General features: G+C 46.8%; 1 protein-coding gene across 2 annotated transcripts; it reads right to left on the bottom strand.

The window, feature by feature from the left end:
• Nucleotides 1–56,189: 56,189 nt before the first annotated feature.
• On the bottom strand, nt 56,190–109,358 carry PTP4A3 (protein tyrosine phosphatase 4A3). 2 transcript variants are annotated; one of them, XM_054057834.1, is made up of 7 exons: nt 109,220–109,347; nt 104,108–104,175; nt 69,075–69,852; nt 67,352–67,444; nt 62,130–62,260; nt 61,436–61,510; nt 56,190–60,968 (listed from the first exon to the last, which is right to left on the bottom strand). In XM_054057834.1, the coding sequence occupies exons 3-7, from the start codon at nt 69,177–69,179 to the stop codon at nt 60,851–60,853; spliced, it is 522 nt and encodes a 173-aa protein (XP_053913809.1). In that variant the 5' UTR covers nt 69,180–69,852; nt 104,108–104,175; nt 109,220–109,347; the 3' UTR covers nt 56,190–60,850. The 2 variants fall into 2 exon arrangements, with proteins under 2 accessions (XP_053913809.1, XP_053913810.1); XM_054057835.1 differs by lacking the exon at nt 104,108–104,175 and having other exon boundaries at nt 109,220–109,358.
• Nucleotides 109,359–144,179: the final 34,821 nt, after the last annotated feature.

The raw sequence follows: 144,179 nt of genomic DNA, 5'->3' as shown, positions 1-144,179 counted from the left end.
GAGATGTAACAGTCGTTTGGGGTAAAATATTTTCCCAAAACTGACTGTGAAAAGGAAAACCAACCAATACCTGAGCTGGAGCCCAAATGCTTTTGGTTGATCTTCTGTATAGCACCAGATGCCTGTGGCTGAATGCTCTCCTCTCACAACCAGGGATATGCATATCTACAAAGTGGCCATGTCTACATCCAAATCAGAGGGTGCCAAGCTTCTGCTTTGGAAAGGAAGCTTTCTGAGCTGTCCCTGAACTAGTTTAGAATTATCTGTCAGGCTCTTAGAATCATAGAATCATTAAGGTTGGAAAAGGCGCCTAAGATCATCAAGTCCAACTGTCAGCCCATCATGCCTTCTAAACCATGTCCACAAGTGCCACCTCTATATGTTTTTTGAACACTTCCAGTGATGGCAACTCCACCACTTTCTTGGGCAGCCTATTCCAATGCTTTACTGCTCTTTCAGTAAGGATTTTTTTCCTAGTATCCAATCTAAACCTCTCCTGGTACAACTTCAGTCCATTTCCACTTGTTCTATCACTGGTTATTTGGGAGAATAATGTATGAACATGCCAAACTGTTAACATACTGTGTAGTGTGTGCAAGTGATATGCTCTTAGGGACAAATTCACTTTTGAGCTGGATTCTGAATCATGCAAATTTTTCTCTGATGATGCAGAGGAGTCTAAAAAAGGATGCAAATGTAGGATTTTTTCATGTCTACTCTGGCATGGAGCAAATAAGGATATGAACAGAGAAGGCTGAAAGGATCTGGTAGTAGTGCCAAAGTTACCTCTCTCAGGTGACTGTTCTTCAGGCTGGAAGACTCATCCTCCAGAGAAAACCTGTCAGATGCCACTTTTACTGACGTTTGAGCTGAGCTGTAGGACCTTGCTCTGAAATGGGTGTGGCAGGTTGCCAAGAGAGACTGTTGTGTGGGAACACCTTGCAGAGGGTGGCAACCAACATCCACCTCCTCTGAAATTGCCTCTGTCGTCTATGGGTGAGCAGGCATCATGCCTGAGGATGAGACATTGTTGGTTTCCTGTGCTTTGGTCAGAACTCTGCCATCATTGCACCTTCCTCACCCACCCAGCTGCACATTTCTTCTACCCTATCTGCACAGGGCAGATCCTGAAGTTGCTTCCTGGGAACTGACTCAGAGAAGTGATGTGAAAGGGTTTTGGAAAAATGAAACATCCCTTAATCCTGCCTTGGGCCGGTTCCCTGACCGGCTTTTCTGCACAAAAGAGCATAAAATCTCAAGCGTGCCAGTGAAGTCATAGTGGGTGAAGCAGGACTGGTCTTTGCTGCAATAGCATGGATAAAGTGTTGGTTGGGGATGACCACAGTGCTACATGCAGTCAGTTGTTGGTAAGGACACAGACCCAAAAGTTATTACCTTTCTGAGCTCAAAAAATTGCTTCTTTTTTGATGTGCATTTGGCCTCTAACATCACCATCTGTGCCATTGTACCAGCCTGCTGTGTTGTGTAAGCTTGGCTGATGCGCACTGCTTGCATAACTGGTGACACCCAGAAAACTGCCTTCAGCCTCAAGGGCATCAATAAGATGTATTAACACAAAAGGGAGCAGTAAAATGTTTATCGAATAACTGGTATATTAAATGTTTAAGGAATAGCTGGTATATTTTACAGTTTGTTAATTTTTTAGCTTGTTATTTTGCACTCTATGAAGATTTCCTGTGTTCTTCAGCAATGAGGACAAGGTCTTTCCTTTGGGACTTTACTAGAAACAGGCCCACATTTCATTCCTGGAAGTGATTACAAGCTTGTTATTGATTTGATCCTATTGATGGCTTTCGGACCTTTTGGCAAGGGACACTGGATGTGAAAATGGGCGGGGGGGGGGGGGAAAGAAGTAGATCTCAGTAACATATTGTTTTGTTTCCATGCACCCAATGGTTGTGTGGGTCCCAGCCTAGTGGCAAAGTGATGTTAATTATCTTTGGCTGCCAGCACAGCTCTAAGGCAAAACCATATCAAGCGTTGATTAACAAATGTGGGTTGTGTGGTCATTCTGTGCTGTTATCGGAAATGGCCTCCGGTTCTGAGGTCTTCCAAGGTTACTTCTGACCACTTTGTGTGGACACAATGACATAAGCATGCTCTCACATTTGGATTATATTTGCTATGACCTGCTTTTGGTGTCTTTGATCTAATTAGGACTATTCTAGAAAGAGTTGTTATTCATGAGTGGTGTTCTGATCTGCTTTGTTCTCAGTTTCAGTTCATTACTCCACCAAAAATTGCTCCTAGATGTCCTTCCAAGATATTTTTGGCCTTAAAATTGCTATAATTACACCTACAATAGCTGCCTATGATAGTTTAGTAAATGCATCTGGCAAGAACATTGACAGGTCTCATTCAAGCAGCTGCCTTCTAGGCAGCTCCTTGAGACATGACCACCTGAAGAGATGAAGAGATGCATCTTCTGTGGGGTATTTGTGTGGGGATGTGGATGGATTGTCATATAATAATATCTTGCTAAATAGAACCATATCCATATGTGTTCTATCTAAATTCACCTTCATTCCTGAAGGGCAGAGAATACAAGCAATTTCTTTTTGTTGAGCAATTTCTGTTGTTCCTCTGAAGAGTCAACCAGCCTGCAGCGCACAAGATACATGTGAATCCTGAGGCATCTTCTGCTATCCCTGGGCTGGAGAATGTGCACAGGGCAGAGCAAGCTAGAAGCTTTGCAGAGAATGGAAAAGCTCTGGAGACCTTCACCTGAAACCAAGCTGGGAAGACCAAACGTGGATGCACAGAATCTGAGCAGCTGCTCGATCGCCTTTTGAATAGGGACAGAAGACAGGAACAAGGTAGAACATTTCTCAGGGTGCCTGCTAGGGCAGATGTGGGCTCAGTCAAAGAAGAGACAGTCTAGAGGAATAATCATATGTGAAGTTGCTGGGTGTGTTTTCTGTACAACCAGATCACACTCGTCCTTTCTAATTATCTCTGCTGCTCTTCCCCTCTCCCTTTACAGGTTCCCTATAGTTTTTTACCAGCCCTAAGATTAACCGAAGACACACTGACATGGCTGCATGATCAGTGAGGGAGATTCTACCCATTTGAAAGTGTGCAGATGAGGAGCCTGATTGCTCCAAGGGAGCATGGAAAGAAGCAAATACTACCTGTGGCTTGACTCTTTTCATCTCCTCTCCTGGCTTTTGTGGTTCAGCAGAGATAAAGAGTTCTCACTCAGATTTCTCCAGAGCCTAGAAACCATGATCTTGGGGATGTCTGTGGAAAGTGGAGTGTGATGTTCCCAGCTCTAGGCTGTGTGTGCAGTGGCCACGATGCTTCTTAGACTGGGTTTTGTGCTCTGGCCAATGCATTGGGTGCAGAGTGCTGCTGCAATCACAGCATGTCTAGCGTTTGACTCATCACTTGCTTTGCTTTTTATGGGGTCCCTGTCGAGTAGAGTTGGGGTGCTTAGCTAGCCTGAGGTCATCTCCTGAGTCAGTCAGATACTGCAGAAAAGTGCAAAACCCCTTCCTTTCACATGTGGAAAATGGATTTCTGTGTAGGGCAAGCAACTAGCCATTCCCAAATCACGTCTCTGTCTGCCTTGGACAGATAAGGTCCTCTTCTCTGAAGGAGGCCAAGTGTGGTGCATGTTACCTTCTCTCTCCAACCATCAGTCCTGCTCTGGCCTGAAAAAAGAAGGCTGATAACCATTTCCAAAGTAATAAAGGGAAGAATCTGAATTACTTGAAGACGTGTCAGGTTTGGATGGCTTCCCCACAGGCAGGTTTGGCGGCTAGCCCAGCACCATTGTGAAACAATAAACCAGCTCTATCTGATCACAGCTAGTGGGAGAAGAGTGTGGCTTGTGTTTCCAGACTGAAACCAACCATATTTTGCACAGCTGAAGGTATCTCAGGGAGGCACATCAGGTGCCAAGAGCAATGTCCCTGGCAGCTTCACTCATGAATAGGGGTCCATGTGCTTGAGAAGGCGGCTGAGGTGAAGGGAGCCATGATGGTGGCTTGGAGAACCTTTCGGTTTCTGTGATTTCCCTCCTCATCACTTGTCTTTGCATTTTCCACCTCTGAGGGCTGTGACTTCTAACCCTTTCTTCAGAGGTCAGTGAGAATTTTGTTGTGGATGCCAAGGGAAGGAAGACCTGCTCATTTCTCGATTGTGAACAACCAGATGTTGCACAATGAACCTACAGATCAGTGGAGATGCTGGGTTTGGAAATATGATCAAGCATGATCAAGCACCAGTTGCCTGAACACGGGCATTTAGCGGTAGTTCATATGCCCTTGGGAATATTGTATGATTGACTGGCTGAGGAGGTGATGGATCTCCTGTAGCTCCTGGGGGCCCAAATCTTCCATCCCTAGATGGACCTCTCAGACACCCTGTCATGGGACACTTTTGTATGGGCAATACTTGGAGCCTGCAGAGACTGTGGGATGGAGGGCAGTGGCATGAGAAGGGGGAGACAGTGATTTTGATGTGGAAAGTAGATTTTGACCCTATCTGCAAAGAGTGAACCTATTTGCACAGACTGAGTGACTTGATGTCTCAGTATGTCCTTCCTGGTCACTTCTTGTAGCTCTGTCAGGGAATCTGGGGCAGGATACTCTATTTTTCATGGAGTCCATTTGGGGAATGCCAGATGCATCTTTTCAGTATGTAATATCCTCCAGACTAATACCCCTCCTGACCGGAAGGCAAGTACTAGATGCTCATATCATGCGTCAGTACTTGTTCATTGTAGTCCTCTTTTCTTGTTTAAGATCTTCCACCTTCAAAGGGATTGAACTTTCAGGTACAAAGATGAACTTTTCAGGAACTGTATCAATTAGGTCCTGCAGCAAACCTGAGCTACATAATCTACTCTTCTCTACTCAGATTTTGTTGTGTAATTTCCATAGTCCCAGTATCCATGAAACCCTTTGGCCATGCAAGTGTGAACCCATCTCACCAGCTCCAAAATAGATCCGGCTCTGGACAGAGAATCAGACACATAGGAGACTCCATCTGTCCATGTATACTAAGAGTCTGAGCTTCCATTATATCCTGTAGAGAGTTAGTTAACAGAGACCAGCCAGAAAGATCTTCATTCAGTCGCAAATGTGGAGGCTCGTAGCACTGTGTGCTCTCCAGCATTTTACTTGGCCTCCAACTGCTCACAGGGCATAGGTTTTCCAAAGCACTGCTGCATGTTGTCCTGAACTTTCTACCTTTCTAAAGCATTCTCATTCCCCTTTCCTCCCAAGGAGGAAAAAAAACCCCTACAAGGTATCTCAAACTTTCCTCCAATTCTAAGAAACAAAGTGACAGCACAGCCTCATCCTCTTGTCGCTGCCGTTCTCTAGCTCTTCCAAGGGAATACTATGGCCCGTCCTTTTGCAGTGCTTCGTGACACCAGTTTCTCTAAAGGCAGCACAACCGCAGGGCAGAGGCAAGGGACATTCCTGATAGGACCAAGATAGATTTTTCCCATAGCTCCCAGGCAGTGGGAACGGGGAACTTTTTCAAAGAACTGCTGTGTTTAAAGTTAAAATAACAGGCAGAACAGAGTGGGAGATCCAGGCTGGATTATAGTACTTGGGGTCTGATCTCTTCAAATTAAAATAGAAAAGAGAAGATGACAAAAGGATGCACTTGGGGAGCTTCCAAAATACTTCTGTGACCACTTTGATATGTCTTCAGTCTCACAGCACCACAAAAATAAATTTGCCTGATTCCAGCTTGTGCAGACAATCTGAGCTGCAGTTTCGTTTTTATTAACAGGGATTACCCAGGCCTGTGTTTTTGTTGTTGTTTCCGAAAGATTTCTCCTGCTGTTGGGGCAGCTGGGTCCCCCTTCTTACCCCCCTCAATGGAAGAACAATATTGACATAAGGTCTAAAAAGCACTTAAAGTCAGATGGGCTGAGTGTTGTTCTACAGTTTTGAAGCTCCAAGCTGTCTTTGTTTCTCCATTTTTTCCACAAGTTTACAAGCCATGGAAAATCTTGTCTGTTTTCAACTTATAAATCTTCATCAGCTACAGAATTGCCTCTCATGAGAAAATAAATAGATCTGTACTCTAGGGTCACTATGGTGTAGTAGGTGATAATCCTTGAATCTTCCACAATGAAGCCCATGCTGCCTGTAAGAGCAAGGAAAGGGGAAAAATGCTCCTTACTATTTCAAAGTTATGTCTTGAAAAACAGGAACTCGTGCCAGGATGGTTTATTTTTGTTAAAGCAAGTTGTGCTGCAATTCCCCTGAGGCAAGACTGAACTTGAGGGCATGGAGCAGGAGAGAGACACGCTTGGAGGAAAACTGAGCCCTTAATTGATGCTGAGGGATGGTCAATGCTTGGGAACAAGGTTGGATCAGGTGGAAAGTGTTATCTTCTCTCCACATGTCCAGACAGCTATAGGCAATGAGGATCGCTGGGGACTTAAATCATGGCTGAATTCACGTTGTGCAACACCTTGATGTCACTGGAGATGAGTCTTGGGCTGTTTTACCTTCACCTGTCCAGCAGTGGCTGCAGCTGGGAGGATGCACGGGCTGTGTTACCCTGGTAAGGCATATAGGAGCATCCAGAGACCTGAATATCATCTATACAGGTAACTTAAATGAAGGCTTGCAAGGTGTGGTTTTGGTTTGGTCATGTCAAAATGCTGTGTTGCTTTGCTGTTGATTTAACCTGTGAGGATGGACTGATCAACTGTCAAGGAAGGAGTGGGTGAATCCAACCCAATTAGATACCAGATGACAGAGTGATGGGATAATTAAGATTGAAAGGACCTCTGCAGTTTCTACTCCATTCTCCTGGCTCAAAGCAGTGTCAAGGACATCAGGGATGCTGGATGTTTATTTTGTAGTGAAACACCTTATCAGACGCACACCTTGGGGAACTTCACCTATGGCAAAGCAAGGCTGTTTGTTGTGTCCTGGCACAGACACAGTTACCTGTGGTCAAACTATTTCTTCCTAATAGCAGACCCAGGGAAACAGAAATGCCAGTGGAAGGAGATTTTCCTCTCACTCATCCTTTCCCTGCTGGAGAAGGGCCTGTCTGAACTGGGAATCAACAGAAGGAACCAACTGTCCCTGATCAGTGATGAGCTATTTTGCACAGCCTTTGTGTTCATCTGATTAAAACCACAAAAGCAAGGGCATTTTGAGGTTGCTGTGTGCTACCCAGCTCAGGGTGGCTGGACGTCTCCTCTGTGCTTACAGGGGAATTGAAGCTTTATGGTCTGTATGTACATGTGCTGTAAAAGAACAGTAAATACAGATCAAACTTTTCCTCCAGGTACTCTCCCTGCCTCCAGTATTTGTGCATTAAAAGTCTTCTGAGTTGCATGTGGATTTTACATATTTAGCACTCCTTTGTGTGCTTTTCTTCATGATCTACTATCCTGTTGTCTTTTAGTACCCAAGAATTTCCACAGTTTGGCCACATTACACGAAGAGCCTTGCCTTTGTGTTCCTTGATAAGTTTTATTAAAGACCTAGATTTTGCATTAAAAGAGACCATGAAAAAGCAGTCTCTGTGTCCTTTTTGTGTCTGCAGAAACTGGTTTTATAAATCTCTGTCATTTCTCCTATTACTCATCTTTTTTTTCCAGCCTGTAAAATCCTGGTGTGCAATTCATTCCTAACTTTCAGCATGCAGAAACTTGAAATGATGTTTTCATGGTGCTTCCAAACCAGGATCTTGTTCCAGCCCATCATTTTAATCTGCGTTTTGAAACCCTGCTTAAATCATTTCCGATCCTTCCCATATGGAACAAGCAGCACAGCTTGATGATTACAGCGGCTAAATTTTCCGTACAGAAAGATGTGATCATTTTATGAAGAAACGGAAGTCATTTGAAATAATTGTTAGTGGGAAGATGTGACTGTTACATGTGAGCAGCTTTTGTAAAAGCTTTTCCAAAAGCAATAATCATCCAAGCCCCATGAGAGTACATGTCATCTCCTCCTTGTTCACCTGACAAGGACATGGAAAACAAGCAGCAATGTAGGGAGGCAGCACAGACTGTCAGATCTGAAATCCCAGCAGGGACTTTGGAACCACATCTTTGAAACTGCAAACTCCAGCTATCCATGTGAGATATGCAAGCAGGAGTCATCCTGACTAAACCTCCCCGGTCCTCAGGAACACGACTGTGCAGTCAGGGCCCTGGGGATTTCTGCAGTATCTTCCATCCCTTTGCAGCTTCCTGGAGATTTGAACAAGCTGACTTTGAATGGAGAGGGAGAAAGGCTTATCCTACTGGAAAGCAGCTGGGATAAACACACCTCAAAGCTGAGACAAGGCAGTGGAAAGCATTGGAGGTGGCAAAACAGAAAGGGTTGGGCAAGAAATCATGAAAATCCTTAGAATCATAGAATCATGGAATCATAGAACAGTTAGGGTTGGAAGGGACCTTAAAGATCATCCAGTCCCACCCCCACTGCCATGGGCAGAGACACCTCCCATTAGATCAGGTTGCTCAAATCTTCACCCAGACTGGCCTTGAACACCTCCAGTGAGGGAGCATCCATGACTTTCTGGGCAACCTGTGCTCATTTTACCCTTCAGATCAGGAGCAGCTGGGTCTTTTTTTTCCCTCTTGCTCAGAGTGCTCTCTATTTGAGATGTTTGCGATGGTCCTCCGACCTGGAGGAGCTGCGACTGTGAGTGTTGTGCCTGCCATCACGTGGGAGGGAAGGGCTGGGGAGCAATTGCTCAATGACCCCCATCCTGCTCTATGCTACTTGCTGGATGCTCTTCTGTCCAATCCATTTAGAAAATGCTGTTCCTTTTAACTCTTCCAGAATTTCTGACCTTCTCATTCCTACAGCACACTTGTTAGTCTCTTCATGTTTGCTGGTTTTATTTTTATATTTAGGAGAATCAGTTGTTTGGAGAGAAATGGAGTGTCTGAAGCTCTAAATCACCTGATCTCTCCTCCACAGGTTTTTCTGTCCCAGGAGAGTTTTCCTTTCCATGCCCCTCTTGCCAGACAGAAGATTTTTCTGGGAATTGCCTTCCTGATACTGCTGCTCCCTTTTTGCCACATCTGCTGTGTTGCAGTTTCCTTGGCTGCAAAAGGAACATTTTCAAGCTGGCTGCTGTAGTCAGGACTGACACAAACTTCTCTGGGAACTGCTAGACAAAAAAGGGCTGCTGAAAAGGCTGATTGTCATTAAACATCAAAATCTTCCCATTAAGGACACTGGCAGTAAAAAGCACATGGTTTAACAGCTCTGGGATTTAGCTATTGCACTCCTTTCTGTGTTTCATTTATTTTATTTTATTTTATTTTATTTTATTTTATTTTATTTTATTTTATTTTATTTTGTTTTGTTTTGGTTTGGTTTTACTTCCCAAATGAATCCTCAGCCTTTATTTTTTTGGAAAAGGAGACCCTCTCCTCCTAAAATAGAAACAAACCCTCACTTCTGATTTTTTCTGAAACTAGATGATAATGAACATCTTAATCAGGATTAAACAGCCACAGAGGGTGGTTGGTCCATTGGGGCAGAATGGGAGAAAGAAAAATGGGGAAAGGCAAATTTTCTAATTCAAAACAAGGCAGTGAGCTAAGAGACAGGTCTTCCTGGACGCCACTGCCAGGGCAGGAGCTGGCTAGGGGAAGGATTTCAAAATGATCAAGGATTGTATTTCCAAGGATGTGGCCCTGTTTGAGGATATGAGTTTGAGATGCCTGGAGAATCAAGTTTAGTCCCTCTTGCCATTTATGTGACTGCTGGATCCATTTTTTATTTAGCACAACAAGGAGGCTGGAGAGATTTCAATATATCTGGTGCTGAGAAGGGACAGGAGAATTGAAGCAGATGGCATTTGTCGTAGGAAAGCATCTCCTGGGGAAATAGATGGAAATGAAAAAATCAGCCACAAAATCTAAAGGCAGAAATTAACCAATTAATAGCTGGAATAGATACAAATTTTACTCCATTTTATTCTGTAAAAATTAAGGAGATGCTCATTGCTTTTGTGGCTTATGTTGTCTGGGTACAAGAGCTTGAATCCCTAGGTGTTAGTGCCCAACACGCATTTGGAAATGGGAACAGAAAGAGAAGGGGGAGGACACACCATCTCCATGGACCTTGTTTTGCATGGTGACAGCCTCTGAATCCATAAATGCCTGCTGTGAAGGGAAAGATTGCTGGTGGGAAGAGATGGGCAATCCTGTCATGTGTGCCTGACATGAGGGAGCAGGGTGGTGGGGACAAACAGGAGCAACTTGCCTGGGAAGGAGCTGAAGGGGACTAAAAATAGTTTCTGTCGCAAATGCTTTCGTAGAAGTGGTCCCATCTCGGCACAAAGGGATGGACCGGGTGCCTTCTCAAGGGCTGATCTTGCCCTATTTTTAGCCTGGTTTCATAAGGAAATGGGCGCCTGTCCATCTCTCTCTGTGTTCTTCCCAGCTCTAAACTTTCAGTCTTTTGGCCACCTGGAACAAAATGTAACAACAGATTGGAGACTCCAAAGAGAAAGTGTGCTGGCACGTTACTCAGCACTCAAGAATGAATGCCCATATTGAGAGAGGCTCCTACACCATAGCCCATTGCCCATGCTGTAGTCAGCAGGGACGCATTGCCTGGCCAATATGCTACATTGCTCGTGTGCTGCCATTTGGGGACATGGGAATGACCAGGGAATGACCTGCTTGGGGAAAACGCATGTGTCTGTGGATGTGAATGACATCTGTGATGGCTCAGGTGTTGAGGGATGACATAGGATAGGAGCACGGAGTAACCATTGTTGCGTGGGGAACATTATGGGGCATGTCGTGTCTGTGACTTGTCCCTGGACTGGGGGAGAAAACGGCTAGTGGCAGACCATATAAAAAGACTCTTTTTGGCACTGTCTTTCTCAGTGCAGGAAATGTGGGGAAATGCAAAGTTCCCATATAAGGAAGGGCGGGAGAGGAGCCGTGAATCATGGCAAGGCAGTGAGCTGGAGAAGGGCACCCTTGCCAGAAGAACAGGGAGGAGCCGCAGCCATCCAGGAGTAGTGTGATGTGCCTTTGGTTCCTGTGGCCTGAGTGAGGCCATGAGGAATGGGAACTGGGGGTGAGGGAAGGGCAGAAGTGCCTTGCAACCCATTGGGTGGGATCATAGGCCTGTCTGCTCTGGAGGAGAGCTGAAGGAAGGGGGCTAGGCTGCATCCAGCTTCCACAAACGTAGACTCGCTCCTTTGTGCATCATTCCTGGGCTGCCTCCCCTGTTGTTGCTTTGGTGGAGGTGACTCTGTCATGCCTGAGCTTGTATGTGGGACCTCACTCCAGCCCAGACGAGGTGGATGATGAACAGGTTGCAAGGAGATACGTTGTCCCATCTCCACCCTGGGAGACGAAGCTGAATTCATAACTTGAGTGTTATGGACCAGGGCCATCCCAGGCAACATGTTGCAGTAGGTCCATAGCCATTGAGTGGACATGACCTAGGTAACTGCCGAGCTAGGAGGAAGCTGCCACATGAGACAGCACTAGCAATGGGCACAGTCTGTCTTTACACCTTCTATTTCCATCCTGCTCTTTACATATGCTTTGTCTTTGAGATTCCATCTTGGTCAGCTCTGACCTCACAACACTGAATCTTTCATGTTTACAGTAGGGTCCCCACAAATGCCCCTGTAAAAATGACTGGGTTTTCTTCTGTGCTGGCCAGAGATTGTCTCTCTTCCCAAACCTTCTTTCCTGTTTGACCCCTCTCATCCCATCATAAAACCAGACTATAGACCTTCAAATTTATAGGCCAACCTTTTTCTGACTTCAGCTGCTTCAGACTTTTGCATCATTGTTCAGTAGATTGCTCAAAAAAATTCTGGGAAGAACTATTAAGAAAAAGGATTCCATAGATGACAAGTAGTCGGCCAACACATGTAACTCTCCGGATGCTCTTATTCACAATCTGTGTTTACTCCAGATGTGCACAGATGGAAAAATATGTTTGAGAAGCATCTACTGGCCTGGCAAAGTGAAGTAATTTCCCCCAAATTTTGCTGTTTGGATTAGTTGCTCCTATCTTTCTGGACACAGCTCCTCTTTCACAGAAGCTGTGGGATTGCAATTGAAGGTGAAGAGATGTGGAACAGCTTGACAGGACAGTGTTTAGTAGCATTTTTTTTCTGTTCTTGGGTACAGCTGACTGGAAACCCACACTCACCACCTGGAGGGGAAGAGCTTATGAGAGAGACTTTGCAGTCCCCATTGAGTGCAATAGAAGGTGTGACAGAACTATGCAACGCAGCATGGCAAGGTGGACCATGCCTACACAGTATCTAAATCCAGCCCTGGTTCCAGCTCTGAGCATGAGATTCTCTCACCAGACCAAGCCTTTGGATGCCACAAGGTCTATGTCACTATGAGGTCTGTGTAGAGCAATTTTTGAGACCAATAGTTTGTGCTTGGGAGCACTGTGGATCCTCTGGGCAGGGGCACTGCATGACCTGAGATGGATTCAGAGGAAACCAGCAGTTGTTGATTCATGTTGGGACACAGCTTTAAAGGACATGATGAATACCATTTCCGGAGCATGGACTGTTAGGGCTTTGGGTCTTCTCTGATCATGGCTGGGTTTTCTCTTAGCTGGCAACAGGACCAGAGTGAAAAAGGCTGAACACTGGCTGCACACAGGCTGCAAACCTTTGTTTCTTCTCTGATAAGAAGTTCAAATCTTCCAGTACGTTCATGCTTTGCAGTGGAGGGTAGTTTAGAGACCACATCTCACTCACTGTAGGTTGTGCTGGCTAGAAAAGCCTTTAATTTTGATTTGAAGGTGTCAAGAACTTGTGAATCCACCCCTTCCCGTACTGGCTTGTTTTAGTGGTTTATCATATGCATCATTAAAACATGCAGTTAATTTTTCTTTTGAATTTGTTTGGTTTCCTAAATAGGAATTTGAGCCATGCTGTCACACATTAAATCTCTCCTTCAGACACTCCAAAGGTCTGTGCTGACCTTATCTTACTTTTCCTTTTGCCAATAGACAGCCAACCACTGGGGCAGAACAGCTGATTTATCCTGATGTAAATCAAAGTTCAAACATATCCCAAACCTATTTTTATGGGGCCAAGAGAGATTATTGCATACAGCTGTAATTACGTGAATGCAGTGGGTGATCCTTGTGAAATCCAGGCTGCTAAGAAGAGCAGATAATCCTGTGTGATGCTGTTATGGCTATCATGATCACAGAATGACCTGTGTGGCAGCCACAAACCCTGTACAGGCACTAAGGAGGGGCAGGTATGCAAATAAACGAGGGCACAGAGAGTGCTGGTATTCCCTTACAGCTTTCTGTGCTGAATCCAGAAAAGGTCTGGATGTGGAAATGCAGTTGCTGCCATTACACCCTGTTTCTGCCTTTGCCTTTTGGACTTGAATCTTTGTGTCTTGTACTCTTCCCAGGTTCATGCAGTTGAGTTCTGTCCTCCAGGAAGCCACACTGTGTTTCTCAACCTCCTCTTTACTCTCTGAGGAGCCAGGGCTCATCCTGACTAAAAGCTAAGAACATGACACTGTGCCAGACAACTGCAATCTTTCCCTCAAGTAGGTGGATGCAATCCAGATTTGCCCTGTGTTAAAGCCTGACCTTTCGTCATACATTCAACACCCTCAGCTAAGACGTTGATTTTATTTTTTTCCTAATTTTATTTATTGCTGTTTTGAAAACCTGAGAATACCCATGGATCTGCTGTTTTCTCCAACAGCACCTGCCACAGAGGGAGCCAGCTGCCAAGAAAAATAAAAATATGAATTCCTCAAAGCCTCTAGCTATGCTGGCTTTCAATCCTTACCCTGCTGTAGCAAACCTCTACCCCATTGCAGTGCAGGATATGTAGCTAAGAGGCAGTTCCTAAGTTCCCGGTTCCCAGCTTTTGAGTAGCTTGTATGGAGCACTCTGAAAGCTTACTCTGCACCCACTCTTATCTAAACATGCCTAAGCCCCAGCGTGCTGCTTCTGCTGCGCTGGCTTTACACTTCAGGCTGTTTTGAAAGTGAATTTGTAAAGCTATTAACATTATTTAAACAGTTTAGCCACAGAATTACCCAGTGGTGCAGTCCAGCTGCCAGGAAAAGAGACAAAACCCTCCTTTGCACTGTGGATCAAACAAAACTTGGCCAAAGCATGTGGGCCCTGGAGGATGCCAAAACCAGGGTTGACAGAGGGGAGTGAGACCTCTCTGGCTTTCCACTTAGCAGAAATATCATCAAATGTGGTTGGTTTTTTTTTAATGAGCTGGTTTAGGTCCAAATCAAACCAAACCCAGACTTTTCTCCCCATGAAGTTTCCAAAGAACTGGAAGGCTTCAGGCTCCTGGGTCTTCTGATGCAGTCAGCTTCCCAGGGAGCCCAATTCAGCTGGTGGCGCTAGAGTCCGGGTTAGGGACACACGGATCTTTCCATGCCCTGTATCTCACCACAGACCTCACCAACATCACCTCCTCTGAGGCAACATGCCCCCAGCTCCTGGTTTCCTCCAGGCTTGAAGCAAAGTTCTGTTACTGTGTAGAAGTTCAGGCTGAGAGAGTTGGAGTGTTCAGCCTGGAGAAGAGAAGGCTCAAGGGAGACATTGTAGCAGCCTTCCAGTACTTAAAGGGAGTCTACAGGAGAGCTGAAGAGGGGTCCTTTATCAGAGAGTGCAGTAATGGGATGAGGGGTAACAGTTTTAATCTGAAAGAGGGGAGATTTAGATTAGATATTAAGAAGATTTTTTTTTCCTGTGAGGGTGGTGTGGCATTGGCACAGGTTGCCCAGAGAAGTTGTGGATACCCCATCCCTGGAGGTGTTCAAGGCCAGGTTGGATGGGGCTTTCAGCAACCTGATCCAGTGCGAGGTGTCCCTGCCCATGGCAGGGGGGGTTGGAAGTGAAAGGTCTTTGAGGTCCCTTCCAACCCAAACCATTCTATGATTCTGTGATTCCCAGAATTTGGGGAAAGACTGTGGAAATTGAGCCTTTTCAGACAGTTGCAGACGATAAATTCCTTCAAGCTGTACCTGTGGCAAGGCTCATGTATACTGGGAAAGCCTGTGCTGGGGGCTTTCTCCAACTGCTACAGCAAGACATGCTCCCTGTCCTCAGGTAAGTACCATAAAGGTGAACTAAGCATAGGGGAGTGGAGAAATTGAGCATAGAGTTACGTTAAGCAAGGCTTATAGAAGGCTTCTAGCAAAAGGCAAACTATGCTCCTGTAGCCCCCAATGATACATGCTAGTCAAGACTGAAACTTTCATGCTCTGATGATGAGGTGAAAGCAGCTGTCTAAAAACATGCCAAGGTCATTCTGAGTCAGGATTTGTTCTTTTGGCTGGAGTCTTAGGACAAGCCCTGAAATCTGACTTTATTCAGAATAAATATTCTTCCCTTTCCTTTCCTTTATTTCCAATATTCTTCCTTTTGAGTGCATTGCTTTAATCAGCTGTTTGATTGTATTCCTCTGAAACGTTCAGACGTGCAGCTGGGAGAAACAATGAGTATCGTTTCATATTTAGACTGATCATTAAAATCTGAATGATGCAAAGAGACATAATCTGCTGGAAGAGCTTAGACCATCAGCTCCCTCTGCTGACCCGCTCTGGAGAGAAGCAGTGCTGCCAAATTTTAGGACTACGGAAAAGTGAGGTCTGAAGGGACATATGACAATATTACTGCTGAACAGTACAGGGGTGGAGACCGAGGGATGACTCTTCACAATCTCTGCCAATGCAGAAACTAGAGGATTCCAAATGAACCTGTGGATAGGCAAGTATAGGCGGTTGTTCACACAGTGTATCATAAAACTGCGGAGCACCTTGCTACAGGAGGTTGTGAATCTGGAAAGTTTATTTATGTTCCATGCCTGGAAAATTCCAGGAGGAAAATTCACTGAAAACTACTAAACACAGAGATCCCTTTTCTTACCTGGGAAATTCCCAGCCCATTGGCTGCTGAATGCTGGGAAGTGTTCTAAGGAAATATTGTTATATATTTTTTCTAAGCTTATGTTCTTTCTTGGGCGTCCACTGTTGGAGGCAGGATGCTGACTCACCCAGTTTGTTCTCCCATAGTCCCAGGGGATGGTTGAAGTGTCCAGAAGAGGTAGTGTACATATAGTTTGGGTTGTACTGGAGCCGGGGAATGAAAGCATTTTGGATGGAGTTGACTTCTTATTGTAGTGCAAAAGCATTTTTGATGTGAACTTTTTATTGTAGTGGGAAAATGGATGAGGAAAGTTTTTGTTGTCTCAGCCTTCACAAGGAAGGAACTGACAATGTGGAGACATCTGATCAAATGGAGCTGTTGCAATAGCTCTGAGTATATACTGACCTTGGGTTCACACATAACTAGGCAGGCTGGTGACTCAGTAATTTTTTCTTGAATCCTCCTTTTTGTGCTAGTGTAGACATAGGTTGACATGGATGACATTCAAATGTAGCCTTCTAGGACCAAGAAAGCCGTGTCAAACATGATGATAATGATTTGTATGGAGGTTCTACCAACACTAGTGAAGAAACTGCAAAGAATTACATAAGAAATCGTACCTAAATAGCAAGAAGATCAATATACAATCAGTTATTCTGAATGCTGGAGATTAAGGGATTGTATTAATACAGCATGGCATTGAGCTGGAGAATGGTGATTCTTCTGAGGTGTCTTCTCAGAGGGTTAATAAGCTATCCGAGCTGTGTCAAATAGCCAATCATAGGTACTGAAGACTATATAGGGACCCTTTTCTGGCTAAATTATGAATCTTTTCTATTCTGCAATATTAAATAAGCTTTGTAGAGGTCTTCTCACTATGGTTTGATATGTTTTGGATGTCTCTGGACTATTGCGTTTCTGCTAGGCAGGTGGCTTGCGGGCTGGACAGGGCAGAGATCAGAGCAGAAGGCATTAGAGGAAGAGATATCCAGAGTCTGAACAGACAGTGGCACTCAAAATAAATGTAGGTGATTCCTGAAGATGAGTTGCTTGGGGGAGTATTGAGGAGAAAAGCTAGTCTGACACCCTTGTGAGCCAAAGGCATGGGTTCCTGTCAAAGCCTGCAGAGAAGACTGCACTGGTGCCTAACACTATTTCCAAAATCTGTGAAATTATTTAAATAAATAGAGAATTCAGATTTCCTGAGAACATATCTTGGTACCTGACTTGTCAATGTCATTGACCCCCATGAGGTAGGTGTGGATGGGATTCAATTGTTGAAACACTCCTCGTTTGAAGCGGATCCTGTGACTTAGCTAACCAGACTCATGTATATGTCTTAGATAGTCTTCTACATCTCAGATGATTCTAGATGTCTTCTTTTAGGCAAATGAATTCACACCCTAAGCTGTGTTTCTACTGTAGTGTGGGCTGAATTAAGCTCTAAGCTTCATTGACTTGGTCTACACTGACCATGGTGGAACCTAAGCTTTGATGTCCTAACCTGGAGGGAGTCTCACTACCTCATGGGTGACTCAGGAGGGTGGCAGTGAGAATGTGACATGAATGCAAACTATTTAATCTTATTTTCACACCTCTCAGACAAATTCAGGAGGAGAGAATACAACATTGGTTTGTTATGCAGAAAAGTACACCTATCCTCCACTTGTGACCCCAGGGCCACACCATATAGATTTCTTTTCCACCCTGCACTTTGCAAAGTCAGGGAACATAAGTGAGAGCTGGCCTCAAGTACAATTTTCTTGGGGCTTTTTTTAATCTGATTGAGGAAAATGATGGTACTCTCATGACAATTTGGGTCAGCAATTAGGTCTCTGTGGCCTTTTCAAAATCTATTCCATGTTCCAAAGAACGCTCCAACTAGGTGGACAGGGTCTTGCTTTGATCTCAGAGCAGACAAGGTACCTCTTGATGTAACTGCTTAAGGAAGAATTTGTCAAGTTTATCATGGTTGGCTCCAGAGTTGTTTTATTTATCCACGGTGACATCAACTACGAGGATGGCTTAAAACAAGTCATCAAACTCTTGAGCTACGTTCTATTCCTTTGAAGAGTACTCAAGAAAAATGTTAAATTCCCTGGGAGATAAAGCCTTTGCTTGATGCTTTAGACTTCTGTTTATACAAGAATTGGAGATGAATGCCTGAGAATACAATGCCCTAATATTTCTGACAAGCCACAGCTCAGTAAGATGAGCGCTCATGTTGCACCTGCCTCCTTCTTTCATTTAAAAATTTATTTCTTCTTCTTTCCCCCAAAAGGTTGTCAAGACTTCCCCACTTTAGTAAATAAATATGTAGACGTATGTCCAAGAAAATAATTGTATCTCCAAGTCTATCATGTGCTAAATTACTCTGTAGGACTTTCAAGAAAGAGGTTTTATGAACAGACGAAGAAAAGAGACATTTATGCCCCACCAGCTGTGTCATGAACCAGGCACATTAATAGTAATTACCTTTATGGTAGGAGTATAGTCCAGACCCTCCCATACCTTGGAGTATCATATGGCACTGACATGCCAGCAGACCCAGCTGGGTTGATAAAGCTCCTAGCAAAATACACTATAGTGCATGTCTACCTCGTTCCTGCCATGTTTCTCTGGTGCTTAGTGTGGAGGCTGCTGAGAAGATCAGGCTTTCTGTGGGCCTTCAGAATGTTTCATCAAATGAACTGCCCAGAGCTGGAGATGCCAGGATCCGTGCTTGGCAGGCTGCCTTGGAGCCTGGACTCTGATCCTTTTCCTGGGCAATAAGAATACAGAGCAAAGCCGTATTTTGAAACAATACTTAGATGCCACACTACCAGTACTATAATTTCCTCTGCACAGGGTCAGCAGCATGGTGTAACGATGACATACATGGGCTTTGAAATGATTAGAGAATGAGCAAACGTTGAAAGATGATGGGGTGCTGCAATGCTGGGAAGCTCGCAGCCTCATGCCTGAATTCCCTCATCTGTCTCCTTGGTCTGGCATGATGGATTGGCACTACGCATGTGTCTCCTTAGCACTACCTAACATGGGCAATCTCAGCACATGGGACCTCCCCTTTGAGTTAAGCAGAGTTCTGGTCCTCAGCAGCTTGTTGATATACGTCTGCTCAGCCATGAAATCTGCCCTGACCACCCACATGCAGGCTGACCGCTCGTGGTGACGAAGATGAGGTTAGCTCACACAAAGTCTTTGAAGATAGAAAGCTGATGTGCAAGCATATTTATGGCAACTGTGAATTTGCTGCCCTTCTTTGCCTTTTTTTCCACAAGGCATTTTTCTGCTGCAACTGAAGTCACTGTATGTTTTGCCGTTGACTGAGCATGATCTTCCTTTAAAAAGGTATAGTTTCCATTCATGGCTTGCAATGGTCCCAAAGCACGAATCTACCATACACAGAGTAGCCGTAATTCCTTCTACTCCCATAATTCCTCCTACTCTTGTTGCCTATTTACTGCCACTTTCTCTTCTCTTCTCTTCTCTTCTCTTCTCTTCTCTTCTCTTCTCTTCTCTTCTCTTCTCTCAGGACTCAGATAAACATATATAAATTTCTTGCCCTTGGAAACATTCATTTTAGGAAGAGCAAAGCAATTCATAGACTGGACTGAAGTCATGACTCACATCATTGCTATTGTGGACATCAGGTATAATCTTGGCTTGGAAAGGCTGGGGGGCACTGCACACTTCCTGTGATAGCTTTCCGAGAACTGTGTTGTGCTATACTGGTGGGAACTTTTTCTAGTCGGCTCCTCTGGAAAGGTGTAGAGACCACAGTACTATCATCTTCAACACTGGCAATGAGTCCAGTCATCTCTGATCTCAGTGCCTGTGTGGTGACCTGTTGGTCTGCCTGCCTTTGCAGCTCAGTGGGAGGAAAATCCATGAGAAGGAGCATGCAGTTGTCTCTTCTTTACATGGAGTCATTCCCTAGTGTGGCCCCAGCCTTTCCCACAAATGCATTTCTCATTATCAGTGATTATTGATCTGGTTATTGCGGATTATTTCTGTAACAGAAAAGCTGTCAGCTTCTAAAGCCTACTCGAGTCTGGGTGGAAGCCCAGGACATGGTCCAACTGTGAAGTGCTGAGACCAAATGGATATAGAAAGAAAAGACCTTGTTCTTCCACCAAGAATAACTCAGCACTTTCCAGACAGAGGCCATGAGTGGAGGAGTAGGAATGATGAATATAACCACATCAAGGCATGGAGGACATTCTCATTGTTGCTTTGTCTTCAGATGCATATTATGGTTCTGTCCAAGATGGACACAAATCAATCCATATCGAGAAGGATGCAGAGGACCAGGAGTGTTCCCAGGCCTCCACTGGCTATCAGGGCACCAGGTCTATATTTCCTTCATTCAACTTGTACATCTTCACATCTGATCCTCTTGTTGCTCAATGGCCTTTCCCAGCAGCCAGACACTGGGTCCATCCATCACCTCTCCTGTGGACAGTGGCTCTATGGAAAATGAATAGGATTTGGCAAATGGAAAACACTGAATGGATCAGAAAGAGAAAATCACCCATCTGTACAGCAAAAGGGTCCTTTGTATCTCATGCTGAGGTGACAAGAAGTGGTTTTCTGGATTGAAATTGGACTGGATGGAGGTGTTCATTATTGGCTCATGGAGGACTGTAAGAAGATCCATGAGGCAACATTCCTGTACCCTTCTTATGGAACAGACATAGGGAGTCCTTGCCACAGTTCAAGCCTCTGGGTAGGAAAAGGCCTGGAAAATCAATTAGCCACTTTTGCCACAGAAATTACAATACACATATGTGCTGGTGAACACAACTTGGAAGTCTTTGTCTTTGTCAGATGCTGTCTTTTTCTTATTCAGCATGATTTTTCCACAGTTGCTGGTGGCTAACCCAGTGGGGCATGAAGGAGAAGGAATCTAGGGCATTGAGAGGTAACCCTGGTGACGGCATTTTCTTGTAGCTGCTACTCACAGGATACAGCATGTTGACATCAACTCCGCTGCTGATCTTCCTAGCAGTGCCAGTGGGTATAGAAGCATAGAAGCAGAGAAACATGTGAAAAAAGAACATTATCTATAAACATCATACAATTTTTAGCATATTTAAAGTTCCAATTTTTCCATATACAAAAGCTGAGTGCAAATAATTTTCAACTTCTCAGCAATTCACTCTGGACTTAATTGCTAATTAACATTAGATTAACTGAAATATCTGTCCCAGGGCCTTTTTGCTGGCTAGATTTATTAAATGAAAAATGGAAGCTTCTTGTGTAAACTCCCAGTTTGACAGAAAATAGCTGATTTCCTACGAATAAGTAGTTTCCCACCAACAATTTTGAACAGCTGTAAAATGTTGTCAAATGCCTGCCCCACACTGGAAGACACATATGAAAAATCTGAAATGAAGTCTGAGAATGTAATTCAGTTAAATAACACATGCCAGGAATTTACCCTCCTTTCTATTTTTAGTTTGTCCCCTAGGGAATGAAGGTTTTCTTGATTGTACATGTTATTGGATATTATTTTTCATCTAGTTGCAGTAAATATTTCTCAGTTAGTGACAACTTCATGTCTGGTTAACTTTTCGTAGGGTACGCAAATTACACAGTAACGTTTTTGATCTTTCATGAGACTAATGACATTTAGGATGAGGACTATGTAGTGAAAATTAACCCTCCTGATATATATTTGAGCATTTACTTAATGTGTGTTCTTTATACCAACTTTCCAGCCAGACAACTCATCCCCTGGCATAGTTACTGTAAATTCAGCAAGAGCGCAGACGTGTGAGAGGAAGATTCATTTTTTTCTTAGCACAAATATTTGCAAAATTAGGGTGTGGGATTTTTTTTTTACATCTTTGCCCATCTCTCTGGTGTCGGCACCCCAGATTTAAACAAGTCAGTCTGCATTTCTGAGTCAGACATCTGGGAAAAAAAGTGAAGCGAAAGCAATCCACATACTGCTGGAAAAATCACATTGTTATATGCCAAGAGGGTCTGACTGAAAGGACTGAGAAAGAGGCAAATACCAGTAACTACCCCTGACACAAACTTATTTATAGTAAGCCTAAGTAGGGTGAAGTCTAGTCCACTGGGTTCACCTCTCAGGATCAGGCCCGGGGTCTCCTGGGATTTAATTTCTCAGAGAACTACAGGGATGGCAGATGGGAAAGACTTGTTAGGTCATTCTGTCCATGTGCCCCAGCAGGAGCAGATTGAGATTGTCTCTTTGCTTCGTTCTCAAGTGCCTTGTCTAGATTTAAACAACACCAGCCATAAGACTGTTATTGCAAGAAAATTCCACTGCCTACATGTACTTTTACAAAACTCCTTTTTTAAAGCTTCTTGATGTCCGTTTGTTAATTTTGCTTAAATTGCGTCACAAAAGAGTGAAATGAAAGTATCAAATATGACCTTGGGCAGCTCAGTCTATCTGATGACTTAGAAATAGAATTAGAGCACTTACCATAACAAAATGAGTTTTGTGTGGACTTGGTGCAGGGCAGTTAATATTTGTGGCTATCCTAACTGCATTTCTTTAAATTCACATGCATGGACTTCTTTAATTTTTAAAGTGAATTTCGAATGTTTGTAGTGCTTTCTTTTGCCATCTATACCCTGTCACTTGCTTACCTGAAAATTGCTGATGTGCTTTCAACCTTGACTTCATCTGGGTTTAAGTTATTTTCACTCTTTGGTTTTACCTCCTGTTTCCAGGCTATCTCTGCCATGAACTACTTTTATTAGCTATGTGGTTACATCATGCTTGCTTCACCATTGCTTGGGTAGGAGAGGTTGCACAGATGTCCGTGTAAAATCAAGGACAGGGGTAAGAAAACCTTCTGTAGCAACTGGAATTATTCATATTGTATTGGTTTTGCTAAGGTAAAAGGGAGTGAGAAAACAGTAATTCAACAAACACAAAACTCTTCATTTGAAAAAAAAATCTTGGGTTTAATGTGATTTTGCTGAGACCGAGGTTAGGTTTCAGTGGAACCTGGCCAGGAATATGGGCCAGCAACTTTTGAACCTGCTGGTTTTCCAGGGCTGAGTGAGTTCACATAGGGATTAACCTCAGGAGTGAGGGAATGTGGATGCTGCCTGCGGCAATGCAGTGCAATTGATATCAATTTCTCTTTTGCTACTGCTGGCTACTGTGGAACTGTAAAAATGCCAATTCTGTTATGTGTGCACCATGTTTGGAAAACTTCCAGTTTCTAGGAAACTAAAAATTATAAATATACTGATTTGAATCCAGTTTGGACAGGAAATCATTTTCCTGTCAACTTGTAAATTGTACTTTCCTGGAAATTAGAGTCACAATTGTGTCTTTTTGTCTGTGATACTCTCAGTCTCATTAATGCAAGTCAAAAACTGTGCAACTTTAGTAACTTTCTTTAGTTTGTAATATAAATGGACCTCTCATTCCTGGAGATGAGCTGCTGCGCTATCCAGTTGTTTAGGAACTGCTGTACCACATTCCCTTCCACGCTTGTGAAAAAACACTAAGAAATTCTTTTTCAGCATCATTTTCAAAAGAAAACAGTTAGCCTCTGAACCAAGTATTTCCCTGCAAGGAGCTGAATTCTATGACAAATTCAGCCCTTACTTACTATAACTGTGTTACAAGGCAGAAGCGCATAGACTTAAAGGAGAACCTTGCATCTTCACAAGAAGATGTTTTTGTTGGAAATAGTTGACATCTGAAAAGACCAAGCCACAATAGACATGGGATGATCCATTTGGATACTAACCAGTGAAAGAGCTTAAGCAATGGACCCAGATGTAATGCCTAATTGTTGGATGCCTGCAGTAAAGTGAAATTAATTTTATTCTCTCTTTTCTTTGAGCAGTTATGGCTGGATTGGTTTTTTTGGGGGGCAGTTGACTTTCATTCTGTCAGAAAATGGCAATCTGCTGAAAGAGAAAGCTTCCATACAAATCTGTGCCTCCCTGGCTGAGGCAGGCACTGAGATCTCAGCATGGCAGATGGGATACTTACTGTCTCACTGGGGAGGTGGCCCATGCATGATGGTGGTCTTCCATCCTAAGCTGCTCTCCTCCAGAGCAGTGTCCTGGGCACACATGGTGCAGTGCAGCTGCAACCTCAGGGAGCATTGCTCAAGGGAAGCCCGGCTGACCCTCACGAGCTGTGATGAAAAGAGCACTCAACTATGCCTTGGAAAGTAAAAAGAACGAGCTAAAACAGCAGCTCACAGCTTTGTTTTATGGAGAAGTGCCTGATTATGCTCTCTTTTTACTGTCTGGGAACCAGTCAAAGGGAGATCTGTTATGGAAAGTTTAGAAGGAAGATCTTTTGGGGAGTATGAACAGGAAGAGGAGCAGAAGGTGGAAGCACAGAAAGGCAGAGGCTTAGAAGTGGTGGCTTGGCACTCTGGACACCAGGGCTGGGGTGTCAGCCTGGTTGGTAGGTAGAAAGCCAACAGAACAGCTTTGAGCAAGGAGGACAAGCAGGGAGATGGAGCTTTCTTGGAGACAGAGGCTAGCAGAGAGCAGATCTGCTGGTTCACTGCAGGTAGGAATTGCTATGAAGATGAGTTATGGTAGCATTTTGTGTAAGTAAACATGAACATCAGCAAAGCCCCTGGCTCTATGATTTGAGTAATGCTCAAGCCAGAAGGGCAAAAGGTGCAATGCCAGTCCATCTCTACTTACCACCTATGTCGACAACAATAAAACTGCCTGTGTCAGGGAACTTTGTACTACCTTGAGCTAATGGGAATGAGCTAGGCACATCTGTACTGCCAAACACTTCTTACATACAAAGCCAGATGGCTGCAGAGAAGTTACTTTATGTGAGAAGCCCTGTGCTAACTCCTGATTTTTGTGCTAGGGAATACTGTAGGACAGCGCTAGCTGTCCCTAGACAAAGTCATGCCAAGTTCTCTACCAACTGTTTATCATTATGAGATAACATTTCAGTGTGATCTCAGCAGTGCTTCCCTGCACAGGTAAGGTTAGTGGCAGAGACATAGTGACTGTTTGTCTTGGGTGAGAGGAGAAGCAGGATCAACTCTACTTGGCTGAGCTTCTGTGGTTTTTATGAACATCTGCAAAAGAAAGTTCCATTCTAGTTATTCAATGGTGGTAGAAAACCAGTGTTCGTTGCTCAGAGTGTGCAGTTAGGAATTATTCTGACTTCTTTGTTACGAATCCCACAAGGTGCAGCAAGGAGCAACTGAGCCAAGGAGAACCATCTACTTTTCCCATCTTTGGAGGTTTTCCTGTTCCTAATGAAACCCTGCTGGTATGGGGTTGTGGGGCAAGACCCTGCTGGACTGTGTTTGAAAACTTCTCCAAGGGATGGATGAGTTTTCCTCTGGATTTAACTTCATAGCATGATGCCTTTTACTGATGATGCTATGGGCTGCCTGCAAGAGGGGCTGGTGGGTCCCACAGTTGGGCGGAGCAAGGCAGAGCGCAGCTCTGATGGGAACAGGGTCTCACTAGGGAATTACAGAAGTATTTGTTTGCTCCCAGCTCAGTCTGGGGTGGACTATGAGAGGCTCTCTAATGAAAACCCGGTCACTCCTTGGTCAAAAGAAGGGGATCTCAGGGAAGAACAGAACAGCATTTCAATTAAATAGTAAGATACAATGCACGATTCTCTTCACACTGCATACTATCATTAGCATCCGCTTCTCCTGACAGGTAGCCTGGTTATTTGATATAATTTTCCCCTTGTTCTCTGCAGGTTCCCCTAAGCACGGAGACTAGCTGGCAAAACCTGGCCCTTCTTGTTATTTTTATCCAGGAATAGCTGACAGTAAAAGTGACAAAAGAATTGATGGGGGAAGTGAGACAGAGCATGTAAAATCCGGTCGTAAAAGCCAGAGTGTTTGCAATAAAATATCTATACATAAAGAGAGAGGAGGGAGGAAGGAGAAGCAGAGCTGGACACAAAACAGAACAATGAGCTGTGAAAAGTGATGTCTGGACCAGATGAAGAAAGTGTAAATCCAACTGCCAGTGCAATAATATCCCTTGGCACCTTGGTGTGGTTTCCCTCAGGGAAACTCACGACCACACCGGTGGCTAACATGGGACTGTTGTTGAACCCAGGGGGATGATAAGATCTCATAGGGTGAAGAGATGTGCTTGGAGCTTCCCAGGGTCACAGGGAGAGCTGGCAACCTCCCCCCCCCAGCCCTGCTGTCTATGAAAGCTATGAAGGGCCTTTCCTCTTTGATGATGAAGAATGGGGCTTGCTGCAGAGATTTGGGTGTTGGAAGACGGTCTGGGCTGCAGTGTGACCCATAGGCTATCAGGGAAGGGTAGCAAACTGCATTGCAGGACTGGTAAAAGCAGGTTGGGAAAAAAAGGCTGCTAGTTAAATGAACAAAATGTATTGTTAAACTATCTTCAGCTTTTGGGGGATTAGTCTGAACCCTTTGTTGGGCTCAAGGCTGAGGAGAAACAAGGTATTTCTCCTTTTCTGTTCAGAGCCAGGGAAGGGATCAAGAGGTGGGAGCAGAAGTAGATGGAGGAAATACCAGCCAAGAGGGAGGTAGTGAACACTTTTATATACATCCAAGAGCAGAACAGATGGCATTAAGGAGCAGTGGGCACCTTCCTGGTGAGGTTTCTTTTGGTACAAGGAAGGAAATTGATTCTGAAAACAGAATTGTGTGTCAGGACACCTGAGATCTCTCCCTAGGCTTAATGAAGTGCCCTTCTCTTCTGTCTCAGAGACAGATGAGAGCTTCAAAGCATGATTAGGAAAGGAGGTGCTCTCATATGGCATAGTGATGCTGCCTTGATGTATCAAAACAGGAGTGAATGCTTCCGTAATCACACAACAGAGGACATCAGAGCTGGCACTGGGGACAAAGGATGGTGATTCCTGATTTCAGAAACTTGGTTTTCAGGGGTCCAGATACTTCTACTCCTGGCCTGTGCTACTTCACAGGTACATCCATCTGGTGGGGAAGTGGGATAGAAAAGTAATGAATAACAGCAAGACCCTGGGATATCTCCAGCTGTGAAAAGCCTGAAGAATCTAGAGCAAGGAAGGAAGCTATTTTTTTCCTTTGGCATCCCCTTCTGAACTGCAGGATGTTTAACTCCAAAATACATCTCTGTTACTCATTGGCTCCTAGGTGATGCGAATAGCGGGGGGAGGGAGGGACTTGATGGACAGAAGGAGTGTTTAAGGTATTTGCGACCTTGCTGTTTGCAGTTGGGTTCTGGAGGTTGGTGCAAGTGGCCACATGGGGCCCCATTCACTAGTCTGGAGGGAGAAGGAAAGCTGAAGCAGGACAACAAGGATCATGCTCTTGAGGTTGATGTTTGCTACTGTACCTCATGTAGTTGTGGTGTTTTATGGCATTGTCCAACAGGTGTGTCCTTGTAGTGTGGACAGGCCATCTCTGGCTGAGCTGTCCGCATTTGCCTGGAGTGATGCCCAGCATCATTTCCAAGCAGACGAGACACCCAGAAGACTTCCATGCATAGAAGCATAGAATGGTTTGTATTGGAAGGGACCTTAAAGATCATCCAATTCCACCCTCCTTGTGATTGGCAGGGACGCTAGATCGGGTTACACAGGGCCTCCAGATTAAAATAAGGATGATGAGTGTGGGGCACGCACCTGGCTTTGGTCCACCTGTGAACCTGTCCACCTTTGTGCAGCAGAGACATAGCTCTGCTCCCTACATCTGCTTTAGGGTAAGGTGGTCCATATCCTGAATTCCGCCAACTCACTCTGTGAAAGCCACTGGCTCAGGTATGGACATTGCCATTGTTGGATCCTCATTTAGTCAATTGTATAAACAATCAGAAATGTGATATTTTAGTTCACTATTTCCTATCTTCCAGTGTGCTGCTCATCGCAGGTCTCCTCATATTTGCCAGAGCATCCTCCGTCTTACCCAGGTCACAGCACCTATGTCAGATGCACGCAAAAAAAGATTGCAATAACCTAGAGGACATCAGCTAGAGAGAGGAGATTTTGTCCAGAACTGGGGTTTGTAATCTGCTGTTTGTGAAACCTTAGAATCATAGAATCATTAAGGTTGGAAAAGACCTCTAAGATCGTACAGTCCAACCAGCAGCCCTACATCACCATGCCCACTGAGCCATGTCCCACTGTGCCATATCTACACGTTTTTTGAATGCCTCTAGGGAAGGAGACTCCAACACTTCCCTGAGTAAACCTTCTGGGGCTCCAGACAATGGAGCATGGACAAGCCACTCTGTGCATGTGTGAACAAGGGATTTGCCTGGTAGCCTTTGGCACCACAGAAAGTACACTAAATAAGTAAAACTAGCACCATTTCCAAATCCCCAGCTGAGAGACCTCTGCTTCTGGAAGTAGTAGGAAGTAGTTAATATTTAAAATTGGTGGGGTTGGAACTAGATGATCTTTAAGGTCCCTTCCAACCCTAACTATATGATAATACTATGATACTAAAGTGATCCTGGTTGCAGCTGCTTTTTCACCAAATGTGTAGCTTGGTGCGGGTCAGACTTGTGAATGAAGAAAGCCCAGCCACAGACTTGTGAAGAAAAGGATTCCTATGCTTGGATGAATTAATGGAAGAAAAATACAGTGTTTATTAGGCAGAAATTGAATTCTTCTGACTGAAGTCGGGCTATTTTGGGGAGTACTTACTGCAGTCCATCCTTGTTTGCTTGCTCTCTCCTAGGCAAGTGTTGGCTCTAGTGTGTGCCAGAAGACTGATAGAGCCAGACCTTTGGCTGTCCAGTGTAGGGCAGACTCCTGACAAGGTATCTGTGAGACTAATAGATGGGCTGCAGCTGATAAATTGAAGGAGAAATTCTCACATGAAGATCGCTGGGAAGTAAAACTTCCAGCTAAGGCCCATTGACTGCCTCTGCTTTTTTGCATATGACAAGGGTCAGGTGGTCAGTTTTAGCTTTATACACAGGTAAATTTTATTAACGCAGGCAAAAATACAGCTCTGACAGCTACAGCTGCACATAACATCTTCATAGCATATTTTTCTTACTACCCTGCCAATGCTTTAGTAGTAGTATGGTATTTTAGTCTCAAAGGACAATAAATCCCAAGCCGCTCATCTCAAATAGCTTGATAGCTGATGTTGGTTCTACAGCAGGTCTGTAGTAATCAAATCTGCAGAGAAAGAGCTGGGATCCCCTGTTCTCCATGGGCTGACAGCATCCCAGTCTGAGTATGTGTCAACCAGCAGAACCTCAAAACTTGCTAGCCACATTATTATCATTTGGAGGCAACATTTTTCTCTAGTTGCCTCCAGAAACTCAGTCAGCTGGAATAAACCCTTCAGAACAGTGGCAATTTGCTCTGTAAATATAATTTCCAACCTCTGAGCTGCTGGCTGAGGATTGCTAATGTTTACTCTCATGAAATACGGTATCAGAAAGAATGGGAAGCAGGGAAGGCAAAGCTCTTGAGTGTTGCATCAGTATCTGATACTGATCTGCACTACAGCCATCCGTCTTTGGAGCAGCTGGCATCAGTTCACATTATGGGTATTAGAAAAGTCTATTTAGGGACTTCCAGGGAAAGAAATATTACAATGTTGTGAGATGGTGGCAAATCCAGTAGGACCAGATGGAATGGTCCTGTGGGAATGGACATGGGCTGCCAAGTGGCTGCCCACTCAGTACTTAGTATTCATGACATTTTTCTACTAGCAAGAAAGTGTTAGTGCTTTTGCTTTTGAGAAGGACTGGCTTGGTTAGTCTAGCAGACTTGTTTTATACCTTTCCCCAGCCACTCAAAGTACAAGTGGCTGGTAAATCGCAAGAAGTGTGCATAGCTTCTTGCTAAGTAAAGTCCACGCTGCACTGAAAACCTGCCAAATTAGCTGGGTCTTGAGGCAATTTTCCTCAGAAATCCTTCCCTCCCTGCTGAAGTCAGTTTTAAAGGGACAGAAAAAGCCTCAGGAGTAGGAGAGATGAAAGGAAAAGATGTGGCTCGGTGCTGGAGAAAAGACCCTTTTCTCCCTAGGCTTTCTGCTTGATCAACTCCTGCATTTGAATGATGCTGAGGTGCCTGAACATCTCCATCGGAACACCTGCATAGCCTGTTTGGGCACATTACTGCAGGGAGGGTCTTGTGAAGGTCCAAAGAGTTAAGGGACTTGTAGAAACTGTGCATCTCCAGCAAGTGTCAAGGTCTTTGCCAGAATACTTTACAAGGCAAGCTCTTGAGGGCACACTGGAAACTATTGTCTTATTGGTCTGGAAAAGACAAAGAGGGTCAGATCTTTGGGAAGCGTGTATCTCCAGAGCCTCATGGAAAACTAGGAACCTAAACTGATTTACAGCACCCCAAAATCTGCCCTCCACATCCTGTTAACGAAAGAATGATATTGTATAATCCCCAATCTTTCCTTGCCACCCTGGTCAATAAATAACTGCTAAACTCCATCAGTGCATCCAAGTAGGCTGTTTCTGACAGTGGCACAAATGTTTGAAGAATGACTGCAAGATGCCTAGAATGACTAAAAAAATGCCTACAGCAATATGCTTGGCATACTCTCTGCCTTTGTTAATCAGTGTTTAGGGACCTCCTGCAGCAGAAGTCGCAGCCAAGTCACTGTGCTAAGTTGTCACAGTGAAATCCTGCATGATTTTGAAGAAAATGTTTACAGATCACTGAAAACCCAGTGTCTGATACCAGAAATTTACATCCTATGTCTCCAGTACCACCTTTGTGATCCCATGCCTAATGCTGGCCTCCATCACCTTCTGTGGCAACAAGTTCCACAATTTAATGATATGCATCGTGTGGAAGAAAAGCCCTTTCCTTCTGTTGGTATGAAACCCTTTGCCTGACTATGTCTTTGGATATTGATTGAGTTCTAGCACGGTCAGCAGCCAGAAATCATTCCTTTATTGCTAGGTATAGCATGCTTTCTCCTAACTGGTCCCTAATTTAAGGAGCTGCACCTCAAAAAGCACAAAGCACGCAGTGCCTTGGGATCTGAATATGGTGATGAACCATAGGATATGCATGGTCTTTTCTCATTTGTTCTCTTTCAGAAGTCAAATCATGATCACATGCTTTTTATGTTTTCCTCCAATGATCTGTTTTTCCAAGGACTAAACACATGAGCAGCTCCGATGAGAAAGACGTGGTTTTGCCAGTAACGGCTCAAGGGGCCTCAAGCTGAACTCTTCCCTTTTAGCTTTCTTATTGAATTTGAATTGAACAGCAGGTGCCTTTGCATTATAACTACCTATCAATGTTCTGCCATAAACCCATGTCCAAAAGTGCTTTGTATCTGTTTAAAGAATGATCTCCAGGCTGTGTCTCCCTCAGGAAAGGATGAGGACAACCCTGAATCATAGAATCATGGAATCATTTGGTTGGAAAATACCTTTGAGATCATTGAGTCCAACTGTACCTGTCCACTACTGAACCATATACCTGAGCACTTTGTCCACCCATCTTTTAAATCCCTCCAGGAATGGTGACCCAACCACTTCCCTGAGCAGCCTCTGCCAGTGCCTGATAACCGTTTTGGTGAAGAAATTTTTCCTGATGTCTAATCTGAACCTCACGTGGTGCAACTTGAGGCCATTTCCTCTTGTCCTATCACTTGCTACTTGGGAGAAGAGATCAACACCCAGCTCACTACAACCTTCTTTCAGGTAGTTGCAGAGAGTGATAAGGTTCATTCAGCCTCCCTTTCTCTAGGCTAAACAAATGCAGAAGGCAACATGAGTTGTCAGCTTTTGTCACTTCTAATCATCAAGCCTTTTCCAAGGAGGGATATTTCTTCTGCATTGGAGTTGTTGGGGAAAGCAGTGAGTGACAACCTTACAAAAGAGCACAGAGTAGAGACAAATGCTTGACATAGGAACACACCGGATAATGTATGCAACTATTGAAATATAACAGAAGGACAGGCAGAAGAAACCTTATTTGACCAAGGCACTAATGAAATGCAGATCTACAAGTTGAGGAGACCAGAGGAATTGTTCATGCATTTCAGAATGTTTCATTTCCAAAAATTGTCAGTCTTCATTCATGATAAAGACTGGCTTTCTTGGTCATGTGAGATTGTTTCGGCTGAACTGGAGAAACTGAGAAACAGTATCCTAAGAATCAAAGAATTTATGTGGACCATTGGCAGGAGAATGACATTTTAATCACTGAAGGTTTTAAGTCTCTAGCAGTAATTTATGTTTATTTTAGCCTACCTTTATTCAATGAATAAATAATACTGGAAGGAAGGAAGCTTTCATTGAGGATTTACCCTCCTTTCCTTGTTCAGCTGAAGAATTTAAAAGCTGCAATAAATATACTTGTGAATCCAGAAAAGGTTTTTCAGCAGGACTAAGACAGGCCAACACTAACAGGCCTAATCAAATCAAGTAAAGACAGTCATATTAACATCCTCAAGCTAAAACTTTTTGTGCCATATTTCTACATCAGAAAGGAGATTGCTTGTTATAACTTTCTTTTGGGCTGCATAAAAAGAAGTGTGACCAGATGGTAGAGGGAGTTGATTCTCCCATTCTGTTCTGCTCCTGTGAGACCTCACCTGGAGTCCTGCATCCAGCTGTGGAGTTCTCAGCACAGGAAGGACATAGATCTGTTAGAGACAGTCCAGAGGAGGGTCAAAAATATCATCCAAGGGCTGGAACACCTCCCATATGAAGGCGGGCTGAGAGAGTTAGGGTTGTTCAACTTGTAGAACAGAAGGTTCTGGGCAAAATTCGTAGTGGCCTTGAAGTACTTCAAAAGGGCTACAGGAAAGCTGTGGGGGGGGAGCTCTTTATCTCTTCTGAGCCTTTTCTTCTCCAGGCTGAACACATCCAACTCTCTCAGCCTGTCCTCATAGGGAAGGTGCTCCAGTCCTCCGATCATCTTTGTAGCCCTCCTCTGGACCCATTCCAACAGCTCCATAGCTTTCTTATATTCAGGATTCCAGAACTGGACACAGTATTCCAGATGAGGTCTCACAAGAGAGGAATAGAGGGGCAGAATCACTTCCCTCGACCTGCTGGCCGCACTTCTTTTGATGCAGTCCAGGATACGGTTGGCCTTCTGGGTGCACATTGTCAGCTCGTGTTGAGCTTCTCATTGACCAGCACCCCCAAGTCCTTCTCTGCAGTGCTGCTCTCAATCACATCACCCTTCACCCTGTATTGAAATCAGAGATTTATCCAACCCCGTTATAGGATGCACTGAGTAGAGGAGGAGAGACTACTCTACGTAGTTATCTAACTCCAAGATGCCTGTGTCCTGCTTTCTGTAGTCCTTTCCTGAACATTTTCCCTGGCCAGATGGTGATTATCCTGTCATGCAGAAGATTGACACCACCTGCAAACACATCTGCCTAGCTGACTGGAGAGATCAGGAAGGTCATTAGACATGTCATGCCTAAATTCCTTGAGAGTTTCCAGAAGAGAAAGGTGGATGAATTCCCAGCATACTCTGTCACCAATTTATGTACCTTGGTTCCATAACTACTAAACAATGAGTGATCAGGGTTTGTTTGACAGCTTGGTCTAAACCTTTGCACGTGTTAATGTTATGACATATTTTTGTTCTGATGCGGAATTCCCCTGGGATCAGATTGTGATTGCAAAAGTCGAACGGGATGGAAATGTCTGCTGACTGTGATCAGGGCTTTCAAACCACCACTACATACAGCAGTTGCTTATTATTGCAGCAGGTAATGTCAAATGCCATACCCCAGTGAGGCCATGCTGGTTTTCTCAACCCAGCCATCTTCTCTCTGCCTCATCCAAGGGCCATCCTTCACTTTGGGGTAAGAGGGAAACCAGGCTCCTGTCTGACTGGATAAATCACATTCTATGTCTTGTTCAAGTGGAAATAATAAGCCTAAAATGCTGGTCAGAGAAGGATCAGACTGAGAAGTTGTGTTTTTCACCCAACGTAGTTCAATCTGTGGGCCTCCAGTGTGATAACAGGGCCAGCCTCAGCTTGCTGGCTGATGCTTTTCAGACCAGCATGTTGGAAACTTGTATAGAGAAAGTTTAGTTTTCTCAGGTAATGTTTTGACAGGCCTGCTTTGTGTCCAGAACTGCTCGTTATGCTGCCTGTATCCACGTAGGAGGTGTTTCCATAGTTTACAGCCTTCCTCATGCTGCATCGCAATGCAAGCCAATGCATGGGTAGGACATGAGTCAGAGCTCATGGTGCAAGCTCTACCTCCTACCCACTGCAACAGGGCAAGCCCTTTAAGTTGCATGACTATGATTCTGTGTGGTCAGAGGTAACCTGGTATTTGCAGGATCTGGCCTGTCAGCCTGCTAGCATTCTCCATCCAGAAACGAACTCTGTAAATTCAATTGCTGTTTACTGAGCAGCTCCCTGACAGGCTCTGGGAGCACTGGGAACATACATCAGAGTGATGAAAGTGCTCATGGCCAGGCTGATCGTGGCAGCTGCAGCCTCTCTTCCAGAGCTGGGCCCCTGGGAACTGTTGGAAGGGAGCACCAAAACACTCTGAGACAACAAAACTTGTTTAGCATTGCTGCAAGGTTGGTGCTGTAGCACGTAGAGACACATATCAGTTACCAGAGCCATGTGCATCTATCAGGGCTTTGTACAAACTGATTTTAACCCACTAAAAATCTCTTGCAACCCAAAATAGTCTATGATTCTATGATATATCCTAGACCAATGGGCAGCAGAGTTTCTTGGGCTTGTTTAGCCTAGAGAAGAGAAGGCTCCAGGGACACCTTCCAGTAGTCAAACAGGTGGAAAACTGGGGAGAGACCCTTTATCAGGGAGTGCAGTGGTAATCAGGAAGGGCAAAGGGTAATGGTTTCAAGCTGAAAGAGGGGAGATTTAGAGATTTAGGAAGAAATTGTTCACTGCAAGGGTGTTGAGGCACTGGTACAGGTTGCCCAGAGAAGTCATGGATGTCCTGTCCCTGGAGGCATTCAAGGCCAAGTTGCATGAGGCTTTGAAGACCTTGATCCAGTGCGAGGTGTCCCTGCCCATCTCAGGTGGTTTGGAACTAGATGATCTTTAAGGTTTCTCCCAAAACATTCTATGATTCTAGGATTCTATGATTGATGGCTTGTTCTTCTCATTGCAGATCTTGCTCTTGGCACCTTCTCTTCCTACACTGTTCTGACCACTTACATCCAGCAGTGCTTTCACTTCTATAAATGATTCCTTGTCCTGAACATAGTGATGGCTACTATGTCTCCTATCTAAGAATTCCTCCCAGAGTATTGCCAAGAGAGAGAGCAGAGGGTGTATACGGATGCACATCTTAGCATGGACTATCGCACTGGGACACCTGCATGGCTCAGGTGCTCCAGCAGGCATCAGCCACTCCCACAAAAAAAAAAAAAATCAAAAAAAAAAAAAATCCCAATTCAGAGGTGCTTCAGAGCTTGCTTTTTCAGTTGTTTAAGGGAGAAAGCTGGAGATGGGCTCGTACCGCCATCTGGTGCAAGTTTCCAGTAATTAACCGGCTGTGAGCTGCTCCAGCATGAAAATACCAGCCTGGAATTTTATAGGCGGTCAGAGCAATGGGTATTGCTGGTGTCAGCCCAGCACTACTAGACTGAACGGCTCAAGGAGAGATCGCTTTGATCCTGAGTGTTTTCCAGCCTGATACTTCCCTCCGAAATATTTGGGGCATCAAAGAGCAAGTTGGTGGGAGCAGACATAGAAAAAAGAAAAGCAACAGGCAGTGGAGGCTGGACCCCTGCTTTTCATAGGGAACATCTGAGTCTATGGGGTTGCTAAAACCTGGCTAACTCTTGTCTTTAAGACAGATGATCTTTTAAGATGGAGAGGTGAGTGCCACTGTGGGAAAAACAGTTTTAGCTTCTTTTTCATGGGGGCAAAACACTACAGAAGTCTATTTTTATTTCCCTCAATCTCAATGCTTTCGTATCTTCTTGTCAGGCTAAGGGGAAGCTGTGTTCACAGGCAACATTAATGGCTTCAATTTGCACCAGGGGAGGTTTAGAGTGGATAGTAGGAAAAATTTCTTTACTGAAAGAGTTGTGAAGTATTGGAACAGGCTGCCCAGGGAAGTGGTGGAGTCTCCTTCCCTGGAGGTGTTAAAAAAGCACGTAGACATAGCACTTTGGGACATGGTTTAGTAGTCACGGTAGTGTTGGGCTGACGATTGGACTGAGTGATTTTAGAAGACTTTTCCAGTCTTAACAATTCTATGATTCTATGATATCACCAGCACAGCTCAGCTAAAGTAAAGAGTTTGCTGGGGCTCTGTGTGTCATGGAATAGAGTTAAAAACAAATGTCTGGCACTAAATTAATTCAAATTAAGTTATTTGATTTGAGTTTTCTGGGAAGAAAAACAAACAAACAAACAAAATACGAAGTTACTTCAGCAAAACCACAGCTTTTTCTCACAGTAAAGCTTGATTTTGCAAAACTTGCCTTCCCTGCTGAGCAATTGTTCCTGCAGACAATTCCCACAGCCTTTTCAGAAAGGCAGGGGGTCACCAGCTGGCATCTTCTAGGCTGTATGGAGTTGATTAGTTCAAACCAATTAGGCAATTATGGAGTGTTACTAAACTGGAGTTAATTTCAATAAATTGAAAACAGCTGAGGCACTTGGCATCAAAAAGCAAATCCAAAGGATTCCCTAAATCAGATACATCCCTCTTTTCATTCCTTTTCAAAAACTTTACCAATGATGTTGGCCTTGGCCTTGTAATGATCAAAGAATGTCATCACCTTCCCAGGCAGTGGCACACAGAGGCGCTTGACCCCATCATAAAATGAAGATGAAAAGCCTGTCCTGAATACTCTCTGGAAGAGTAAATCCAGCTGTCCAGATTGCTCCAGGATGCACAAACAGCCAAGTTATTTGGCAGGTGAACTGAGATCACAAGGATGGGCATCCATCTGAACATTTCTTTAAGAACCTTTTTCCTCTCCCCCAAAAGTCCCCTCCTTTGACACAACATTCTTTCAAAACAAGAGCTGGAGCAATTAAAGCCAGAAATGAGACTTAGAAATGGGACTATCCCTACATTTACTGTGCAAGGCACAATGCAGGACGAGTTTCACCTAAACTATCCCCAGGTTTCTGGGACATACAGAATAATGTAGTTGCTTAAATATGTGGTACTGCTTGAGGTAGAATCATAGAATCATAGAATCACAGAATAGTTTGTGTTGGAAGGGACCTTAAAGATCATGTAGTTGCAACCTCCCTGCCATGGGCAGGGACACCTTCCACTACACCAGCTTGCCCAAGGCTGCATCCAACCTGGCCCTGAACACTTCCACGGATGAGGCATCCACAAATTCCCTTGGCAACTTGTTCCAGTGCTTCACCACTCTCATAGTGAAGAAATTCTGCCTTATGTCTGGTCTAAATCTGCCCCTCTCCAGTTTATACCCATTGCCCCTAGTCTTATCACTACAAACCTTCATAAACAGTCCCTCCCCAGCTTTCTTGTAGACCCCTTCAGGTACTGGAAGGTTGCTATAACATCTCCTCACAGCCTTCTCTTCTCCAGGCTGAGCAACTCCAACTCTCTCAGACTGTCCTTGTATGAGAGGTGCACCAGCCCTCTGATCATCTTTTTAGCCCTCCTCTGGACCTCTTCCTATAGTTCCATATCCTTCTTATGTTGAGGATTCCAGAACTGGACACAGTACTCCAGATGAGTTCTCACAAGAGAGGAATAGAGGGGCAGAATCACCTCCTTTGCCCTGCTGGCCACGCTTGTTTTGATGCAGCCCAGGATATGGTTGGCCTTCTGGGCTGCAAGCTCACATTGCCAGCTCATGTCAAGCTTCTCCTCTACCATCACCCCCAAGTACTTCTCTGCAGGGCTGTTCTCAATCACGTCATCCCTCATCCTGTATTGAAATCAGAGATTGCTCCAACCCAAGTGTAGGATCTTGCACTTGGCCTGTTGAACCTCATGTTCACACAGGCCCACTTTTCCAGGCAATGATGCATCAGGATACCTGAGAGATTTATAGTTAAGGTCAGACAGACCCATAGGACACCTATATCCTGCTGTTGTGGGAGTTGGAGTTCAGTGGAAATACTGTATATGTCATGAAACAGCTGTTTCAGGACACTAGATTGCAGCTCTAACATACAGCAAACACCTACAGGTAGACATCTCTACAGCCAAACGAACACCTCTTCTGCTCTGTGCAGCCCTGGACATCCTATGTTGTACTGGTACTAGGCTAGACCCTGGCTCTGGAAAGGTTGTGCTACTGAGACTGGAGAAGAAAGCACTCAAGAAGATCTCCTGTGTCCGTGCCACTGTAAGGAGTGATCTGAAATGCAGAGAGTCTGGGCTTGCAGCAGCAAACCAACATGTGTCTGTTTTCCAGAACTGACTTTGCACAAGCTCTGAATGTGAAAAACTGGTTTCCAGCAAATGAGTTATTTCTGTGTCTTAGGTGGACGAGACTCTTAATTTTCTTCTAATTGTTCTACGAGCTCTAAGTCCAGCTCTCAAATAAGGGCTAATTTTCAGATTGAGCTTTCATCTCATCTCCATTGTTCCTGTGGCTTGCCTTGGTTCCCAGTCCTACATTCCGGAGACCAGAGGCAGCAGAACCAACCTCTATTGTCCTTTTCACAAATCACTCACTTTTTATTTAATTGGATTGCAGGATCTTCAACCGGTTGTGTGAACAAGCCCCAGAAGATACCAAACATCTTCCATATGACTGGCTGAGAAGTAATCTCTCAGATTAATTGAACTGAAGCTCACATTGGTAGAAGTTGGCAACCCTCCATACCAAATAACCTGTCTTAGAAAGACACCGTGTTGGCTCAAGCAAACGTGGTCTTAAGCAGTGTCATTCACTATTCTACAACATGCTTGGCAGCAAAATATCTGTTGAATGCAATGTCAAGGATTTGAATGCTTCTGAAAGGTTTGAGCTGGTAACCCTTTTGCTGCAGCATGTCCAGAGAAGGGCAATGAAGCTGATGACGGGTGTGTTATGAGGAGCAGCTGAGGGAACTGGGATTGTTTAGCCTGGAGAAGAGGAGGCTGAGGAGAGACCTTATTTCTCTCTAGCACTACTTGAAAGGAGGTTGTAGCAAGGTGGGTGTTGGCCTCTTTTCCCAAGTAACAAGTGATCGGACGAGAGGAAATAGACTCAAGTTGTGCCAGGAGAAGTTGAGGTTGGATATTATAAAAAAATTCTTTACTGAAAGAGTGGTGAAGCATTGAAACAGGCTGCCCAGGGAAGTGGTGGAGCGTCCTTTCCTGGAGGTGTTAAAAAAATGTGTGGACATGCACATTGTGACATGGTTTAGTAGGCACAGTGGTGTTGGGCTGATGGTTGTAGTTGATGATCTTAGAGATCTTTTCAACCTTAATAATTCTATGACTTTACGAATACGTGGCTGAAGACAGGAACTCGCATCTGGTCTCAATGTATTAGTTTTCAAAGGCGAGTCCCTAGGGAAAAAGCAGGGAGGGTTTGTAAGATAACAGGCTTCTAAATATATTCCAGCACAAAGCTGACAACAGCTAGAGCCACATGTGATATGTCTGTGGAATCCTAGCAGCATTGATTTATCTTGGTGTTAGGCCTAATATACTTTAAAGGCCTTTATAAATAACTCAGGACCTTTTGCACTTGCTGTTCTACAGACTTGCTTTGTTTATTTGACCGGTAGAGCCGGACCTGTCATTTTTAATGAAAATGAACTCCGTGTGAGAGACCTTTTCCTTTTGGGACCTCCTAAAGACACACAGAGCAATTTTCTACTTCTCCCCTGCTTCCCAGCAGTCCCATTAGTTCTCATTTTTTTGCCTTATCAAAGGCAAAGAGATTTGGGGAAAGATTAACTGGGCCCCTGTGGGTTATGTTTCTTCTGGCCTACAGAGCTTACTTCCAAAGCTAAAGAACGAAGTTTCTTATTTTGGGTTTGGTTTTTTTGAGAGGTAATCACCCAACATGTTGATAGGGTCACCCCAAAGGACCAAAAGGCATCCACAGAAGAGGGTGGACGACAGACAGGTACATGGACTTGGTCATGGTATGAAGAAGGTGTAGGAAGGTGAATCTCACCTGCTTCCTTGCTGCCTCATTTCTACTGATAGTGCATCTATCAGTGGTGGGAAATGGATCCTATGGGCCTGAATTGCTGAAGTGGGACTGTACAAGCTATGTCCGAAGAGTATCTTGTCTTCAGCTGCTGGAGGCCTGGTTTTCCAGCTATGGAGGTTTGGTGTATTAGTGAAAAGGACATTGGTGGCTTTGCTTTCTAAAGCCATGCACTTGCTTGTTTCCCAAGGTCCAGCTGAACTTTTCTCTACCTAGAAGGACTTAGTTTTAGTGGTGACAAAGGCAGAAGTGTAGGAGTGTCTGCAGCCTGATACAGCTTTGTCTTTGCCAGTTCAAGGCCTTAATGCTCTCTTAGAGAAGATCTGAAGTAGATCTAGCAGGATCGTGAAGATATCAAACAGTGGGACAAATTTTGTGCTCTGCATCCTCGGAGGTTTTCAGTATCAAACTGGAGAAATCCCTGAGCAATCAGGGAGCTAATTCAGGAGTGTGGACTGTAAACCTTCTGAGGTCCCTATCAGCCTGAATTATCCCATGAATCCTATGAGTTCTGCTATGGCCACTGCTGGAGGGTGTACTGAGCTCCACTGCATCTCAGACAACTCTGTAGATGGGTTCTTGGATCACTGAAGGAGTTGTCACCACTTCTGTCCAGAGACGGGGACTTCAGTGGGGAGGAATTATGTGTTTTTCATGGTCAGGCTGGGACTGCTGCAATCCCTCACCTTTGTGACTGTATTTGCCACATTTCTGCTTCTCACTGGGTTTTTTTCCCTTCTGCCTCCCGAACTTCAGGTAATCTCCTTCAAGGATGAAGTGGTTTTTTTGTGCTATACAACTGTTTTCACCCTGCACTTTGTTTAGCTCTGGCACCAGAATTTCTCTGGTTTAATAGATCGTTTACATCGGCAGAGGGAGTGCGAGAGCAAGGAAAAAAGAAATGCACACGCTGAAATATAAAGGGGGTTTCATCTCTTGGGGACTCTATAAGCCTCTCTCTGAGATGAACTAGCTCTGTGGAGAAGTGACCCAGCCACATTCTGAATGAGTCCTTCCCCATTTTCACTCACTAAATGGACATCAGACTTTCTCAGCAGTCGTTCTTCACCCGGTGAATGTGAGAAAACCTCCTGATTGCCTTGTGGCAGTACCAGCACCACAAAAAAAAGCAAATCAGAAAAGTTTGAACCCTCCAAACTCAAAATCCAGGTTAAAAGATATTCGTGCCAGACCAGAGGAGGCCACGAAGATGATGAGAAGGCTGGAATGCCTCTCATTTGAGGACAGGCTGAGGTTGTTCAGACTGGAGAAGATTCTACGGAGACCTCAGAGCAGTCTTCCAGTACTTAAAGGGGGCCTACAGGAAAGATGGGGACTGACTTTTTAGCAAGGCATGTTATGACAGGATAAGGAGTAATGCCATGCCTAAAGGAGGGCAGATTTAGACTAGATGTAAGGAAGAATCTTTTTACAATGAAGGCGGTGAAACACTAGAACAGGTTGTCAGGCAGGGTACTGGTGGCCCCATCCCTAGAAACATTCAAGGTCAGGTTGGATGTGGGTTTGAGCAACCCGATCTGTTTGAAGATGTCCCTGCTTACTGAAGCGGAGTCGGAACTGTTAAGGTCCCTTCCAAGCCAAAGCATTCTACTATTCTATGATTTAGAAATCAATAATATTGCCATAAAAAAAAGTAAAAACACGTGAAAAGTATGTGGTCACCCACTATTTCACCATATAAGAGAAAACACAAGGGATTAAGAGCTTTGTGCTAGCTAGCAATGGGACTTGATGACCCTTAAGTTTGGCAATGACACGTGTTGTCTTTGATAGCCAAAAAATCCAAGGTCCTCAAACTTAGTGAGTTGCACAAGGCTGCATTTAAGAGCCTCTGAGACCAAGGAGATTTAAGCACATAGCTAAGAGCTTTGCTGAATCACAGCCTCAGCCTGTAAATATTTGTGAACTTAGTCCAAGAACATAGGGAACGCAAATCTTATGGATCCAATGAGTGGCTGGTGCACCAGTCAAGGCACTCGACCCTTTCTGTTGTTTAACAAAAAAAAAAAAAAGAACTTCAAACAACTATTCAAATATCTGCCCTTCGTTAATCTTTTTCCAGTAATTATTAGCCCAATAAGTAAGCAAATCTTGTGGCTACCTATAAACACAAGGCATTATTACACATTCCATTTGCAAGGGAAAAAAGCAGAGAAAACCCCCTAAGAACATTCAAATTGTGTAATTAAGATAAAGGCCAAAAAAATCAAAGGTCTTTCCTCACATCTATCTGCCTCACGATGTGGTGGAACCGTTTGTTCAGTGTCAGCTCCCCAAATAATGACACCATAGTAATGATTCCAAATGACTTACAGAAGAAAAAGATCAAAGAGTCATAATTCACGAGGTAGCTCATGGGTTTCAGTTCCCATTAACCAGTTTGATCTAGGCACCCATGAACATCCAGCCCCACCTGCAAGCTGAAAGAGTAGTTAGCAATTCTGTTCAACTACTGTTCACCCTGTCTATGCTGTTCTTGATCCAAGGCTGGGAAAGCCACCTTCTGTGCCCTGTGCACTAGGGCAATGAAGCTGGGGGTTTGGAGAACAAGTCTTATGAGGAATGGCTGAGGGTACTGCAGTTATTCCTCTCTACAACTACTTGAAAGGAGATCGTAGCTAGATGGGTGCTGGGGGTGCTGGTCTATGCTCCCAAGTAATAAGAGATACAATGAGAGGAAATGGCCTCAAGTTGTGCCAGGGGAGGTTTAGATTGGATATTAGGAAAAAATTCTTTACTGAAGGAGTGGGGAAGAATTGGGACAAGTTGCCTGGGGAAGTGCTAGAGTCTCCTTCCCTGGAAGTGTTCACAAAACATGTAGTTGTTGCACTTTGTGACATGGTTTAGTAGGCATGATGATGCTGGGCTGATGGTTGGACAAGATGATCTTAAAGGTCTTTTCCCACCTTAATGATTCTACAATTCTATTTCTGTACATTGCTACTGATAAATCCCCATCAGGAGAAATATCCTAACTCCCCAGCCTTTATACTCCTTGAGGAATAATTTATCTGAGAGGCACTGAAGGTCCAAGGTGAGATGTATGGTTTCAGCAACATATTCTCAAGGCAGGATGGGAATGCTCTTGGAAAAATCTTGTCTGGAAGAGCACTCTCTTGTGCACCCTCCTAGGACCACTAGTCTGGAGACTGTTGGACTTCATAAAAACCATCACCCAGGGACAATTATTTGGACTGGGCCTGGTAGACTTCATTCAAGAAGGGTTTTGTCCAGCTGCTACAAAGGTGGCAGCAGTGAAGTTGTTTCAAGAACAAGTTCCTGTAATTACTTGCTCCTGTCAGTCATCATGGGTCTGAGGGGCAGAGATGTAGTGAGTCTTCGTCAGCTCAGGGCAAAATTTCCTCTGGTCCTGGGCCATTCTCAGATGAGACAGGAGGTCTCTTTCCACCTTTACCTCCAGAGTAGCAGAACAATGTCTCCAATTCATGGTGAGACCTCATGGGGATCTGTTATGTGCTGCCTTGGTTCTCTTATACCTGAGACCTGGTGATGACAATATCACCCAGCCATGTACAGGCTATTTCCACCATCCATAGTTGATCTGCTCTCCTCCAGGTTGCAAGAGATTCTTCTGCAGACCAGAGAACAGATTGAGCTATGTCTGCAACAGCCCTCACGCATGACACCTTGGAGTCACTTTTCTTAATCCAGTAGGTTTTTCAGCACCAGTTTGCTGTAAGTGGCTGCAGTTCTCCTGGACTCTGGAGTAGCAGGTAAGACACAAAAATAATAACTGCAACCTCACTGTGGGTGCTGGACTTCTTCTCAGTCTACAGCAGGAGCCTGAGGTATCTGGGGTATCAGGGGCCAGGAAAGACCTTGGCCATCCAGATGGGAGCATGAGGAGGGCTTGGTGCTGATGTGTGTCTTCCCACCCAGGCTGTTCAGCCTGGAGAAAAATCCAGGGAGGCCTTAGAGCAAGCCTTCCAGTACTTAAAGGGGGCCTATAGGAAAGATGGGCACAGACTTTTTAGCAAGGTCTATTTTGACAGGACTAGGAGTAAAGATATTAAATTAAGGGAGGGCAGATTTGGAGGGCAGGTAGTGGATGTCCCATCTCTGGAAACATTCAAGGTCAGGTTGGATGGGACTCTAAGCAACCTGATCTGGTTAAAGATGTCCCTTCTTCTGCAGGGGATTTGGACTGGATGACCTAAAAAGGTCATTTGCAACCCAAAGCATTCTATGATTGTCCAGATGTTGTAGGGTCTGCACAGGGACAGTCCACTCCAACTGGAGCTGCAAAGGTCCGCTCCCAGGTCCTCTCAGTCTTTTGCATTCTATTCAGCTTTTTATTTTCCCAGTTGTTTTGGGAAAAGGGAGTTGGTGGAGAGGAAAGGAGGAGAAATGAATTTGCCTTGTCATTAATTACATCCTTTTCGCCTCCCTTTCTTCACTCGGGCTTTTCCAGTCCTGGGAGCTTTGACTTAGGACTGTGCCCTGGTTGTCTTGCATGGAGAAGCCCTGTGGTCCACGGTCCCTTCTGTGCAGGTTGTCATGATGCATGCACAGTTCCTGAAGAGGGCATTGAAGCACCATTCACGGCCAGACTGGTGCTGGCTTGAGCTATGACTGGACCTGTAGTTTTCCCACCCCAGCCCTATTCCCTAGCCATTCACAGTGTTCTGGGTGCTAGCCCACCAAAGCCATGTGGAAACTGTGCCCCCAAAAAAAAGAGTCAGGCTGCTCCAGAAGAGGAGAAATGGTTTGTCAGCAGATCAGGAGCTGAGTTGAAGCTATACCCCAAACCTCCAGACTTCATCAGTTCTGTGTCTGAACTCTCACCTGCCGACTCCTCCTCTAACTAACAGTGATTTTTGCCTCCTCAAGTTGCTGACACGATCTGAAACGCCTACAAAAACCTACAGCCCTGAATGAGGTATCCCTGCTTGTAACTGAGTGTCATTGTGAAACCATGCCCCATGGCTGCTCCTTTCCATATCTGCCCAGCAGCATCCCACACCACCCTGAGCCCAAAACCAAGGCTGACAGTTCCTACATCCACTCTCACTTTTTATTTCCCCCACGAGGAAGTCTGGTGCAGTGGGAAATGCATCATAAACCAAATCATGACTGTACAACACTGTGAAGAAACTCCCTAATGAGGTGTACACATTCCTTATAGGGGGCAGAGATGAGAAACAGTCATGAGTCCATTTTTTCCTTGGAGGAAGATGAATTCACAGCTTGTCTGCCCCAGCCAGCAGCAGAGCTGAGCTCAGAGCAGTTTGTGTAGGTCTTGAGAATAGGCATTGCTCTCCATTACCCCAGGGGCCAATGGTCCCCAAACCATGCCAGTCCCAGTGATGGTTTATGATCTCCCAAATGCACTGATCACAGAGCAGGGTTGCAAACCACTAGGGAAGGCTTTCCAAACCCATCAGGGATGCTGTTGGCACAGCAAACTGCTTTTACACCACACCCTGGCTTTTTTCTCTTGTTTTCCTAAAGAAGCAAGATTTATGTGAATCATCCTGGGCAGTTGCAACTCCAATGATGATGAGTAGAAAAGCCCTCAAGGAGATTATGTTCTTTGCAGGGGAAAAACCACCACTGGCCCCCAGGAACATGGTACAGAGCGAGGGCCTCCCTGTGCTTGGCAGAACCTGACTGAAACCACAGGCAAAAAAATGCGGTAAGCTGTGCTTCCATGCCCTCTGTGAGAGCCCCTCCACCCTGGTATCCACCTCTGTCTGGCCGCCTCAGCAGCCTCAGGTGTGAAAGGTATTATCTGAAGCCTGTCCCACACCAGCTATTCTCCCACCTGGAAGCAGGCAGAGCTAGGCGTTTTGGTACTGCAAGGGCCTGCCCTGGCTGGGAAGAGTGGACAGTGGTGGGGAGGGTGCAGATGTATGGTGAACAGAAGATATTGGGGTGGGTTGGGAGTGGGGACAGATGGTAATGTTGGAGCGTTGCTTTGGGATTGAGGTGCTACCCAGCCGATGCATCAATCTGCTCTCATGAACAGGCCAGTCTTGCTGTGGAAGAGCAGGCTAGAAGAAACCCCATACGACCCTGTATTGCCATTGTCCTGCTCCCAGTGTTTGTCCTCCACCCTCTTGGAGGTGTTCAGTGTAGAGTCCAAGGCCAGCTTGGCACTGTGTGTTCATGCTGGACAATGTGGCTGAGCCCCTCCATGGTTTCACAGAGGGGACCTCGAGGCATCTCCTTTTACCAACAGTGGGACAGGGAAGTTGAGGTGGCCTCCACTTCCTAACAGTAGAGCACAAAGCAAGTGCCCCATTTGGTTGGTCCATCAGATGTGGCCGCACACACAGCCACCAAGTCAATTCCCCCTTCTGGGCGAATGGCTTATGCCCACAGGAGGTGATAGGATCGGGCAAGTCTGGCTGTGTGTGATGGGAGGAAAAGAACTGAAAGGGCAAGATACTTAGATTCATCCTACTGGGTTGTCATTTCCCCCCCGGATTTATCACCCGCTGCTAATTAGAGGCAGACGTCTTTGTCTAATGTGGACAAGCCCCGGCTGTGCGCTTGCAGGCAGGGAAGGCATGGCTTGCCACATCCAGGCAAAGGGTTCTCAGATTCTCGAGCTCAGCTTGTGTCCTCAGGAATTTGTGAGCTGAGCTGGGGTTGGGGGGAAAGGAGGGCAGTGGAGGAATATGCAAGGCAGCAAAAGCGAGGCAGGCTCTGCTGGGGCAAGCCCAGTCCAGAGCCAAGCTTTTCTTCTGGTTGCTGGCACCAGGCATATGAAGGGGGATTGATTTTTCTGCCTTTCTTTTCTGTCCCTCTGAAGAAGCCTGAACGGGCTCTGAAGGGGAGAAGATTATTTAAACCTGATGTGTCCCCTTTGGTCCTTCCAACGTGGTCAGCCCCAAAAGGCTGCAGATGCTCTTTGACCTTTACTCACTGTCCCATGTGCCAGGAACTGCAGATTCCACCCTCCTCCATGCCTTCCCTCCTACGACTCCCTCCCTGTATGGAGGCAGAGGAAGCTGCCCACACTGCTCAGAGGGTCTCCCCATTGTCTTTCTTGTTCTCGGGGAGACCCAATGACACAGCTGGGCCATGACTGCGTGAGCTGCGGCAGGGTGGAGAGGAATATCAGATGAGTTGCAAGGAGTGGGAAGGACCCGCAGCACAGTTTGGTTTGGCAGTCCTGTACGGACAATAAAAGGTCAGGCTGTGGAGGAGCCTGTTTTGTTTTTCTATTTCCCTGGCTTTTGTTCAAGGCTGTGTCCTTAAGGACAAGGATTCTCTACTCCGGTGGCAGGCTGAGAGCATGGGTGGGCGGTTGATTGTTTGTGCTAGTGGGTTTTTTAGCAGGCAAAGGATTTCACTTGAGCACAGGCTGTAAGAGGAGAAGGCTGGGGTGGGTGTGAGCTCAGGGTGAGACAGCGCTGGAACTGAGCATCAGGATCTGAGTTGACCCTGGATCCAAAATGTGAGGTATCTCTTTTTGCAATGAGGTTTTGGGGCTACCAAAAGATCTGGAAGGTAAGGACTTTGTGGAGGAGGCTGCACATATAGAATAAAATGAGGGCACTGCCTTGCCAAACATCCCCAAGCAGAGCCCAAGATAAGGCAACAGGAGGGTCCATATGGAAATGGTAAAGTAAGGTTTGATGGTATGGTCCAGTGGTCTCTGGGGATCAGCTGCTTTACCCCTTAATTTTGAGTAGAATTTGAAGTTTTAGAAGTAGTACTGTTGCTTCCTAATTTCTCAGGGCAGGGACAAGCTTCCTATGGTTGTGCATCATGCACAGTTCTGCAGAGTCCAGCCTGATCCCTGCTGTCCCACAGCATGGGGGTCAAAGACCACAACATGCTGCTCTTGTGTGGAAACAGCTTTGCAGATCACTCTGGCTGCACGCCTCCAACAAATTGGAGAGGGGAATTAAATTCTCACCTCTATTGTCCTGTCAGGCTCCACACAACCACCTCCTTTTCTTGGTCACTCTGGAAGGTCACAGGGAGATGCTGTGAGTCTCTGTGAGCTTAGATGCTGCCACTATCCCTATTGTCTAACTGGACTTTCCTAAAAACTTCAGGAAGCAATAAGGAAACTGATTCTTGGATGAAGAGCAGCTGTTTCAGGCTCAAATGAAGCAAAACCAGAACACGTTTCCTTTAAAGATCCAAAAGCTTTTGTGCATGGGCCAATATCTTCTCCCTGTCTCCAGTACCTGTACTAATGTGGTGATAAGCCTTAGGAGACTGCTGAGCAGCTAAACTGCTTTTATGGGCCAGACGTGTCTAGGAGTGATGTCAGGCTAATAATAACAGGCTGATTGTTAGTAATAACAGTCTGATGTAGAATCTGATCCATGAAAACAGAAAGAACAGAAACATAATAGATGCCAGTCAATGTGGTTTTATGGTAAAGGGGTCTTTTGTACCAATTTGATTTTGTTCTTTTAGTTCATAAGCGTGGTTCATAAACATGATTGTACATGCAAGATGCTTGTAACATATTGGATTTGTACAGCGTGGCATTCCAGTGTGGGAAAAAAGCACCACACATCAGTAGAGCACGTGTTAAATGAGCTAAGAGTTGGCTAACAGACAGATCTTAAAAAGTGGTGATCAGTGGGGAATCGCTAGTGACTGGATGTGTTTCTTTGAAGGAAGATCCTAATCCCAAAGCCAAACAGTCTTCTTTACCAGTGATCTGGAAATAAAGGTAAAATTGCTCCTGAAGAAGTCAAGAGGGAAGAAAAATCAGTGAAATGAAGTAGGTGAGGACAGCCAGCCACAAGGACAGCCCTGGTCAGCCCCTCTTAGTAAGAAGCTATTTCCATGCAGAGTTTAGCCCAGCTGGCTGGAAAAGTTATATCCCCAAGGAAAAGGACCCAGTGGTAGTCTGAGGGACTGAAGTGTGATAGGCTGAAGCTCAACCTCTTTATGGCATGATGGATTGCATAGCGAGAGCTGACAGAAACATCCCTTTGCAGGGCTTTGCATTTGGTAAATCTGTGTCCCATGATAGAAACACTCTCAATAGAAAACAGATGACAGGTTGAGTACGGAGTGCATGTAGGGAAGTGATTTAACTGTTTTAGATGCAGTCTGAAGTTGGGCACAACATATAGTTCTGGTCTTCACATTTTAGAGAGGATGCTAAATTGTCTGTGTTGGGAGCATGCAGTCTGGACGTAATTCCCTCTATAGCTATTGCCACCTTAATCATAGAATCATGGAATCATAGAATCATAGAATAGTTTAAGTTGTAAGGGACATTAAAGATCATCCAGTTCCAACCCCCTGCCATGGGCAGGAACACCTCCCACTAGACCAGGCTGCTCAAGGCCCCATCCGACCTGGCCTTGAACACCTCTAGGCATGGGGCATCCACTACTTCCCTGGGCAACTTCTGCCAGTGCCTCACCACCCGCATTGTGAAGAATTTCTTCCTAAGGTCTAGCCTAAATCTTCCCACTTCCAATTTAAAGCCTTGCCCCTGGTCATATTACTACTTGCCCTTGTAAGAGGTCCCTCCCTGGCTTTCTTGTACACCACCTACAGGTACTAGAAGGATGCTGTAACACCTCCCTTGCACCTTCTCTTCTCCAGGCTGAAAAACCACAGCTCTCTCAGACTGTCCTCATAGCAGAGATGCTCCTGATCATCTTCGTAGCCTCCTCTGGACCCTTTCCAACTGTTCCATATCCTTCTTATGTTGGATATTCCAGAACTGGACAATCCTAACAGAAGGATCTGGAGGAGACAGTTGCAGTGTCAGGAGAAGGTGCATACCCCATGGAGAGTATCTCTCTGGAGTCTCTTTCAGTCATCAAGTATTGTACCCTGTAAGCCATAAGATTTTCTTTACTTCTCTGGGATCAACATAGGACTGCAGGATAATGCAGTCTGGAAGGGACCTCAGGACATCTCTTGCTCAAAGCTGGGTCAGCCCAGTTTCTCATCCTTTATCCTAGAGCCTTCTCAGGGTGGAGACTGCAGATATAACAGATTGAGGAACTACAACCAGAAGGTCTCAGATTCCCAGGTGTGTCACTTGTCTATAGCTGTGGTAGTTACAGGCATGCATCTCTCTGCACTAGTGAGTTGTGTTGTCTCACTCAACCTAGCAGATTTGCACCCCATGAAGAGCCCAGAAATGTTTGGCCCTGGTATTTGGCAGCACCAGGTGAGTTTTCATGATAGCACTTTATCACAACCCTTGTTTCTAGTGCTGAGCATCTTCTTGAGCTAGGCACCCCGAAACCCATCTGGCTGTTGTTCTCTGTCATCCACAGCTGCCTGAGTGCTGCAAAACAAGCTGGTGTTGTTTGCCTTAAAGATCAAAGCTCATTTAAATGCATTGCTTCTCCCTGTCTCCTCCTGATATCCAGACAACATGCCCTGGCGTAGGTGAATCAGTCCCCAGCTGAAGTCAGCAGTGCTACCAGCCTGACAGTTATCACTGTGGCTGCTCTTGCTTTGAGTTTCTTCCAGTGCTGAGCCATCAGGTCTCTAATCATCCACACCCCTGGTTCTTGGACTGAGCCCCAGCTTGGCTGTGACATGTCCCTGGAGGCTGCCTGGTTGCTGTGAGAGAGCTGTGCAGCCTCCTTTGCTCAGTGAGCCCCAAGGGAGATGTTGCAACAGAAACCAGCACCTGCAGCCAGGGAAGGGCATTTTCTACTGCCACTGCTTTTGCAGGGAACTCTCTGGCTGTGTGCAGCACATGTAGCTCTTTGGTGGGATGTGGGAGACGCCATCAATTGATATTTCTTTTCTTTGCCTTTTTTTTTAAAGATGTGCTGACAAAGCTCCAGGTGGCTGGTTGGCAGTCGTGCTTTCTCCTCGGCTGCTGATGCTGTCAGCGAGTGACTCAGCCCTTCCCAAGCTCTGCGCAAGCCTCTTCCGCTCCTGCCACTCAAATATTTGCTCTCTCCAACAGTTAAAACAAATTCTGCTCCGAGGTCCTCCCCAGTGAGTGGCTCAGGCAGGGCAGCACAGCTCCTTGTTGTGGTCATGGCATGGAGCAGATTTGCAGAACCCCCTCTTCTGAACCAGTGGGGTGATTGTCTAAGTCTGGGCAAAGAGTTTTTCTTCCCCTCCTTGCTGTGTTTGCAGGAAAAGCTCCCAGGGCAAAACCCACCCCTGGTGATCTGCGTTACTGTACCTTTGCCAAGCTGTGCCTAGTTCCCCTCTTGACTTTTCAGCTATATTTGTCATGAGCATTTTAATTCTCTTTCCAACCCAAGCTTTGCCCTACATTTTCATACCTGTGAACACGGGAGTTTCGGATACCACAGCACAAGCAGGGCTGCACCTCCCGCCCTTCTGTGCTTCATGTCTAGACCCACAGAGTCCACCAGATCCTAGGGGATGGTGAGACCTTCACCCGTGCAGCCTCCTATCATTGCACAGCTTCTCCCTGACAGTGCGTGTCTCCCTGGGCACAGAGGGAACCTGGAAGACCCCTTTCAAACAGCAGAATGTCCTCAGGTGGAGAAGTTGCAAGCGGGCTGATCCCAAGCACATTGACAGAAACATTGGTGAGAGCCAGCAACATCTGTGACAGCCAGCAGCATTTCAAAATGCCAGGTTGGATGAGGCTTTGGACAAACTGATCCAGTGAAAAGTGTCCCTTCCTGTGGTACGGGTTGGAATCAGATGATCCCCTTCCAACCCAAACCGTTCTATGATAGTATGAAAACAGGTTCAGCAAAACTAGGGCTCAGCACACAGCAAAAGGGGAGCAAGGTAGCCCTCACAGAGGATCTTTTAATCCAGTCTTATGAGCCTGGACCATGGCTGGTCTAGACTTTACTGAAGACCCTTCAACATTTGCCTTGTGGCTCTGCAGAGAGCTGACTTTCTGAGATGAGTTGGTAACATTGACAGGGAGAGCTCCGAGCCATGGGTCATCTCCCAAGGCTTTGAGTGTCTCCAGTGTGGGTGTCTCTATGTGAGCTGGGCATCTGGAGCCCCTCTGTGGTGGTAGAGCTCTGAAAGACCTGTCCATGCCAGGGTGAGATTGGTCCCTCCCAAATCTCCAGTTCTCTTGACTTGATCTCTGCTAACTGGTAGAGGAGCCAGGGATGAGACCATGCTGGCAACACTGAAGGCACTGCAATATATGGCTATGATGGGGCATGGAGCTCCTCCACTGTGAAGGGGCTGAGGCACTGCAGACCATGGCAAGAGCTGGGAAGAGATCTCAGGACTTGTGAGTGGCCAGCTTAGACCTTTCCAGGTGGCTCTAATTTGATGGACTTCCATAGTTCCCCTCTTGGGGAGGACAGAAACCTGCGCACAGAGGCAACTGCCTATTGCAGAGATATGCGGTCTGGCCTGCAAAAGAGTGCATGTTTTTTAGTGATGGAGGGTGAGGAAGAATGCAGGCAGGTAGGAGACAGCATGTACAGGCAAGACCACAGATGAATGTTCCTCCAGAACACACACTCACCTTCAGAAGTCCCCCTGGCCCTCCTGGTTGGGAGGCGAGGCAGCAATTAGGCTGATTGAAGGCCCAGTTGCTTATTGCACAACCCTGGATGCAGTACCTCTTGCAGCTTCATGGTTCAAAGCACGGAGGAGATAAGGATCTGCCTTGCGGAGCACTTGGGGAGTGCTGGGGCAATCCAAGGACAGCTCTGGCTATGTTGCCCTGCTGTGCTCTAACCTGCAGCTCTCCCCTCTTCCGAGCCAGCACCTCAACCAAAATCCTTCCTGAGCCTACAGCAGCATAGGGAGACTTTCCTCCTCTGTTTCTCACTTATCCTACCCAGCCTCTCGTGATTACTGAGGAGATCACAGAATTAGCGTCAGCTTTCTTACTTACCAACCTGTTCATGCAACCTTCTGCTCCTCAGCCTCCATGGAGTATCTGGTCTTTGCCTTCCTGCCTTGATCATAGGGGGCAGAGTTAAAAATTCAACTGGTTTAATGAGTGAAGCCTGTTTTCGTACCCTATGGGTGGTTTCTGCCAGCGGTGAAGCACTGAACAGGTCCACAGTGGGTGGAATGCGTGTTATGTCTCCTCTGGGTGAACGCCTGGGTATCTAACCAAGGTTAAGCCATACTCTACTGGACATGCCCCTTAGGTATTGCCTTTATCTGCTCTTTTCATTTGCCTTGTAGGAGCCTGCTGTCCTGTGTTCCCCTGCCCTAATCTGAGGTTGAGCTTGTTGAGTATCTTCCACTGGAAGAAAGTTGCTGTGAAGAACACTCAATAGTGAGGGTCAAAAGCTCCCCCAGAATTTCTGGCTTTGTTGAGTCATAGCAGTTCCCAAGAGTTCACCTGTTTCACAGCTCTGCTGCTACATTACAGTGCTCAGTTCCTCCAGGACTCCCAGCTGTGGGTCATGGCTGAAGGGTCTGGATTTGAACCTGCATGGTAAGAGTAGATGAGTAAAACCCATCTCATCTCTTCCAAACCAGAACTCTTTTCCTAGCAGGCCCTTCCTGCAGGAAACGTTGGGTCTGGGTCATTTGAGCCTTCCCCTGCTCCTGGGCAAGGGAAAATATTTTTGCATAGAGAACACATGCCAGTTCCTCCAGAAACGCTGAGGTATCTGTTGTGTCTCTTAGTGTCACATATCCTGCCTAGCTCAATTGTCTCCACAGTTTTAACTTGCCGTTGGTCCTGAGCCTGAAGAAAAGGTAGGCTGGACCACAGCTGACCACAAAGCACCGGTGGGCTTTAGGATAAAAATTACATTACAGAGGTCATCCTTCCATCCTGACCTTGGATGTCTGTTGTATTCTTAGAAGTACTCCAAGGCCTTGTGCCCCATGATCTCCCTTCAAATGTCCAGCAGAAAACCTTTCCTAATAGTCAGCTTGACTCCTTGCTGTTGTGCTGACCAGTCAACCCGGTCTGCCTTCCTGGGTGGACTGAGGTCAACATGTCTTGTGTTGCTCAACTGGAAGACGCCGCCCAAAACCTCAGCCACTGGGCAACTGCTCTCTAGCAGTTTAGCTGATAAACTAGTGTGTAATTGGAAAAAGTAAGGGAGAGAGGACCAGCCAACAGATCTCTAGCTGCAAGACCTTCCTAACCCAGGCATCCTTGGAACATGTCTTTGTGCGGGAGGACGATGCATATTTAGGACCTGCTCCTCCCATTGCTGCTTCATGACAGGACCGAGAAATGCTGGTCACAGTTGATCCAGGTATTTAATGTGTTTCTGGTACAAGTGTTGCCCACTGCAGAGGTGACCTCAAGTGGTCATGATTTCTTAGCCATGGCGTCTTGGGGGCCCAGCCAAGGCCCTTCGTTGGGCAGCTTGCTATGGGGCCAGGTCTTTCCATGCAGGATCAAAGGCATCTCTGAGCCTTATGCCTTTTATTCAACTGCATCAGTTGGGACATGCTGTACACAGGATCAAGGTGTGTGTGGGCTCTGCTTACGCCAATTATTTGATTATGAGGTGGGTACTTAAAAACCATGATACACTTCAATAAGTCTGGAGGCGGGCCATGAAGTTGGTGAAAGGTTTAGAGGGGAAGCCATATGAGGAGGAACTAAAGTCATTTGGTCTGTTCAGCCTAGAGAAGAGGAAGCTAAGGGGAGACCTCATTGCGGTCAACAGTTTCCTCACAAGGGGAAGAGGAGCAGGCATTAATCTCTCCTCTCTGGCAAACAATAATATGACCTAAGGGAATGGCAGGAAGGTGTGCCAGGGGAAGTTTAGGCTGATTATTGGGAAAAGGGTCTTCACCCAGAGGGTGGTGTAGCACTGGAACAGCTCCCCATGGAAGCAGTCACGGCATCACTGCCCGACAATATTCACGAAGCATTTGGACAACGCTCTCAGACACACAATGTAAATGTCGGTGTTGTTCTATGCAGGGACAGAATCTGGACTCGATGATCCTTGTGAGTCCCTTCCAACTCAGGACATTCTATGATTCTGTGAAGTAAGCAACTCAAACACTGTGCTCAGCCAAGGTAATTCCACTGTGGTGGACAGGCTCTGGAGTCTTCCCACTGCCAGACCCTCCTCTGGAGAAGACCTTACTTGCACTGGAAGTAAATGCTGTGATAGCTGGACCCTTTCTAGCAAGGTGCTGGCTCCTGCCCCTGCTGCGATCATGGTGGCTATTCCAGGGGAATACTGGAAGCAAGGGCTGCCTTGCCTGGCAATCATCACTGAAGACATGCATGACATTTTGATAAGGGCTGGAGACAGACCATGCAGTGACGATGCTGGATGGGACAGAGGGCAGCCCACAGGCAAAATGGCTTAATGGAAATGCCTGGAGTATGGGACGCACCCCTAGCACCTGCCTTGGCACTGGGCAAACCACTTCTCTCTGCCCCGGTCTCCTCTTTATCTGCATTGGCTGCAGCTCATCTGTGTGGGCCAACAGCTGACTGAACATGAGCTAGCAGTGTGCCCAGGTGGCCAGGAAATCCAATAGCATCTTGGCTTTTATCAGAAACAATGTGGCCAGCAGGACCAGAGAAGGGATTCTGCCCTTGTACTCAGCACCAGTGAGGCTGTACCTCAAATAATGTGTTTAGTTTTGGGCCCCTCACTGTAACAAAGACATTGAGGTCCTGGAACGTGTCCAGAAAAGGGCAAAGAAGCTGGTGAAGGGGTTGGAGAACAAGTCTTACAAGAAGCAGCAGAGGAAAATGAGGTTGTTTAGTCTGGAGAGGACGAGGCTGAGGGGAGACCTTATTGCTCTCTATAACTACCTGAAAGGAAGTTGTAGAGAGGTAGGTGTTGGTCTCTTCTCCCAAGAGACAGGTGATAGGGCAAGTGGGAATGGCCTTAAATTGCATCAGGGGAAGTTTAGATTGGACATCAGCAAAAATTTCTTCACAGAAAGGGTTATCAAGCACTGGAACAGGCTGCCCAGAGAGGTGGTTGAGTCACCACTCCTGGAGATGTTTAAAAGGCAGGTAGATGAAGTGCTTAGGGATATAATTTAGTAGTGGACAGGTACGGTTGGGGTTGATGATCTCAAAGGTCTTTTCCAAGCTAATGATTCTATGATTCTATGATAATTGCAGTAGGTCTAACGGTTTCCCAGACACGGCTGTTGTTTGTCCCAGGAGCTCCCAAGGAAAGGGAAATGGGATGAGACGGGGAAAATATCCCAGGGAATGGGCTGGGGATACAGCTGGGATGCATTGGGGATAGGATGGAAGTGGATTGAGGTCAAGTGGAGGCAGCAGAACCCTGACACTTCCCCCTCTGGCCAGCGTTTGGCTCTGCTTTTGCCTCCTTCACCTCTCCAACTCCCCCATTAGCAGCACCGCAGCACACAGGGACATACAAAACAGTGAACGCTTTTTATTTTGCTGCTGGAGTGAAACCACTGTAATTCCATAAAACTCAAAAAAAAAAAAAAGTGATTACTAAAAGGCATACATTGTTTTTCCTTTTTTTTTTTTTTACACAAGACGTAAGTAAACAGGCAAGTTTCTTTTTAAAAAGGTTATAAAGTGTCAAGATCCTATACCTCATCTGCATATTCAAAGTGATGCTGTCTGATACAAAAAGCATTGGGTATCATAATTTAGCTATGGCTCAGACCAAAAAAAACCCCAAAACAAAAAATGTCATCTGGGCTTAATCTACATGCTACAACGGAGTTAAAAAGGAAAATATGCAGTTCTTTGTTGCACAGAAAGAAACAGCAGGGAAGTCGAGAGTTCACTGGGAGATCATCATCTAAAGGGAAGCTGAGCATGGTGGAACAACCCCCTCCCCGGGAATGTCTGCTACAGCCTGCAAGTAGGACCACAGCCGGCCCGTGACCCCCCACTGTGCAAAGAAACCAACCGCATTTTTCTCCCACCAGACAATATCCCATCCAAATCCACCCACCGAACTGTACCTACCCAGCCTGCTGGAAGCAAATGAGATATAAGACCCTGGAAACTGCATGGAAGTCACGAATCTCCCTGTGCGCTTTCCCACTGGGACTAATAAAAAACAAACAAACCCAATGAAAGAAAAAAATAAAAAAAGAGAAAACGACTTGTTCTATTATAGATAGAGCAAGACTCTCTGCATCCTCGGGAAATCTGGTACTCATAAACCTCCTCATCCAAAGCTCTCAGCCCAAGCACCAAGTGTCAGCCTTACTGTAAGACTCAACGGTATGAATTTATAAATGCAAAGCCTTTAAATATGCATCACCAGGCTATTCTTAAATAAATAGCTGGCCATTTGTGATGGCTCTGCTGCCTTCCTTCCTATCACTGCCTCCGCCACACGCTCCATCCCACTGGCAAATATGGAGAACAGGAGGGACAAATAAGCCTTTTATCCAAAATGCAGATAAGGGCACACGTGTGCCACTGGTGAGGGAACACAACCAGGAATTCCTACTCAGATTTATTCCCCAACGTGAGGTTCATGATTGATTCCTGGGCAAAGCCTACAAGCTCTTGGTTTGATAATTAGGACATCCTTGCTTTGCCATCCCTTGGGTCTCCAAAGCTCTTGGTTCCAGTTTGGAGCCCTGCCTCTGCAAACTATGGAAGGATGGAGGGTTTCCATGGATGGGGAAGGGAGGTGGATAGGGGTGATGAGGTATAAAACCGAGTTTGTGCGTTTGCTTCTGCAGAAAAGGGCAGGATAAGGTGGTTGGTTTGTAGCCAAAGCCATGGGGGTGTCTGTTCCCTGTGACATCTGCCAAGACCCAATGGAGACAAATGCGGTAATAACAGAATCAGCAAATAGATTTTTAAGGCTCTCCTTTCAAGATCTTGGCATCTGAGGTGAAATGTGACCCTCAAACCAGACTAAGCCATGACCTCTTTGCCACTTAGGCCTTGGTCTACTGCTATGTGTATACCGAGCTTCAACCTTCCCTCTTCCCTAACTGTTCCAATATTTTTGTGAGGGATCTGGGCTCTTTTTTTTTGCGATTTCTAACCCCAAAAATGGTTGGAAGACCGCCCCCCCCCCCCGTTATGTTTCTGTAATGCTCTCTAAGCTGAAACATAAAGGAGCTGGTATCTCAGTGGTAGAAGCCCAAATCCATATCGAGAAACTCCCTAATATTTGGCAATCCAATCTGGAGAAGCTTTGGAGTGGATTCAAGCCCTCCATGCAAGAACAGCAGCTCCTGGGCTGCTGAGATGTCCTCTCCATGGGGCAGCATATGGGAAGTGCCAGCAAGTGCCAGGGCAGGGGGGAGACATCCATTCAAAAAGAAAAAAGAAAACAAAATAGGACAATTAGAGCAGCAGAATTTTGGTTCTCTGTTGCAGTGGTTCACAAAACTGAAGAGCATCAAGATGCTGCTCTGCCAGCCAGAGGTGCTCAGGATTTGATCACATAGGACAAGGACTGCTCTTACACTAGAAGCTCTCTTGTTTTTAAGGTGGTTGGGTAGATGCTACATAAAGCGAAGGAGCACTGCAAAGCTTGTTCCTGCTCCGTGTTCCCCTAAAACCAAGCCCACGAAGCTAAGATTTAAGTGTACTCTCACCAGAGCTCAGCACCGAACACTTTCACCATCAAACCCTGCACAGAGAAGGTGGAGAGTTCCTGTGGCCAAAGGAGGCTGAATTCAAGTTCCTCTGTCCTCACCTCAACCCCTACTCAAAAGCATCTTGGCTGAAGCCATGGACTACTTGCCCTGGGCAATCTGCCTTGTGATGCTCCCGTGACTGTGGGTGAGGAAAACGTTTCTCCTCCTCTTGCCAGGGCACAAAGATCTCCAAGCTTGCAAAGCGATGGTTCCCACTGCTTTATCCTAAACTCTTTGCAAGTCACAGCACAGCCTGCTGTGACATGAGACCATGAGGTTCCCTAGCTAAAAGGGATTGCCCTCGTCACAATGCTGAGCCACCTTCTAACACCCCTGGGGATGAAGCAGCACCTGTTTTAGCAGCAGGAGGACACAACGGGGCAGCAAGAGGATGGTGACCCACTGAGTGGGACTGCTGCAATACAGGATCAGGCCTTTCTACCAGCCCAGTTTCTCACCCTTCCCAAGCAATGCAGACTCTTCAACCACTGCCACCCTCCCCATAAGGCATAGGAACCAACAGCCTGAAAGGCGGCAGGAGAAACTTAAGGGACCAACGGCTGTCCCAGAATGCGGTGGCTTGGACAGGCCTGAGGTGTGTGGTTGACCACCCCAGGGCCATGTGTAGAGGGTCTCCACCTTGCTCAGCACCATGCTCCATCCCATGGGATGGCCATCCCTGACGTGCAGTGGCTCCGAAAACGGATCTGACCTCCTCCTCTGCCCACACATGGAGACAAGAAGCCATCTCCTACCCTTCTGCAGGTACCGGAAGTGTCTAACCAGCCTTCCTTACCACTTGTCCCAAGAGGTGAACCCTCTAAAGCAAATGTCTCTGGATACTATGTTTTGGAAGGCACACAAACCTTTGGACATTCCCAACACAGGACACTGAAGGCACCTCAAGTTGGGTAGCCTAGAACCACAAGACGCTAGACGACTAGCCCTCATTGCCCCAACATCTGTGATCCTCTGCAGCTGATGGGGCGAGCAGCAGCGAGGCCAAAGGCTATCCAGAGCATCCTTTTGGTCACACACATGTCCCAGTGACAGCAGATGGCAGCTGGCTGTGACGTGGTGTTAGGGATCAGTGTGGGGGGCTATGGGTCACCTCCTGGGCTCCACCAGGCAGTGATGGGAGAAACAAAGGTCAGAGGACGTGCAGAAGACAAACAGATTTTTTTTTAAGTTTTTTTTTCTTTAATTAGCAAATTTCTTCTTATACTCTTCAAAAGAAAAAACACTCCCATGCCCCCTACATGCCCATCGCCCCAGCTGCTGCAAGTGTTCAAAGGCAGAAAGTTGAGAGATGTTTAATGTCCCGGCTCAGGGGCAGCTCTGAATCCACTCTACCAGGGCACGCACTGGGGATTTGGGGTGCCAGGCGTCACATTACAGATGCCACTGGGTGTGGGAAAGGCAGGTGCAAAGTTTGGTGTGTGCTCCTGCCAGGAGCACTCAAAGTCCCCTAGGAAAGCTGCAGCCCAGGCCCTTGGACAGCAAACACATCACTGAGGGACATGGATGTGCCCCAAGATACACACTGTGTCCCCATGGCATCACAGCTAGAACTGGGGATTGTGCCGTGGCTCAGTGATGGGGACACCACAGGAGAGAACCCACCACCCTGTGCATTGAATTTGGAAGGTATAAGTAAGAGCACCCCATGCTTTGGGAGACCCAGTGCTGATCCTGCACCCTGGCAAAGCTGGGTGCCTCAAAGCCCCACCACGGTTCTGGAGTTTCCCAGTGCCACTGCTTTCGCTGCAGCAAGCCCCCAACAAGACCCATCTGCAGCATCCCAAGTGGCATGAAGGCAGTGGGGAGATGGTGAAGTGGCAGAGGGGGCAGGAGAAAGGGAATGGTCCTGGGGGGACTTAGGTCAACCATTCCTTTGGCCACAAGGTGAGCCTCCTTCACCTCTCCCTGCTATCACCATCTTACCCCCTGAGACCACTGCACCAACCCCACCTCTGCCCCCACTGCTGCAGCCCTTATTTATAGGGAAGAGGTGGGAAAGGGTTTTTCTGGGAGTGCTGTGGCCTTTCTGCTCCCCATCCCTTCTTAGCTGGCACAGCCCTGTCTGCATCACCCCAGAAAAAGCACCCTCTGCCCATCCCTCTCAGTGCAAAGGGAGGGGAAAGGGAGGAGGTGAAGGAGGAAGGTGACGAAGAAGCATCACGTGAGCTCACTGCCTACTAATGCCAAGAATCAAAGGGCAGTGCTGCCTTCCCTCTTTGGGACTGTAGCTGGAGAGAGCAGCCTTTTTCAGGGGTCTAGCAAGACGATCGTGCTGTGGATGCTGGAACAAGTTGGTGGAGCTCCATGTACCCCCACCCCAGCCCTGTCAGTGGGGCGGCAAGTGGGGTGCATGGGGCTGGGTGAGGAGGTGAGGGGGTGGGATGCTTGTGAGTGCCCGGGTGTCTGTGTGCACAGATTTTGGCAAGAGGTCATTGAGGTTACATGATGCAGCATTTGTTCTTGTGGTTATGAGGGTCCTTAAATCGGAGTCTCTGCTTTGGTCGGTATTTTTCCAAGTACGTCAGCTGCTTGCTGTTGATAGCTCCTCTACGCTTCCTGTGGGGACACAGAAGGGCCGGCTCAGTCAGTGGTGTGGCAGAAGACCCCCCAACCCAAACCCACTCCTGTCAGGGTGCTGAATACCCCTCTCTGGAGAAAGAAGGGATTTTGGAGCCTTCAGCCTTTTGCATCTTCCAGGGATGGAGACAGGCACCAACCCCATCAGTTTTTCTTGCTCATCTGCCCTGTGAATCTCAGAACACGAACAGCCAAGGACAAAACACATGGGGCTGCCTGAAGTTGGGTGCATGCTGAAAAGCCCCTCAAGGATGCTCTCCAGATCCCTACAGCCCTGATGCAAAGGCACAGGATGCTTGGTGTGGGCCCCTCTTTTCTTCCATGCCAAAAGGAGAGAAAATCAACCCTGGCACCCTGAAAAAAAAACCTTGAGGGATGTCAGATCTCTCTGTTCCCTAAGAGAAGGGATGCTTTCTCCCTTAACACAGAAATGCCATTTGACTTACTGTCGGATGAACTGGATGGCATCTTCATACTTCATCCCACTCTCAATCAAGGCTAGTGCAACAAGGACGGGAGCGCTGAAAGGCAATGGCAGTAGCGGTCACTCCCCAGCCATGTGGCCAAGAGGCTGACATGCTGTCCTGGGGGATGTAATGGTGACATTGCAGGCAATTGCCTGTGCCAGCTTTTAGTTAGTAATTTCTTGGCATTTGGCTGCAAGTGCCACCCCAAGGAACAGCTGACTTTAGGGGTAAACCCCCCAGGACAGAGCTGGCAGCTGTTTGCTGCTCTTCTAATAAGTACAAGGAATTTGGAGGCAAATCTGTCAGAAAAGTGGATGCAAATGCACATGCAAAACCTGACCTGTGGCAGGGATAACAGCAAAATACAGCAGATCTCAAAAAGCATCAACTCCCAGTTGTAGTGGGAGGTTTTTTGCAATATTTACATGATAAGCTCTTAGCAAAAGCTAACAGCCACAGGGCACTGGCAGGACAGCACTGAGCACCCTGGGTCCCCTGCCTCGGTGTCCAGGATTTGGCTATGGGAAGTGCAGAAGGAGCTCAGGCAGTAGGCCCTCCTGTCAACACCCATTCCTGCTAAGATCTCTGTTGCATGCAAAACATCTGCTCAAAGGGATATCGGGGAAGGAGGAGAGCGGTCACGGGGCACATGAGGCACCAGGCTTTGACTCACCGCCCCAGGCCAGCCACGCAGTGCACGGCCACGCAGCAGCCAGGGTCTTCGCAGAACTTGGTCTTCAACAAGTTGAGCCAATCTTCCACTATCTTGCTGGGAGGAGGTGCTCCATCATCAAATGGCCAATCCTGCAACGTTGAGGGGAGAGAAAATCCTGTCACACCCCAGGATAAACTCAGAGGATTGCTTTTTCCCCAGGACAATGGCATTTCAGACCTCCACAGCAGGGAGGCCAATGCGTGTGCCGGGAATTGGGCTCATGGCACAGGTCTGCAAAGATGGAGTGGGTTTTGTGGCACTATCTGGCATGCAAGAATCCCCTCGATGCTTCAACTCAGAGTTTGCAACTGGACAACTCTAGGTCCAGGGTCCTCCCATCTTCTAGACAGGTTTTGCTTTCAAAAGCAATATGGTCTCTGTGTCCTACTGCCTCCACGGGCCAGGGTGGCTGTTGCCTGGCTCCTCCCTGTTCAAACATGTTTGGGGTCTGGCAGTGGCTGTCCAGATGATTACGTTGAGCTTCAGGGAGCTGCAACTCCCATCCTCCTCCCTGCCAGCTCCTCTGTAATATCCACACCTGGGAGTGCAAAGCCACTTGGCAGGAAGCTTGAGCAAAGGTGATTTGGAGATGGCTGTAATCTAGGGGCCTGAGACAGTGCCAAAATTCATCTTGATGGGGATAGAGAACACATAGAGCCAGTAGGATGCTGTGGGGACCTCCTAACACAGCCCCATAGAGAGATGAAGGGAGGGACACCCCTCCAAATCAGAGAATCAGAATGGCTTGGGTTGGAAGGGACCATTCAGTTCCAACCCCATGCCATGGGCAGGGACACCTTCCACTAGATCAGATTGCTCAAAACCTCATCTAACTTGGCCTTGAACACATCCAGGGATGGGGCAACCATGACTTCTCTGGGCAACCTGTGCCAGTGCTCACTACTCTCACAGTAAAAAATTTCTTCCAAATACCTGACCTAAATCTCCCCTCTTTCAGCTTAAAACCGTTACCCTTCATTCTATCACTGTACCCCTTGATAAACAGGACCTCTCCAGCTGTCCTGTAGGTGATTTAAACAGTACCTTTCAGGAAAGGCTCTTAAGGGACAAGAAAAAAAGCCCATCTTCTTCTGATCTTCAAGTTGCACGGACTCAACACTGGAGCTTGGTGATGAAATGGATAAAATGGTTGTTGCATCAAGCATCCCCTGGCCCTGGGCTCTGCTATGGGGGAAAAAGTGTTCCCCTCCTGGCCTGTGACCACTACAGTGTTTTGGGGAAGAGAGAGACTGTTTCTCCTCATGGGCACTGGTTGAGGCTGTATGTATGTCCCAAAATGGGGAACTCTCTCCCAAAATGGATTAGGCAGAAGGAATGTGGTCACTGACTACACAGCAGTGGGAGATAAAAACAAGCAGGTGAGCATCACTTGGAGGGGATGTGGCACGGTGATCCTGGGTGAGTGGGAAGCACGGGACTGTAATCCTCATGTTTGAGGAGTGAGTCACTAAGCTGCTGTGCTAGTCATCCTTGGTGTAAGATGGCAAAAGTAGCTGCTGAGCTTCACTTCAGTCTTTGAACCCCTAACAAGATTTCATCACGTCTTTGCTAGGAAAGAAGTGTGCTGGACTTCACGGTACCCTAACGCTTAAGCCAACTCATCCTGTGCCTGTCCTGCAAGATCATCTCCTCCCTGTGACACCTGGAGAGCACTCTTTCAGCTATAAGCGCAGATCACTGGCTTGCACTAGGGACCATACACCATATCACAAAATCATCAGAATAGTTTGGGTTGGAAGGAACCTTTAAAGGTCACCCAGTTCCAACCTCCCTGCCACAGGCAAGGACATCTTTCAGCAGATCAGGTTGCTCAAAGTCCCAACTAGGCTGATTTTGCATACTCCCAATGATGGGGCATCCTCATCTTCTCTGGTCCAAGGGCTCATCACTCTTATCATAAAAAAATTATTCTTTAATGCCCCACCTAAACCTACCCTTGTTCAGCTTAAAACTGTTGTGTCTTGTCCTGTCACTACAGGCCTGGGTAAAAACTCTTTCTCTATCTTTCTTATAAGCCCCCTTTATATATGTTAAAAGGCCACAAAAAAGTTCTCCCCAGAGCCTTCTCTTCTCCAGACTGAACAACCCATACTCTCTGTGTCTCTCCAGCTGTCAGACCACTATCATGGCCTCCTCTGGACCCCCTCCCACAGGTCCCTGTCTTTCCTGTGCTGAGGACTCCGGAACTGAACACAGGGCTCCAGGTGGGGTCTCACCAGAGTGAAGTAGAGGAGCAGAATCACCTCACTTGACCTGCTGGCCACGCTGCATTGGATGCAGCCGATAATAGCACTGGCATCCTGCATGCAAGTGCACATTGCTGTCTTGTGTCCCACTTCCCCAAGTCCTCTTTCGCAGGGCTGCTCTCAATCCCTTCATCACCCAGGTTGTACTGGCAATGGGGCCTGCCCCAACCCAAGAGCATTGCACCTGGCCTTGTTGAACCTCATGAGGTTCTCATAATCTCACTCCTCAGGTTTGTCACAGTCCCTCTGGATGGCATCACTTCCCTCAAGCATATCAACCGCACTACTCAGCTTGGTGTCATCTTCTAACTTACTGAGGGTGCACACAGTCCCACCACCTATGTCACTGATCAAGACATTAAACAGTATTGGTATATTCAATACAGCATATCCATCCTACACCATAAGGCTTCCTACAGTAAAACACGCACAATGCTGGTTTCCTGGCAGGATTTCTGCCCCATCTCTGATCTGCTGGCAGAGCTGCTAAAGCACGAAGTGCTGCCCAAGTAGCATGGCTGCGAGAAGAATAAAATGAAGAATTTTTTTATGATGAGGGTGATGGCACAGGTTGCCCAGAGAGGTAGTAAATGCCCCATCCCTGGAAACATTCAAAGTCAGCTTGGATAGGCTCTGAGCAACGTGATCTAGTTGAAGACCGCATGAGAGGAAATGGCCTCAAGTTGCACCAGGTTTAGACTGGATATTAGGAAAAATTTATCTATTGAAAGTGTTGTCAAGCATTGGAACAGGCACCCCAGTGCAATGGTGGAATCACCACCCCTGGAGGTATTTGAAGGATGTGTAGACGTGTCACTTAGGGACATGGTTTAGTGATGGACTTGACCGTGTTGGGTTTACAGTTGGACTTGATGATCTTAAGGGTGTTTTCCAATCTAAACGATTCTGTGATTCTAAGATACCCCTGGTCATTGCAGCCGGGGTTGGACTAGATGGCCTTTAAAGGTACCTTCCAACCCAAACCACTCTATGGCTCTAGGACCCTATTTTATATATTCGATATAGGTATACAGAGATATGTCTGTATCTGCATAGACTTATCTATGCGTAGATACATAGGATATAGATACTACTCTATGTATCTTGATGCCACTGCCCTGGAAGTGTTCAAGGCCAGATTGGATGGGCCTTTAGCAGCCTGGTCTGGTGGGAGGTGTCCCTGCCCATGACAAGGGGGATTGGAACTGAATGATCTTTAAGATCCCTTCCAACTCAAAACATTCTACGATTCTTTATATATATGATTCTTTCTGCCCCTCTATTCCTCTCCTGTGAGACCTCATCTGGAATACTGGGTCCAACTCTGGAATCCTCAACATAAGAAGGCCATGGAGCTGTTGGAATGGGTCCAGAGGAGGGCTACAAAGATGATCGGAGGACTGGAGCACCTTCCCTGTGAGGACAGGCTGAGAGAGTTCAGCCTGGAGAAGAGAAGGCTCAGAGGAGATCTTATAGTGACCTTCCAGTACCTGAAGGGGGCCTACAGGATAGCTGGAGAATGGCTATTCATAAAGGCTTGTGGGGATAGGACCAGGGGGAATGGGTATAAACTGGAGAGAGGCAGATTTAGACTGGACATTAGGAAGAACTTCTTCACCATGAGAGTGGTGAGACACTGGAACAGGTTGCCCAGGGAGGTTGTGGATGCCCCATCCCTGGAAGTGTTCAAGGCCAGGCTGGATGGGGTCTTGGGCAGCCTGATTTAGTGGGATGTCCCCATCCATGGCAGGGGGGTTGGAACTAGATGATCTTTAAGGTCCCTTCCAACCCTAACTATTCTATGATTCTATGATTCTATATATAGTTTCTATATAGTTACAGAAACCTGTATCTTCTATAAGAATATTTTGCATAGTTTCTATATCTAGGAAATAGGTATCTCCCTACATAAAACATATCCTAGATACAAAGATCTCTCTATATAAGATATATAGAGAGATATGTGGATTTTAGATACAAAAACTCAAACTGATGGACTCCAGCCAGAACAAGGTAAAAGGCAGAATTTGGTATGTAAGAGAGCGAAGAAGACCTCCTACACACAGATCCTATATGTAGGATACAGCTGTCTTTCTCTGCAAGATATATCTTATAGAGACATAGCATCTATCTCAAGAGAGATCTGCATCTGGAGGGCCTGTATCTAGAGAGACACAGAATCTGTTACCTTCCAGATTCCGGAGGATCTAGTATATATCTCTCCCTCTTTCTAGGATACACATTACACAGAGAGAGCTATATAGAGAGGACTTACACAAAGGACCACCCCAGGAGACAAGAGGCACTTCCAAACCCTTCCTAAATGACAAGCAGAGCCTTGCTTTCCAGCTGGAGCTGAACTCCCTGGCAAGGCAATCACGTCTGACATCATCTCCAATTACTTATCATCCAAGATGCAGCCCAGGCAGCTGCCTGTTACGTCTCCCTGCCTTTTCCTACTTGCTGCCTGCTCCCTTTCACCCCCAGAGCTGTACTGGCTGGCAGCTGGAAGAGCAAAAAAACCCGCACTGTCCCAGATAAGATAACACTGAGGGTAATAAGAACCATGCTCATATGCCACGGGGGATCTGGTGCTTTCGTCCCCTGGATGCTTTAAAGTTCAAGCGGCAGGCAGGGAAGGCAGCTGCAGACTCGACCGTATGAGTCACAGTTTCGGGTGCGTAGGCAGCACTTTCTTTTTTTTAAAAGCACCAGCCCTATCTCAGCTTGGTGAGCGTGCAGCCTGCCTGCCTCACCCCGAGGATGAAGTTGGGCTTCAAACACTGCTCCCGGGCAAGCATGATGCCGCTTTGGTCTATCTGAAATGCACGGTGATTGGCAGAGCAAAGAGATGCAGGTATTTAAGCAGGGGAGGGAGCAGCCCTCCCAGCATTCATTCTGTCGCCCACCTACCATGACGGTGATGCCGTCCTTCTCCAGGGGGGTCTTGTCATAGGTCACTTCGCACACTCGCACAACCGTGGTGGCACCATATTTCTTCAGATCCTGGGGAGGGAAAGAGAATAAGGGGTCTAAAAAAACCCTGTCAATTCCACTCCAGTTAACCCCAACACAACTTAACCCTGCTATGACCACGTGGACCACAATGGACCCTAAAACAGAACGGTGCCCCATCTCTGGACCCTCAAGTAAATCCCCTGTGGTTCACCCAGCCTGGGAAGCACAAGGAAGCATGAAATCCCAGGGCACCAAAGCTGCATGGCCACAGCAGGATTTTCACCCAGCACCCTCATGACTCCTTGGACTCACAAGCACCAATGGGGCCGTTTATTTTTAAGCCCCAATGGCCACACCAACAGGGTCTTTACACCGCTGGCAAAGGAACAACCCCGATATGGGCACAGGTGCCTTGAAAGAGAAATTGTGCCCAGTGAGGTTGCAACTCCTGCTGCAGAAATGCACGGAGGCGGCTGGGAGGATCATAGCGCACCCAATTGACTGCACTCAGCATCTTGAAGACTGCTCAGGGGCACCTTCTTGACCTCATTGCTATATCCTGTCATCACTCCAACGTGCTGCAAGCTTGGGCATGGGACTTGGGCTGTTTCCAGCTGCTTATCACCCGCTGTGCAGATTGCACCTGGATTATGTGCAGGTGTACCAGCCCTGCTGGGTGTTGCATGAAATCTTCCCCTTCAATGATCCATCTCCTTCCTTCCCTGCGTGCGCTTGCCACACCACAGCAAACCCTCGCATGCTCAGCAGCTTAGTCAAAACTTGAAGAGGCTGGAGGAAAGGGGAACCTTTCTACCTTCTCCCTCCATCACCATATACATGGTGTACAGGGCAGGGGTAAAGGGAAGCCACTCCCAGATCTCAACCCACTTCCTGCAGCTCTCTGAGCTGCTGGTGCTCACATGTGTTTCTTTGGATGTGTACTGAAGGGGTTTGCTTAAGTTCAGAGGACGCACATCAGAACTCAATGGGGTTTAGATCTAAGGCAAAACCTCTTCACTAGGCTCACATGCAGTCCCAGTTACGACTGTGAATGCAGTAACATCCCAAAACAACTCCTTGTAAGCAGAAGTCGTTTGTGCTGGCTTGACTGAATCTGCAGGATGCGGTGTTTCCCCTGGGCACTGATGAAAAGAGCAAGTAAAAGCCTTTTGCCCCAGACTAGGGACACATATCCATCAATCTCTGCCTACCATCCAGCTGCTGCCAGAGCCAGAGGCACATGAACAGCACCAAGCCTTCCAGCGCCTCATGCACTGCCCAATACACTCTGGACAGTGAAAGATGCTGGGATATTTGGGATGAAAAGTCCTTATCGAGATGTTGGGAGATGCAGGGGAAGTTGTGTGTGTCACTGCAAAGCCCCATAACATAATGGCCTAGTGGAGCTGGCAGGGGATACAACAGTGATGGAGAAACTCTGCTATGTCCCTGCCATGCCTAGACACCATGCTTGAGGTCCTCCAAAATGTCCTGCCTTAAAAAGCCAGCAGTGATCTGACCCACCATGCCAGGATACCACTGGGGTTGTGGTACCACAATGGATGTGCTGCTGCCTTGTCCTACGGTGGATTGATCCCTGTTGCATCTCAACATTGGCTTTTAGCACCAAAATGTCTAGCTTGGCCCTGGTCCCCAGCTTCCAGCTTCCCATCCTTACCTCCAAGAAGGTGCTGAGCGTGGCGTTGGTGGGGTTGTGGGTAATAAGGAACCTCATGTTTTTGTAGCAGACCTCCACCGGCGCAGGGCGGTTCATCCGAGCCATGGTGGGATGGCAGAAGGGTGAGGTGGTGCTGACAGTGGTGGGGAAAAAAACCAAGAAAAGTGTGGTGTGGAGGGTGAAAAAAAACCCCAACCACCCCTATGCACTTGAAAATAAAACAGGATCGAGAACTCAATATACAGACGTTGTGCAAATAATCCCAGCTCCTGGGAGCGCGCTGGCTTCCTTGACACACTGCAAGCCCTCCAGGGAAAAAGCCAGATGGGAAAAAAAAATAATGATAATAATAATAATAATAATAATTAAAAAAAAATCCCTTTGCTGTAGTGTCGGCGTCCTTGGTGTGTGTGCGATGGCGAGCGGCTGCCGCCTCCAGTGCCGCGCGCTCCCTGGCGCTCTAGAAAGGCCTCTGCATATGGTGGGGTGGCGGTGGCGGGAGGGTGACCCCCGTCACGTTACCCCATCAGGGTATGTGGAGTACTTGGGGGCGGCACGAGGGGCCGGGAGCCTACGGGGCTGCGTCGGCGGCGTCCGGCAGCGGTCCCTCGCTGGGGCGATCCATGCACGGGAGCCTTGAATGGTTGAGTTGGAGGGTCGGGATGCTGGGTGAGACGAGGAGAGGTGGCTGGGCACTGCTTTATGGGGCGGGTTGCCAGGAGCTGCGGAGCTCAGAGCTGCTCCTCAGCACCTCCATAAATTCCAACGGAGAGCGAAGCTGTAGGGAAGGGAAAGGAAAACATGGTAGTGAGGGTGTCCTCCTCCCCAGGGTGGCTTCAAGGGAGCCCCTAGCCAGTGCAGGGCAGAGGGTACAACACGGTGCCTCCTAAGGCACCAGCACCCACCACATCCTGTAGGAGCATCTCTGACAATGCTCAGATTTGAGGGATAGCATAGATAGTGAGATGGTATTTCAAGAAAAACCTGAAATATCATCTGAAAAGCTGAAACGGCACTGGAAAATGAGAGGAGACACAACTCACATCTACCCTGCTAAAGGGAAAAGCACATGGCAGGAAAAGGGGCTTGCTCTCATACCACCCAACGTCAGCACCCAGTTGATGTATTTAAGCACCTGAGCTATGCAAGATGACCCCCCCCCCCCAGAGCCCACAGTGTCCCCCCAGACCTCACCTTTGAGTCCCTGAAACGCACAGCGAATATTTTCACCCTGAATGCGGCACTCAGCCCGAAACCAGCTGCTGCTGCCCCTAATCAGCCACATGCTTCTGGCGCTGCTCGAGCAGCTAATGTCCACGAAATGCACCTCTAATGCTCTTAGGCAAACTAAGCCACTCGCAAATGAGCTTTCCTGGGGAGAAGGGGAGCAGAGGAGAGGGCTGCGGCTGTGCCTTTTCACCAGCACTGGGGATGGATGAGTCCCCCTGCTCACTTATTTGAATCCCCATCACTGCCAGCAAATTGCTCCCTATAAAATACCCTGGCCTCGCAACCCAGGGCATCTTTGCCTTCAAGGATGGCAATGGATAGAATTAAAAAAGAAAATCAATTCCCACTGTGGAAAAGTCAAAACCCAAGAGAGAATGGGCCTAGGGGGGAAGTGAGTGTGCAGACAGTCCTGCTTGGAGTCAAGGGAAACCCAGTGCTTCCCTGGGTCATTACTCGCTGGACTCTTGTTTTGAAGCTGGTCCTTTCCCTGGGTCAGCGGCTGCTTAGCGCCGCGTGGCTGGAGCCTCAAAATAGACCATAAGCACATAAGTAACTCGAGCCAGGCTGGCATGCACCCCTTCGCCTCTCCTCCTGATGCCCCAGCACACAGTTACTTTCCCCTCTGGGCTGTTTTAGGCCAGTGCCATGAGATAACATCAGAGGAGTCAGGAGCTTTGAGCACTGATCAGCTCTTCACATTGCCTGTCTGGGGTTGTCAGGCTCGTTCATGCCTGAGCATCATTTAGAACCTGCCTACCAGCTTCTTCTTCACCAGTGGTCCCCCACTTATCACTCCTCCTCTGGGACATGGTAGAGAAAATGTAACAAAAGCCTCACGGGTTGAGATAAGGACATGGAGATCACTCAGCAATTACTGCCATGGGTGAAACAGACCTGACTTGAGAAAACCAAATTTTATTTACTACCTTCAAAACAGAGTAGGACAATGAAACATAAAACTAAATTTTAAATCACTTTCCTCCTGCCTCCTCCCCTCTTCACAGGCTTAACTTCACTCCCAATTTTCTCTACGTCCTCCTGCCAAGCAGCACAGGGGGACAAGGAATGGGGGTTGTGGTCAGTTCACCACACATTGTCTCTGCTGTTCCTTTCTCCTCAGGGAGAGGACTCCTCACACTCTTCCCTGCTCCAGCACGGGGTCCCTCCCACATGAGACAGTCCTCCATGAACTTCTCCAACCTAAGTCCTTCCCAAGAGGTACAGTTCTTCACAAACTGCTCCAGCATGGGTCCCTTCCATGGGGTGTAGTCTTTCAGGAAGAGACCGCTCCTGCATGGGTCCTCTGTGGGGTCACAGGTCCTGCCAGGAGCCTGTTCCAGCATAGACTTCCCATGAGATCACAGCCTCCTTTGGGCATCCACTTCCTCTGGTGTGGGGTCCTCTGTGGGTTGCAGGTAGATATCTGCTCCAGCATTAACCTCCATGGGCTGCAGGGGGACAGTGCCTCACCATGGTCTCTTCCACAATCTGCAGGGGAATCTCTGGTGCCTAAAGTACCCCCTTCCCCTCATTCTTCACTGATACTGGTGTCTGCAGAGATGCTTCTCTCACATATTTTCATTCGTCTCTCTGGCTGCAATTGCTCTTGAACAGTAACTTCTTCCCCTTCTTAAAGACATTATCTGAGAAGCACTAACACCATTACTGGTGGGCTCAGCCTTGGCCAGCAGTGGGTCCATCTTGGAGCTGGTGGCATTGGCTCTAATGCACACAGGGGAAGCTTCTAGCAGCTTCTCACAGGCGACACCCTTGTAGTCCTTGCTACTAAAACCTTGCCAGGAAACTGAAATATAAAATCAAATAGCAAAGGAGAAAAATATCCAGGTGAGGTGGAAGGGGGAAGCAGGGCTACTCCACTAAACGTGCCCAGCTTGGCTGCTAAAATTGAGGACTTCCCCATTGGCAAGGCACTAAGGACACTCAAATGGAGGAAAGTAGAAATTGCCTCAGATCACCCCACTGCAATCCCAGTTTCTCTGAAACAAAGGACCCAAGGATTCTCTGCTTTTCCTTTTAATGCTTCAGCTCTTGGCTCTTTCAGCTTCCACTGCATTTAACCATGTGTCGCCTCCTGACTCTCCAGGCACAATGCACTAGCATGAGAGGTGCTTGCACTGCACAAGGAAAGGCAGCAAAAAATAACTTTTCCCCACCCCAAACAACCTCATTCTCTGTTTTAACTGGCTGCAGGGTTGTGTTAATACAAACCGTGCTCACAATTATCCCTGTCCTGGATTAAACCCGCTCGCTGAGCAACCCCGCGGGACCAGGAGCTGCTGTGAGCACTAACACCATGGCATGCTGGCAGTGTAAGCTTGCTGCCCATCGTCATCCAACACACAGTTCATGCTCCATCTGTGGTCCGGATACCATGTAATTTTTTATTGGCTTGGGTGTAGCCGCTGCCAGTAACAGAGGTTCACTGGGAACTGCTTGCATACGAGAACAGCGAGTGCTCCTTTCCCACAAAGTCTCCTCTCCAGTGGAAGCGTTTCAAGTATTTTGGCAATTGCATCTCCCGGCAATTCAGCCCCAAAGCCCATAAATCCCTAATGGATATTGAATAGCAAATTATCCCCAGCTCTAGAGGCTGCGATGCTGATCACCATATTAAGCATGGTAGAACAACGGGCATTTCAGCTAATATAAATAACCTGTCAAGTGAATAAACACCCTTCTGACTTGAGTGCTATGGAGGATCTGTAGGAAGCACGTGAGGATGCAATACAGAAGCCCTGGATGAGGATGCTCAGCAGTGCAGCACTGCACTTTCAGGCTCAAACCCATCAGGGTGAAGGCCAATGAAGGAAATTCATCACAGATGACTGGAGGAGCCAGGTGCCCTGCTGCCATCGTACCCCTGATGTACCCAAGGCCGGGGCAGGGACCTTCAACCTGCAATGTACCTACCACTGCCAACCGTACATCTGCAAGCTCATCTTAAAGTGCTAGCCTTTTAATTTCTACAAACGTCCTCACTCAGGTTGCCCAGAGAAGATCCAGGGTGAATACACTCTGATGTGGCAAAGAGCAACAGAAGATGCTGCTCTGAGGGATGGTGAAGACCGAAGAACCACCCCCCTGCCTACACCTCAAAGTGGCAGGGATCATGGGGCTCTACTAATTATTCCTGTGCAATGTGGCGGCTCCATTATGCATACTTTGGTCTCCCAACCGTCCAGGGACAGACCCTGCAACAGCTGAGATGGGGCTGTTCTTCCTCCCAGCACCACGAGGCAAAATAAAATAAAGCCAGGGTTTCCTTGCTGCAGTTAACAAAAGGGCTTGTCTGGACCAGTGAGCAGATGCCAGACCTGATGGCTATGCTGCTGGTACTCAGGCTGAAGGGATGCAGCTGCTGAAGTCAGGTTTTCCTAAGCACAGCAACTCCCCAAGCAAAGGAAAAGGAAGCTCTGCAGAGCCACACTGTCGCTCCACGTGGGCTTTTGCAGCGGGACTTGGAACAAAGGCTCTTACTCACCCAAACAATATATATCTCACCCGTGTATAAATATAGCTATCTCCCGAGTGAGCACATCTCATGTTCAAAGTTCACCTTCTGAAAAATCTAGCAAAACACCCATCTGTGTTACATTTGCTTGACCTTTCTCCTAGTTTCAGCCCACACTGCAAGACACCAACTCGCCTTTTTCCCTTGTGGCTATTTAAGTCCTACTCTCCCTGCTCCAAATCCCACCTCTGCAATGAGTATTTCCATCACCCTGAAAACTGCATCCAAGTTTCTGAGTAGTCCTGGTTATTCCCATGTAGGACTTTTGAATGATTCCACCACTGCCCTGTGTGACCACAGTGAGCAGGTCTACGGTGCTTGGTCACATGCAGGAGAGGAGACCTACCAGCAGCAGCACCACCGCCACCAGTGCCACCACTGTCATGAGCACCACCATTGCAACCACTGCCATCAGCACCACCACTACTACCACGAACACCAGCAGCATCACGACTCCCAGCAGCAGCAGCACAGCCACCACCAGCATCACCACTGCTGCCACCAACAGCACCATCACTGCCATCCCTCGAACCACTGCCATCACCACCAGTCCCAGCAGCACCAGTAGCACCACCCCTGCCACCAGCACCAGCAGGACCACCATTGCCACCACCAGCACCACCACTGCCATCCCTACAACCACTGCCATCAGCAGCACCACCAACAGCACCAGCACCAGCACAACTGCAACCACTGCCACCCGCAGCAGCAACTCTGCCACCAGCATCAGCAGGACTACCAGCACTGTTGTCAGAGAGGACACATCCCAGGACACAGAGAACCACAGTGCCGTCGCCAGCCCGTGACCACAGCTGGGTCCAACCAGAGGAAAGCCAACACACTGATATTTCCTCTGGTTGCATTCGCACGGAAGGAAAGAGGAAAGATACGGGAGGAGAGAGATGGAAACAAAACACCCTGCAGGAGTTGGTGTCTAGGGGCAGAGATGTAAGTGGTCAATGGCACATCCTGCTCCAGCTGCAGGACAGGAAAGAGCAGATGAGAATGTCCCAGGAAAGCTGTGCTGGGCATTGTGGGGAGGCGGTGGCCGTTGTGGGGTACCAGCTGCCAGGACCAGAGCAGTGCCTAGCATCATCTGCCACGGAAGCACTGCAAAGTGTTTCCTCCAAGAGTTTATTTTAATTTTTGTTTCTTTTGCCACAGGGGATGTCTTCTGAACAAAACATTAAGAAGGAGGATTAAAATTGTATAGCTGCAGAAGGAAACCGCTGGGGAGCTCTCAGCAGCCCACCAAGACGCACCTGCAAGATAAATCAGGTCACACATCTTCCTCCATATCCTTTTTGGTGCACGGTAAACACTGGCTCACAAGTAGATTCGCAAAACAGAGCTGCATGGCCCCTGATTTCACAGCCCTGGTCAGCTTTAAGGAGTTTTGTGGTTAGACAGTGGGGAAATAAGCCCACATGAGTTGGCATGGAGACTTGCAAGCAGGAGGCACTTGGGAGACTGGGACAGAGGGAGGAATGGGGAAGATGAGACAGCTAGCTAGACAGATGAAAAGAAGAGCAGAGGCTTCCCAGAGCTGTGCAAGCTGAGAATGCACCAGAGACCCTGGTAAACATGATCAACCTCCTTTTATCTTTTATTTGCACCTTTTTTCTTTGAAGTGAGGCTGAGGTATGGCGTGGAAAGAACCTAAAATGGCCCTTTGGGAGTTGTTTTTCTGTCTTGCCTGCTTTGGTGACGGTCCTCAGCCCTGACGGGACATGGACCCCATGCTGATGTGAGGATGCCCACAATGCCTCTCCCATCCAGTGTGTGCGGGGCAGTGCTCCAGAGGAAACATAAAATGCTCCAGGCATCCCTTGAAGAATCCTTCAGTACGGTTTTGCCCCTACATGCAACGCCCTCCAAGCAGCCCAGATTTGGAATATGCATAGATGGCATTGTTTTACTGAATTTCTTCTTGCACCACAAGAGATTTAGCCACTGGAAGAAGCTCATAACAAACACAAGAAGGCACCAAACGTTCAGTGCTGAGAGGAAAAAGACCCCCTTCACCAGCTGAATGCAGCCCCCTGCCTGTCTCCGGCAGCGGATGACTCATGGGCAGCCAGATCTTGGGTTTATAAACCGGGATATCCCCTCTGCTGCCTTCCTCTAGCAGCAGTGGAGCCAATTTCCTGGCTTGGATTTGAAGGGAAAGCAAGAAAAAAAAGTGGGCATGTGGAAGAGAAGCCAATTCCACTGGGAAAAGTAATAGCAGGCTTTGGTCTGGCTGCCTCCCAAATCTGCACAGGGCGTGCCCTGGAGAGATTTTTTGGGGGGAGTGAAAGGCTCAGTCGTTTGGACACAGCTGGCCCCCACGCTCTGCTGCCCAAAGCACAGGGAAGTCAGGCACCCCAAATACCAGGGCCAGCTTCCCTTGATCCTTCAGAGATTTCTTTTGGCCAGAGGAATCAGGATAAAATAAGCAACTCTGCCTCTGATGGGCCATTTCCAGGCTTCCCAAGAGCATCTGGTAAGTAAAAATCCCAACGCAGCACCCTCTCCCCAAAATGTATGTAGAGGAGCTAACCAACCCCAGTGGTCCCACCTGACAACTGCCACCACCATGTACTGCTCCCACCTCAAATCTCTAGTGTAGTTGAACATCTGGCTTGCCTTTTCTTGTGGTTTCTTGAAGCATTCTAAGCAAATTTAATACTCATGGCAGGTGTCTGAACGGAAAAATGCAGGTGGGGACAACGCTTCTTATGGGGGAAGCACCAGGAGTGTGAGCAGTAGCAGCTACCCAGGAAGGGCATGGGGATGGTGTGACCTCCCATTCATAGAATCATTAAGGTTGGAAAAGACCTCTAAGATCATCCACTCTAACTGTCAGCCCAACACCACTATCCCTACTAAATGATGCCCCAAACTGACACATCTACACATTTTTTTGAACACCTCCAGGGATAAAGACTCCATCACTTCCCGAGGCAGCCTGTTCTAATTCTTCACCACTATTTCAGTAAAGAAATTTTTCCTTATATCCAGCGTATACCTCCCCTGGTGTAACTTGAGGCCATTTCCTCTTGCCCTATCACTAGTTACCTGGAGAAAAGACCAGCACCCACCTCACCACAACCTCCTTTCAGGTAGTTGCAGAAGGCAATAAGGGCTCCCCTCAGCCTCTTCTTCTCCAGGCTAAACAACTCCAGTTCCCTCAGCTGCTCCTCATAACACCTGTGCTCCAGACCCTTCACCAGCTTTGTTGTCCTTCTCTGGACACACTCCAGTACCTCAATGTCCTTCTTGTACTGAGGTGTTCAAAGTACAGTTTGAGCCTATGCTGGGGAGGATGGTTTTGGGAGAGATACAACCCATGTTTACTTTTTCCACTGCATATGCCAGCACCTGTGTTTTGGTCCCTAGCTTTCAACAGCCTCGTTTTCTGCCAGGCCTTTGCTATTTGGCATGTCCCTGCTCAGCAGTGGCATCCTGATACAAAGATATCCCTGTGTCATCTGGTGCTACCTCCTCATCAAGCCAATGGCAGCCCTGACCAAAGGGCACTGGCAGCCCTTTCTACGTCACTAGCATGTCTTGCACAACTTCCAATGCCAACTGGCTGCGGTGGCTTTGATGGATGTTTGCTGATGAAGAAGGGGCTCTAGGGGACTCAATCTACCTAAAGGATGGATTTCGACCTGCTGATAGTGTTGAAATAGTGCTCCACAACATGCTGGGCATGGCAAACCAGGAGAGAAAAAAATATGCTCTGTCTGTGATGAGCCACATGGAAAGGTCTTCTCTGGTGGCATCAAGCTATAGCCAGCACTGACCAGGAAGCCCAGCTCTGGAGAAGGTAGCTCTTCCAAGTCGATGGCATCAGACAGAGATGAGGTTTGTGAGTCCTTGAGTTTCCTCTGCCATCCAGACCCTGTACTGTCAGGGGCTGTCATCCCAAACCATCTCACCCTTGCTCCCAAGTATTGGGTCTACACGTTTCATCCCACGGAGACTGGGTCAGATATATCATGGTGCTACAACTACCTGAAGGAGGTTGTAGCAAGCTGGGTGCTGCTCTCTTCTCGCAAGTAACAAGTGATAGTACGAGAGGAAATGGCCTCAAGTTGTGCTGGGGAGGTTTAAATCAGATATTAGAAAAAATTTCTTTACTGATAGAGTGGTGAAATGTTGGGACAGGCTGCCTAGAGGAGTGGTGGAGTCTTCTTCCTCAGCGGTGCTTAAAAAGCATGTAGATGTGACACTTTAGGACACGGTTTAGTAGGCACAGTGGTGTTGGGCTGACAGTTGGAGTTGATGATCTTAGAGGTCTTTTCCAACCTTAATGATTCTATAATTCTTCGGTATCATGACAGGCTGCTGGGGGGTGGCAACACCACCAGCTCTCTCCCTTGTGGTGGACACCAAAGAACTTTTAAAGGCAGCCATCAACCCGCAGGGACTGTGCTGCATGTTAAACCCAGTCATGGCTCCTCCTCAACCACAACAATCACCACAGCTGCCACCCCCCAGCAGAAACCACTTCTTGAAAAGAGCCCTTCCAGGGCTGTCACCTTTCCAGCAGGATGTGAGATAGAGATGCTGTATGCAGGTAATAAGTGCTCCCCCCTAGGGCCACTAGTAATGTGGAGAGATGCTGGGGGAAACTTGCTAGGTGTCAGCTAGGACAATTAAAAGCTTTGGAGCAAGTGAAGTCAGATGGGAGAATGCTCTGGTCTTCTGTGGGATGCTGCAAGGTCCAATAGTGCCCAGGCATGTTGCAGACTCCCAGTCTGCCAAGCTCCCAGCTCATCCCACTGAGCCTAGGTCCTGCAGAGGAGGTTTTCCTTGCAAACCCCTTCCAAAAACCTCCTTAAGTCCAGCAAAAAGCCACGGCACAGCTCCCTAGCTGCTGCAGGACGACTTCTCTGCAATTGCAACATGCCAGCAAAGCTCTAGGGACAAAGGTGGGTACCTCTGAGATGCCAGTTTGGACATACAACTACTGGCATGATGCTTACTTTCTCCCATCCCCCCGCACGTGGTGCCAGCAACAGGGACAAGAAACTTTGGTCTGAGCTGCTGCTGCTCTTGCACAAAAAAAACAGTGCCGAGGGACACTGTGCTGGCAGGTGCTGAGGTGAAGATCTTGCAGAGCAAATAAAGGTGATTTTCATTCAAATAAAAGATCAAAGGCGATGAAATGCCAATAGCTGCAGCCCCTCTTGATGCTGGTGGGAACGTCAGTGTGTCCACATTATGTGCAGAGCTTGCCTGGCGTGTAAAGCGCTGCCCCTTGTCCCCAGCCTGATTCACATCCTGGCAACACGGGAGATGTGGGTCCAAACTGAAAGGAGGAGAAGGGAGGATTAAGCATCGCTTTGGAGGAAGGAGATTAAGCTGGCACAGAGCTCAGGTTGCTCAGGGTCTGCAAACTAAGGAGCTCCTGAAACTCAGAGACCCCTGGAAAGGCATCTTGCAGTTGGGTTCACAGGGGTATAAAAAGGTGAGGAAGCACCTCCAGCTCTTCCCCCAGTTCAGGGATCTGTGGCCACTGGGGACTTGCAGAAAGATCGGTTTGATGGACAGACTATTTGATGGATAAAGAACTGTCTGGATCACAATCACATCCAAAGATCAGCAGTCAATAGCTCAATGTCCACCTGCAGATCAGTAAGAGGTAGTGTTGGCCAGGAGTCCGTATTAGGTTGAATATCTTTATAAATGAGATAGACACTAGGATTAAGCACACCCTCAGCAACTTCGCAGATGACACCAAGCTCAGTGGAGCAGTTGAAAAGCTTGAAGGAAGAGACGCCATCCAGAGGGACCTACTCAGGCTTCAGGAATGGGCCCATAAGAACCTCATGAAGTTCAGCAAGGCCAAGTGCAAGGTCCTGCACCTGCTTCAGGACAATCCCCATTATCACGAATGGGCTGAATGGAATTTCCCTGTGGAAAAGTTCTGGGGGATATTTTTGGGGATATATTGGTGGATGAAAAATGGGACATTAGCTGGCACGGTGCGCTTCCAGCCCAGAAAAGCAATTGCATCCTGGACTGCACAAGAAGCAGCATGGCCAGCAGGTCAATGGAGGGGATTCTGCCCCTCTACTTCATTCCTGTGAAACCCCTCTTGGAGCACTTACATCCAGCTCTGGGGTCTTCAGCAGAAGAAAAAAAATAGACCTGTTGGAGAGAGTCCAGGAGGTTTACAAAAATGTTCAGAGAGCTGGAACACCTCTGCTGTGAAGAAAGATTGAGAGAGTTGTGCTGTTCAGCCTGTAGAAAAAAAGGCTCTGGGGAGACCTTATAGTGGCCTTTTAATATATATAAAGGTGGCTTACGAGAAAGATGGAGAAAGATTTGAGCCGACAAGGGAGGGTGCCCTCCTGGACCTGCTGTTTGTGTACAGAGAAGGCCTTGTGGGGGCTGTGACAGTTGGAGGATGCCTGGGACAAAGCGATCATGAGATGATAGGGTTTTCAGTTCCAGGTGAGATGAAGAGGGGGATTAGCAGAACAGTCACATTAAACTTCCAGAGGGCAGACTTTGGACTGTTCAGAAGGTTGGTTGGCAAAATCCCACGGGAGACAGTCCCTAAGGGCAAGGGAGCCCATGAGGGCTGGGCGCTCTTCAAAAATGAAATCCTAGCAGCTCAGGAGCAAGCCATCCCCATGTTCCAGAAAAGGAGATGGCAGGGGAAAAAACAGCTTGGTTGAGTAGGGAGATCTTGAGAGGCATCAAAAAGAAAAGGAATGTCTATGAGCTCTGGAAGAAGGGACCGGTGTCTTGGGTGGACTACAGGGAGGAAGTGAGATCGTGCAGGGAAAAAGTCAGGAGGGCTAAGGCCCAACTAGAAATCAAACTGGCTAAGTCTGTGAAAGATAATAAAAAAATCTTTCTACAAATACATTAACAAGAAAAGGAGGACAAGGGAGAATATTCAGTCCCTATTGGATGCAGAAGAAACAACAGTGGAGGTACCTAATGCCTTCTTTGCCTCAGTCTTTGATAATAAGGAAAGTTGTTCCCTCTGTGTACAAACCCAGGATAGAGGAGCAGAATGAGGCTCCCATGATCCAAGAGGAGGCAGTTAGAGACTTGCTTGCCCAGCTACGCACCCACAAGTCTACGGGGCTGGGCGGGATCCACACAAGAGTATTGAAAGAGCTGGCGGATGTGCTTTCCAAACCCCTTTCCATCATCTTCCAGTGGTCCTGGTTGACTGCGGAAGTTCCACTGGACTGGAGGCTGGCTGATGTTGTGCCCATCTACAAGAAGGGTTGCGGGGAGGATCCAGTGAACTACAGGCCTGTCAGTCTGACCTCAGTGCTGGGGAAAGTCATGAATATGAGCCAGCAGTGTGCCCAGGTGGCCAAGAAGGCCAACGGCATCTTGGCTTGTATCAGAAATGGTGTGGCCAGCAGGTCCAGGGAGGTTATTCTCCCTCTGTACTCGGCACTGGTGAGACCGCACCTCGAATACTGTGTTCAGTTCTGAGCCCCTCACCACAAGAAGGATGTTGAGGCTCTGGAGCATGTCCAGAGAAGAGCAACAAAGCTGGTGAAGGGTCTGCAGAACAAGTCTAATGAGGAGCAGCTGAGAGAGCTGAGGAGGCTGAGGGGAGACCTTATTGCTCTCTACAACTACCTGAAGGGAGGTTGTGGAGAGGAGGGAGCTGGTCTTTTCTTCCAAGTGACAGGGGACAGGACAAGGGTGAATGGCCTGAAGCTCCGCCAGGGGAGGTTCAGGCTGGACATCAGGAAAAAATTTTTCACGGAAAGGGTCATTGGGCACTGGAACAGGCTGCCCAAGGAGGTGGCTGAGTCACCTTCCCTGGAGGTGTTTAAGGGATGGGTGGATGAGGTGCTGAGGGGCATGGTTTAGGGATTGTTAGGAATGCTTGAACTTGATGATCCAGTGGGTCCTTTCCAACCCACTGATTCTACGATTCTATGGTTTTTCACTAGAGCATGTAATGATAGAACATGAGGCAATAATTTTACATTTAAAGAGGGTAGTTTTATACTGTACGTAAGGAAGAAATTTGTTATGGTGAGAGTGGTGAGACATTTGAACAGAATGCCCAGAAAACTGTGGATGCACCATCCCTAGAAGTGTTCCAGGTCACGCTGGATGGGGCTTTTAAGCAACCTGTTCTAGTGGGAGGTGTTCCTGTCCACGGCAGGGGAGTTGGACTAGGTGGCCTTTAAAGGTCCTTTCCCTCACAAACCATTCCTCTGATTCTATGTCTGATGGCCAGCGTGGCTGGGTGGCACCATGGCCCTTCACCAGGGTTCTCCATGTCAGCTTCCACTCACCTTCCAACTTGCTTCTTCATTGAGTAGGGTCTAAACAGGATTCAAGATTAGCCAAGGGATTAAAAAAACTCACTGGAACAGGGCTGAGAATTAGTAAAATGGGCTGAAAACTCTTTAGGAATGGAGTCCTGCAAGGCTGCAGCTTGGGACATGGTCTCAGACTATAAATATGGGCTCCTGTATTACAATCACAGAATTATAAAATACCAGATTGGAAAGGACCTCAAGGATCATCTGGTCCAAACTTTCTTGGCAAAAGCAAAGTCTAGACAAGATGGCCCAGCACCCTGTCCAGCTCAATCTTAAGTGTCCAATGTTGGGGAAATCAAGCCAGTCTTGGAATCAAGCCGGTCTCCTTCTGGGCTGTAAACCAGAAGCTGCTCCCGGCAGCTGTTTGAGGCAAAACTAGCTAAGAAAAGGAACTGATGGTAACTGTAGATATCTTTTGGTACACAAGATAAGCAGAGTCAGCTAACCATATTCCTGTCATTCACAGGATTTCCAGTAGTGGCTTTATAAAATCCAGCAAACGCCCTGACAACTCAGGAAAAGAAATTGCAATGATTTGCATGAACAAAAAGCTGTCCTGAGCAGGAGATGTCAGAGCTGCCCTGAGATGCAGCTACTCGCTTCTCTCCCCATGCCCGCAGGGACAGCAAGGAAAGAGTCATGCAGCAGAGCCCAGCTGGCTCTGATGGACTGTGTCCAGGTGATTTTGGAGACCATTGAAGGCAAAGGGCCATGTCTTCAAAGGAATGGCAGTAGGAGGAGGAAACCCATCTTGTGTACAAGTGTTGCTGTTGAACACGCGAACCCTGCCACAAAAGGGGATACCCCATCCCCCATGAACAGAACACCCAGAAAAAGCAAATCCAGCAGTAGGCCGCTGCAATATCAAAGCACCTTTCCAGACTGATGCTGCTTTTGGGACAACATGGAGGTGAAGTCCTCATTCCATAGCACTTTTTGGGCTGGAAGAGCCCACAATCAGCAATGCCATGCTGCTTCTCCCCTGAAACGCCGAAAGATTTACAAGAGAGTGTCAGACTGTTCAAGAAATGCCCAGGAATGCCTACTCATGGGCATGCTTTAGCTTTGACTTGCTTTCATCTGGATATTTGCATGAAACTGGAGCTCCCTTTAGGGAAATGCAAATTCCCTGCAGACAGTGAAGCGTTTGAACACACTGGCTGCTCAGGCGTGCCGGGCAGGGAAGCAATACGTTTATTACCTGAAAATTAAATAAAGGCTAAGATGTAAAGCCTTCCCACACTGCTCAGCAGGAAAACTTCCCCAGTTCCTATGGCCGGATCCAGCAGGGATGGGACAGGCAGGACGTGGCGTTTCATCCGTGCTCTGTACATCCTCCCCAGCCCCAGGGGTAAGGTTTAATGGCCTGGAGACACGCAAGCTGCTTCAGCTCTGCTTGGCTTCTGGATGGTTTCAGAGGCGTTCTGACACCCTGGCGTGGGTTGCACTTTCCCGGCCACCCTTGCTGTGCTGGAGCAGGCTCTAATCAAGCTGAACGCAAACAAGCTTCCCTAGGTAAATTAAGCTGCAACCTCAATTTCATCCTTTATGATGAAGCCAACCGCCAGCTAGTGATAATAATAAATTTTTTTTGGAGATGCACATGCACGTGATCTGCCTCTCAGCAGAGAGAAAGGCAAAAACGATGAATGAAAAAGAAACTCCAACAACAAGCAAAATGCCAAAACTGCTGTACAGGGCAAAGGCCCTTCACACTGGACCTGAGGGAGAAGGCTTGTCTCAGCCAAACCAGTGATGCTCCAACTATCCTGCTGGAGGGTCCTGGAGACTAAGCTGCTGCACTGTGCTCTGAAAAGGCAGTAGGACCAGCCCTGCTTCATCCCAGGACACCACAGCCAGAAGCAAGAAAACAGGGCAGCATTTTCCCAAAGCCACTGGCTACATGTGCCACAAACAAAATGGGACCATGCCTAAAATCCAGGCTGCCCCTCCACCATCCTTTCTCCTCCCCTGCCCCGCTGAGCTCACTAGGCACCACGGATCCCTCCCCTGGACTCTTATTCAGCAGCACTGGGTGCTCCTGCATGTATCGGCTTCGGCTCAGTAGCAGAGTCAAGAGACCTATCCTGGGTGTTCCCTTTCTGCCAGAAAGAGGTCATCAAAAGAGCAGCTGGGACGACTGGGTTAAATACTTACTCTGATATCCATCTGGACTGGTCCCTGCCTTTCAGACCTCAGGGACATACGAGATAGTTTCAGCCTGGGGAGGGAGGTAGACAGCCATTCTAAATTCTGACAGCCATGGCTACACTCTGGGGAGGCTTTTTCTCCATCTCTTCTTCATGCTGCTTCCTAAAGAGCCAGGCTGCAGTGAACAGAAAATGCAGCACTGAGGAAAAGTCTAGCGAGACCCTGCAGAAGTGCAGAAACACCCAGTGCTGACTTAGGGCTGGATCAATTCCCCCATTATAAGCTCCTGTGGTGTGGAGAAGCAGCTAAAGGACAGCATTTCTATTAATATACCTGGCTCCATGCTGAAATCTCTACCTTAGCAGAAAAAACACACTACAGTGCCCTGCAGGAGCTGTGCACAGAGTACTCGCTGCAGCCAGCACAAAGGACATTTTGCTGTTTTACAAATGGTTTAAATTTGGCTTTGCACATGACAACCAAAAGCAAAATGAGCCCTGAGATGGGCTGTCCCACTGAGATACAGCCCACGGGAGCAGAGAGACAGAGCCACCAGATGTCCCCTCCAGCTACAGGGCATACAGCTCAACTGCTTGAGCGCAAAGTCATCTGCCACCCAGTGTGGCTCAGCCCTGCTGGCACAACGGCACCGAGACGTCAATGATTGCCTTGGTGAAGGCACCTGGGAGCCGGTCTCACCTTGGGGGAATTATTAAAAAAAATAAATCCCACCAAGTTTATTTTCAGCTGAGACCTCACCTAAAGTACTGCATTCAGTTCTGGAGTCCTCAGCACAGGAAGGAGACGGATCTGTTAGAGGGAGTCCAGGAAGCCACGGAGATGATCAGAGGGCTGGAGCACCTCCCATATCAGGACAGGTTGAAAGAGTTGGGGCTGTTCAGCCTGGAGAAGAGAAGGCTCCAAGGAGACCTTAAAGCAGCAGACCAGTACTTAAAGCGGGCCTAAAGGAAAGCTGGGGAGGGGTTCTTTATCAGGGAGTGCAGGGATAGTATGAGGTGGAATGGTTTTAAGCTGAAAGAGGGCAGATTTAGATGAGATAGTAGGAAGTAATTTGTTTCCTGTGAGGGTGGTGAGGCACTGGTGCAGTCTGCCCAGACAAGTCATGGATGCCCCATCCCTGGAGGTGTTCAGTGCCAGGCTGGATGAGGCTTTGAGCAACCTGATCCAGTGGGAGGTCCACTCATGGCAGGGTGTTGGAACTGGATGATCTTTAAGGTCCCTTCCCACTGATACCACACTATGATTCTGTCACTCATCTCTTCCCAGCCTGTCTCTCAGCAAACAGGCAGCTGTGCAAGCATGGTACTGTGAGCAGCACAGGGACAGGAACGGGTAGGCAAGGGCTGTTAAATGAGCACTATAATCAAACATCAAAGCACAGTGCGGAACTTCATTGCACATTCCCAGGCAGGAATTTTCCTAGCATTTTCTTTTATCAGCTGGTCAATACAACATTTCCCACCTCATTTCCAGCTCTACAGTAAGTGTCCTTCATCAAATAGATGGAGTATATCCTCTCTCTCACCATTAGCACACCCTGGGCAGGCATTTACTAGATGCATATCAGGACTTCCTCTCAGCTTTGCCCCTGTGCTGCATTTATTCCACCCGACGCTGGCATCTGAAGGACTTCGGGGATGTTGCCAAGACACTTCCCTGAACGGTCTGGAAACACCATCCGATTCCTCTGGTAAAGCATATATCCTTGCAGGAGACGAGTGCAGCGTAAGTCTTGCATTGGGGTAGGAATATCATACAACACAGAATCGTTAAGGCTGGAAAAGACCTCTAAGATCATCAACTCCAATCATCTGCCCACCACCAGCATGTCTTTGAAACCATGTCCCGAAGTGACACATCTACATGTTTTTTTTAACACCTCCAGGAATGAAGACTCCACCACTTCCTTGGGCAGCTTCTTCCAATTCTTCACCACCCTTTCAGTATAGAATTTTTTCCTAATAACCAGTCTACACTGCCCCAGTTGCAACTTGAGGCCATTTCTTCCTGTCCTATGGCTTGTTAGTTGGGACAGGAGATCAAGACCAACCTTACTACCTCCTTTCAGGTAGTTGTACAGAGCAATAAGGTCTCTCCTCAGTCTTACGTTCTCTAGAGTAAACAGCTCCAGTTCCCTCAGCTGCTCCTCATAACACTTGTGCTCCAGCCCCTTCACCAGCTCTATTGCCCTTCTCTGGACACACTCCAGCACCTAAATGTCCTTCTGGTATGTAAAGGATATACCTTGAATATGAGATTTTCGTTACTGCTGAAGATCAACTATGATCTCACCCACTTCACCAACACAATTACAGGCAGGAGCATCGTTGCAGGCACCAGGATCACCAGCTCCTCACCAGCAGCATAACCTGGCTGTTCCTCCCTCACCCAGCCTGCAGCCATAGCCTCAAGGACGAGGAACAATTCCCAGCAGCCGGTACTACAGGTACATCCCTTTGATGCCAGGGTGCTGAAAAATCCTGGTCCTTGACCCATCCACTTCAGTAAAACAAACAAGAGCTCAATGAAATTGCCGCTAACTTTAGCAGATGCCAATTTTAGCAGCTTGCGAGAGGAACTGCTGCCCAGCTGCGTGCATGACACCTCTTCTGCATTTTTTATGTTTAGCAGAGCTTCAGGCATATATTCTGATTTTTTTAATGCCTGAAGACAGTTTTGGGGAATATACAGCCAATTTTAAAGTAGAACAGAAGAGAAATCAGTATTTTAAAGAGAAAGAGAGAGAAAAAAAAGCCTTATTCTGGATCAGCATCCCCCAAAAACCCTGCAGTATAAGAATTGCTGACAAAAATTGCACCCACAAGTGGGACATCCCTATTTCTAGCCCTCACCCCAAAGCTGTGCCATGAAATAGGAAAGCTATGCCATGAGCTGTGCCGTTGGCTCCCATTTGTCCATAGTTCACTGCCAGCCTGGGCGTGTTGTCTTGGGCAAAAGGAATCAGTTTACGAGGCTGTCCTGTGCAAAATCTTTTTGCACACTTGCCACACTCATATGGGCTTAAAACACAGTATTTCCTTCAGCTTTCTTTTTTGGAAGTGATTTATCACAGTCCTACATTTTAGCAAAGAACAGCAAAGGGACAGACGACGCTCAAGAGCAGCTCTTGCATCCACAGTAAGATATCTTCACATGGAATTAATACAGGTTTAAAATTGCACATTTTGAGTCACAGAATCATTAAGGTTGGAGAAAATCTCTAAGATCATCAAGTCCAGCTGTCAGCTCAACATCACTGTGCCTACTAAACCACATCCTAAAGTGACATATCTACACATATTTCTGAACGCCTCCAGGGAAGGAGAATCCACCACTTCCCTGGGCAGCCTGTTCCAAGGTTCCACCACTCTTTCAGTAAAATTTTTTTTTCCTAACATTGAATCCAAGCCTCTGCCAGCACAATCTGAGTCCATTTTCTCTTGTATTATCACTTGTTACTTGGGAGAAAAGACCAGTGCCCTCCTTGCTACAACGTCCTTTCAGGGAGTTGTAGACAGCGATTAGGTCTCCCCACAGCCTCCTCCCCTCCAGGCTAAACAATCCCAGTTCCCTCAGCCGCTCCTCATAAGACTTGTGCTCCAGACCCTAGTCAAACATTTAGTCTCCATATCACGCCTTTTTCAATGAGTTTATTTTCAGGAAGCCGTCTCAAATGCTTGGCTTGCCTCAAAAAATGTTTGTTTCTGGCTTCTGTCCATTAAACCAGATAACTGGGAGTTTATAAGTTCACAACTTGAGCTGAAGTCAGAAAGTTTTGTCTTTCTGTTTCCAGAGATGATTCCTGGCCAGCCTAACTCAAAACGTGGGCTTGCTTCAAGTTTGCTGTCATTTCAGAGTTCATCTGCAGTTTAATGCGATATTCTGCTCCTGTCTGATGTCTCCTGTGCTATCATCCCAACTCCGTGCAAGTGTGTACCCAGCACATCTTGCACCAATGCTTCCCAATGCCTGCATGGACCCAAGTCGTTGACCTTGAGTGAAAAATGTCCCTGGATTTGCTTCTTTGCTAGATATTCAAAAGGATTTAAGGCAAGGATTTTCGACTTGGGGCTAGATATGGTGGGCTGTCCTGTGCCTGAGGCATCATCCTTGATGCTAAGGACAGGCAGTGAGCTGGGTGGGGCATGCCACCCTGGACTTTTATTTTTATCTCTGAACATTTGAGCTTTTCCAAATTGAGCTTTTTCCCCTGTGCTACACCAATACAAGAATTCAGGCTTCCTTATTTCACTGAACTCAGTTGTATTTCTGGTCCGTAAAGTCAACAAGAAGAGCAGCCAGCTTTTTGGCTCCCTTGGAAACTTTGCAGTCCAAGAAAATCAGACGAAACATTTGAATACGCTCAAGCTTGTTCGTCAACAGTCTGATTTCTTAGGGACCTGACCCTGCGTTCAGGCTGACCGACGCTGCACCAACAGCAATATTTTTGGGTACTGTGTGAAATACTCCTGCAACGGCTCTGCTGCCAACTCTTACAAAAGTTCCCAGGCTGAGGGGCTGCCACTGAATGTAAGGAAGGGGCATGCATTGCAAGGTTCATATGAGTTACTGAAACAACTCAGGTCACTGGGGAAGTGTCAGAAGCATGGAGACATGCTTCACATTAAACACAACTCAATAAAACCACCAGAGTGCATACATCTTACATTTCACACTGATACAGAAAGGTTGAGGTTGGAAGGAATCACCTCCAGCCTCCACAGCTGACAAAGCGCAACCATGGGCATTTCACTATTGATGCCCTGGCACCTTCATGGACATCCTGCAGATGAGACAGTCCCCACACTCACACATCCCCTGTATGGACAGATGGGATTCCTGCTCCTGGCTGCTTGGAATTCTGCTCCTTTCAGGAAATTTAGCATCTAAAGTGTATGTCTAGTACAAAAGGATATAATTTCCTCTTTCTTTGCCCTGCCCAAGGTCACCATAGGACACAGATCCACACAGAGGGAATTCCAGCCCTTTCTGAAGACACAAATCTCCCTGATGAAATGCCTCCTTTCAGCTGCAAGCAGCATCAAACTCTTCCCTTAGGGTCCTTCATGCAACGGGAAAAACATCTCTCAACCCCAAAACATGGTCATCACCCTGAACCCTCCAAGAAGACTTGTCTACAGTGCCAATTTGAGGCATGGTGCCTAGTTGTGGCTCGGGGACGAGGCATCTGGTTGAGCCGACAAGGTGGAAAGTTCAAGTGGCTGCTGTTTATTCGGCTTTGCAGTGAGCAGTCACCCAGCCTGAACGTAAGCCAAGCACCTTCCCATCGTCGGAAGTGCCGTGGGAGTCTTTAGATAACCACTAGTGGTCAGGGCTTTGGTTTATAGCTCCATAGGATGGAACACCATCCCTCACAACACGTCTACTTCAGCTCTTTCCTGAGTATAAATGGCATCTGCTCACCTCCTTACCTCCTAGGTCTTCAAGTTCATACCCATCAGGCCTATCTCCCTTCATGAAAGCTTGCTAGAAGCAGAAAAATATTTTGAAGCATAGGCATAAAAATACATACAGGCTTTTTGTCCCTTGTTCAAGATGAATTGTACGATTTACAGTCAAAGCTTTACTTTGCGTTTGCACAAATTAATGACTCTTTGGAGCTCCGCTCATCCTCCCTGCCCTGCCATTAAAGTCCATATTTAAAAACTCATCATACTTCAACATCCGCCTGTAGCCTTTCTTCACTACCATAAGGTGCTCCTCAACTTGCTGCCACCAGGCTGTTGTGTTTCCAGTTCATACGGTTAAAACCAGGAATAAAGAATAAAATCTTTCCCCTGGGGAAAGTAGAAAATGCCAAGATCCAACCCAAAAAGGCTTTCTCATGTACTTCCCTGGTGATTTGAAGCCAGAAACCTTGCCAAGACCTGGGCTGAAAGGGTCACCCAACCTGTCTTACTGATGGAAAGTTCCCAAACACCGTTTGCTGGGAAGCCTGGCTAGTTTGGGATCTTGGCAGCGCAGGCTTGCCAGGACTCTGGGGGATAGAAATGAGGGGGTTTTACCTATAGCTGTCATTAACAAATTAACCTAAAATGACTGCTTCAAGAGGAAGCTCTGTAAACAAGCAAAATAGCTTTTTACAGTTGAAAAACAAGACCTTGCCCCGACCTCCTCTTGGGCAGATTCACTGGCACACACCAAACCAGTATTTTATTTTAAACTGGCTTGTAAAGTGAAAAAAAAAAAGCTATTTCCTTGACACTTAAGTCAGGTAAGGACACAGTGGGCTGTTCTGCCTTATAAATAAGCCTGCTCTTGTATACACATGCATTTTAAAATAAGCTTTTGAAATGTAAACACACAGGCTTTTACAAAAAATAATTCAGCCTCACTGAAACCATTTAATCGAGGCTGAGCCAGGCTTCTTTTGCCACTTCACAGATCTGTGCAGAGGATGCTAATTTAGACCCCTCCAAAACCCCTTAGAGACAGACATAACACTCTCACAAACATGTAATTCCATTTTCAATTTTTGCAGCCCTCCTGTCCCTTAAAGCGGTGTCTAAAAAAATGCAAGTAGGATCAAAACATGATATTTTTCCTAAGGACCATCCCTAGAGAGGCATTTTTGCCTTTGTTTTGAAGCATGAGGTTATAGGAAAGAAAGGTCAGGGTGGGAAATGTTCCTTCCAATCCAATGAACATAAGCACTTTCCATGCTGCCTACCTTCTTTGCACCATCGAAATGGGCAATTTTTATATTTGTCCCTGTCCTCCACGTCAAAAGAGAGGGGCCAACCATCAGGAAATTTGGGCTGTAAAAATAAAACAGTCTTGGCTTTGGAGGGGCAGGTGCAAGAGGAAGAACTATTTTTGACCCTTATTCTGCCAGAGGGGAATGCTGGGACCTCTCTGAGCGAGGCTTGCCTGAGTATAGGAAATTTATTTGGAGGTGATGGAGGGTTCTGACTGGTGGTTAATCCTGCTGCTGAGCACTTGGGGCCGGGAGAGCAGACATCAAAGCATTCCTGCATCTTCTGGGGAAATGGGAGAGGTGGCAGACAGCAGCTCTGTCTCCTCCCTCCACAGCTGCTGGGGCAACAGTTGGCACAGACTTGATGCTTGTGGCTCTCTATGATCCAGGAAAGCTCTCAAGGTGTCTGAGCAAACTCGTGGGGCTGGATCTTCCTGCTTGATTTGTTAGGTTTCCATCCTGCTGCAAGCACAAGCTAAATAAACCATGAGGAGAGGAGCTGGGGATGGGAAATAACAACACTGCAATGGAGACCCATCACTGCCACCAGCCAGAGAAGGTGTTCGTGACTTTCTCCCACGCCAGCTAGACCCAGACAAGCTTTGCCCTTTGTTCCCTCTCCAATTAACCAAGAAAGGGCCACTGCAATGTCTGTGGAGCAAACCACCTTCTGGAGTTCTCGTCCATCCCTTACACTGATTATGGCAGCAGCATGGAGTAGACACCTTCCTAAGACGAATGGTAGGATAACTCCCAGCCTTGGTGTGCACACATTAATTGCACTGGTAATAGGTTCTTTAGATCTTTTTCTGCTAAGATCATTTTTATGCCTTAGAACATTTCCAGTCACTCCTTGGCACCATGGTGTTAACCAAAGTCCTAGCCATGGAACAGAATACAGCAACACTGAAGAACCAGAGCTTTGCTAAGATCCTGCTGGCTGAAGGAGATAGGCATATGGAATACACCCCAGTAATAGAAATGGTGGAGCACTGCATGTGTATTTTCACCTCAAGCTAGAAAATCAGTTTGCACTGAGGGCTGCTCAAAGTCTTCTCCTATTTGTTGGGGTTTCTGTTCCCCTGTGGCAGGAATACACTGGTAAATGCAATGTCTGGCCATCAGAGACCAACCAACCACCCAGGAGTCAAGCAGCTGGTCCATCAGTCCCAGCGCATATTCAAGATGGACAGGCATTCCTTGGAGGAGTCAAAAAAGAAAATTTGAGGAATTTGCCCACTATGAGTGGAATATGAAATAGTGACTAGTCAGGGAAGCTGCAGGATGAGCTTCCAGCAAGCTCCTGAGATCAATGCTGGATTCCCTGTGTCCATTCTGGGATTCATAGTAGATCGAAGATCATAGAATGGGTTGAGCTGGAAGAGACCTTAAATATCATCTAGTTCCAGCCCCCCTGCCGTGTGCAGCGACACCTTTCACTGGATTACATTGCTCAAAGCTTCATCCAGCCTAGTCTTGAACACTTCCAGGGATGGGGCAGACTTCTCTGGAGAACCTGTGCCAGTGCCTCAGCACCCTCACAGTAAAAAAATTCTTCATAATAGGTAATCTAAATCTCCCCTAAAGAGGATGGTTCAAACCTCTTGTGAGAGGGTTCTGCAGCAACCCAAGAGTTCATATCTGGCCTCAGAGATAAATAAAACACAAAGGATTTAGCAGGACCTGATATCTCAGAAAGGGTAGCTAAGGTAACTTTGTCAAAAGCTGGCATTCAAGACTTCTCCATCCAAAGAACCAAATAGCCCCAGGCAGGCTGCCCTGGGGAACTTCTGCATATACCGCATAAATCTCCAACCTCATTAAAACTCTGAAGACCACAGAATCCAGCCTCTGACCTTCTCTGAAGCAGAAAATGACAAAACGTTTCCTGTTATTTATAGCAGCTGGAGAGCCTGATGGGAAAACCCCACTTGTGAAACGTGGGCCACTTGCCATGGTTGCTCTGCATAGAACGGTCAAGTTGTTCCAAATTCCTGCCTGAAGGACTACTCCACCCCTGGCAAGACCATGCTGAGAGGCTGCGCAAGAGGAACAGGGTATGGATCTTGCTCTTGTTGGCTCTCCCAGGTCACGCTCTCATGGCACAACTTGAATTCGGCAAGGCTGAGCATCCCAGGAAAGTTGGTTTTAGCTGTGGGGCTGCAGGGACATGGGCAGCCCTTGAGGAACACCCTTTACCCACACAAGGCATCACCTAAATGTGGCTAACCTCATCTTGGAGGTGCTTGTCAGTCTTTTAAGGAAACTGAGGAGAGGGTGCAGCCCCTCTGCCTGCCTCTACTAGGTGCTACCCACCTCCTCAATGCACGACGGGACACGCGCTGGCGTGTTTGTTTGCTGGCAGTCTAATTTCCACCACCCTGGCACGCACCAAAGGTGCTTTCCAGCAGGCCTAGTCACGTAAGCGCAGGAAACCTTACAGCCCAAGGCAAGCTCTTCCTCCAATGAAGTGGGTTCCGCCATGGACCCGTTGGGTGAGAGCCTCCCAGCACCGGCCCTGCACAAGACGAGCGTTTGCTGTCACACTGTCGAGGAGGATTCTCACAGCTTCTGTCTTGGGTCAGTGCCAGCACGGGTTTTCTGCTCGCTTCCAGGCCGAGGGAAGCAAGCTGTTTGTCACACGCTGCTGTGAGAGGCTGTGAATGAACTTGCCAGCCATGATAGAAGCAGCCGGTTCTAGAGCTTGCTGGGCTTGGCTGACACGACAGCAGTTCTCCATCTGAAACGTTGGGATGGCATGCAGGCCAATGTACCAACGTCTGCAGGGTGACAGCAAGATCTCCAATGTAAAAGCAGCACTCGGCATGACATCTAGGACCGCGCAGGAAGCAGCACAAGTCACATTCCTGAACTTCACTTTCACCACAAAGCTGCTGCCTCTGCCTAGGCAATGATGCCACAGGTAAAATTTAGCTTGAGAACAGAAACCTGGATTTAGAATCACAGAATCCTGAAGGTTGGAAAAGACCTCTAAGATCACTCAGTCCAACCACCAAACATCAACATGCCTCCTAAATCATGTCCCAAAGCACCACATACACACATTTTTTGAACATCTCCAGGGATGACTCCACCACTTTCCTGGGCAGGACAGGAACATTTCCAATGCTTCACCATTATTTCAGTATGGAAATTTTTCCGTATGTCCAATATGAATCTCCCCTGGTGCAATTTGAGGTCATTTCCTCTCGTCCTATTGCTTTTTGCCTGGGAGAAGACACCAGCACCTACCTTGCTACAACCTCCTTTCAGGTAAACAATCCCAGTTCCCTCAGCCTCTCCTCATACTACTTGTTCTCTAGATCCTTCACATTTAGGGACTTAGGAGTCTTCTTACAGTCAAAGACTGTTTCAATTCATTCTAAAGGAGTAACCTACTGCCTGGCTTCTTGGTGGGCTCCTTCCACGCTTCTCTGACTGCTGCAGCGTCACATTCCCACGGCCACTGTGAGAATCTGAGACCCCTACACACCTCGCCCTCAGCAACAAAACTCCATTTCAGGAGTCATGGCCAAGACCTTAGATGCATCTCTGAAGAGCCTGGCCAGATCTTCTCTCCCACGGAGATCTTGGCCCTTGTGATGGAGAAATTCCTTCTAAATATCCTCCGGCAGTTTGCCTGCAATTTCAATTAATAACACTGTATTTTGTCAACAAAGTCAGGTCAGCAGCAATTCATAAGACTTCATGCTGGTTAACCTTTTTCGACCAAATAAGCCCAGGGATATTTTTCCCTGTGCCCTTGAGAAATTTGTGTCAGACCCATCCACTTACAAGCTCCCGGTAATGAAAAGACAAGCAAGGAGCATAACTACTTTCTAATAACCAGGAAAAGACTTTATGGCTGTGGCCGTGGCTCTCCAGCGCTGGAATCAGAAAAGCAAAGCACCTGCCAAAGCTGCCTGAGAGAGTCCAAGAGGCTCGTAATTAGTCTGGGAGAGAAACCAGAGCAAGTGCAACAGTCCAGTCATATCTCCCAGACACAATGAGATCTTCTGCAGAGAACTTGTAGGTGTTCTTCTTGCTGGAAGCAAAATGTGTGGACTGGGGTCATGAAGCCCCAAAAGAAGACCCAACAGAAAAGTCACATCAGAGAAAGCCATCCTTGCTTTTAGCCTTTTCCATATCCCAGACCCCAGGAGATGACTCAACATCAAACCAGTCCAAGCTTCCTCAGTGCCCAGGATCACATCTCACCATCGGATGTTCCCAGCATTTTGAAAACAGAAGATGCAAAGAGTGGGGCCAAGAAAAAGGACTACCTTAACTTTTGCTGGCAAGGATTTCATGCCTTACAGGAAGAACGCAGAGGTAGATTTCTTGACCTTCCTCCTAAGACATGTGGGATCCATCTTTCACTGTGGGCTGCTGCAGCTCACAGATTTTTCTGCTCTGGGCAGCCCAGAAGCCTTCACCAGGATTCAAAAGGTTTGGAAAAAAGAGATTTGACAGACTCCTGCGCTGCCTGGAGTGTCCTGGAAAATGATTTACAGATGCTGCAACAGGTTGGCGTGCTCTTCACCCAGACAGAACAAGCATCTGGCAGGACCATTAGTTAAGCGGCATTACTGCCTTGCATGGAGGGTGTGTCCTGGAGAGCTGGGAGATTTATTGTCCAGATATAAAGTGACTGAGCTCTGTCCCAGGAGCACTGTGAGGGAAAGAAAAAGAGTTTCTTCATAAAAGAGCCTGCTTATCACAACTGCAATTATTTGTACAGGAAGAGGCGGCCAGGAGGGCAAAGGCACCCAGGGTGACACGGTGAGGTGACATGGGGCTGGCTCTAGCAGGCACTGCCAGCTGGAGGAAGGTGTCTGGTGCAGTAGACTAATGGCCGTCCTGAAAAAGGGCAGAGAAAGCTGTGCCTTTTAACAGCAGTTGGGATATTTTCTCCAGCACATTCCTCTCTCTCCAGCAATCTTGCGGGAGTGTGGAAAGATGGGTTATGAAACCCAATTCCTTCCTGCTGGCAGCTCTGTGGGGATGCCAGTGGCCAGAGCAGCCTTGCATGAGGGATGGACAAGCGTCCATCACACGGCAAATGATGAGACACCGATAATTAAATTGGGTGGCAAGGAGAAAGCCTTTCCCACCACCATGAATCTCCTCCCTGGCCCGGCAGGTCTCTGCAGCAGGGTGTACTTGGGCAGAGCTTCTCAGACTGGAGCAAAGGATACAACACACTCAGCATGATGCAATATTTACCTCTTCTTGAGATTTGAGTGAGGTCATGCATCTGCTTTGGGCTGTATTTGCTCAGGGATAGAGAGTTAAATCCTTTGGGCTTTAGCATAAATCCCAGTTCAGAGAAGTAGCTGGAAGAAAAGTCCACTGGGATGCATTGGCTCTTGGGTGGCTCCTCCAGGCCAAACAGGACCCTGCACAGTGTGCAACATCTCCGTCCACCCCTCTGATGGACGGGACACTGGGTTGCATCTAGCAGCAGTTTGCGAGGATGCTGGTCATGGCCATGTGCTGGGCTAAGCCACGCACGCCTGTCGGTGAGGTACATCCACGTGACATGCTTTCACCCGTCTCTGGTTTCAATTAAAATCACTAATAATTTCAGCAAGAAAACCCTGAACCAAGCGCATCCCGCTGCAGGCTTGCTAATGCCAGCCAGATGTGCTCTTCCTGGCAGATGTCGTGATGGCCACAACTGTGCAGGTGGCTTTGCTGGGGGAACTAAGAAAAATAATAAAGTTATAGCTCACTGCAATGAAATCAAGTCTTCCCAGCTCAGGAGAACTGAACTGTGCTGGCCCTGGATGCTTTGTGGACTGGGCTTGGGTGAGGGCCCAGGGCTGTAATGGTTTTATTTAGGGCATGCAATAACCTTTGGCTCCTATTGTATTTGTGTTTGCCAGAAAGATGGTTGGTCTGGTTGGATTAAAGCTGGTGGTAATTACATGCCAATGCCTCCTCTGTAGTGAGGAGGAGCAAAACGGGAAACGAAAACCACGTGTGCATCCCTCCGCTCACCACTTCATGCAGAGACGGCCTTTCGCCCTCCCACGAGCAGAAATCCGGCTCATGGCCACCATTAGCACCTTGGAAAGTTATTGCCAATGTAGTCTGAAAAGGAGGAGAGATGTGGAAATTGCTCCCGGCGTCAAAACACGTTTCATAAGCAACCAGCCACATCCCCTGAAGGACGCTCTCTGCTTTGCCCAGACATCAACTCAGTGAGCAGCCTTCCCTGCTTCCTTAAACACATCCGCAAAATCCAAAACAGATGCTCCAAAATGCCTGGTTGAAGACGTTCCCTTTCATCTGGTAATTGCCGCTTCCGAGGGAGAATATCTTAACTGACCCTCAACTTTCGTTAACGATTCAGACACCCATTTTTGGGGCTTCAAAGTTATCTTTGGTGTCTGAGCCACCATGCCGCTCTTCATCCTTTGCCTCCTTGCAATCATTTGCACCCCTGGGGCTAGTCTATAGCCACCCAACTGCCATCAGACGTGCTCAAGCCCCCTGCAAGAGATGCCGTGACACCTCTAAGATGGGCATGGCTGCTTCCCCTACGCCAGCCACGTACAAGGCATTCAAGTCAGCCTAAGACATGCAAAAATGAGGTGCAAAAGGCAAAACTAAGATGTTATTTGTAATGACAGTAGTGACAACATCTCCATGTGGAACTACAGCAGGAAGAAATCCCCCCTCCAGTGGCTACAGTTGTGCTCTCTCCAGTTTTAACTTACACAAGCCTGAATTTAATTGAGGTACATTTGTAGTAAGGATTTCCTCTTGTCCTCTTCAGCCACGGCATTTCTAGCTTTGACAAATAAACAGCCAGTCCTCAAACCTCAGGATCTTTATTGTTTGTGGTTCCTTCCCCTTTGTTTCTAAGAAATGAATAACAAGAGCAGAAGGTTGCTAAACGCACTTTAAATACAGTGAGAAATCAAATAAACATGGAGAGAGGGATGAGAAAAACTGACTGCAGGGAGAAAATGCCCAGCTGCACCCACCACGAGCGCAGGAAGCTGTGGATGCTGATTTAGGTGGTGAGAAAACACGATGCAAAAAGCAAAACCAGTGATACCACCGATGAGAACGTGATGCGATGCAGTCCCACACTTGAGCTGTGAACGAGCCCACAGGCTGCTCAGAAAAGACTCAAGGTGGAAAATTAATGCTCAATGTCATGTACTAAACAACCATGGCCTGGAGAAGAGGCACTCGGGGTCAAAAATCACTTAATATGGGAAGATGCGATAGGGTCTTCTGGTTTCTTCACAGGATCTGCCTCTGATTCTTAGTGTCAGATTAGCAACACCCTCCCTGACAGAAGAGATGAGCGTTAGGGGGAATTGTTTTATATCAGCTGAGCAGCTTTGCTGAGAACAGTGAGAGATGAGAATAATCCTGCTAATAACTGCAGAGTCCAGCTCCTCCTCAATGATGCCAATTTATGCACTGTTTAATAAGGCATGGCATGACAGTAGGAATATAAAATCCTGCCCCCAGTGGACATGTGCTGATGCAGTTTAGATTAGGCAGATGAAAACAAATAAACAAAAATAGGTTTCTAACTAAAGGAAAACTTGGAGGAAGTAAGGAGCTGGTGAGTGAAGAAACCTGAAGCATCTTTCTTTCCAACAAAGGTAGCAGCTGAGCTCCGCCTGCCAAGAAGGCAGGGGTCCAGATCAGGACTGGCAAACCAGCATCTCAGCATCACCAGGACTAAGCACAGAGCTTACAAAGAAAAGCAGAAAAAGGCAGCTGCACACAAAGAAAACCCACAGCATAGATGCTGAATGTGGCAGGGAGAAGAACCTGTGGAGGAAATGAGCCCCGGGGCCAAGAAATTAACACACCTTGCAGGGAAAGCAAACACTTCCCAGCTCTTCCTATATCCGAACAGACTCCCATCACCCTGAGCAGATAGTTTCACAAGGTCTTGTGTACAAAGCCTCCAACCCCTCAGAAGGGTTTTAATCAAAATGTACTGAATCCCTGATAGTCCAACACACCCCAAAGGGGACCAGTGTATTTTGCTCTGATGAACTTAAGTATTGTAAATCCATTTCAGCCTTTGAGCAAAGTGCCTGGCACAACCATGCACAGGAAACTTCTGCTTCAGAAGACCAGGGCTGAGATTAGCACGAGATTAGCATGGCTGGGAGTGCAAATGATTGTGTGGCTACCCAAGGTTGTCAACCAAAAGGACAGGGGAGGGTGTTACTGAAGGCTGCATCAGGAAAAAAACCCTCATCCTCCACCAAAACTTCTTTTGCATTGCAAAAGAGGAGCACGCTAATGAAATTAGATGACTGGTTCTAATCAGAGACGATGGTCAGGTTGTCCTTCTACAGGTTGGGACCATGCCTAAAAAGGATGTTGAGAGGAGGCATGATGGATTTTTCTCTGTTAATGAGAGGATGAGCTGCAGACGTGAGTCGCCAGGGCTGTCTCAAATGCAAGCATGGGGAAGCCTGGATACCCTTACATCCTCTTCATCCCTTCTCAACCAGGAGCACTGAGCTTATTTAGGTTGGCAGACCCACAGCACTCGGTACAGCCTGCCAGAGGATAAATACCAGCACAGGGAAAAGAGCCATCCAAGCTAAAAGCCAGTGTGGGTACAAGAACAAGGCCAAATGGGTACGAGTCATCCACAAATAAATTTAAGCTGGAAATGAGAGCAGTTTGTATCCATGTGAGCAGCAAGGCTCCAGCAGCGGCTTTCCCGGAGGACTTGCCAGGGTCAAACGGCTCATTAGTTTTAAGAAGGAAACTGGCAGGGGTTTTTCATCGTGGCTGCCTGTAACTGTGGGGAGAAACCGGCCTCCAGACCAGCCAAAAAATCAGTGGTGGCCCTGGGGCTGGCTTTAGCATGACACAGGTTTTCTGTCACATTCAGCATCCTGTCCAGTGGCTGTACCTGCACTGGTGGGGTATAGAGGAATGCCAACCGCATCCGCTTGCTCCCAGAGAGTGGGAAGCTGCGCAGGGAAGAAAACAAAAAAGCACGGCTCTGTTTTTCCAGCTGACAGGAGCTTAAACACCAGCTGGGATTTGGGCTCAGGTCCCTCCGTGAAATTCAGCCTGGCTCATCTTAAAACAGCAGCTCTATCCCCCAAGCACCTCACAAGCATTTTAGTAATAGCAGGGGGAATCAGACCTGCTTGTCAAGTCTGTTGCTGTTTGTCCAAATGCTGCGTACCGGAGGGAAGCTTGAAGAACAAGTCCCCTTTTTATAGCGCGTTGTATGCTGGCAGCCAGCCTGCAAATTAGAAGGAATTCAGAGAGGAGCAACAACAACAACAACAAAAGCCTAAGGGGCTGGAGGGATTAGTTTTGGAGGAAAAAAAGAAACCCGAGAGAATGAAGTGTGTGGTCCGATGGATGTGACTTTGGGCTGGGACTGCACCCATTGCTGTCTCATCCATGGCAAACCTCCCTGTGCCACTTGAAGGTTTCTCTGCCTGTCCTTAAGAAGAAAGATGTGTTTTCTCCCACCTCAGGAGACAGCTCCATCCTGTCCACGCAGGAAAAAAAATTACATGATAGAAAGTGAATTAAGAAGCTGCTACAGCAAAGGACAGCTATGAACAGGATTGGTTTGAGGTGGGAGCAGCTGAGCCACAGCAACAGAATGATCAGAGAAGAAACCCCCACTGCAGTGGGGTTTCATGGATGGATTTACTCCAAACGAGCTCAGTTTATCCCCAGCCCCTTTGAATGTGCACGTAGAGATGCAAGCTCCCTACCTGGATGTGGCTCTGCTATCATCCCTATCGTTCGGGATACTGAGAGGGCCAGGCAGTGACCTGGATCATGGGTTTAATCACCAGCCTTCAGCCCAGATGCGCTTGCACTGGTGGCAGGACCCCAGAGAGGGGACTTTGTCAGGAGCCCAGCACCATCCTTGGAAGGAAAGGCTTTACTGTCCCCAGCTTGGGGTATCCAGCCTCCCAGGGACATCCCTGTGACCAGCAGGTTACATCCTCTGGGATGCATCACCCCATCACCCTGAGGAGTACCGGTGCACGAACATCCAAAGCCTTTCAGGGTGGGGAAGCAAAGATGAGATAAATTTTCCTGTTTGTTGACCAAAATCCCTGTTTTTCCCTATTTCTTCACATAAGCAAAAGTGTAATTTGGCACTGATGGGGTGCAGGAGAGGAGACGCAGAGCCTGGGAAGATGGGCTGGAGGAGCCTCCCCTTAAATGCTCCCTAACACCACCTTAAAAAATAATGAACTGGGGGCAGGGGAGGTTACTGGTTTGGTATGAGAATTTTCATGAGCATGAGAAAAAAAAAAAAATACACACTGCTCCAAAGGATTTTTTTTTTTTTTTCTCAAAGCAAGCTTCAGGGGCTCTGGGAGAGCAAAGCTCACTGCAAAGTTTGTTTTCTGTTGTGCCCATGTTACCAAGCAGAGCCAGCAGAGGAATGCACAGCGAGGGGCGCCTGCCCGGGCTGTGTCCCGGGTATGTGTTGGTGCCAGGTACGAGGCCACAGTAAGGGTCGCTGAGCCCAAGCATTGCCTGCAGCCCAAGATATGGCTCAGCAATTCAACTTCCCAGTTTAACGCAAGCTTTGCTTTCAGCAGTGCTCCATTCCAGCCCACCATGTTGCACACTCAGCTAGTTAATAAACATCATATATACATTTAAAAAGTGCTTCTAGAGGTTGGAATAATCAAGGCAATTCCCCTGGCGCCTTTCCCCTCCATGCCAGGGTGCAGCACGGTAGCCGGCAGCTCCCAAACCCTTCTCTGGAAAAGTTCAAACTCTCAAATACTTGGAATTGCTCTTTGAGGGAATTTATTTTAAAGCCGCTTTAACGGCAGCTGGGAATTACCAGGGAGGCACTTTGCTCTGCAATTTCCCAGCTGCTGACCCTGTTCGCATGAAGTGGGTCCCGTGCGGCCGCCCAGCTTGGGAACATGTGCTCATCTGGCACCGCCTGGAGTTGCACCCAAATTTCCCCTCATCCTGGGTTGCAGGAGTGGCACTGAGAAGGATGTTGTGCACGGCAGAAGCAAGAAATGTTAACTCCTGCATCCAGCAATGAGGGCATGAGCCTGCTTAGCTGGAATGTGGTAGGGTTTAAAGACTGTTCCCATGAGGGCTGAAAATTGCACCCAATGGTGTTGCTTCTTCCCTGGAGCAAGGGCTGGGCTGGAAGGCTGTGACCCTCCAAAGAACCAAGCCAACAGCTCAACGTGCTGGTGGCAGTTTGCATTTTAAGAAGCATTTTGTTCTTAAAAAAGAATAAAGAAGGAGTTATTGAGCAAAATCACCAACGGTAAGTCTGCAGCTAAGTGCCAGCAGGTGTGTGACAGGTCCTGCTTGAACACTGGAAGATGCCATCACCGGACCTATGGTTGATCCTCTTGAAAAAACTCTGTGCCCCGCCCTGCTCACCCTGTTGGCCTGAGAGGGTTATGGCCCTTCTCTGCCATATTCCTACATGGGGACACCTTGGCCATCCTGGACTGGCCAATTTGGGGAGTTTAGTGATAGGATGAGGGGGTTTAAGCTGAAAAAGGTGAGATTTAGAACAAATATTAGGATGAAATTGTTTCCTTTGAGCGTGGTGAGGCACTGGACAAGGTTGCCCAGAGAAGGCGTGGATGCCCCCTCCTTGGAGGTGTTCAAGGCCAGGCTGGACGGGACTTTGAGTGACTTGAACCAGCGGAAGGTGTCCCTAGCCATGGCAAGGGGTTGGAACTGGACGATCTTTAAGGTCCTTTCCAACCCAAACCATTTTATGATTCTATGAACTCAAACGCTAGAGCTGAAGTGGTAGCCCTGGAAAAGATGCAGGCAGGTAGGATGGGTCTGGTGGCGGGCAGAAGCAGTTCCATGCCCAACGGCTGCTGGATGTGAACCCACCTGTGCCGCACAGCCAGCTGGCAGGTTACCCGGAGCTCCCAAAGCCACAGGTAAGAGTTGGGCTGATAGGCATCAGCCTTTTGCGCCGTGGCACCTGTGGACCCGCATGGGCTTTTGTTTCCCTGCTGTCATGCTTGAAAAACAATTGTGGAAAAACACAGCAGAAAGATGAGAGTTTGAGTGGCAGGTTGGAGAAAGAGTGGGGAAGAAAAAACTTGGCAAAGAGGAAAAAGCTGAAGGATACAAGCGCTTCCATTTTGGTGCAAAATTCTCAAGGGTGCCACTCTGAGCGTTTATTGACCAACTGGCCCATTCTCGACAAGCTGGCCTTGCAAACCACGCTGCAGAGCGATGCTATTTCTGGTCAAGAAGAATTCAATAGCAATACTTTAACTCTATAATCAACCAGAGACACACATGGGACTCAAAACACACAGTCATGACTCTCCTGGAGAGGACTCTGGCTCTGCAGACACCACACCTACACTGTCATCCAAACATCACAACAAAAAAGCCATGAAGTTGTCTCAATGCAATGCTTCAAGGGATAAAAAACATAGGGGGAAAAAAATGTCCAAGTTCAGCCAGGCAGGTACAGTCTGCTCAAAAAAAACAAGGGGTCCACCCTGGACTTCAGCAATGCAGCAGATACAAAGGATTGAGTTGCTCCTCTCAGTATCAGAAGTTAAAATAATCAGTGCCATAATAAAATTTAAAAAAATAGATGCAGCCAAGTCAGGTTCATGAAGGGTGAAACTCCAATTCCAGCTGTTTTCCCCAGGCTGAAAGGTTGCATCAATATGATCTTCCCCAGCACAAGTCTGTGCGGGAACTCGTCATTATCCCCCTCCTTCCTTGCAACATGATAACACGCCACATAGCCCCCAGCTTACAAGTTAAACATCTTATTAACTGCAGTGACGTAAGAGAGGAAATCGCCGAGAACTATCGCAAAGATGAGAAAGGAACACATCTACCATCGATCGGTTACGATACCACTGCAGAGAGATCTGCACGTAAAAAAAGCAATCAGCCCCTCCTTTCCCCCCTTCCTCTAATTGCTCGATGTCATGGGAAACTAAACCTGACATCCAAACAGCCCACATAAGAGAGACTCACAGTAAAAACATTTTTAAGATTAGAAAACACACAAAAGAAAAAAAACCCTTGTCTTTCAGGAAACCATTTGGATACAGACCCTGTGCAGCTGCAGCCACCCTCCGTGTTGCATTCATTCCTCTTGCTTCGGCTTGGAAATCAGGCAGCCTGGGGAAGAAAAGGAGAAAGGAAAAAAAAAACCACCACCACAAAAGGGGAAAAAAAAAAAAAAGTGATATTGCAGCTGATGAGCTGGGAGAGGCTGTTGGCAAAGTGGTCCAGCAATCCTCTGAATTTCAGACGGTCACGTGAGGAGCCTGTCTGCAGCTCCCGCGCAGCCCAGGCTCAGCACTTCACCGAACTGCACACGCAGCAATTCGTCGCGTCGACATCTCCCGCCCTGCTCTCTCCAGTTTTCCAGCCTGAAAACCTCCAGCAGGTTTTTACACTGCCAGGTGACTGAGGGCTCCATGCCAAAGCCGCTTCATCCACAAAAGTGGATTTCTGCCATGTAGGACACGATGAAAAGCATCACTAAGCTGCAAACCCACCCTCCCTTTTAGGTTTTCCAGCTAAATCCCAGCCCTGCAGGCAGTGGCATCTTCTCCAATGGGATGTGCACAGTGGCCAGCATCTCACTGCATCATGTGGGGATGGAGGAGTCTCATTGGTGTAGAAGGTGGGGTCCCTATCAGTGTGGAGGAGCACCCAGAACACACCGTACCTGCTCCTGGGGCCACCCTATCCCTGGGCAACCCTGGGCATGCCCAAAACCAGCCCCCAAGCTCCCTGGCAGCTGTGGTTGCATCAGAGAACAGTTGTGAGCCCAGACACCTCCAGGGCAAGGTGGCAGCTGCCTTTTTTTCCCTTACTTATTTAATTATTAATTTCTTTTTTGGCTTTAATTTTCACCTGGGACTTCACTTCACAACCAAGGGATGCTTCAGGCACCTTCCTCCTCCATCCTGCAACACCGCATGGTGCTGCAGCTCCTGGAGACCCACTGCGACCAACAATCAGCAAAGGTCCCACTGCAAAAGATGCGTGGCTGAACCAAGCCAGCCTCACCATCCCACCTCCTAAAACCTTTGCGGCAATGAAAATGCTTTTTTTTTTTTTCTTTCTGTCTGCACCCATTCTTCTCATAAATTAGCAAGAGGAATTAAAAGACTTAATGCTCCGCGTTGCCTCGCCTCCACCACCCGGCCAGGGATGCACTGCAGTAAAGTCAGGCAGATACAGTGGGCCTAAAAAAAGAGCGTGGTTTGTTTTTTTCTTTAAAAAAAAAGCTGGATTGCTTTTCACAGCGACTATATTTATAGGTAGAGCTGTTGAAATTTTAAGAGCTCCTTGCCACAGGAATCCAGTCCCGTCTGAAGTTCACAAAGTGGCGCAACTTGATAAAAATGAACATTTCATGGACCAAGGGGTGCTGCTTCCCTCCTTTAATTTCGGATAAAATCAGAGGGAGAAAAAGAAGAGATGCAAAACACGAAGAGGATCCATGCATGTCCTTGTCATGTGCTGTGATCCATGTTTTCCAGATTCAGAGCATAGTGAACACGGGACTTCACACCCGTCCCTGTGCCAGCACTTTCCTTTTCTGTCAATGACCAAAACATAAAAAAGCTTTCACGAGTGTTTATTTTTGCTTTCAGTTTGGCTACCAGCAGCACACACAATGCCTCCTCTGCACTTCGTTTTATGATTAAAAACCCCAGCGGGTTTGAACTCCGGAGCAGTAAAACTTGCTCTCCCCATCCAAAGCCGCCCAGTAACACCATCCTCCAACACACTGCAGCACACAGTGCCCAGAAACCACGCGGTTTCAGCCCAAAAGTTCATGATTTTCTTACACAACAACACACTATGCTGCTAAAACCCTTATTTTATTTTAATTTATGCTATAAAAGCACATCATATTACACCACGTCCAAAGATGCTACCGCCCCACTGAATACATCTGGATGCTAAACTTTAATTCCCTACGGCAATATGTGCCTATTTAAGCCAAAATCCAAACCATAATTAAAGATATTGATAGAAGCCAATGTTTACTGTTTGCTATTTTGATATCAAGTGCTGTTGGCTTTCAAGCCACTGATTTCCATCACTTGCAGGGGATGATTAAGCTGGAAACATGCCTAAATGCCTTTTTTTTTTTTTTTTGATGTTTCTATGGGCACTTCTGCCATCAAATCAAAGAAATGTACTTAGGAGGCCGATCCCAGCGGATGCTTCTCATCGGGGACTGCCTTGACTGGAAGCAGGCGAGTGATTTCTGAGCTATCAAGACACACATAAAACTAAAATAGCAGTAACAAAAGCTTTCTGCTTCTGCAAGCAGAGCTCTCCACAAGCAGAGCCAAAGGGACGAAGGCTCGTGGGGCTCTGGTAACACAACTATTTTCAGCCTCGAGAAAGTTAACAGAAGTATCACTTTCCTAGAGGAATTAATTTCAGGTTAGAGCATTTACCAGAGGTCAAAAGCCTCTTCCTCCACTTGCCCACTCTCTACTAGCATCCAATATCCCCCAAAAGCAGCTCTGTCGAGGACTGTGCTTTAATGGCCTGGATGGTTAACTCTGAAGCCTAGTGACAACACATTATTAAGTTCCTAGTGTATATAAATATCGGTGCAGAATATTGGTTGATGTACAAAGCTCCCAGCTTTAAGCCCACCTGCAACATTTTCATAATTCACTACTGGCAATGATATGACCAGAAAAATAGCAATCAGTCTAACGGTGGAATTTAAATCCAGCTTACAACAGGGTAAGGAGATTCATGATAATTAGCATACAAAGAAGTCACCAGCCCCATTTATCCCACACTACTTTTTCCACTGATACCAATAAATACACTTTGTTAAGGCTCTGTTTTCTTGCCAAGCCTCCTTAGCAAGAAGGATGTACATAAATCCCACCCAGGAGCTCCCAACACTCAATCACCTCGTTTACATTTCAGCTCCTTGAGCAGAAAGATGAAGCTGTAAATGAATTCAGTGGAATTGGCAGCAGCGCAAACTTGCCAGATTCCAGCTAATTGGTTGGATTAGCAATTCCAGTCGCGTGCAAAATCCACCTTACCTAGGGCAGCAAAAGGCATTAGACGGGGTGTCCTCATGCTACGTCACCCACCTGCCTGTGCACCAGGGTCCACCAGCATCCCAAATCCTCCAAGCCACAGCCAGGGCAGCAAAAACCTCGTTAGCTTAATGGTAATATGCTCAAATATGGCCCAGGAGAGGCTGTCACTGCTGATGCCGTGAGATCAGGTCCTTATATTTGACAGTTTTCTTGCAAAGAGGTGGGAAACATCCATTGGGATGGCAAGACCGGACAGCACAGAGTATGCGCTTCCCCCCCAGGGCCCCTTGCAACACTAAGCTCTGCGTCCGGCCTCATGAGGGTGGTGAGGCCCCTTGGAGCCTGGAAGTGCTCATGCCCACTGAGTTGAGCTCTGCATCTCATCTGATGTATGCACCCACCACGGAGCTCAGCTGCTTGGAGCTGTCCTGGTGATGCAGGTTACCCCAACATCACACACGGCCTCCTCACTGGGGCTACAGCACCCTGCAGCATTGTGCAAGACCCCAACCTGCAGCTACTGGAGTTACTGCACTGTGCACCCTGCACACAGCCCCCCGCCTTTCCATGCAGCTACCAGGGTTATTGCCTTGTGCACTCTACACACAGACATCCTCTCCTTCCCCTCCATACCAGGGCTATTGCACTGTGTACCCCACATATGGACCACTCTCCAGCCCGCAGCCACCAAGTTTATTGCACTGTGCCACCCCCTCCCCCCTCCCAGTCTCCCCTTGCTGATACCGGGGTTATTTCACCATGCACCCCACATATGGACCCACCCTCAGCAGTTACTGGGGTGACTGCACTGTGCACTACGCACATGGACAGCCCCCGACCCCCAAGTACCAGGGTTATTGCACTGTCCAACCCGCACTCCCCACTGACTGATACTGGGGTGACTGCACTGTGCACCCTGCAAACCAGAGCCCTCCCCACCGTGCACCCTACATATGGTCACCCCCTCCCACTCACTGGGGTGTCTGCACTGTGCATCCCGCAGACAGACCCCTCCTACACTGTGCACCCTGCACACGGACATCCCCCGCAGCTATTGGGGTGCTTGCACTGTGCATCCCACACACAGAACCCCCCGCAGCTGCTACCAGGGCTATTGCAACGTGCATCCTGCAGACAGACCCCCACCAGCAGCTACCAGGGTGCCTGCACTGTGTGCCCCGCACACAGCCCTCCCCCCCCCCCAGCAGGTACCGGAATGACTGCACGGTGGACCCCACACACAGACTCCCCCCAGCAGGTACCGGGGTGCTTGCATCGTTCATCCCGCATACAGACCCTCCCTAGCAGGTACTGGGGTGATTGCACCGTGCACCCCTGCACACGGAGGCCCCCCAAGCAGCTACCGGGGTGCTTGCACCGTGCACCCGCACACAGACCGTCCCCAGCAGGTACTGAGGTGATTGCACCCTGCACCCCGCACACGGTCCCCTCCCAACAGCTACGGGGGTACTTACATCATGTACCCCGCATACAGACAGACACTCCGCCCAGCAGCTACCAGGGCTATTCCACTCTGCATCCCGCACACGGAACTCTCCCAGCAGCTACTGGGGTGATTGCACCGCGCACCCCGCACATGGACCCTCCCCAGCAGGTACGGAGGTGATTGCACCGTGCACCCTGCACATGGACACCCCCTCCCATACCGTGCACCCCGCACACAGACACCCCACCCCCCAGCAGCTACCAGGGCGGTTGCACCATGCACCCCGCACACGTGTCCCCCTTCCCAGCAGCTACTGGGGTGCTTGCACCGTGCACCCCACACACAGACCTACCGCTGCAGGTACTGGGGTGACTGCACCGTGCGCCCCTGCACACGGACACCCCGTCCCAGCTACCGGGGTGCTTGCACCGTGCACCCCGCACGCAGACCCCTTTCTATTGCAGCGTACACGACCTCCTCGCCCCATTGCACCACGCTCGAGCTCCCCCTCCTTCTCCCCCAGCATGCGGGGGCACCGCACCGCGCAGCACTCGCCGGGCCAGCAGCGTGCAGCGCCCTCCCCCGCGACACCGCGATCGCCCCGCTCCCGGCCTCCCACGCGCCGGGAGCCCCGACACTTAACCGCCCCCGACGCCCGGTATTGCTGCTCACTGACCTGCTCGCAAGCTCCGGCCGTGCCGCCCCACTCGGCTCCCGCGCCGCCCGCCCAGTCTCGCGCCCGCACATGCAGCCGCCGCCGCCACCGCGCACTCCGTGTACGCCCACGCGCGCCGCCGCCGCGTCACGTGGCGCCGGGCAGCCAATGGGGAGGGGAGGGGAGGAGGGGGCGGGGGCTACGATGAAGGGGCGTGGCTACAACTAAGGGGCGGGGCTACGAGTAGGGGGAGGTGCTATGAGGGGGCGGGGCCAGGGAAGGGTGCGTGGGGAAGGGGGAGAGGTGAGAGGGAGGTGGAGGAGGGGGTGAAGAGGAGAAGGAAGAAGGAGAGGAGAACGAGGAAGAGGTGAAGGAGGAAGAAGAAATAGGAGAAGAAGAGGAGGAAGCAGAAGAAGAAAAAGAAGAAGAAGGTGGCGTAAGAACAAGAAGGGAAGAAAGAGGAGGAGGGAGAAGAGGAAGAAGGAAAAAAGAGGAAGGAGGAGGGAGAAGAGGAAGAAGGAAAAAAGAGGAAGGAGGAGGAGGAAGAAGAAAAGGAAGAAGAAGAGGAAGAAGAGGAAGAAGAAGAAGAGGAAGAGGAGGAAGAAGAAGAAGAGGAGGAAGAAGAAGATGATGACAAGGAGGAAGAAGAGGAGAAGAGGAGGAAGGAGAGAGGAGGAGGAAGAAGAGAGGGAAGAAGAAGAAGAAGAGGAAGAGGAGGAAGAAGAAGAAGAAGAGGAGGAAGAAGAAGATGATGATGACAAGGAGGAGGAAGAAGAAGAGGAAGAAGAGGAGAAGAGGAGGAAGGAGAGAGGAGGACGAAGAAGAGAAGGAGGAAGAAGTGAAGGAGGAAAAAGAAAAAGGAGAAGAGGAAGAAGAAGAATAACAAGAAAAAGAAGAAGGAGAAGGAGGAGGAAGGAGAACAACAACAGGAAGAACAAGAGGAGAAGAAAGAGGAAGAAGAAGAAGGAGGAGGAATAAGAACAAAAATGAAAGAGGAGGAAGAAGAAGAGGAAGAAGACGATGAGGAGGATGAAAAAGAGGAGAAAAGGAGGAAGAAGAGGAGGAGGAAAAAGTAGAAGAAAAGGAGGAAGAAGATGAGAAGTAGGAGGAATAAGAAGAGGAGAAGTGGAGGAAGAAGAGGAGGAGGAAAAAAAATAAATTAAAAAAAATAGTAACAAAGCACCTGGTGTCGCACAAGCTGCCTTTTTCATTGATTTCTGATTTATTGAGGTCTCGTAGTAAAGGTTACTAGGGAGGCAACCAAGGACTTCCAGACATTAAAGGAATAGTAGGATAGGGCTTTTTGGGTTGACAAACAGGCATGGAGGGATGAGGTGATTCCTCAGAAGTCATACACAAATACATGGTGTATGACCATTTTGCTGCTGGAGTGTTTCCAGAGGAGGCCAACAAGGCTGGTGAAGGGTTTTGAGCACAAGTGTTATGAGGAGCAGTTGAATGAACTGGGGCTGTTCATCCTGGAGAAGAGGAAACTGAGGAGACACCACCTTCTACAACTACATGAAAGGAGGTTGTAGTGAGGTGAGTGCTACTCTCTTCTCCCAAGTAGCAAGCGATGGGACAAGAGATAATGGCCTCAAGTTGCACCAGGGATGTTCAGATTGGGTATTAGGAAAAATTTCTTTACTGAAAGAGTGATGAAACATTCGAACAGGCTGCCCAGGGAAGTGGTGGAGTCTCCAGCCCTGGAGGTATTCAAAAAAGGTGTAGATTTGGCACTTAGTAGGCATGGTGGTGTTGGGCTGACAGTTGGACTTGATGATCTTAGAGGTCTTTTCCAACCTTAATGATGCTATGATTCTATAGAGATGAAGAGACAGCAGTTGAATCAGGAGATCCTCAGACGTGCTTGCATTCCAAGGATGCTTTTTCCTCTTCCCTAAAAGGCACTAGAACAGTGGCCTCAAAACCAGAACCATCTGACAGTGCTTTATGGTTCTGAGAACACACTTTATTAAAAGGGCCAGGAGGCCTCCTCTTTCGTTAAGGGCTGACCTGTCACGACCTACAGTAAGTCCTCCAGAACTTGAGAAAGGCCAATTTGGTACAGTGTTTCCAGCAGGAAAAAAAAAAAAAAAAGAAAAGAAAAAAAAAAAAGGGAAGAAAGGGAAGGAAAAGGTTCAGGATTTCTTAATGCACTATAAAAAAAAAAAAAAAAAGAATTAGTAAAGGAAACAAGCTAGGGAGGTAGTTGAGTCACCATCCCTGTAGGTATTTAAAAGATGGGTGGACAAGATGCTCAGGGGCATGGTTTAGTGGTTGATAGGAATGGTTGGACTCGATCCTGGAGGTCTTTTCCAACCTAGTGATTCTGTGATATTCGGAGTCTTCAAGTTTGGAAACAGACAGTTGAATAAAAGGAATCTCTATCAACATGCCTAGCTCTCCTCCTCGTCTGGAGGCAGAGGCACAGCAGAAGCTTAACCTTGGTTAGACTTCAGCAAATTCACACCTTGCATTAGACAGCTGCTGAAAACAAAGAAAACTGTTACTTCCCTTACTATTGGCATTTAGATTTTGCTGTTTAACTCCTTGCTACTTTTTCTAAGTGAGAAAATTATCAGTTATTCACATCAACATTTTTAATGAAATACTCAGAGCGTGACTTTCGGTGGTGCAAGAATTGGTCTGGCAAAGCTTAGCGAAAGCTCTGGAGGGCAGAAGTCCTCCTGCTATTGCTAGTGGTGGTAGGACTGACTGAGAAACCCGCCTGTGAATGCTTTCTTTCAAAGCAAAGAATTGAAAACTGAAACAAACAAACAAACAAAAAAATCCAGCACAAAGAAAAACAACTTTGCAGCTGTTCTATTTGGTTGGGTATTTTTGGTCAAATCTTTTCTTGTTAAAACAGCATGACCCCTTTTCCTTCCATGGGGATTCCCAAGCATGATGGGGAACTGCATTTGGCTCTGAGGGAATACGTTTGTTTTTCTGTATCCTTCACTGTTTTTGAATATGATAGACCCGCCTTTCTTTCAGTTGCAGCAAATGCCAGTAATCTGGTTTTATTTAGTCGAGAACCTGAGAGTGGCAGTTGGCAAGCTGTTCTTTGCTTACCATTTGAAATGTCACATGGCAACTTCTAGTGCTTGAGCACAATCTCAGCTTGACAGCTCTGGCAAAAGAAAAAGGGGCAACAGCATGAGCCTCCACCACATTGCCTCAGAAGTGCTGTCAAACCCAGCCTGATCCCTCTTGCATGGGTGAGGCTGAAGGCTTACTATGCTTGAGAGTGTAGCTTTTCGGCCAAGGGTGTAAATTCATACCAGTTTTATACTGCTGCTCTTTGATAGGGAAATGTTTGTCCATTGTAAGCTTGAGGGGAAATGAAGGCATTAAAAATTGATATGCAACAGAACTGAGGAACACCTTCAGGTCTCCTGGCAAGCCTGAATCCGTCTTTGGTCAAATCCTGTCTCAATTCTCTGTTCTTTAGAGAATGCATCAAGAAATGTTTCCACATTCAGGTCACTGCCATAAGAGGATCAAATAAGCTTCATGCTAGCTGTAGTTTCCTGAATTTGAATGGATTTTCAGCAAAACTATTGACAATCTCCTGTGCATCCTTGAGCATGTTTTTCAGTGTAATGCACTGGAAAGCAGTGTGGAAGGATTGTAGCCTCTGCGCAGATATTAATCCCAGAGGGCTGTATTTGCCTTAGTGTGTTAGCAGAAAGCCTGGCCTTGTTTTAATATGTGCTTATCAAAGTGCTTGTATTACTGCTAGGACACTTTCCTGGATCAAGCCCTTGCAGCCCCCTTGTTTGCAGAAAGGATGGAAATGCAATCCATATACCTGCTTTGCCTGAGTTTCTGTAATCTTTTTTCCCTCCTGTCATTTCCATTTCAGCCAAATGCAGCTTTGTTCAAGCCAGGGCACCATTAACACTGAACTGATGGAAAAAATTACTCTCCTTTTGGCCACCTGCTGACACCACTTCTCACAGCTGTTGTGTTAGAGAGGGAAGCAGCAGAAAAGTGATAATTCTTTGTTGGAAAGGTTGCAGGAGGAACTACTCCTTCAGGGCAGGAAGCGAAACATGGATTCTTGATAGGTCAGTGTTAACGTTTCAGTACTGATGCTTCCTTTCCATCCACTGTTTAAACTGAACAAGTCCTTCAGTGATTTTCTCAGCCACTAGAGCTTGTGTCTTGACTCTACACCTCTTCCTTTGATGAAGCAGTTATCACACCCTGTTCCTATGGGAGTTCAACATCTGGATGAGTTTTCGAGTCACTCACTAGTCCTGACACTGACATCATGTTCACCAGCAAGCACTACAAGCAACTTAGGTTTCTCCAGCTTGCAGAGATCACAGAAGCTGCTGTGCATTGAGCAGTGGATGCCTTTTCTTTCTGAGAGAGATAAGAAAGTAAACAAAAAAGAAAACATAGAATCACAGAACAGTCAGGGTTTGAAGGGACTTCTGGAGGTCATCTAGTTCACCTAGAGCAGGAAAAAAAAACCTACGCAATAGTTCTGATTCAGATTTTATTTTTTAATATTCCTTTTCCTTCAAGAAATGCTCAAAATAGGGCACTTACTTCTTCAACAAGACTCATTTAATGGCTGGACCAGCATTTGGAATTCACTTTAAGGCACAGACTAATTCAGCACATGAGTGAAAGTGAAGGTCACTCATACATGGTAACAGCTTTTTTTTTCCCCACACTCATCAAAACCTCGTTTGCCTACTTCACAGATTCCCCAGGTATTAATAGCCAACAAAGACTTCAGAGCGGAAAGAGCTGGGCCCAGAGACTAAGAGGCTGCATTTGCATCTAAGAAAGATGGGGGAGGCTATAAAGGAATTGCTACCCAGTGCTGCAGATAGCCTGGCTTCTTGCGGCTGACTTCCTACACAACTTTCTCAGGCACATGGCGAAGTCCAGGGCTTTCATCTGAGCTGAGAACACGGTTAAATCCTTGCAGGCACCACAACGTGGAATGGCATTTTAACTGCATCAGGGAAGGCAGGATAAGTCTGCTGGGGCAGGACTTCTTCACGTGTGGTCACTGCACTACTGCTGGTCCCCAGCATGCCTGAAGGTCTGCAAAATGATTACAATTAAAAAAAACAAACCTATACACATTCCATTTCCACACCTGTAAGCCAGCAATCAGAAAGGAGATGAAGTAATGGTAATAGATAAATATTTTGAGTTTTAGGTCCCGGTAACTTCTTTCAGTGATGCTATGGTCCTCACATTTTGTCCTTTTCTATGAAAGAAGGTGAATTGTTCATTTGATTTAAGGAGAACGGTGAGGGGAGGCTGGTTGCCCCACTTAATCTGGCACTTGAAACCTGGGCTGATAGATGCTGCAAGAACCCCGTCCACTGCCAGAATTTACCTGCAGCCAACCCCACATGCCTATTCAAAAAGCCTCATTAAAGGACATACTTGCATAATCTACCTTGTATGATAAGGAGCAGTACCTACTTTCTGTCTCACACCCAGACCTACAGTCTTAGCCAGGCCTAAGGAAAGGTCTATTCTGTGTAACCAGCTCTACCTGGGAGTGTAGACACATCCTAAGGACATGATACTACCGGTGGTGGGGGAGAGGGTGTGCCCCAGGCATCCAGCAAAGATGAGCACTGAGACTGACAGGCTGGTGTGGAGACAGCGATCAGAAAAGGGTGAGAAACATGGAACTCAGAAATGTCTTTGTGCCTCAGAGGAGCTTCCTCCTTGATCCTTCCTGTGAGAAAAATAACCAGGGCTTCATTTGTTTTGGTGACGTTTCTGTTTAGCCCGGGAAGGATTTTTGAATGGTGCTGCTGACAATTGACTGAAGGAAGGGAGCTCGCCCACCTTCTTCTTAACATTGATAATGAAGTGTCTGGATTAACAGCTGAACCTCAAATCGCTTGATCTGGCACCATTCAAAGCCAGCAGAGTCCTGAAGCTGTATGTGGGGTAGATATCTGTTCCCAGCTGTGATTTATTCTCCTATGAGATCTGTAGAATCTCACTTGGCAAGGCATTTATTCATCCCTGTGTGAATGCTCTCAGTATGGATGAAAGCATCTTGCTGGGGTTTAGTTTAGAACACTTTGGTGAAATCTAGGAATCCGGTATAAAAAAACAAGCACCTTGAGTAGGATCTGGCCTTTCCAAGGAGGTTTGGTTGCATTCAGTGATGGATGGGAAGGAAACTCATGGTTCCTGGGCGGGCAAAGGCAGGAGATGAATGGATCAGTTTGCATTTGGGAGCGTGGGAGGTAACAGAGCTGTTTTTTGCCTTGCAGAAGTGCTTCTGGCAATGCATCACAGGTCTGCACTGTTCCAGGGGATAATGGCGACTTGTCTTTAAGCTTAAACTGGAGAGGTTCCTAGTTTCAGTCCTCATGGGCCCTGGTTTAATACTGGTGATAGCAGCACAGTGAGCAAGCCCTCTGCTAGTTTCCTCTCTTTCGTGGGAAGTGGAGGCAGGCAAAGGTTAAGTGACTTTCCAAAGGTCATGTAGGAAATCAAAGGCTGGTCATTAGGACATCCTTTCTCCAGAATATAACAAGAGCTGGGCCAGAGGTGCAGAGAAAGAACGGGACTTACCCAAGGTTGTGGGATCATCCCACCTCTTGAGGCACTTTCCCTGGCAGCAAGATTATCACATATTTCCTGTATCACCACTGCAAAAGATGAATGGGAAGGGGTGTGTGGGGGAAAGAAGCCGGTTACTATTCATTCAGTCGAGCTTGACTGGACATGCACAAGCAATCTGGAGAAGGAAATAGTTCTAGTTCTGTCTGGTTCAGCAGAAACTCCACCCACTGAAGCTTTCCGGCAGGAAATCAAGTTACAAACATTACATGATCTGAGCAAATTCTCATACACTGATCCTACCCTGGGGACAGGACACTTTTGTGAGCTGCTTATTGAGGCTGTAGTTTTAGATACCTTAACTCTTTCTGGAGTGTCACTCTGAGGGCACCACAGCTTCTCGTGCTGGCCAGGCTGAAGAGATCACAAGTGAGAAGAAAATGGATTTACAACTGCTGGGGTCATTCTTAATCAATAAAAAAGTCCTGAAAGCTGTCTTTATGTAGAGGAAAGAAGGAGAGGGCTCTGGGGCCTGTCTTCTATTTGTGTTTCCTACTGAAAAACTGAGATCTGTCTACAATATGTTTCCTGGAACACCCCAAAGATGACCAAAAAGTATGTGGTTTCTGGCACTAGCCTGACCATACAAGTGAAACCTCTCAGTAGAGAAAGGAACTAAATTGCACTTGGACTGTTTCACGCCCTTTGTTTTTTATTAGCAGAAATGCCTAGAAAACAATAGAAGAAAAGCTGCCATCATAAAAATTCAGACACCTACTGCTTTAGCTAAGGGTTAAGATAAATTGTAATCTGCGTGTTTAAATGATATAACGAACCTTGAGGAGTTTGAGGAAATAAACCTTGATGCTTGCTAATAGCCCTGAGATTTAAAATGAAAAAGCACAGAGAGGAAGGGAGCTTTTCTTTTTACAGAATAGGAAGCAAAAAGGAGAACAGCTCATATTTTCTCTTTATCCAATTACCAGTAATTTAGATGAATGTCTGACATTGAGAAAAGAAGAAAGGTAGAAGCTGCCTGCAGTGATAGCAAGGCTGCTTTTCACATAATGGCTCTTTCTGGAGATTCACAGCCCCTCAGCACACGGCTGAAGAGTGGGAAGGTGGGGATGGCCCCTGCTAGCAGCGCTTCCTGCCAAGGCATGCGGTGTGCTGTGTCTCAGGTTTCCGTTTTTTTCGTCTAAGAAGCAGAGCATCTCCTGATGAAGGTCACAGCTTTGATCTCCACAGCTCGCTCTTGTGTTTATGGATGGCCATTATTAGTAACACAGTCTAGTGCGTGCACTACTCCGTGCCTGCCCTTGTCTGACTGCAACGGAGCAGGGGCAGGATAACAAAAGAAAGTATAAATAGAGCCTTTTTAGAAGTCGGTTAAATAGAAATAGACTTTTAGGGAGGAGAGAGAAAGAATGAGGCATGTTACCATAGTAACTGCCGATGGTTTATTTAAGAAGGGCAAAGAAACAAACACCACAAAAAGGCGAAGTCAAGAGGAGTTGAAGATTGCTGGAGGAATCTGTCAGGATACAGACACGGAGGGGCCAGGTAAGAGCGACGAGTTTCTGTGAAAGCTGTGCTGAACAGATTCATCCTCCTTTACCTCCTGAGAAATGGTGTGGAAAATGTTACTATGAAACGTGAATTTCCAGATAGGGAGATTGTGTTTCCAGCTTTTTGGGGAGTAGAGGGTGGGGAAATGGATGAGAACAAATGTCATATTGGTGAAATCATTAAGAGCAAAGGACCATGTTACCTTTGCCCAACCTGAACCCACTTAGTGCAAAGCCCAACTCATATTTTTGATGGATTTGATGTTCAAGGAATAGCAGTGGACATTCCCTCATGTTGATTTTGGAGCAATATTTTTTAATTTTTTTTTCTATAGGTCTAGAAACAAATTCAGCCTTGACATAGATACATCTGAGAAGGAGGCAGTACTGTGATTTTGATCCCTCTTCTCCATCTGGATCAAATATATTGAAGGCTTTGCTTCTCTAAGTACCTCTTGCGTTTCTGTCTCCAAAGTCAGTTCTTTGCAGCAGGCAGAAACATTCAAGCTTCCTTGCATCTTTTTCCAAGTTCCCACTCCTTAAAGGAAGATCAAAGTAAGCTTTAATCATAGGACCAGGGACATTTTGGGCTAGAAAGAGTCATCTGCAGCAGAAATAAGTAGCAAAGCCATGCAGTTTGCAAGGCAATTTTGCAGGATTCCTGGAAATGACTAGGAGATTAAACAGAACAGGGCTTCTGTCCTCTCTGTGTGTGTTTTAAGCGCAGGGCGAGGAGCTGGGCTGCAAACTCCAGCTCAGAGCGACCTGACCTTGCAAAGGGCCAAGAGCAAAGATGTCTGAAGGCTGGTCAGAGCAGGTCTGACTGGATTCAGTGGCTGGATGCGGTGCTGTGCAAGAACGGCTGTACTACTCTGGAGCCTGGGAGTAAGACCTGCTCCTGACTGGGCAGAGAAGCCCATGTTTGAGTCAGCCACGTGGCTGGGAAGCTCCAGCTCCATTTCTGACCTTTCCATAGCATAGAGATTTGGAACCTTGGGTCACTTTATCTGGATCTGCTTTTCTGACCTGTAGAGGCAAGGACCATGTTTCTATGCCCTGCCTCAGAGATGTGTAGTCTATTAACAGTCTGGGAGCAGAAATATCTTTCTGTTAGTTGGTACAATGCTAATCAGAATGGGAGCTTGATCAAAACAGGGCTTTCAGGGGCTTCTGCAATGTCACCTATTAAAAGCTGGACCCGAATGTCCTTTTCTCTGTGCAGCAACATGGGAATCATCAGCTGAGGAAGGACATGGATCAGTTAGAGTGAGTCCAGAAGAAGCCATGAAGATGGTACAAGGGCTGGAGCACCTCCCATATGAGGACAGGCTGAGAGAGTTAGGGTTGTTCAGCCTAGAGAAGAGAAGGCTCTGTGGAGAGCCTTTCAGTACTTAAAGGGAACTACAGGACAGCTGGGGAGGGGCTCTTTATCAGGGAGTGCAGGGATAGGATAAGGGGTAACATTTTTAAGCTAAAAGAGGGGAGATTTAGATGAGCTATTAGGAAGAAATGTTTTCCTGAGGGGGTGGTGAGGCACTGTTACAGGTTGCCAGGAGAAGTCGTGGATTCCCTATCCTTGGAGGTGTTCAAGGCCAAGCTGGATGAAGCTTTGCGCAATCTGATCCAGTGGAAGGTGTCCCTGGGGGTGTGGAACTGGATGGGCTTTACGTTCCCTTCCAATCCAAACCATTCTATGATTCTATGATTTATTTTTTCTTTCCCCCTGCCTCTGGAAAACTCTCACCAGGTCAGGAGCAAATACCAAAGACTACAAATGCTGGCAGCTGCGGTGGACAACGATGCTCTCTGCCTTCCCTTATTCCATCTGCTATCTTGACTTCTCCTCAAACATTTTTGCTCAGATCATGTATTTCATAAGTAAAACAGATGATTGTAGTGATTTGCATTCATTCTCCCTGTGCTCAGAAGACTTCATCCTGCCTAGAGACTGCCTAGTGATAAATGCTGCACATTCACAGGACAGAGAGATGCTTTCTGTCTCGAAGAGTCTTAACATGAAAAAAGAAAAAGCTGATGGAAAAGCAGGTGTGATGATACCCGGAAACACTGCAGCAGGACCTTTTCACTCTTGACCTTAAAAGCTGAAAGACCAGAAGAAACTTGAAAGTCCCTGTGGTTGGGATGTCTTTTGCTGTTTTGTTTTTAATCTTTTGGTTTCTAAATCAGTGTAAGGATTTCCCGGTTCCTGACACATCATCTTGAAAACCTCAGGGCTGGCACTACCGGAAGAGTTCAAATGGCAGAGAAGCCAAAGAGAAAGAACAAGTTTCCCTCAGAGGAGAGCTAAGAATTGCAAAAAATTGTTAGTTTCTCCTAAAAACTGCACCAGCAACCTTATCAGAGGGAAACAATAGCAAAAGCCTCCTGCCAATCTGCAGCAAAATGCAGACGCCATGGACTTTCCCATCCTATTTGGCTTCATGATATGATGAAAAGCAACACTGTGTATCCACACAACATGGCAGGAGATTTTCCACTGGATTTCTATCAAGAGGCTCCTTGCTCGCACTGAGATGGAGGCAGATCCTTTCAAAACTCTGCAGAATGAACTGAAAGCCCTATTTTTCCTTAGACTACTCCAAAAGATTGTCCTCAATGTTCTTCTCCAACACTTCTCTGCTCAGTGCATTGCAGCAGCAGTACCCCAGCTCCTCCACGTTACCGATCCTTTGGATGAAATTTGATGCACAGCTTGAAAGGCTGATGCCTCTGTGAGCCCATTAACACAGATTTGTTTGCTGAGAGATGGAAATGATTTCATCCAAAAAAGGCCCTAGATTACCTAACTCAGGCCAATTTTTAAATTCAATTATATTATAAATATTATATAATTATAACTTATTACATTTTTATTATATATTTTTAATAAAAGTATCGTGTTCATATTATATATTAATTATATAATTAATTTAATTATATTTATTTAATTATACCAAACCTATGGGTGGTATATTTATTTTTAGCCTTTGAGCTAAATTCTCTTCATGTTCTCTCCCAGAGCAAGAGGCAATTCAGAACCCGGCTTCTCCATATTCTACATTTCCCTGATCCTATCTCCGGAGAGTTATCCCACATGCCCACCCATGCATGAGAAATTCAGGGTGAGCATTTTCAGAAGGTTTCACACAGCCTTTGATGTCTCCTAGCCTGGGAATTTGGTCCCCCTCCTGCTTCCCAGCTTGGAAGGTCTCACTGTGGTATCTGCAAGAGATAACGTTCCCTTTTGCTGTCTGCACTCCAGGCCAGTCTGACTCTTTGCCTCTCTGCAAAAGGGATATTTCCCTCCAGATATTGCAGAAGGGTCCTTTCTGAGAAGCTGGCCTGCCGCAGAACTGGGCAGTCTGCGCCACTCCTCTCTTCTCACAGAGATTGAGTTATGCCAGGCTTTGACCTAAGTGAAACTGCTGACGGTCACAGGGATTTGACTAATCTCCTTAGGTCACTGTGAAATTTGTGATTCCTTTTAGGGAATAGAATTTTTTTAAGATTTTTTTTTTTTTTCCCTTTGGGCTAACTTGCAATGTAAAAATAAACTGAAGCCCACGGTGGGAGATTAATTTCCTCCCTAACTCAGGAAGGGCAGTCAGTCAACACAAGATCCTCCTGGTGCATCCCAGGAGGATGCTACTCCTGGATTCATTCCTGGAGACAGCTGCTGTCCGACCTTGCCGTAAGACTTCCTTCCCCAATGCTCTTGTTCTGGCTCTGCTGTAGCCCCGCGGGGTCTGAGTGCAGCCCATGGGCACAGCCCAAGACATTTCCTTCCCTCCCAGCTCTGCTCTGCCTCAGAGTCCTCCACTAGCAATACTTCTGGGGGTGGGGAGCTGAAATATTAAAATCCTAATTTCTAGTCATATTTGACCCACCTCCTAGTGAATGGAGAAACACCGTGTCCCCAGGTAGCCAACTTCCAGGGGCTGATGAGTAATTTGGCCTCTATCCTTATGTCTCAGAGAGCCTCTTTGCCGTCTCTTTGCAGCCCGGACCTGTAGCATCCTCCCAGGGTAATTGTGTCCTTTTTGTGCAGAAAACTCAACTCCTGTAGTTCTACCCATCCATCCTGCTGCCAGCATGCTCCTGTCTTCTCCAGAACATGGGAGAGTTTGCACTATGTCCATGGTACATCTCCTAGTTGACCATTATTAACCCACCTTTCCGATCCTTTCTGACCCAAATGATGTTAAAGGATCAGATTAATATCTTATAAATATATCTTATAATACCTTATAAACTTCTCAAACACCTTGGAAAGAATGCAGTTTGGCATTGTGCTCTTGCACCTCAAACACTGCAAAAAGCCTGGAACCACCTTCCGTGTGGATGTCAGTATGTGGCTCTTCATGGCAAAGAAACCTCAGCAAACCCCTTGGTGCCTATGGTTGCTGTACAATGTTAGTGCTAGTTAAATTATTATGAACTGGTTGCTCATACAAATGCCAGAGCACAGCTCATTTTTGCTGTGCTCCAGGGGTTCTTGTTTCTAGACATTCCCATGAATTAAGCTGAGCAAGCTGGCAGGGGAGAAACGGTCTCTGAATGTTGGCATGAAAAGCCCTACCGCAAATTCAACTGTCATTGTCTTCCTGCTTTGAAAGTTTTAAGCCCTTCAATTAGAGAGAAATGACAATACCCAGAGTGGGATTCCTTTGCTCTTATTTTGGCATGTAAAATCGGGATGTCTGACTTCAGATGAACCAGTCCCTGTCGGCTCCCTTTGTTGATGATGCAGAGAAATAGGAAGGACCAGAGTGTGATTCAACCTACAATAGTATCTAAGAGATGTCGAGTGAATCATAGACTTTAAAAGAAGTTGAATCTGTGTGGCCAGACGTAAGATTCTACATTTTAGGTGCCTAAATATAAGTGAGATGAATTCCACTCTTGTGACTCAGGTGGATGATGGCAAAACGTGATGACAATCTGACCATGCTGAATAATGTGTCTCTGATTTCATGACTTACCTTTACCCCTGCCTCTTTTTCCTGCCTTTGTAAAGATTCAGCAGTGTCCTGTTGATTCATTTCTCAGCCCTCAGTGGCAGAACTATGCAAAGTAGCATCTAGCTGGCTACTGAGTGCATGTTTGTCTTCTGGGGGAGTAATAGTGTCCTTACCTTGTGCTTCCAGGTCACTGTATTTTTTCTCCTCTAAGATAAAGCACCTTTGAATTAATAAAAGTGTTAATGAGTAAAGTATCAGATGAAATCTAAAGAACTCAAGACTGTGCTTCTGAGAGGTCCAGAACAGGCTGAGGGCTCATGCTAGCTGGAGAAGCTGTGGCAGAGGGACTGGGAGAAGAAGGGGAACATGGTGGGCATGAGCCTGTGAACATGCATCATCTCCAAGATGGAAAGCACCAGCCACAAGGTAACATGACAAATCCTAGAATCATGGAAAATAGGACTGAAAGGTGGACTTGAAGGCATCAAGCAATCTACCCTAGCACAAGAGGGCATGTTTAAGTCTGTAATGCCAATCAATGAAAGAGAGGGGTGACTTTGCTAGAAGGGCAGAGAAATACTCCTGCTTGTTTCCTGATGTCTTGGATCTGTGTCCAGTGGTTCACATGGTTTGTTGTGCAATGAGCAGTGTTGCCTCCCTGTGAGCTGCAGTGCTGGGGATTTTATTCTCACAGTGCATTACTAGAAGTTCTTTTAAAGTTTTCCCAATAGTTCTCTGGCTAGGTTATCCCTAGAAATTACCAGCTGGGAAGCAGGATTAGCAAACAGCTGGGTCCTCCTCCTGTGAACCTTACGGGCATGTCATTGACGCCACAATGCTGTAGGACCCTACTTCCCCAGTGGGAATCTGTTTCTCATTCCCTGTGATATATGGCAATCCTCCACATTTGAGATCTGAAATAGATGTGCCAGACTGTGACAGGGATAAGTGCCTTGGGCAGGGCTGATTAGAGAGAGCTGGCAGGGACCAGAGTCAGAGGATGGCTTGTGGGCACATCTTTACCTCTCTTGCTTCTTCTGGCAGGGAGAGGAGGCAGCACTCATAGCTGTGCTTCGCTGGGCTAAGGACACGGAGAAGCTGTGCATATGCCTCTGGGGATGCAGTTCCAGCTATGCAGCTAATATCTTTGTACAGAGCAGGCACATAATGGTGCTGGCTGTAAAGGAGAGGACAACAGAATCTGGAGAGGTGATGGCAGTAGTAGGTAACACTACTACTGAGAAAAGGAAGATGGCTTTTTTTTTGGAACAGGTCCTGACCCTGAGTGTCTCAAATTCAGGGATAATATGCTCAGTGAGAAGCTTCTAGGAGGATGGACATGCCTTGGTGCTGAGCAGCATACAGAGGCAGCCAAGTCTTCAGATGGGATTGGAAGTGGCCCCTTGAGACACTGAGTCTTCTCCCGGCTAGTTTCAGCACTGTCTGCAGGTCCTTGATGTGTACCAGAACTCCTGTGCCCGTGGTCTGTTCCAACCCCTGTTTATAAGTCATATAGTCAAGTGCAGTTGTTGCCCTTAAGTGCTTAGTGCTGAGAGACAGAGCCTGCTCGGGCTAGGAGGCTGCTACATCCATCTCCTCTTAGGATGTCCTTAAAAACTAGAAAAGGCTTGATTCTTTCACAAAGCCTAAGAGGCCTGGAATACTTTAAATCACACTAGCTATTAATACAGCAATAATTAAATAATGATGAATGCTCCAGAGGGATGTGCTCAGTAGCTCCGTGACTTTACTGCTAGAAATTTCTAGCTCATAGAAATTACAATAGCCCTTCTTTCTGCTCATAACCCTGGTGTTGCTCCAATTAACCTCTGAAATACTGAACAGATCCTTTTATTCCCAAAGATATTTCCATGCCAGTCTAGTGGAGACTTATGGGAAAGAGTAACGCCTTAAATTGCAAGCTGGTTGGGATGGGAAATAATTTCCATGTTCTTTGCAGCTTTGAGAATCTGAATGTTTGCTCTAAACATACGTTAGGTGGTGCATTAGCCTGTGGTGATGCCTGAACTTTATCCTGAAATACTGATGAGGCGAGAAGAGCATTATTCATACCTACGTGCCATACCTGCTCGTGGGAGCATGCCTTGTTTTGTCAGTGGGTGCTGAAAACATGTAGCAGTGAAGAAATCTAGGTCTTGGAGGAATGGGTCAATCCCGCCTGATGTGCCAGTGGTTTGCGGTACTCCACAGTACCAGTTTAACTTCAGTCACCTGGAATGCACTCTGTTCTATGGGTGCTGGGATGCTGAGTGCATTGAGAAGTCAAACTCTTTTACTGTATCTTGTGGTAGACAGTAAAAGGACTCAGGCTATCTGGAGGTCTAGGGTCTGTGTCCAAGTGCTCTGCTCTGGGCTAGGTGATGTGTCTTTAAAAGGCATCAAGATCCTGGTTCAAATATTCTTGTCTCACACTGGTAAAATTTGAGTGTGTATTGCTGGGATTGCTTTGCTGTCCAGGGGACACCAGGATGTGGCCCAAAGAGATCGCTGAGAAAACCATTTCCACCTGAAGGTGTCAGCCCAGGCAGAGAAGTTAAGCTGGCAGGAGAATCGCCTTGATGGAGGCAGTGAGTCGCACGTAGAGATTTGGAGCAGTTCAGACCATGCTCTCATGTGTTTGTGCCTCCCCTCAGTTCCCACGCCTCTGCACTTCCTTGTTTAGCCCAGGCCCGGAAGCAAAACTGCTGAAATGCAAAGAGGAAAGTTATTCTCATGGTGTTTCCAGCCCAAACAGAACCAGAAGGGAGAGAGGAAATCTCATGAGAAAGCTTGACAGATTTCTAGTCCATTCCCACTCAGGGCCATGGAGCTTCTGGTGTCTCATCTGAGGCCCCGGGTCTGGGGCTCTCACCACATTTCCTTGCACTGGGAAGTTCCACGGCATCAGAGTGACAGTGATACTGGTGTCTAGAACCTTCCTGCAGCCCCATGGAGGTCAGCTTTACTCTTCTCCAGCCCAGGTTCAGTGAGAAGAGATGGATTTGCTGCTTCTTCCCACCATGGATGGGGTTGATGAGGCTGTGGGTGACTTCTGCAAGCCAGAGACGTTACTGATGACTGTAAAGAGAGATGGAGTTTTGCCTTCACACTAAGGCAGGGTATTCAGGAGATAACAAGACACTTTGATTAGGAAAGCAAGGCTAAAGTGCAGTGCTCTGCCCTGGAACAGGCAACGGCATCAGACTTCTAGGTCTTCCCTCAGATTATCTCCACATTTCCTCATGTGAGACGTGGTCCTCAGGGAAAACAGATCGTGTGTGGGTGCTGTTAGAGCAGCTCTTTTGAATGCAGAGTCCTAGGAGTTGGCACAGCTGCAGTCTCTCCTGTCTTGCTGATGCTCCATCAGCTCTGCATCACAGGTGAGTCCTCTGGACTGCGTGGGAGTGGAGAGTGTCAGGGGATAAGACGGCCGCTGCACTCAGGCACTGTCAAACATCACGCTAGGACATTGTAAGAGCAAGAAGCACCTGCTGGCCCTTGGATGGTGCCTGGTAATGCCAGGATGGCTAGTTCTGGGCTTTGCTATCTCACGCAGTACAACCCTAATCTCTGTTCTTGCTTGGTCTCCCTGGATGCCTGGTCCCATTTTTCTTTATCCCTTTCCCAGAAGCAGTCTGTGCTGGTTAATTGCAGACTATGTTAAAACAAAAAGTGTTTCCTCATGTATTTGGCTTTAATTTCATCATCCCTTGCTGCCACTGAATGACAGTGGTAATTAGGAGTTTGCTGCATCTCCACCTTTATTCTGCAGTGCAGCCGATGCAGCAGCAATTAATCCTCTGGCAAACACAAGGAGGGGAATACAGCAGCGCTGGGTACAGAGATAATCTTGGGATAATTTATAATTGCAAAGCCATGCTTGGAGCAGGAAAGACCTCCTGGGATTTCTTTGCTTTCTGTTTCAGAGGGAAGGCTGACTGACAGTAGGCTGGTGTTTTCTGGCTTGTTTGTCCTGTTGTTTGCATTGGACCATTTCCATTTTCTGGCTCTGAGGGGCTGACTTTGGAGTGAATATTATTTCATTTTAGGAGAGCTGAGCAGCCTGAAGCAGGTCTCAACTGAGCAGTGGGAGAAATGCAAGCTCTGATTCCTCCTCCATCACTTACCCCAAGGTGATTGAGAAAAAAAAAAAACAACAACAGTGGAGCTGGGATTCAGGCATGCTCTCTTACAGATCCCTAAAGAAGTTCCGGCAGTGATGCTCTGCCTTTTCTTTGGTTGTATAAAGACCCTAGGGAGCCAGCTTTTAATGCAGATTTTTCAGTCAAGTGTGTTTGAAATTCCCACAGGCCACCTTAGCACAGGTCTGAGTCACATTACCAGGTACAAAGCAGCTTGCACATGTAAACCCTTCATGTTGCTGCTGGAGGGAAGACAGTGGCACCCTCACATCATTCTTCATTGCATTGTTCCTCGTTCTTCTTTAATTTTTTCACTTGTTGGGTAAGAGATGTTTCCAAGATGATCTTAGCAATGAAAAAAACCCAGGAAGATGGTTAGGAGAGTTGGGCTGTTTTAGCCTAGGGAAGAGAAAGTTCCACAGAGACCTTAGAGCAGCCTTTCACTACTTAAAGGAGGATTACAAGAATCCTGGGGAGGGGCTTTTCATCAAGGAATGCAGTAACAGGGCAAGAGGTAACAGTTTTAAACAGAAAGAGAGGGAATTTAGATTAGACATTAGGAAGAAGTTGTTTCCTGTGAGGGTGGTGAGGCATTGGAACATGTTGCCCAGAAAAGTCATGGAAGCCCTGTCCCTGGATGTGTTCAAAGCCAGACTGGATGAAGCTTTGAGCAACCTGATCCAGTGGAAGGTGTCTGTGCCCATGGCAGGGGAGTTGGAACTAGGTAATCCTTAAAGTTCCTTCCAACCCAAAATATTCTATAATTCTATGATTCTGTGATTGTATGATTCTATGATTCTGTGATGCTTTTCTGTCAGCCCTCACAACCCATCATAGCTGAGAGCCCCAAGCCTGCCTGGCCAGCAGCACCTGCAGTCAACTATGGGCTGAATGACAGTCCTGAGTGTGAGAGCAGGATTCAGTTCATTTGTTTTCCCTTCAGGGCTTGGAAGACGTTAGTCATATATGAATCTATTTCACAGGTGCTCCCCGGAATAGATAAGCATCACTGGCTACTTTTTGACCCACGGATGGAGGCATTTAGACTTGACAATGTTATAAGCCAGAGCCAATGCTATGCGGACCTGTAGTGAAGCTGGTGACGTGTTACTTGTTCTTAAAGTTGTGTTGTCTTAGGATCTTATGGACTAAGGTAGGAATGACTCCGCATTGCTCACAGAGGGCACTGGGAATGTTTATCAGATATGTCTTGGATAGGTTTTTTTTTTCCCCCTAGTGACACGTAACAGGGCTGTTTCATGCTGAGGATCAGGGATGGTGAGGCAGAGTCCCATTAAGTCGCAGTGTCTGTACATTACAATGGGTTTAACAGAGCCAACAGGGGAAATATAGTAGGGAACATCTAGTCTTGTAAAGGCCAAGCAAAGGACAAGCAATCCAATGACCATTTTACAAACACATTAGGTACAAATGAGATGGAGCAGTCATTAGGGATTGGGCAAGAAGAAACTTTCAGATCAATCAAATTCTCTTTGTAAGAATCTTTATGTAAAGGGGGCATGCAGTAGTTGCCAGGTGCTTTGGCTTCAGCAAGGTTTTCATCACTGATCTTCTCCTAAACCAGCTACAGCACGTTGATGCTTGTTAGTGTGACTTCCATGGTGGGAAGGCAATGGTGAGCATGGGTCTGCAGGGTGAATGAATGAATACAGAGGAGGATTATTCGATCTACAAGACATGCAGAGTCAGGAAAGACTGAGAATGGCACTAGAAGATGCAACTGGGATAAAGTGTGTTCTCAACTTCGTGGAGGAACAGCCTTTCAAAAGGCTGTAGGATGAGATCCAGTAAGGAGACGCGTGGGGTGGTATAAGACAGGAACATCCAGCTGCACAAATACAGAATGGGGAACAACCGGTTTGGGCAATGGGTTACCAGGGAATGTGAGTGAAGAAATCCACCCTCTTCTGGAGAGAGCAAAGAGCATGCTGGGAGGCATAAACAAGCATATAGTCTAGCCTGAAACTCAAAAGTTTAATACTCAGGAGTGCGGAAATGCATTTCTGGATCTAAGTCTGGAAAAGATTGAAGGAAAGACCTAGGAAATCTGACCTAGGAGGAAAAGTTCAAAGAACTGAGTTTTTTAGCTCAAAGAGAAGTGCAGTCTCTCTGGGTCATCACAATGGCTTTTTGTGATGTAAAAGACTGCTGTAAACCAAAAAGAAATGTCAATACTGTCTGTTGAATTTCTATTAAAAATGTATGTTGTACTCTCCTGAGCTTAAGTATAGCTCAGTTAATAAAAGAGGACATTCTTCTGGGAACTGGAATCGTATACACTTAATTAATGATAATGAACACTGCAGGATATGAGAGCCTGCACAAAGATTTTGACTACAAGGTGTTCCAGCAACACTTAACTCAATATGGACATCTGTAATTTGATAAAGTGGTTGCCAAACAGGGGTAGAGAGAAGTCCTAATTACATAGACTAAAATAACTTCTATTCCTGCCTATGATCAATTAATTGTCAGCTGAAAACACTTGAGAACTTTGCTCTTTTGTGGAATCTGGCTGTTTAATGGCTATTAAAACAGAGCTATATTATTCTTTCTGAAATAGCGTGTCCATTAAATGAACTTATATTTTTCTTTCAGTCTTAAATTCAGTCTGTTATGAATTAATTTGCAGTTCCCAATGTCTTGAGCTGTATGAGACCATGTTTCAGCAAGTGAGTTGGTTTCTTTTGCCTGTTTGTTCCCTGACAGATGTGAATAGATAAATCAGGGTGTGGAATGTCTGTCCTCATTGAACAAGTGAAATGGTGAGGACAGGGAGCAGCTGTACTGCGTACTTCTGCAGTGACTGGTGAGTAGCGCTTCTCTTTAGATACTTATGAGTGCCTGGTCTTCACCAAGGATGCAACCAAGGCCACCCAGGCCTGCAAGTGCAAGACCTCACGGTCTGAGAAAAAGAAATATTTTTGGCTGCTGTAAGGCTATCGTCCCTAATAAAATGAAGAGCAATATGACTTGTTTGCTGTGCAGTTAACCTGCTGCCCACATCATGCTCAGGTGGTGTCAGTAGAGGAGATCTCCATAATGCCCTGTCTCAAGAGCTCTTTGCCATTCTATCATATGTTATGGGGTGTCCAACACCTTCTGATTAAGGAGGAGCATCTTCAAGCCATTGCCAAGCTTTTAATAGACTCACTGGGCAAGTGGCATCTCAAGACTGGGAGTGGTGGTGATGACAGTAGATTCCTAAGATGCTCAGGAGTGCTCAGGAGAACTGCATAAGTGACAACCCTTGAATGTGTAAATAGGAATGTAACAAATGAGATAACAGAATCATAGAATCACCAGGTTGGAAAAGACCTCTTGGATCATTGAGTCCAACCATTCCTGTCTGCCACTAAACCATGTACCTGAGCACCTCGTCTACCCACCTTTTAATACCTCCAGGGATGGTGACACAACCACCTCCCTGGGCAGCCTCTGTTGGTGCCCAATGACCCTTCCTGTGAAAGTTTTTTTCCTGATATCGAATCTGAACCTTGCCTGGCACAGCTTGAGGCCATTCCCCCTTGTTCTATCCCCCGTCACCTGGAAGAAGAGGCCAGCACCCTCCTCTCTACAACCTCCTTTCAGGTAATTGTAGAGAGCTATAAGGTCTCCCCTCAGCCTCCTCTTCTCAAGGCTAAACAACTCCAGTTGCCTTAGCTGCTCCTCATAAGGCTCGTTCTCCAGCCCCTTCACCATGTTGTGTTTAGAAATCAGCATATGTCAATATTAAGAGAACTAATTATTAGTTTTCTGCACCATACGCTCTCGGGCCATATTTGCGAGACTCTCTCCCCTTCTGCTGGAGCCAGAAGCTCTGGTGTCCACCATGGTGTGGTTTCACACTACATATGTGAAGATGAGCAACGTACCTCCCAGATGATTTTCTCTTCCTTTGCTGGTGGACTTCACCCACTGAACTACTCTGAGACAAAACAGCCAGGGAAAAGGCTTCAGCCCCTCCTGCATCTCACATGGCCCAGCATTACAGCAGCTCTGTGCTCTGGTTTGCCAGTGGCAGTGGAGAGTTGACAGAGCCTTGGCCTCATCTGTCTCTTCCTCCTGTCCTTCATCCCCAGGAGCTGGGACTTCCTGTGGTTTGGCAGGAGCTGTGTAAACATGTTCCCCAAAGTGCCTCCCCCCACACGCCCTTGTGAGAGAGGAAACACCAAAGCCAGGAATGTGGAAGGGGATTTCCATAGGCCTTAATAAGGTCAGCCTCCTTCACCCACCCACAAGGCTGGAGGATGGTGGGATTCCTGGTCTGCCCTGGGAGAAATCCTGCTCCACTTGCCCTAGTGCTGCGAGAGCACACAAATGGCACCAGGGACTGGTTCTCAGCTGGCGGCTCACTCTATCCCGGCTTGTTAGAATGGTGGCCATCCTCCAAGGGCTTTGACTCTCTTTTGCAAGGGAGTGGGAGGGCAAAAGAAGCCCTTGGAGGAGAGGTTGGATGAAGGAGACCTTCAGCCATGGGAGCTTGGGGGCTGGGTGTGCATCATCCTGGTCACCTTACAAAATGAGGGCGGTCCAGACATCTCTATTTAATTTCTTGCTGTGATCTCCTTTGAGGACCCATTCCCTGGCCATAGACATGTGGTGCAGGCTGTCTAAAATCCACACAAGTGTACGCTTTGGCTGAATCAGGGGTGCATCCCAGTTGGGACCCAACTCCAAACCCTTCAGCCTGCGCAAAGGGTGCCTGGGCACGAGCAGTGTTAGCTAGTGTGGATCATGGACTGCGCACAGAGTTAAACATCTGGGTCTTGAATCGTTTTGAGTCCTGGCTCTGCTGGGTTATAGCCAAATATCTCCCTCTGTCCTGCATAGAGGCTGTGGATACTCTTCTGTCCCAACTCTTCCAGGATGAGGTGTCAGACCCTGGGCTGGGGGCATTTCTCCTGGTGCTGCGAGCATCTCCAGGTGCCTGGATGATGTGACCTCCTGAGATCCCCCCAACTGGAATCACCAGTCCTGGTTGCGGAATGGAGGGAAATGGGCTGTATATGACTTTCTTAAGTAGGGACCAAGAGGAGGACAGGCAGCAAATGCAGTGCATGAGTGACATCTAGTGTCATATTGGGGTAACACAAGCTTTTTTTGCCAAGCTTAATCCTACTAATTGTAGGGGCTTTGGAGTGAACAGGAGGATCAAGCCCATCTGACTATAAAAGGGCACCTTCTTCCCTGTGGTAAAGAAGGAAATTTTGCTTCCAGGTAGCACGATATGACTCACAGCATTTCACTCCCAGCTGCATGCTATGGAGCTGTGACCCCATCATCCTGCTCTGCACACAGCTGGTCTACTCCGCATTGCTACCGTTCCAGTGGGATCTGCCCCAGCTTCTCCTGCTGAGGGACTTCCTTGGTGGCATTTGAACACCTTGCTTATGCTGAGGATGCCTTCTCCTTCCCATCTCTTCCACATCCCTATGCTCACCAGTCCTGCCCCACATCTGTAGCATTAATTAGCTCATCAGGGCTAATTTTTCACTGACAGAAGACAAGAGACCTCACCAACTTGTTTTTTCGAGAGGGTGAGTTTGATCAGCTATCCCATCTCCAAAACATTTTGAGAGGGTGAGAAGGGACTTCAAAGGTTTTACTAAAATTTTTGACTTTCAATCTATAAACGACTTTGCACTGGGAAAGCTCAGTTTGTGTTTTGAAAGAAGGAGTGTTTAAAGTGTTATAAGGGAAATTTCAAGACTGAAAATGTTTTGCTTGATTAGATCCATTTGCAAAAACTAACATTAATATTTGACTTTTTACTTCGTGTGAGGGTATGGGCATGTATGCATATCTACATGTGTAAGTATTTCAATTAAAACACTCTTGCAAGACAAGGAAGAGCTGTGAAAGAAGACTGCTTGACATCATCTCTTCACAGGACTGTGGAAACAGCTCCTAGTCTTTACTGCTACCACCCTATAAATATGTCCAGGTAAAGGACTATGCCTATCTCCCTGCTTGGTTAGGTCTTCACAGGCAGGCAGTAATCAGTGAGACTATTGCTCTCCAGTTATCTAATTGGAGAATGCAATTATATTTAAGCTGTGATTTCTTCTCCTTCAAACCTGAAGATGACGTTTTATTGGTCTGCAGGCTCTGCTGAAGCATGCTACCTCTACCTGCCTCTGGTGCATCCTTCAGGAGGGGTCATGCAGGGGGTGGATATCTGCAGATTGTAAATGAGGGTCCAGAGGAGGGCTACAAAGATGATCAGAGGGCTGGAGCACCTCCCATATGAGGACAGGCTGAGACAGTTGGGGTTTTTCAGCCTAGAGAAGAGAAGGCTCCAAGGAGACCTTATAGCGACCTTCCAGTACCTGAAGGAGGCCTACAAGAAAGCTGGGGAAGGACTTTTTACAAAGGCTTGTAGTGATAGGACGAAGGGCAATGGCTATAAATTGAAGAGAGGCAGGTTTACACTAGATATAAGCAGAAAATTCTTCACAATGACGGTGGTGAGGCACTGGCACATGTTGCCCAGGGAAGCTGTGGATGCCCCATCCTCGGAGTTGTTCAAGGTCAGGTTGGATGGAGCCTTGGGCAGCCTGATCTAGTGGGAGGTGTCCCTGCCCATGGCAGGGAGTGGCAGGGAGGTTGGAACTGAATGATCTTTAAGATCCCTTCCAATTCAAAATATTCTATGATTCTACGACTGCACGTTCATGGACCCCACTGTAATTTCTGGTTGGATTTGCACAGATCTTTTGACCTGGCAGCCTTTCCTGATGCAAAAAATGAGGATAAATGAGAATCTGTTACTTTCCTGGACAAATAAATGTTCACTTGGACACATCATAGCTTGGATCCTCTATTTCTTAGCACCTCTCTGCTCAGCAAGAGGCCTGTCTGCCACCAGAAGTCCCTTCTCCGTGAATGAATTCGGTGATGTCTTTATCTCTGATCCTTCCCCAAAACATTCCATTTTTTTAGTCAAGCCTGATTTTTGACCAGAAGGTAGCTGGCACAGCTTGACTATTGTTTCTCAGGCTAGGTCCTTTCTTCTCATACTTTCTCTTCAAAGCCAGCAGGGAGAGTTTTCCCCTGTCCTGCCTACACCAGCCTGGACCAGTGATGAATCCATCCCCAGGCCCCTGCTCCCAGGACTTCTCTCCAGATGCTGCACCAAAGCCACCATGATAGCCTTGCTCCTGCTGGTGTGATTGCATTGGATCAGCAGCACAAATCAAAGGGTGGATGGAGATGTACAGCTCAGCCCAGGCACTTTACCAACCCAGAATAGTGGGAATAACAGGTTTTTTTTTTTCTTTTCCCCAGCATGCCATGCTGATTGGAGGCTGGAACCTTTGCTTTCCCAGAGGTTGTTGGGGAACTAAATTAATTTGTTATTGTTTATATTTTCAGAAACTGCTGCAGCGCCTTGGGGAGCCACTTACAGCCCCATCAGTGGCGCACTGATGCAGTGGTTCATTGAGCTCAGGAAAACAAGCCACCATTAGGACCGAAGAAAACCCTGACTGTTCCTCTCCTGCATAATGACAGTAATTAGTGCTTGCTGGCACTTTGCAGGCATTAGTTAATTATTTCTCAGAGCTTCCTCTGGGAGAAGAATTCCTATTTTTAGTGCATTTTACACACAGGGAAACTGAGGCATCAGATTTAAGGCTGTTGCAGAAGGGACAGAGATGGGGACAGAGGCCAGCAGTGTGGCTGCAGTCCTGAATGTGCCCACAGCTTCTCTGTTTGCCCTAAGTCCACTGAAAAATGTTTGAACTTGCATGATCAAATCATGTATTTCCTAGTGCCAAAAGAGTTGCTTGGATTAGAAATAGTGTTTTGGGGTTTTTGGGGGGTGTTTGCCTTAACCCACCAAGCAAAAAAATGGCCTACAAACAGGCCATTTTTGGAAAATGAAAATAAAGGATATTTTTGGCTTTCCCATTGCTGCTCTCTTATTCTGCCTTTTCAAGGCAGAACTGAAGAAATTGAGAAAAGGATTCAACTACAAATGTCCAAATGCACACAAACAAAAAAAGGGGGCTAAAAATGCTTCATATATAGGAGGTACTAGGATGCAAATGCCCGTTCCCTCAAAGCCCACTGACTGAAATCAGCTATGAAGCTGCTTATTTCTTCCCATCTTTTTTAAGCAGCTCTGATATTTTGCATGGCAAAGTGTTTTGTTTTGGTTTGTTTTGGTTTGTTTTGGTTTTTTTTTTTCCCCAAGCCAATTATTTATTGCTCCTATTCTAGGTTTATTCACTGGAGTTTTACTGACCCATAAAGTCCCTTAATTTTTGGAAGGGGCAGATGTGTGGTAGATTTGTCTAGGTAAGTGAAAGAAATACATATATGTCTATTTTGTAAAGATGCCAGTCACAATGCTGTTGTAAATTTTCTTGTTAGATTTCCAGTATATGATTTTTTTTTTGTGATACATCCAACTCCTGGGACCCTCTAACACATGATATTGTCAGATTTCATGATCAAAAAGTAATTTCTACCTGAGAAATTCAAGCTGGAAATACAGCAGAAAGCCATGAGTAAGATACCAAGGTTGCTGCTGCTGCGGCTATTTATAAATGTCAAATTCTCTTGCGGGTTTTCAAGCAGGGCATATGAATTTTAAGGCCTGACTCAGGCTTTTTCAGTGTCTGGAGCTGACTGGAGTGCCTCAGAGTGCCAGTCACCATGGTGGGAGCAGTCAGCACGGTCTAGTACAGGTCCTAGTTTCCATCAGTTCGTTTCTTGCTTGTCCCATAGGCTGATAAATATGACATTGCTGATCATTAATAAAACATGTAAGTCCTAGGGTTCATATAGACAGCTGCAAAATTTCCACTGACCTGGCTTGTTTACCAAACAAGAAGCCTGACATAAGCTGTTACTTCTTTCCCAAAGTGTGACAGGTTTTCTATAAAACTAGTTTTCAGTAAATAACAAGTGATGGCATTTTCCTGAAATTGTTACACATGCAACACCCTGCTCAGACAAATGTACTTAGGATTCAGTGTAAATATCTGTCTATCTGCACGTCCCTTCCTCCTGTGATATTCATATCTCTGGTGCATAAGTATCTCTCCAAATTCTTGAATCAAACATCTGGATAAAGTTGGGTGAAGCTTTGAGCAACCCAATTCAGTAGAATGTGTTCCTGCCTATGGCAAGGGGATTGGAATTGGATGATCACCTCCCTTGACCTGCTGGCCATGCTTCTTTTGATGTAACCCAGGATACAGTTGGCCTTCTGGTCTGTGAGAGCACATTGGGCTCCTCACTACAAGAAGGATGTTGAGGCTCTGGAAGTGTCCAGAGAAGAGCAATGAAGCTGGTGAAAGGACTGCAGAATGTCTTACAGGGAGCAGCTGAGGGAACTGGAGTTGTTTAGCCTGGAGAAGAGGAGGCTGAGGGGGGACCTTATTGCTCTCTACAACTACCTGAAAGGAGGGTGCTGGCCATTTAGTGCCCAGCTACAGCACTTACCGTGTCTGCCACCGAGCTGTGTCATCAGTCAACATCACCACCTTTCCTCTCTGGAGCACCTGCAATCCTTCCTGGACATTCACAGAGTCATAGAGTCATCATAGAATCACCAGGTTGAAATAGATCTCTGAGGTCATTGAGTCAGACCTCTGAGAACATGGAGTCATAGAATTATTAAGGTTGGAAAAGACCTCTAAGATTGTCAAGTCTGACCATCAGCCCAATGCCACTGTGCCTACTAAACCATGCCCCAAAGTGCCTCATCTACAATCTTTTGAACACCTTGCTCCACATGTTCAAGACTTTCTGCAGAGCATACATAAGATACCTTTGCTCTCTTTTTTCACTATCTACCCTCTAGCTGAAGTGCTTGTCTCAGCTCTCCTTGTCACAGTTCTCCTTGTCACAAACTATGAATGCTGCAGCATTCATCTACCACCTCCTGGCACTCACCTCCCTGACACCTGCCCTTTGCTTATTGCTGATGCGCCTGTTAGAAGCGTGGACCTGGTGGAGACAGTCACCAGTTGTCTACTGACCAAGGTGAGTTCAGACTGTATGGGCTGTACCAGGAGGGCCTGGAAAGAGCTGCTGTTGTGACACTTCGCAATGAATGAACAACTAGGAAAACTTGTTGCCTGAATCTCTTCCTTCTCCTGGGGCTGAGTCACAGGGGCGATGCAAGGAAAATAACAATTTTCTTCCTTAAATTGTTCCTGTTTTGTGGGTAAACAGAAGTTAAGTTATAAGTATCCAGGCTATCACTCTCTTTGTGGACAAGTATGACTTTCAATAAAAAAATTAACCCTTTGAGGGCTTGCCTAAAAGTTAAGTGGTGTTCAGATTTTTTGCACTGTGATGGGCTTTACCTCTGCACACTAACACTGGGAACCCCCCAGACCAGACTGGTCTTCTCAAAGACAAAATTTTGGTTCAAGAAACTACATTTCTCCCCAGAAATTTTCACTAGAAACTGTTTTAATTGCACAGAAGCTACTTTCAGCTTCATAAGAGAAGAGTACCTTCTTTCTGGATTTGTAATGAGACTGGTGCTGGTTGCACATCTTTTTGGCATGCCACGGGGGACCAGCAAATGTTCCCACCAGGGACATTGCTCGTTCAGGCATATGTGAACAAAAAATGCTAAATTCAAACTCCCTCCCCCCTGAAAGTTAGCAAATAAATTTCAGAGGAAACCAGAATCGAACAGGGAAAACTGGCACTTGTTTAAAGCGGTGGAAAAACATAGAATCGTAGAATCATAGCATAGTTAGGGTTGGAAGGGACCTTAAAGATCATCTACTTCCAACCCTCCTGCCATGGGCAGGGATATACCACTAAATCAGGCTGCCCAAGGCCCCATCCAACCTGGCGTTCAAATGCTTTCATAAGGCGTATGCCTCACGCCCCCGCTGTGCCTCCCTTTACATTATAAACCAATTTAGACCTTTCTTCAGGGCCTGCACAATTCCTGCAAGGTGCAGCTGGGAAGCCAAAGAAGTAGAGTGTGAAAGGGCAGGAGGAGCTGCTGAGATAGGACAACAGGCCTGTGCAGACCTGTTGAAAAGGGATCATGCTTCCAGATTTGAGGGAAGACCTGGGCAAGAGTTGCTGGTAGATGTTGGCAATAACCCTTCTGCTGTTATCCCAGGCTTGAAGCAGGAGATAACTTAGAGCATCTGAATCTACCAATCTATTTATACGAAGGGGAATGGGTATAAACTGGAGAGGAGCAGATTTAGGCTTGATATAAGGAAGAATTTCTTCACCGTGAGGGTGGTGAGACACTGGAACAGGTTGCCAAGGAAAGGTGAGGCTGCCCCATCCCTGGAGGTGTTCAAGGTCAGGTTGGATGGGCAGTCTGATTTAGTGGGATGTCCCTGCCCATGGCAGGGAGGTTGGAACTAGATGATCTTTAAGGTCCCTTCCAACCCAAACTATTCTGATTCTACCCGTGGCAGGGACTGAAAGGGTCTTTGTTTCTCACAGACCTATTCAACCATATCCCAGCTGGTGGCCCCCAGGGTTGGTAGGACTGGGTCACAATACTGCTCAGAAGCTACTCAGGCCCATTTCTTGGCCTGTAGTCCTTTGAACAGATCTGGGATTAAACTTCTCACTGAGAAGAGGATTTGAACTGTTATCCAAGGGATAGCAGTCAATTCTCCACCTCTCTGCAATATGCAAAGATCCCATTAAAGAGGCTATGTTGGAGGGTGGAGTAACTCAGCGTAGTGCAGTTATCTGCCTATTAGTTTTTTTTTAAGCTCATTTCCTTCCAGCCTATAAGTAGAGAGAGGCTGAATTGCTATGTGAATTGTTATTTTGCAATGTTATTCTGCAATTTAGTAATTTTTTTTCATTTTTCACTTTCATTGTCCTAATTGCATTCCTATTTTGACTGCTTCATGTTTATAGATTATTTTAATCATGTTGACTTGCTAGTTTATGGGTTTGAGCTCTTCTTTGTTGTGCTTTTTGAAGAATAAAACCTACAATAACTGCTTTTCTTACTGCCAAAAGAGCCTGTCTATATCTCTGTTTAGATGGAATGCCCTTTATTGCTTTTATTTGTTCTTTTTCACATCTATTTGGGTGTAGAGATAATCCTCAGACACAATCTGTCCAATTCTTCCTCCATTACTTCGTAATTTCTATGAATAGGTTTTCACCAGCCACTGAATGTAAATCAGAATTCCTTAAAGCCTTTTCTTAATTATCTCCAAGAAAGAAAAGCCAACCCCTTGATATGAAAATTCAGGTATCTTGTTAAAGATAAGGAAACCTCTCAAAGGAATAATATCCTTATTTATTTTAGGTGGAAAACGAGAATAACATAAGGGGAAAAAAAAAAAAAAGAAACTCCCCTCCCAACAACTCCTTTCTCCAATTTTTTTATTGTAGCCTGCACAGCTGAAGTCTGACCTTCTCTGTGCTTGTGAAGAAGGAGGTAGAAGGCTGGCAGTGCCAAAAGAAGGAGGTAGAAGGATGGAGATGCCAAAGTGATGGTGAGCACAGGTAGCAACCCAGTTAGTGTGTGTAGGACAGGCTGTGGTTTGGCTACAAACTGAGGATGCCAGTGCTTAATTTCCAGGCTCATTTATGGGTTGTGACTGCAAGCTGGTTTTTTTTTTCACACCCTTGTTTTGGAGGTGTAGTGGTGAGTGTTTTCAGGTTGTTGCTGGAGACCTGTACAGCAGGCAGGCTGTGGCTGCGTTTGCATGTAGGTGAACTGTGGTTCAGTGTTATTCTCGGAGCAGCTTCAGGGATTTAGATGTTCCAGCTGGGATGTTTTGGAAGGGCGACAAACTTTCACAAGCAGGCCCTGGATCTATGCCCAGAAATGGGGCTGGGTGGACGTCAGCAGTTTTGGTTCAGGGAGGAAGGTCGTGTGAAACTGCATCTAGGATCTGCCCACCCTTGTGCTCGCTGTCGTTTGTGGCGTAACCCAAAGACCTGGAGTGAAGGGCAGAGTTTTGCCCGCACAATGCCCAGGATTTACATCCTCTGCTGGGAGCCTCCCTCTGTGGGAAGGCGTACTGATTGATGGGGTCTGTGAATTAGTTGCCCCCACAGGATGCAGGCTGACCTGTTCTTAAGAGCCACCCCTTGATGTGCACACCTTTCTTCTGTGTAGGTGCTCTTGGGCTGGTCCTGCACAGCCCTCTCCTTCTCTAGAAAGATCTCTGTCCCTCAAGTTTCACACCTTTGTGTGTGTGTATGAATGCCTGCTGGGTTGATTCCATTTTTTTTCCTGTTCTCTTAACCAGGACGTTTCACAGCTAAGTCAGCAGCCACAGGCACCTTTTACTCCTTTACCAGGTGTTGTTGGTTATGGCTCAGGGTGCATAAGGGATGGAGAAAGGCACAGCAGCTGTGAGATGTATTCAATAAGTAGCAAATAGGGGATACTTGCTGAGGGTACTCTGGTTGGAAGACTTGTTGGACATGCTCAAGAGGAAAGGCATTGGAAATGCAGAGTCTTGCCATTCCCTGAGATAAAGTTGAGAAGCTGAAAAGATACATTATGCCATGATGACAGCTATTTTTCTATTTTATTAATTAACTGGCCCCAGTTTATTGCCCAGTAAAAGGGAACGTGCTTTCCTTCTCTTCCTTTAATTACCCAAATTAGCTTTATTTGCCAAAAAACCTTTACAATGAAAACATAAACAATGTTTGATATAGATATCTACCCCCAGTAGCTGATCTATGATCCAATAAAAAAAATGAGAGTCTTTAATCAATTTGAAAGCGAAAGGCATATGATTTTTCTTTAAATAACTCATGGAGGAATTTTCCCCTTATGCATCTGCCTGATGTGTTAGTCATGTCCATTCAGGCAATGTGTAACAGAGAGTATGAAAAGGACATCTAGTATTGTTATTTTTGCTATGTAAGTTTGGCATGTTGTTTTTGAGATGAAGAAAAGAAAACATCCAAATGCTGATCTAACTTTATCATGCAGGCATCTGGTACCATGGAGCATCCTGGTGTCCAGGGACAACGAGCAACCACACAGCTACAGCAAAAAAGAGCTTTTCGGTCTAGCAAGCCTAGCTCTGCAGGGAAGAAAATATTATCTTAATGTGGAGTAGGTCTGTATTGCCTCATGGGAATAAGAGTTTGGTGTTCCTTAAGGGGTCAAATCATGCTGCAGAGGCTCATAACTCCATTGTACCCACCAAGAGTCAGAGGGAATAGCTGGTAACTGTGATACTGTCCAAATCCTGTCTGAGACATGGAGCCAGCTGGAGGAGCGTATCAGACTAACCTGCACCCAGAGATTTTGCTGCTGCTGTTTTAAATCTTCCAGTCTCAGAGTCATTCGTAACTTAATGATCTCTTTGTGTATTTAATTGCAAGTTTTCCCTCCTCAGTGCAGAGAGGATGCCTTGGGTAGATAGGGAAGAAGGCTTTAGTATCAGATTACCCTGAATGTGGTTGTGATTGACAGAAGTAGCTCTGGTCTACAGCTCCTGCTTCTCCTCACACCCCAATGTGCACCCACAGCTCTTTAGGCAGAAAGAATCCTATTGCTTTTGTTGTAATAGATTAAAATAGCAGACTTTGCTTGCGGGCCTTTCTGTACTGGCAAAAGTGTTCCACTATTGAAACAATGATCTATAAAAGTAAGTACAGTCTTAAGAAGTGACTTCCACATGCCTGGCACTGACCCACATTAATCTGCTTTAAAGCAGCATTTTCACCTGGCTTTATGGGATCCTGATAAGTCGTTCACTGCAGAAGGAGGGCACCAGGGAGGGGAGAGACAAGAAAGGGGAATTTGAATTTGCTGAAGAAATGTTTTCTTTACAGATTTGAAAGGTTACATCTGTGGGATGTGTTCCCCTTTTGAGCGATTTCAATGAAAGTCTCTTAACTGATTATATTCTTTTTTTTTTCCTTGGAAATTCAGTATATACCATAAACTTCTGCAGCACAAGAGTTGCACAGGCACTCAGAGAAACTGCCAAGTATGAACCCCTGGAGCTCCTGCCTGCTTTGCCTTCCTTTCCCTCTGTATATAATGAAGATAATAGTTCTTTTCTGATCATTTTTTTACCTGTCATTAAAGTGGACTTTGACATTACCTATGGAATTGATTTTTTTTTTTTGTGTGTGCTATAAGACCAAGTGTTTTCCAGAGGAATGGGTTAATTCACATCCTAGGATGGTAGAAAGTTTTCTTGCTGCCAGTAACTGTCTTGACCTGGGAATGAGAAATTCAACAGTCCTGGACCTTTGATTTCAAGCTGCTTTTTTCATGCCATAAGCCAGTACTCCCTCAAGTCACCTTAACCTCCAGCATAACACACAGATGGGTTGGGAAGTGACCTAGTCTTTAGGTCACTGATGTCCAATTGACTCTGCAAACCACGCGTTCTTACTTTCTGAGATAAAAGAGGAGCACAGGTTTTATGACGACTTCTCCCCTGCTGTTTTGTGAGGCCAGGCTCGATATCCTGTGTTGCTCTGTGAAGCAAGGAAGTGAGAGCGATTACTTCAGCCACATGCTGGAGACCTGAACCCCCTTCTGAATCCCAGAGGCAGTTTGCAAACCCTTCACCCCAAGGATCCTGACTCTCCACCATGTCTTGCTTTGCAGTTATTTCTGCCATGTTAGAGGTGTGAACAGGATTAAAAGCATAATTTTTAAGCATAATTTTTGCTGATGAGAATATAACAGAGGATTAGGTTTAATTTTTAAATGAACGTACACTGGTCCTTTGGGCAATAAACTTGCTTAATTTCTACAGGCAGGGATAAAGAAGAAAGTGGTGTATCAACTTACAACCCTGTTTGTCGACTTTTATTTCTCTGCTTTACAGAATAACTCATTAATATCTAGCTTTTTCTCTGCAAGAATCAGATCAGCCCCATCTTCTGTGTGAGCAGTTCCTCCAAACCTTCACAAAAGTCCCTTTCCATAGTTCTTGAACAGTCTGAGTAGGTGTTTAACGTAGGCTTTTAAATGTTTTTCAACCTACTTGACCCAAAACTGTACATGGGATGGCAGTACAGAGGTTAAAGACCCTTCTTAGTTCTGCTTACTTCTTCATGCACCTAAGGATTTCTTTAGCTACGAAAGATTGCTCTGATCTCAATATCCTTTGACTCTACTTTCCCAGATATAGATCCCTGCTATAGGCATGGCCTGAATCCCTGTGTCCTTGTCCTTTCTGTAGGAATAAGCAGAATTATTTTGAAAAAAAAAATCAAATGTATCAAAAAGGATGTACTAGGCCTTCCTGAAGCTACGTATGTGAACTAACAGAGGGGAGACAGGAAGGCAGATGAGCATCCACTGTTCCATCCCACTGTCTCCCCTGGCATGCCCCTAGTTTGTGACTCCTGAGTGTAGCTGACTGCTGCCCCTGAAGACCTGCTGATGGTCATGCAAGAGAAGGAAAGTGTGATGGCACCTGAGTGTGTGTGACCCAGATGTTGTTGCAATGTTGTGTACAGCACTGTGGGACATCTCCTGTTGAGCACCTCCAATTCAGGAGGGACCTACTCCTCATGCTAATGCCACATCTGCTGACAGAAAAATCAATAAGTGATGCAGAGTTGCTGCAGAGCATTTGACATGCAGAAACCAGCATGAACAACATCACTGTTTTATACTTAAGGGACAATTAACAAGACAACCATTGTAGAAGGAGTTCCCAGTCATGGTGCATGAGGTGTGGAGGGTGACACAGTTTGATCACCCTGTTCCTGTAGGGTACTATGTGATGGTATTGTCACAGTAAGAAGATAAATATGACTGTAACAAGAAGTTACATTTAACGGTTCTTGTAACAGTCAGGAGTTTTACAAATGTGGTTTTAGACAGCTATAGCAGACACAAGGAGCTTGAGGCCAGGCATACTAAACTAGGGACAAATGCAACGCTGATGATAGGAAATAGGAAGGAGATGACCATGAGGAGGACACGAGAAAGACTGGGCAGTGCTAATTTTAGATGATCTAGAAGAATTCATATCACACCTCTTTCCTTCTCACTGAAGAGCAGGGGCTAGAAAGGATGTAAAATACACTTTCAAAACTTATATTTGAAACTGAAATTGCTTCGGACAGCGTAAGCAACAAAGAATCCATGAGTAGAGATTCCTCTTCACTTAGGAGAGAAGAGACAGAAGCTGTCTGAGATACTGCTACAGCTAAGGAAGGTCTTTGTTCTGTAAAACTGTAATAAAATATGACATCATGGTTTCCTGTAACTCCAGTCCAGTGGTGCAAGTCTGTCTTCAAATAAATATATTATTTCTTGCTTTAACCTTATAAAGTGATCAAGCTGGTTCATATTTGTGAGGGAGTCTTTTGAACAGGTCTACTGGTGCCTTACTGATTCTCTGATAACTGAGATACCACTTAGCTTTGTGGTGTCTAAATGGTAGTAAGATGTGTTTCCATGTGAGCTCTGTAGCAGGGTTTGATATGTAACATCAGAGAAAGAAATGTCTTTTGGTAACTTGCAATAGTTAAACAAATGCATTTATCCATGAAAGTAGTGAGGCTCATCTCTTAACTGTCAACATCACTGGTTTGGCAAAAAAAATGTTTAGGTTAATAGGTGTCACACTCTTTTCCGGATGTTGAAAATGCATGACCTAAACTACAGTATTCCCCACCAAACGTGTCTTTTTCATCCTTTCAATCCTTTGTAGGTCAGCAGCTTGCTGCTGTGATGACCCTTTGGAATACCTTGTGGAAAACTCCATGTGCTTTTGCTCCAGAAGCACAGATCCTCTAACCAATC

This window comes from Cuculus canorus, chromosome 2 (genome assembly GCF_017976375.1).
Source record: "Cuculus canorus isolate bCucCan1 chromosome 2, bCucCan1.pri, whole genome shotgun sequence".
In the NCBI taxonomy this organism is placed as follows: domain Eukaryota; kingdom Metazoa; phylum Chordata; class Aves; order Cuculiformes; family Cuculidae; genus Cuculus; species Cuculus canorus.
Note: the sequence above shows the minus strand (reverse complement) of the source record. Positions and strands in the feature narration are given on the sequence as shown.

Excerpts from the sequence above, each read along its gene's own strand:
- PTP4A3 (XM_054057835.1), bottom strand. The coding sequence starts at position 69,179 with ATGGCTCGGATGAACCGCCCTGCGCCGGTGGAGGTCTGCTACAAAAAC. Across the intron at positions 62,261-67,351 it reads AGGACGGCATCACCGTCATG|GATTGGCCATTTGATGATGG; the intron begins GTAGGTGGGCGA and ends TCAACGTTGCAG. Across the intron at positions 61,511-62,129 it reads TGCGTGGCTGGCCTGGGGCG|CGCTCCCGTCCTTGTTGCAC; the intron begins GTGAGTCAAAGC and ends ATTGCCTTTCAG.